This window comes from Panthera leo, chromosome A2 (genome assembly GCF_018350215.1).
Source record: "Panthera leo isolate Ple1 chromosome A2, P.leo_Ple1_pat1.1, whole genome shotgun sequence".
Taxonomy (NCBI): domain Eukaryota; kingdom Metazoa; phylum Chordata; class Mammalia; order Carnivora; family Felidae; genus Panthera; species Panthera leo.
Window position 1 is genome coordinate 39,332,330 of NC_056680.1, and position 119,288 is coordinate 39,451,617.

The 119,288-nt window shown below is 41.7% G+C and overlaps 1 protein-coding gene, 1 long non-coding RNA gene and 1 pseudogene across 3 annotated transcripts; 1 reads left to right on the forward strand and 2 right to left on the reverse strand.

Moving 5' to 3' along the window:
* Window positions 1–25,921: 25,921 nt before the first annotated feature.
* Window positions 25,922–105,685, reverse strand: LOC122214574 (RING1 and YY1 binding protein). The gene is made up of 5 exons (XM_042929983.1): window positions 105,564–105,685; window positions 104,676–104,801; window positions 27,137–27,313; window positions 26,940–27,038; window positions 25,922–26,506 (listed from the first exon to the last, which is right to left on the reverse strand). The coding sequence occupies exons 1-5, from the start codon at window positions 105,593–105,595 to the stop codon at window positions 26,254–26,256; spliced, it is 687 nt and encodes a 228-aa protein (XP_042785917.1). The 5' UTR covers window positions 105,596–105,685; the 3' UTR covers window positions 25,922–26,253.
* Window positions 38,965–44,345, forward strand: LOC122214575. Of its 2 annotated transcripts, none has more exons than XR_006199968.1 (3): window positions 38,965–39,061; window positions 43,364–43,592; window positions 44,026–44,345. It is a non-coding gene; the product is annotated as an uncharacterized LOC122214575 (long non-coding RNA). The 2 variants fall into 2 exon arrangements; XR_006199967.1 differs by lacking the exon at window positions 38,965–39,061 and adding an exon at window positions 39,068–39,180.
* LOC122214680 lies at window positions 93,272–93,428 on the reverse strand (annotated as a pseudogene).
* Window positions 105,686–119,288: the final 13,603 nt, after the last annotated feature.

The following is a 119,288-nucleotide window of genomic DNA, read 5'->3' on the forward strand; positions in this document are numbered from 1 at the left end:
CCTTGAATGTCTTTAGCTCTATTTATGAATTAGTAAGGTGTTTTTGACTGCAAGGGACAAATAACGAAATCAAACTTAACCCCACTTCTATCCCCCAAAACAATTTATTGTAGAGTTCAGGGCTTTCAGGCACAGCTGGATCTAGATGCTCAAGCAGTATTCTCACAACTCTGTCTCACCCTCGGGCTTTGTTTTCCTCAGGATCACCTTTACTTTACAGTATGAGAGGTACAAAGATGGCCACCTCTGAGACTCCGGGTTTCTACTCTGCTTTATAAACTCAATGGAAACCGGACCTCTGGCTCTAATAGTTGTAGCACAAATCCTGGGTATCATTGTCATTGAGCCAGGTTGGATCCCATGACCAGCCTGGAACCAATCATTCAGTCAAGGGGATGCAGCATTCCCATTGGCCAGAAAGGGATCAGGTGTCCACCCTTGAAGGGGGTAGGTGAGGACAGCAACCTCTGTCCCCAAAATCACATAGAATGAAAATGGGAGGAGGTGATTCACCAAAGGGAAATAGGAATCATTTACCAGCACAAGAGACTCTTGGCAAGCAGACACAACTGGCATGCACTGTGGCTTGTTTCTCTCCCTTCAGTCTTGGGTAAATTTCCTTTGGAAAATCTCCAACCTCATCCTCATGGAAAGTAGAGGCCCAGCCTTCTCCCACCACAGCAAGGCAAGATGGCCTGGGATGAGTTGCCTTTGTGTGGTAGATTGGATTGTAGAGGAAGTGGATTGTACCTCTCCCTGAACTGAGAGTGTCCTTGGCCATTCGACTGCCTTTGGCCAACAGGGTGTGAGTGTGTGGGGACAGAAATTTTAGATGCGTCTGCTGTGCTGAGTTCAGTCTCCTCAGCTTCTGCCATTTGCCACAGAAACGTCCTCTGGGTGACTACAGACTGTAGAATGCAGATGTACATGGAATACCCGATCTTCGTCCCAGCCTAAACCAGAGCTACCCCGGATGACCCATGAACTCAAGAGGAAGACACATAAATGGAGGTTTTTGTTAAGTTCCTAAGATTCGGGACAAGTTGCTTGTTATGTGGCAGTATAACAGCAAAATCTGACTATCACACTTGGAAAGTTTAGGAGGTTTTATGTTGAGGGAGACCACTATTCTCTGAAGTAAACAGTCTTTGAGGAAGGTACTCTGGGCCATGGTCAGTTGGTATTCCACCACCATCCCCTGGGGACCCAGAAAGGCACAGCCACCATAGTTTAACACAGCACCCGTATTTCAACTCCTACCCAAGAAAGTCTCCACAGACCCAAAGGAGTTTCAGCATCCTTTCTAGAGTCCTGCAATCTGCCTTACCCTCTATCTGGGGTCTCTCAGGATCTTTATGAGCTGTGTTACTTTGGGCAATCACTTGCCCTCTCTGAGCCTTAGTTTCCTCACCTGCAAAAAGGAATAATACTAGTCCTTGGCTTTGGGGAAACTGATTAAGAGTATCACAGTTATAGTGCCTGGCACAGTGAAATGTTAGCTTTGTATTTACTTTGTTTAAATTTCTTTTTAAGTTTATTTACTTATTTTGAGAGAGAGCCATCATGAGCAGGGGAGGGGCAGAAAGAGAGTGAGAGAGAGAGAAGCCCAAGCAGGCTCAGCAGTGTCAGACATGACCTGAGCCAGCAAGAGTCGAACACTTAACTAACTGAGGCACCCAGGTGCTTGTATATTTACTTATTTTTCAAATTATTAGAGGAGTAAAGATGTATCTGAATGTTTGGTCTGTTTCTCTGAGCCTTGGGAACACCATGCAGTAAGCATGTCTGTATCCTATGGCAAAGAAGCTCCAGGGAAGCCTGACCCTGGAAGGGGGTGGGGGGGGGGGGCGGCTGGGAAGGAATCTGGAAATTGACAAGGCAGGTTTTTTTCTCTTCTGTTGGGTTTGGTTTCAGTTACTTGAAGTCACGTAGCCAATGTATTTATTTTGAATGTTCATCTCACAAGTAAAAATAAAACAAAGACATTTGCACAGCAGCAGCATTTGCTACAACTTGAACCTATGATAAAGAACCCTGGCTGGAAGAAAAGTCACAATTCCATTAATCGGAAAGACATGGAACTGGCACCCTTCATTCCCCCCAGGGAATTTACTGTGAGCTGGGACTTTAATCCCAACTGACTGACGGGCCCCTGGTCCAGCCTTCTTCGGGCTCTGCCTCTCTTAGACTCCTGTTCCCGGCCCTGCAGTGTGAACCTCAGAGTGAAATAACGACGCTTTAACTAAACGACAGCAGCGAAGCAATAGCCAATCGGGTACTCACCAGGTGCTAGGTGCTGTGTTACACGCTTGAGGTTACACGCTTCTTGGCACCCACCACATCCCTGCCAGGCTGCTATCCACTTTACTGCAGATAGGGAGCTAAGACTCAGAGATTTCAGGGCATGTGCCCACATCCCACCTCCAGCGGGGACAGATCCAGGACGTGAAGTCAGCTCTGGTCCTGGGTGCTGCCAGCCCAGGCGATGCTGGGTCAGCAAGAGTCCCTCCATCTTGTATGGAGGCCCAGAAAGAAGCTCAGGGTCAGGGTCCTCCTTCTCCTCATTCTGTAGTTCCCATCCCAGTCTGTGAATCTGGCCATGGCTGCGTCCCTCTCCTGGGAGAGATGGATCCCAAGCGGCAGCCCCTTGGAGCCCATCGCTGGCCGGAGCTGGGACGGGCATCCTTGAAGCTCGAACCTTCTGACCCCACAGCCAAGTTCCCAGTCCGGGTCTCGGTGGCAGGCAGTTTTCTCTTCCCAGCTGCATGGCCTCAGGCATTCACTAATCTCCCTGGGCCTCAGCTGACCCATCTGTAAAAGAGTAGCTTACGGTCAGCTCAGTGGTCCCCAATTTGAGGCGAGGACACAATGGGTGGAAGCACAGGTAAAACGCCCTGGGTCAATCCAGTGCAGGAGCAGCTGTTCCAGATGAGAGAGGCCTAGGTCTTGGCCCGCCTGAGTCCCCCCTGGGAGCAGTGGGAACACTCCTCACCTGGCTCATCCTTGAGGCCCCATCCAGCTCTAACATTCTGTGATCCTTGGATCTCAACACATGCCCCCCAGAAAAGTTTTTCTTTCCAGATGTGTTTATCAAGACCCTTGGGATCCAAGTGACAAAAACTCAGCTCAAACCAAGGGAAGCGGAAAGGGGAATATATGGGCAGAGTCCCTAGAATTCCACTTTGGTTTGTTCAAACGTGGCAGTCCCTTGCTTTTCTTGAATGGCTTTTTGCAGCTCGTGGGGGGGAAAATGCAAACGCTTTGTGTTAGCCTCTGAGTCTGTGCCTGACCTGGGCCCTGATGCTTACTCCCTCATCCTGAACCTTCCTCTCCCTCATCCGGGCCCTTGCACATGCTGTGTCCTCCACCTGGGACGTTTTTCTCCAAGCTTTTTCGCATCCAGCTCACTCTCCCAATCAGGCTGCAGCTCGCTTGTCACCTCTCCAGAGAGGCCTATCATGTCCACTCCAACTTAGGTGGCTCCTCGTGCTCCCTTTCGCCTCACCTGGCCTTATTTCCTTATCACAGTGATCTTACCTGTGCGCTCCGGTGCCTGCTGCCATCTCCCCGTTAGAATGTCCATTGCCTAAGGCGCTTTGAATCACTTACTGGGGTATCCCTGACATCCACACTCCCCTCGCTGTGCGCAAATGTTCCATAAATATTTGTGGAGTGAACGAATAAATAGCGACAGTAACTCTTCATGCTTTATCAGGTCCAGATTCCTCTGCCTCAAACTCAGCATGCCCTTACAAACCAGAGCCTCTTGCTTTTCTCAGCTGGGAGCCACACCCCCCTGGCCAGGTCTGCAAGATAGCGCATCCTGGGCACCTCCCCGCACCCTCTCACCAACCGGTCTCCCCCCACCCCGATCTGTCAAGTTTCCGCTTAATCTCCCAAAGCCAACCACTTCTGCCCGTCCCTACACCCCCCGCTCCAGGCCAAGCAGGCATCTCCCCCGCCACACACACACCTCAGGGCACCTGCTGCAGCTTCCCAAGGGCTCTCCTGCAACCCCTTCTCACCTCACGCCAACCTCATCCCTGCACCGCTGCTCTGATCGTGTCTCCCTCCACTGAGAAGCTACCATAGCCCCATCCGGACACTCGGAAGAAGCTCGCTGCCTTCTGGAGGAACACAGCTCTGCATGGCCCATCCCCAGGAGCCCATCGTGTGCCTTCCTGCCCCTCTCTGCTCCAGCGCTATGTTCACCAGACTCTTGCCCCCAGCTTAACAGAGCACGGACCACGGTTGTTCACACGCTTCAGCTGGGGCTCCTGGAACAAGGCTGCCTCTTCTACTTCAGTTTAAACTCCAGGGGCGGAGACACTTGCCTGGCTTTGCATGCACAGCCCAGCCCTATTCCTGGCATTCAGTGGTGCTTGATAAATATTGGTAAATGAATGGATGAATAAACGCGATTGAATGTCTTCTATATGCCAGATGTTGAGCTAAAAATATAAACACGTTATCTAATTTTCCCGGCAATCTTGCAAACGAGGTGCTATTATGTTTGTTGATTGAATACATGAGTGAATGGATGAATGAAAGAACTAAGGGGAGCAGAGCCGCAATCCCAAAGCATACAAAGGCCAGGAGGAAATAAAATTTGTAAAAGGCACCCAACGTAAGACACTAGTGAGTAAAAGAGACCGTGGCAAAATGAAGCCCCATGGCATCTATTATAGGCTGAATTGTAGTCCCTCGAAATTCATAGGTTCAAGTGCTAACCCCCAGTACCTCAGAATGTGATCTTATTAGGAGATAGGGTCTTTGCAGATTAAGTTAAGATGAGATTGTTAGGATGGGCCCTAGTCCAATATGTCTGGTGTCCTTATAAAAAGAGCAAATTTAGACACAGAGACAAACACACACAGAGGGGAGACCATGTGAAGGCACACAGAGAGAAAATAGCCAAGGACAGGGGGCCTGGGACAGATCCTTCCCCCATAGCCCTCACTCAGAAGCCCTCACTTCCAGTACCTTGATCTTGAACTCCCAGCCCCCAAGCTGTGAAATCATACATTTCTGCTGTTTAACACCCCCCCCCACCCCCCCGCCGGTCTGCGGTACCTGGTTACAGCAGCCATAGCAGACGAATGCAGCATCTGAAGGCATTCACATTCAAAACCATTTTTCAACCCTGGTGGGCCAAATGAGATTTATCCGGAGGCCACGTCCTGCCCGAGAGGGCACAGGTGGAAACCCCTGCCGCTTCCCGGGCCCAGCCACACTCTGTCCACTGGGAACTGGCTCTGTGGGAAGCTGAGGTCAAGCAGATCAAATGGGAATTCAATTATGGTTTGGAGACAAGTCCTCGAAGTCACAGATTAAATGAGGGCAGGTACTGAAGCCAGGGCTTCCCTGTGGTGCCTGAGCCCCAGGCTTAAGAAGCTGGGCATTGCCTCCCAGCAGAACCCCATGAGGCCCAGCCTGTTTGTCAAGTATAGCAGAAAACCCGAATTAAAAAGAAGAGGTAGATTGGATTAGTTTAGACATGCCTGTCGACTAATATCCCCAGCATATGGTAATCAATGTTCTGTAAAGCACATTGGAACTGCTGTTTACCAGTATCTGTTATTTGTAAAAAAAAAAATGAATCTATTTTTTTCCCCTCCATTTAATTCAGAAATCTCATGTTACACAGAAAGGTTAATTACAAACCGACTTCTAAGAACCCTTTGTTGGAAGCTTCTGTTTCATTTTCTCCAAGATGAGTCCTTGAACTCCATATTTGGGAATGCAGACTCAGGCTGGCTTAGCGAAATCATTTCCTCATTCTAGCGGCCCCCAGATGCAGCAAATCTCTCAGATGGCCTGATGGAGCTGGGATTAACCAGAAACCACTTCAAACCACCCAAAACCGTCTAAAATGTGGTTTTGTTGCTTTTTCCATTTAGATTGAAGACCACCATCTTTTCAACATGTTGTCCTGGTTGCAAAAGTAAGAGGGTCTCGAGTTCTGGGACCACAATGAGAGACATCCAATATTCCAGTGGCTACAACAATTAGGTCTGTTTGCTCCCAGCTCCGGAGAAGGTAAACGGTCTATTACTTGGTAGGTAATGCATACCACATGGCATTCCTCAGCCTCAAGCCTGAGAGGCCTCGTTTTCCTGGCATGGTACAGAGTAGGGCCCCAGCACCCAGGCTGAGCCCGTTCCCCACCGTTAGCTGTGCCCAGAGCTTGCCATGGCCCCGTTGCAGCCTTCCCGGAAGGCTTCTGTTCGCTCCAGCCTTGCTTGGAAAACTTCCTTACAGGAGATGTGGGCAAGACTGGTTTTTGTCTGCCTGGACCCTGGGCGTCGTGGCTGGGCCAATCAGAGGACTGCATCCCTCCGTTTGGGTCGCGGATGGGCATGTGACCCAAATTCCCTAGGACGCAGAGCCAGTGTGTAAAGATAGTCCTCCTCTTTAAAAGAAAAAAAAAATTTATTCTGTCCTACAAGAATATACAACTAAGCTTCTAGGAACCAACGTTCTTGCCCGATGGAGTGTTCCCAGCTGCAGCTGAACCACAAAATAAATCCCAATGATAATAATAATAATAACAGTTAAATACTTATATATTATTGACTCTGGCAAGCACTATTCTAAACATGTTACATATATTATTACCTCCCTGAATCCCCACAACTTTCCTCTGAGGTCAGTACTCTTTTATCACATCCTGATTCTATATAGATTAGGAAAATGAGGCACAGGAAGGTTAAGAAACTTGCCCAAGGTCACAAAACAAGTGAGATTCAAATCCAGGGAATCTAGCTCCAGAGGCCTCACACTCAAAGACTACCATAGAGCGAGCAAGGGAAAGAGGGAAAGATGCCATCATTTAAGCCCCAGGATCTAGCCATGCCTGAAGCTACCGCTGGATTTCTTAGCATCACAAAGCAATTCATTCCCTTTGTTTGCTTACCTGCTGTGTTTTGCTGTCTGTCTTTTGCAACCAAAGGAGTCCTGCTTCATGTATCCCTCCAATACATTCTGCCTGGGTAGAAGATTGGCAAGAAGCATCTCAATGTTTCCTAGAGTCTATTTCCCAGGGCTTGGACGACAAGCATAAAGTCCCTTCTTCAGGTTCTATTATTAATCTCGTTTCACTGACTATGAAACTGAGGCTGGAAGAGGTTAAGTCACTCCTCCAAGACTGCATAGCTGATAAGTAACAGGCATGCCTAAGGCCCCTCATGTCTGGCTGAACCTATGTCCATGACCCCCCACTACCTCCATCCCAATCTGTAGTATCACTGCGCTGATTTGTAATGCATAGCCCGTCTACTTCCAACATCAACATAAAGGTTCGTAGTAGAAATTCAGATGCCAAGACAGTTAAAAGTGGGTGTTGTTGTTAATTTTTTAAGTAATCTCTACCTCCCACGTGGGGCTGAAGGCACATCCCTGAGATCAAGAGTCACATGCTCTACCAACAGCCAGCAGGCACCACTAAATTTGGTGCCTATTTTCTTTTTTTTCCTTTTTTCTTTTCTTTTGTTTTTTTTTTTTTTTTTTTTTTTTTTTTTTCAACGTTTTTTATTTTTCTTTTTGGGACAGAGAGAGACAGAGCATGAACGGGGGAGGGGCAGAGAGAGAGGGAGACACAGAATCGGAAACAGGCTCCAGGCTCCGAGCCATCAGCCCAGAGCCTGACGCGGGGCTCGAACTCACGGACCGCGAGATCGTGACCTGGCTGAAGTCGGACACTTAACCGACTGCGCCACCCAGGCGCCCCTGTTTTTTTTTTTTTTTTTTTTTTTAAGAGAGAGAGAGAGTGTAAGAGAGTGTGTGGGGGGAAGGGCAGAGGGAGAGAGAGAATCCCAAGCAGGCTCCATGCTTAGCACAGAAGACGACATGGGGCTCGATCTCACAACCGTGAGATCATGACCCAAGCTGAATTCAAGAGTTAGATGCTTTTTTTTTTTTTTTAATTTTTTTTTAACGTTTTATTTATTTTTGAGACAGGGAGAGACAGAGCATGAACGGGGGAGGGTCAGAGAGAGGGAGATACAGAATCTGAAACAGGCTCCAGGCTCCGAGCTGTCAGCACAGAGCCCGACGCGGGGCTCGAACTCACTGACCGCGAGATCACGACCTGAGCTGAAGTCGGCCACTTAACCAACTGAGCCACCCAGGTGCCCCAAGAGTTAGATGCTTAACTCACTGAGCCACCTGGGCGCCCCTAAATTTGGTGCTTTTTAACAATAATTTTATTGATACATGACTCACATGTTACACAATTCAAACAGTAAAATTTACAATTCAATGATTTTTAGCATATTCACAGAGTTGTGCAGGCATCGCCCAAATCAACTTCAGAACATTTCATCACCCCAAAAGAAACCCTGTAGTCTTTCACAGTCACTTCCCATGTCTCTATAAATTTGCTAACTCTTAGACGTTTCATATCAGTAGAATCATAAAATATATGAAATTTGTGTCTGGCTCCTTTCACTCAGAATAATATTTTCAAGGTTCATCCATGTTGTAATATGTATCAGTACTTTGTTTCTTATTATTGCCAACACTGGAAATTCTATGGATATATTGAGTCTTACTTACCCATTCATCAGGTGATGGATATTTGTGGGGGTTTTTCGTTCACTTTTTGGATATTATCAAAAATCCTGCTATGAATATTTGTGAACATGTTTTCCTGTTTTCATTTCTTTGGTATGTACCCAGGATTTGCTGGGCTTGCTTTAGGGTAACTCCATGCTTAACTTTTTGAAGAACTTCCAGACTATTTTCCAAAATCGCTACACAATTTTACATTCTCACCAACACTTTTTATTCTCCATCTTTTTAATTATGGCCATCCCAAGGAGTGTATCTCAACACGGTTTTGATTTGCACTTCTCTGATGGTTAATCATATAAGCATCGTTGCACATGCTTATTGGCTATTTGTATGAATATATTGGAAAAATGTCTATTCAGATCCTTTGCCCAATTGTTAATTGCATTCTCTTTTTATAATTGACTTGTAAGAGATCTTTATATATTCTATAAAGTCCCTTATCAAATATATCAGTTGTGAATATTTTCTCCCATTCTATGAGTGTCTTTACTTTAAAAAAATTTTTTTTTAATATTTATTTATTTTCGAGAGTGAGTGAGAGAGAGAGGCAGGAGAGGGACAGAGACAGAGGAAGACAGAGACTCTAAAGCAGGCTCAGCACTGAAAGCACAAAGGCAGACCTGAGGTTTGAACCCACGAACCGTGAGATCATGACCTGAGCTGAGGTTGGATGTTCATCTGACTGAGCCACCCAGGTGCCTTTCTTTTCACTTTTTTGATGGTATCCTCTGAAGCATGAAAGCTTTTAATTTTTATGGACTCCAATTTATCATTGTTTCTTTGGTTGCTTTCGCTTTTGGCATCATATGTAAGAAATCATTACCTGATCCAAGGTTTATGAAGATTTACTCCTGTGTTTTCTTCTAAGGGTTTTATAGTTTTAGCTCTTACATTAGGTCTTTGATCCATTTTGAATTAATCGTGTATGTATATGGTGTGAGGTAAGGTGTCCAGCTTTGTTCTTTTGCATGTGGACACCCAGTTATCCCAGCAGCATTTATCAAAAAGACTATTCTTTCTCTGTTCAATTGTTTTGTCACAGTTGTCTAAAATCAATTGATTGTAGGGGCACCTGGGTGGCTCAGTCAGTTAAACTTCCGACTCTTGATTTCAGCTCAGGTCCTGATCTCACACGTTCATAAGTTTGAGCCCCATGTGGGGCTCTGCACTGTCACTGCACCTTGCTTGTCATTCTCTCTCTCTGCCCCTTACCTTGCTTGTCTCTCTCTCTCTCTCTCTCAAAATAAATAAATAAGCTTAAAAAAATCAATTGATTGTAAATGTTAGGGTTTATTTCTGAATTCTCAATTCTATTCCATTGATCTATAGATCTATCCTTATGCCAGTATCACAATATCCTGATTATTGTTGCCCTGTATTGTTTTTAATATAAGAAGTGTGAGTCCTTTGATTTTGTTGTTTTTAAAAAGATTGTTTTAGCTATTCTGGGTCTTTTACATTTCTGTGTGAATTTTAGGATAAGCTTGTCAATTTCTGCAAAGAAGCCAACTGAGATTTTGATAGGGATTGCATTATGTCTGTAGATCATGGGGGAGTATTGCTATCTTAACAATATTAAATTTCTGATCCATGAACATGGGATATCTTTCCATTTATTTAGGCCTTCTTTTGTCTCTTTCAACAATATTTTATAGTTTTCAGCGTATAGGTTTTACATTTGTTCTGTTAAACATATCCTTTTTAAGTATTTTATTCTTTTCAATGCTCTTATAAAATGAAATTTTCTTAATTTTATTTTCAGGTTGTTCCTTGTTGGTAGATAGAAATACAGTTGGTTTTTAAATACTGATCTTTTATTCTGCAATCTTGCTGAACTTTGCTGCAATAGCGTTTTGTGGATTCCTTAGGATTTTCTATATATAAGATCATGCCAATTGCAAATAAAGATAATTTTACTTATGTATTTCCAATCTGGATGCCTTTTGTCTCATTTTCTTGCCTAATTAGCCTAGCTAGAAATCTCAGTACGATGTTGAATAAAATTGGTAAGAGCAGACATCTTTGTCTTGCTCCTGATCTAAGGGGGAAAGTAGTCTTTCACCATGTAGTTTGAAGTGGGTTTTTCATAGATGTCTTTCATCAATTTGAGGAAGTTCTCTTCTATTCCTAGTTTATTGTTTTTATATCACAATGGTGAAAATTAGTTTTAAAAAGAGATCTTGAGGCTTTCAGATTAAGACAGAGCATTGAACGCACATACCATTTTGTTCCCTCTTGGACACCATCTGAACTGGAGTAAAAGTTCTTTTGTTTTGTTTTGTTTTTTGCAAGAAACCACAGGTCTGAGAGAATGAAGAGGACACAATAAAAGAAAATACTTTAAGCTGGGAAGCAGACGGGGAGGTAGCCACTGCCTGCTGAAAGCCAAATCTAAGCCAACATGCAAAAACCAACAAAACCAACCAAATCCTCCAAAAGTCAGGAACTCATTACTCATGTAATTCTAGAAGGGCAGGTGAAGGGTGGGGAGGACCGAATAAGGAAAATCAGTTAAAAGCCTGCAAAAAAAGCAGATGCCTTCCCATATCTGCTCCCTGGGTCACCCCTCACTCCAGGATGCAGGGCATCCAGCCCTCCTCCACTCCGCTTAAGAAAGAAGGTTTATTTCCTGAAGAGTGTGACACAGAGGATATGGGACTGTCCATGATGAAGGCTGAGGCCCCAGACTGCTCCCCAGTCTCTACCTCCAGGCAGGAATTTGGAAGGGTCTGACGAACACAAAGTGGAAAAAAACTAAAGGTATTTACATTCAGGGTTCCCCCAAAAAAGAGTTCCCCCACAGCCCTCTACCTTTAATAAGTTCTATTCTTGGCTTGGTGTTTTTAGCCTTAGCTTGCCTCTCCATAGGATTTAGAGACACCTGAGAAGAGCCTTTAACAGGACATAAAACAAGGAACTTAACAACAGCAGACTAGTCTGAGAAAAGAAAGCTTTAAATCATCATTAATTTTCTCCAATGAGAAAATATATTGCAGGCATGAAATAAGAGGCTGAAATGACAAAACAGAAGTGTACAGAACAACAAAAGAATGGCCCGTGGAAATGGGAAACATGATATAAGAAATGAAGAACTTAATAGAAGAAATGGAAGGCAAAGATGAGGTATATTCGTTTCCTAGGGCGACTCTAACCAAGTACCACAGACTGGGGTACTTAAAGCAATAGAAATTTACCATCTCACAGTTCTGGAGGCCAGAAGTCAAAAATCAAGGTACTGACAGAGATTAGTTCTCTCCGAGGACTCTACAAGGAGAATCTGTTCCTTACCTCTCTGCTCCATTCTGGGGGTTTGCTGGCAATTTTTGGTGTCCCACGGCTTGTAGAAATATTACTCCAATCTCTGTCTTCATTTTGACTGGCGTTCTCTCTGTGTCTGTGTCCAGATTGCCCCTGCAGTAATGATGCCAGTCATATTGGATTAAGACCTACCCTATTGATTTCACTTTAACTTGATTAGCTCTGCAAAGACCCTATTTCCAAATAAGGCCACACTCACAGACACTGGGGGTTAGGAGTTCAGCATATTTTGGGGGACACAATTCAGCCCATAGCATGAGGTTGTTTTTTTCTAAAAAAAAAAATGAAAGCATGAAAAGAAGACAAACAGAAATCACAAGAAAATCAGAGGAGGTACAATATCTGGATAACAGAAGTCCCAGAAAGAAAAAGTAGAGAAAATGAAGTCATCAGTGAAATAGTTTAAGGAAATTTCCCAACACTGAATGATTTGAATTTGGGGATTGAAAGCACCCAGTGGGCATTCAGCACAGTTGTGAAAATAGATCCACCCCAAAGAGCATAGTCATGAGGTATCAGTGTACTGGGGACACAAAAGAGCTTCTTACTTTATGTTATGTTATTTTATGCTATTTTATTATTTTATTTTATTTTAGATTTTATGTTGGCTGTTGCATCCAACATGGGGCTCAAACTCACAACCTTGGGATCAAGAGTCACATGCTCTACCCACTGAGCCAGCCAGGAGCCCCAGAAAAGCTTCTTTAAATGTCCAGAGAGAAAAAAAATAGGTCCCATGTGCAGGATCAGAAACCAGAAGGCTTGAGGCTTCTCATCAGTGTCACCAGATGTGAGGAAGGAAAATGACTTCCAGGGGAGTGTACAAGGTGGGTATGAAGGAAGAATGCAGACATCGTTGGTCTTGAAAGGTCTCAAAGAATAGAGCCCCCTCTACCCCCCCACATCCTTTCTCAGGAAGCTACTGGAGGATGAGCTCCACCAAAACGAGGAAGTAAAACAACAAAGAGGAAAACCGGGATGACAGGAAACAGGAGATACAACAGAGAAGAGAGGGACATACCAGGGTGGTAGTCAAGGGAGGTCCCACTGTGAGAGCCGTGCTGGGCCTGGATGGGGACAGGTCAGGAGACACTAGAAGAGAGGTCTTCAAGAAGCTGAAACGAGGGCACCTACAGCCAATGAATCTGTTGGCAAGCATCGAGCCCACAGGCCAGCTAGCCTCGTCTTCCCCCTCCACCCTGCATTTCCTCCCTTTTCTGACTGGCAGTTTCAGGAGGCTATCCCCGTGGATTGCCAGTTTTGAGCTCCCTCGCCCTCGGCTTCCTGTCAGGCTGGCTATTGAGTAGCACTGGCAGGAGATGAGAGGGGATGAAGCAAGGGGGGTCAAGTGTATTTCATGCTCCTCCCGGCCTGCTCTGATGCCACCTTTTTGGCAGTGGCTACTTTATCCCTCCCCAACCACAAATCCTGCAAAGCTGCCTCTCTTGCAGAGCTGTAAATGCTCTAGGCTCCGGTAAGCCTCTTTCCCCTCTTTGCCCTTCAGGCCTGGCACTGGTAATGGCTTCCCACTGTTGCTAACGTCTGTGGGTACCTCTCCACCCAAGTCCACACCTCTCTCAAAAGCCCTTTCATGTAGAGCCCTCGGGTGGAAACCTCTCAGTGATATGCTCTGTATGACCAGGGCCCTGACTAAGCCTATGCATGTTTGGTTTTGAAATGGTGATAAATGCAGAGAGAAATAAGCAGACAAAAAAATACTAACTCCAGAAAAAAAAAATTGTGCAGGGAAGACAAAGTAATCACAATTTTACCATAAAACTCCACTGTGATATACACTTACGTATATAGTCAAAATAATATAAATGCTGATGTTGATCTAATCAAATATGCTATACAGACAGTGGGTCCGGGGTCAGGGAGAAGTCTACGTTTGTAGATTGAAAATGGGCAGAAGGAAAGAGCTAAAATCTCATCTCCCATAGTAGAAATTAAGAGGTAACATGCAAGATGGAAAACAGGAAAGAACCCACTGGGCATGATTGTGACGTATGAAAAGAAATACCAAATAGTGATAAGGAATAAAAAAGAGTTTCCTCTGAGAAAAAGGAAATGGAAGAGAACGGAAGCAGGACTGGAAGTTTAGACTGCTGTTACTCTTAATGGACTAATCCTCTAGGGATGCATAACTAAATACCACCGATTGGGTGGCTTAAAAAACAGATATTTATTTGTTCACAGTTCCGGAGGCCAGAAGTCTAAGATCTAGACACCTGCAGCAGGGATGGTCTCTGCAGACAGCTGCCTTCTTGTGGCCTCGCATGGCCTTTGCTCTGTGCGCGGTGAGAGAGTGAGGTCTCCGGTGTCTCTACCTCTTCTTATAAGGACATCAGTCCCCTTAAGGGACCCACCCTTACCACCTCACTTAACCTTACATATGTCTTTAAATTTTTTTTTTTAATGTTTATTTATTTTTGAGAGAGAGAGTGAGACAGAGTGTGAGCAGGGGAGGGCCAGAGAGAGGGAGACACAGAATCAGAAGCAGGCCCCAGGCTCCGAGCTGTCAGCACAGAGCCTGACGCAGGGCTCGAACTCATGGACCGCGAGATCATGACCTGAGCTGAAGTTGGAGGCCCAACCGACTGAGCCACCCATGGGCCCCCCCGCCCCCTTACGTATGTCTTTAAAGACTCTATCTCCAAACAGTTCACTTTGGGAGTTGGAGCTTCAACATACGAATTTGGGAGGAACACAATTCAAACCATAACACCTAACATGACTTGATCCGGGAGATTCTTTAGACTATGACTATGTGCGTTATGGTGTATCTAGGGAGCATCCAACTGTGCGTTAAATTGTCCTGATGTAAAGGGCAGGATTAAGGGCATAAAGACACAGGCTAATGGTGGACTTTGGTGACACACACGCTTCTTATGGATCCTGGCTTTGGATCACACAGGAGACTTGCCATCAAGGGCTCCAGATATGGACCAGACTCACACAAAGACCTTCCAGAGCAGATGCAATTAAATGTGTAACTGAAACCTCATCCCTTCCCCAACCCAAAACCTCAGACCACGGAATTCCCCAACTTGAGGACCATTTCCCAGGTTTCACTTTGGAGGAGGTGGACTGGAACAAAGAGGTGACTGGGAACGTGAAGCGGGATTAATTGTCAGCCTGGCTCGCCCAAAGTTCCAGGTGCCTCCACCTGGGTTCAGTTCGCTCCCACTTTTAACAATACAGCCAGAATAGGAAACCAGGTTTTTCTACTCGGAGTCTCTCCTTGGATACGGGAGGGTGAAGGGTGAAGGGACTGGAATGGAGGAAGTGAAGTTGGGAGTTAGTTCTTTCTAATTCCTGATCAATCTCTGTTTATGTTCTTATAGTCTGGTAAAATGGTATGGTAGACTAGTTAATGCTCAAAATGTCTGCTGCCCCTCCCTGTGGCACCCAGCCTAGAGGAGATGATACATCGCTATCCTGTGTTGGGGAAGGGATGCTTTTTTCTTCAGGGAGAAAGTCATTTATAGGAAGAGAAGTCAGAGTCATGCCCAAGTTGTTTGGATCCTTCTTGGCCTGCAGTGGAGATATATACACGTCTCCTTCTTTTTCTCTGGAGAGCCCTAACTAATACATAGTGGTTTAAATAAAAGAGAAGTTTATGTCTCACCAATAGGGGTCAGGGGCTAGGCAGGGCGCCTGGGGATGACAGCTCCAAGGTGTCTCAGGGACCCAGGCTCTATCTTTCAGCTCTTCCTGTCCTCAATAGGTAACTTCCATCCTTAAGATGACTTCATGGTCCATGATGACTGACAGTTCCAGCCATCACCTTAAAGTTCCAAGCCAGCAGCCTGAAGAATCAGGCAAAATTAAAGCATGCTGGCCTCCCTCCCATCATTCAAGGACATTAAGAGTCTCTAATGCATAAGGGCACCTGGCTGGCTCAGTCGGTTAAGGGTCTGACTTCAGCTCAGGTCATGATCTCACGGTTCGTGGGTTCGAGCCCCGTGTCGGGCTCCGTGCTGACAGCTGGGACCCTGGAGTCTGCATCAGGTTCTGTGTCTCCTTCACTCTCTAGCCCTCCCCCACTCGCAGTCTGTCTCTCTCTCAAAAATGAATAAACATTAAAAAAAAAAAAGAGTGTCTACTGCATAACTGGAAGATACCCTTGTTCTTATATTCAAATACGGCCCTGGCCCTTCTAATCAGACTCATTTCAGGCCATGCACTTTGCAACACTGGGCAACGGTTGTCAAGGTGTAAGGACTGTCGTGTTTGCCTTCGGTCTGTGACGGTTGTTTAACCGGAGGTCAGGTCAGACTTCTTTTCAGGGTGGGCTCCTTGCAGGCAAAGACAGGGTGGGCAGAGTGAAAGTAAATAAATATGCTGACATCTGACAAACAAGAGAAAACAGCCAAGCAGAGACATACAAAACTCAGGAAACAAGAGGTTAAGCCCTCAGACGCAGAGGGTGGAGAGAGGGCTGGCCCCCAACTGGGCTCCCCACAAAGGGCCTGCTGCCTCTTGGGATGCCCGCCCCAGCTCTACCCGTGGCCCTGAAATGGGAGAGGCTGTTCTCTCCAAGCGTTAGAAGGCGAAGCCAGAATCTTCCCTGTGGGGAGGACTCCGGGAAGGGGGTGAGGCTTGCAGCTAGATTGCTGTCTTGGAACTAGGTCCTTTGGTCAGTGCTGGTGTCCACGGAGCAGTTCACACGGTTGGTTCCATGCTTTTAGGGGCGCTCAGGAGCGCGCGTGGGAGGGCCTCGGGCCCTATCTGCCAACTAACTGCTGGGCCCGGGCACCCGCGCTCTGCCCGCTGTGCCTCCACCCTTCCCCCTCCCCTCCCGAACGAGGCTGCAGGCCCGGGCGGCGACGGGAAGTGGCGGGCCCTCGGGGCAGAAAGAGGGATGCGCCGACCTGGCAGCGAGTCCGCCAGTTCTTGCGCTTCATTCTTAAACACGCGGCCGGAGGACTTCGCCGCTCCACGCTTCGGGCGAGGACACTACGGTCCGGCCGCTCCTGCGAGCCCATTGGCCTCTCCGGCTCCACCCTTTCCCTGCCCCCTTCCCCTTCTCCGTCCCCAGTGCTGTCCCGGCCCCTTTCCCGTCCCCCCACCTTCCCCATCCCCGGATCAATCCCCACCCCGTTCTCCCGACCCCTTCCGCCACCCCGGCCCCCCTCCCTGGTCCCATTCTCGGCCTGTCCGCTTGCCCCCGGGGCCCCGGGCGCGGAAGCCTCCCGCAGGCCGGGAGCCCCGACAGCCCTCCTTCGCGGCAGCGGACTCTATTAAGCCGCATCTTCAGATGTCTGGGATGCGGGCGGAGGGGACTTTCTCAGACACCGAAGTGGACGGTCATGTCAAGAGGCAGCGGAAGCCTCACCTGCTGCCGGGAACAAAGGCTTCCGGCGTCCGGGGAGTCAAGAACGACTCACTCAAGCAGGAGTGTGACTGAGATGAGAGCGGAATCCAGAGTCCAGCTGACAGCCAGGGCGCACCGTTAGATCTGCTCAGAACGGGTCGGAGGAGAAACCTCCGAGGCGGAGCGCACGGGCTGGCCGGGGCCTGGGCCACGCTGCTGGCTCGCACTGGCTGGAGCCCACTCTCCCGTCGGCTTCTCTCTCCTGCTGTGGGGGCTCCCTGTTATGGCCCTGAATGGTCCTATCCTTGTAACTCATGGGCACCGGGAAGTGACTCGAGCCATCCCTTTGCAAAGCTACTGTGGTCCGCACGTGGCCTCAAAGGTAGGAAATGGCGGGTGTGCAGGATACGGAGTCACCCTGTGGAGCAGGGAACTGAGATTTTGTAGGTATCTAGGAGGAGCCGGAACTCCAGCTCACGAGACCTTTGTGTTACCGTTCTCCAGAGAAAGAAGCCAAGGTTCAGAGAGGCTCAATCATTTTCTAACGGCCACAGAGAGGCCCAGTAGGTCTTAACTACAGTCTTTTCACAAACGCTCCCCCAGAGTTACGTTAGTTGGTGGAATACATTTTTAAAACACCATATTAAAGAAAGTGAAATGGGTTTCTTTCCAGCAGGACTTCTCAGAGCCTTTGATATACTAATGATCACTGTGAAACTCCAAGAGGGCTTCTGTATTAAACAGGATTTCAACCAAATGTATTTGGCCACAGCCAGGCATCTGGCCTAACTCGAGTTCAAGGAACATACTTTGGAGGAAGCTGCCCATTCAGCCTCTCGAAGACTAAACTCTGAATTAGACAGCCTTGATTCAAATCCCAATTCCTCCACTTACTAGCTGGGTGGCCTTGGGCAAGTTCCTTAAGATCTCCGTGCTCCAGTTGCCTCATTTGTAAAACAGGCAGGCAGCAATTTCTTCATTCCACAACCATTTATCCAGCACAGACTGCCAGTAACCCTTCTAGACACTGAGGGCTATGTCAGTGCTTACCTCATAGAATGTGACAGATGGCAGTGTATTCCAGGGAGCAGTACATTTTTTCTCTGAGGGGCCAGATAATAAATATTTTAGGCTCTGTGGCCCACACGGTCTCCACTGCAACAATTCCACTCTGCCTTTGTAGCAGGAAAGCAGCCACAGACAGCACGTGAACAAACGGGTGTGGCTGTGTGCCAATAAAACTTTATTTATAGACGCTGAAATCTGAATTTCAGATATTTTTCATCACAAATATTATTCTTTAAAAATTTCTTTCAACCACTTAAAAATGTAAAATCCATTCTGAACTCACGGGCTGTACAAACACAGGCAGTGGGAAAGGATTTGGCCCACGGGCTGTCGTGTGCCCGTCCTGACTATATTCCATAATGTTTCTGTGCGGATTAAGTGAGTTAATACTAGGCGCTAAACACAGTACCAAGAAAGCGTGTTCTTGCTACGTAAATGAATTTTGCTACGGTGATGTCGCTCCATGTTGCGCAGAAGGGATTTACAGAGTCAGGATGAAGTGAGGGTTTGTCACAGAGCTGGGAACATAAAAAAGGGTCCCATGCAACTGTGGTTCCCAGGACCCGCCACTCACACCCACCGTTCCTGGTGTACACAGTGCTCTTCGAGGGTAAATCCCCACTAGGGATTCACGGGGCTTCTACGGAAGAGTAGCAAGCCCAGGCGTTGTCGGCCCTCGGCCTCTGCTCAGCAGCCACCAAAGTGGTCCCCACGTCTCGCCGGCCACACAGGCAAGCTGGCCCCTCCGTCCACCAGTGGCTGCTGATGGCTTCGGGATGAATGGAGGTGTTGGCAATTCTCCCTCTTATGAGTCTATTTGTTTGCATTGTCAGGATGATCTCTGCACATAGGAGTCAATTGGAACATTACAGTATCATTTATTAGAGGGTCTTGCCTCTTGGGAATGCCTCACCTTCACACATTTTCCACTCTGGCAGATTGTTATAATTCCAGCCAATGAGATAACTCTACTGTAGACTTCTCCAAACGGGTACAAATTTCTTTAAACGTGAAGAGGCAATGAATACAATTTATATATCTGCCTTGATCCCCTGCACGGAGCTCTCCTCCTTCTGGGGCTGCTGTGATGGCTGAATTACTCAGGCTGAAAAAATGGTTCTCATCTACAATTCACTCTCCATGAGCGTATTTGGGGCCGATCTAATGGATTGTAGCTCAAACTTCTCTGTGCCAGGAGCTCGTGACATTTATGCACGAATGAAAAGTCCCACTCCCCATCAGTACACATGTGCGTATACACTTACGACATACACACGTATAGACACATATGCACGCAGGTACAATATATGTGTGTGTAATCCACAACCGATGCTTAGTAGTTTCCTACTGTGTGGTGATGCCAGGCACCCTGTGGCTCTCTAATTCTCCCACTGACTCTAAACTTCTTTTTTGGTAATAACAGGACAGTGAACATCATTTAAAAAAATCAAACTTTTAATGAAGAGAAGCCATATTCATTGTAACACTGTGTGTAGATACAGAAACACCAAGCAGCTGTCAAAAATACCACCGGACTTGATTTACATGTGGCCTTCGCCCAATTGCTCTGGGCCAGGGCCGGGGGGGGGGGGGGGGGGGGGTGGGGGGGGGTGGGGAGGGCAGGTATATAACATAAAATATAAAAACAAGATAAAACAATCACAAACCAAGCCTTTCTCATTCCCAGTGTTGCCATCAGTGAAGCATTATAGCGAACGTCCAGGAAATAAAGTTGTCCCTCTTATTAAAACCACGACAAAATAGAAGCAACCCTGGGGGGTGGGGGGGGGGGGGAGCGGAGACCTGGGCAGAGTAGGGTTTGTTTCTGAGATGAGGAAAATGAGCCTAGGGAGGCTGACTTGCCCACAGTCACCCACAAAGTCAGGTAGAGGTGGGAGCCTTCCACAGCTCTGACTCCCAGCATGAGCCTTGCTGTTTCCAGGAATCACATCCGTTTGGTGTTTTGCCCTGTTATTTGAGAGTCCCTGGGGTTGGCAGAACCGGTGCGACAGCCTGGGCAGGTCCTGGTCTGGCCTATATGGCTACACCCATCACTGCCAGCAGGCCTTTGGGTCTGGCATTTAAAGCTACAATGCTTGGCACTGGCCGCCTCCTCTGGTCCCATTTTAAACAGGAAAGCGGAGGTTTTCGAAAAGTTGGTGTTGGATATTTAGTTTCCTTCTTTCCGGACTCCTTCAAGTCTCTCAGCCAGCCTTCCATTGAGAATCCCTATGGCCCCAGGGAGGGCTCCACAACGGAAGAGTTGACTAAGTCAGCCTTGTAGGGTCCCCCAGTTGCTTTGGATGGGTTTGGTCCAGGGAAGGAATGGTAAATGAGTTTTACCACACAGGAACACGGGGTCACGAAGACTGTAGAGCTGTGTTGAGGCTTTGGAGTCTGAATTCAGCTGAGAAGAGAGTACTGTGACTGATTAGTGAGGTCTGGCACAGCTCCAGATGGGGGAACAGGTGGGGGTGTGGTCACTTGAATGCCAGGTCTAGGTCAAAAGCACCGGCAGGAGGGGGCCAATTTCAGTCTGCATCCACGCGCTTATCCCCCTTAGCTGTGTTCTGGCAAAGCACTGGATCTGTCATTGGGACTAGAAACACCCAGTCACCAGGTGCCCTACAGTGAGCCCCCCAGTCGCAGCCTTGTGATGAATGCCTGGAGAGAAGGCAGGTTTCCCAGGCAGAACATGACACCTGGATATCTACTTTCGCTTCAGGGTCTGCCCTGACCTGAGCGCCTTCCTCTATCTTTCCAGACATGTCCTATGACCTTTTCTAGAAAAATCAGAGCCTCCCCTGCAGTATTCAGTGGTCCGTGTCTATTGCACTTCACAGAACTCCGACTGCTAGGGAAAAGACTGCACCTTCCTGACAAACACTATTAGGAGCGGCCAGAACAGACCTTGGCTTCTTTGACAATTAACAAGCAGGACCTTGATCAAGAGGATGGTTCTGAACCTTTCCTTCCCGGGATGTTAAGGTTTCGGAGTAGCTCTTCAGAACCGCTCGGAGGTCAGGGACGAGACAGACCAAAGGCCTCCCTGACACCCCTCATCTCCTTGCTGCCCCAGGCAGAGGCTGGCCGGTTGCCACGTCACAGGATTATGAAAGCAGAGCATAAGCCTGGGTGCCTTCCGGCTTCAGGGATCATCCTATCCTTGACCAGGATGAATTCGGCCAGCGTCTATACCATGTCGGTGTCACGCCCCAGCCACGGTGTTCCTCAGTGGGGGTCTGGACGCGTCGACACGGCGTTTAGCCGAGGACAAGAGGGAAGGAGCCATTGTCTCCCTTCCCTCTTGTCCTTACGGCCAGAAAGGATCCAACTTCTTGCTGTACGCCTCTATCTATGCGAGGCAGCTGCCATCCTCCTCAAAGGGTGGAGCCAGGGCCACCAGCAGCGGGGACCCTCACGCAGGACTCCTCAGACACCAAAGAAAGCAGAGAGGTAGGGGGTACAACCAATCGCCTGTCTATAGCCACAAGAGCCGCTGGGAAACAGGAGACGCCATCTGATCCCTGCCCTTACACCCTTCCAGATCCTTTCCGAGACTTCTGAGGAGCCAGACTTGGGTGACGACTCCGTACCGGCAATTAAGGACCAAGGAGAACGCAGCTTTCTTAGTTTCCTTTCGTCAGGACGAACCCATTTTCCAGTTGGGGGTCCTGCACCATTTTACACCGTGTTCCTTTCAGTGCTAGTCCGAGTGCAAACTCAGGACAAAGAAGAGTAATCAGGGGTGCATCCTGAAGCGTTTCAAGTGGTTTTCGTATCCTGTGGAAGGGTACAGCGACCGCTGCGGCCACTCAGCAGTGGTCTCCCTAGCACGCGGCAAGCTTTGTGTGTGTGGCTTTCAGGTCTGACACTGCCCTTCGTTTACATCGGAGTCACAATTTACCTAACTGCAGTTGGCCAGAAACGGGTTGTCTTCTGACAGTTTGCGGCGAGCCACCGAACTGACCGTCGTCAGCCGCCGTCTCTTTTTAAATCGCTATAACCGATCTCAAAGGATGAGCTTAGATACGTGAAGATGGTTTTCTTCCCAAATCTGGACGTTCTTTTTGTTCAGTTAGGTTTGCTGTTGCAGCTTTGAGATATGCACACCTAAACCAACTTGCGCTCTTGGCCTCCTGTTCCCAATGGAAATAACCCGCGAGCTAAAAATCCGAGTACAGAATGGAACCATTTTCCTAAGGCTAAAATCTATACACAAGGAAATAAAGATTTCAGTGTAAATTTTACTATTTTATTTGTGAAAAAACTACAAGCAGAATTCATAAATAGACATTTCTATTTAAAGCAGGAAAATGATAAAGTGGCTTCTAATAACATAGTCGTGCACATGCCAGTAACAGGAATATATTAACATCTTTTATTTGCTAGACAAAGAGCAGTGTCCAATATAAATTTCCCCAAAACATTTAAGACCTGTGAATTTCTGACCAGTTCACAAAACCACCAACTGACACTTTAGCATGAAGAAAAAAACAAACCTAACAGACTGTCAGCTCTAAAGACGTTACAGAGCAGAAACTTCCAAAAGCGTTATACAAGCTGTCTTTCTGGGCAAATGAAAAATATAGCTCGTATAATACATTAACAAAAATTCACAAGATAAGATTATGTTTTGACATACTTAACAAGCATTCTCTATTTGTCTCCAACAAACAAAGCTAAGGAAATAATGTAACCATCTTTACACAGTAAATTAAGGTTACAAGTCATACACAAGAACAGAACTGCTTGCGCATTAAAAACTGTTCAGCTCCATTGTCATACTCTAAATGTTGGCTCTTAAACCATTTTCGGTTACATACAAGCAAAGGTTATTATATATTCAGCAATTAATAAATTTTCAATAATTTAAGATACGGTAGCTTAAAAAAGTAGACTGAGAATGGTCTTGATAAGGCAGGTGAGACATCTTAGTGGAACTAAACTCACAGAAGCTTCTGCCAATGTTTTAAAGATCCAGATTGAAACTGAAAGGTTTGATCAGAATATTTTGTGGGTGTCAAGATGTCTTTCCCTTTTTTTTTTTTATAAACTGCATGACTCAAGCAGAGCACGCTGGGGAAGCTCTGTTGTGTGTGCGCACGCACGAGTGTGATAGAGCGTGTGGTATGAAAACAAATGGAAACTTGCAAGCGGAACACTGTGCTTTTGTTTGTTTTGTTTTTATAACCTGCTTACTGTGCCACTGAATACCAAGTATTTCTGGTCCTCTTTTAATATATATCTTTATAAACTACACTAGTGTTTTTATGCGCTGCCTACTAGTTGTAGGGCAAACTGCAAATGCAGAAGTTATAGGAATTCCATTTCCAGAATACATGCCTGAGGGATGTCTTCAATTTCGGAAATTAAAAGTGTAGAGTCCCCACCACTTCACTACCTCAACAGGATACACCACAGCAGCCAGAGGACTGGCCCAACGGCATGTGACTGTCGAGAAGTCCCAGTGTTAGCTGCAGTTTCTAGCAAAATGCCAATTTCACCTCACCTGTCTGAAAGCAACCCTCCCTGCCTTCACCCCTCCCAATCCTTTCCTCTATTCTTTATCACGGAGGCAAAACTGAAAAACCAAGACACTGGCGATGAATTAATTAGCAGCCTATGAGTAGCTGGTTCATCAGCTCTTTCCACTAATCTAGGGGTCCAATCACTTTACATGAAACGAATTTTGAGAAAGTACACAGTGTTTCTGAACAAAGTGCATACCAACACTTATTGGTTCAAAAAGCAGTGCAACCCACGAGTTTGGTGGCATTTAAATTTTCTTAAAAAGGTAATTAGAAAACGTAGCAATTCCTTACATCTCTGGAAAATAAATATGGCTGACTAATTTACCCTCCCTGAGACCCTTAATAAAAGGAATATTAAAACTTTAGAAGGAATGTCTTTGCAATATCCCACTAATATTAAAACGTGGATTTAAAATTCATAGTCAAATCACTATGGATTATATATTCTGATGCTTACAGAAAGCATCTGATTTCCTTTGGTTCATTAATAAATACTTTAAAAATGTATTTAAAAAGAGAGCATAGCTTGCATCCCAGATACAAGCATCATTTTAAAAAGAGGGGAACAATTGTCCATGCATTTGAGAATAGGAGCACAGCAACAAATAGCACTGCTTTACAGCCTACACCTTTGAGGACAGAATTTAAATTACGGCACACCAGTGACTACCGAATAGTTTTAATGTAAATGTGAAAGGAACCTTTCCTCTTGGCTACTCAAATCAAGCTGTTAATTGTTTCTTTTTACTCGTTGCCTCCATAGACAGGTACTTCCGTTCTTAAGCAAACCAGGTTTTTCACCCCACAATGTGGCACTTCATCACAAATCGCTGCCCTCCCGTGAGTCCTTCAGTATGATCAAAGAAAGGAAGGTGACACCAAGTTCCCATGTTTGAAATGACTCTGAAGCCTACAGACCGCGTGGATATGAACGTTAAGAGTCAAACGCAAGAGACCCGAAATCCAAACAAAGCAAAACAACACATTTGAAAAACAAGGAGGGGGTGGAATCATGTTAGTGGTCTTTTTGTTTTGTTTTTGCAAGACAGTGAAAAATGAGGGAACAGAAATGTTGAAAAAGACAAAGATCACACGCTCGCAGGAAGTCTGAACTTTCCCTGCAATTCTGGCTGCTAATGCTTAAACCGTTCACCACGTTCCCACAGCAGGGAATCGAGAAATGTCTCTAAACACTGTAAATACTCCATGTCGGGACTGGATGTGCGTTTGATAACCTTGGTTCAGTCAAAAACAAACAAGAGTAGGTTTTAAGAAGGAAGAAGAAGTCTCATAAACTAAATTGGCAGGGTAAGGAAAAGGAGAGGACACAAGGCAAACCAACTTCAATTACAAAAACCACGACTGCAATGTCACGTGCAAAGTGGTAAGAGGGAGTTGCTTCTTGTATGGACCAAAAATATAGGTTAGACAGTTTCAGTCCTGAAACTAAGAGATTTACCTCAGACATGAGTGGAGGTCTGGAAAATGGATGGAATTCGAGTTACAGAATACCATATTTTCATGAGTGCTTATGTAAGAACAGCAATGCTAACATGTAACCGGAACTTACACGAATACTTGGCATTCTGGAGCTAGTTTAGTTACTTTTGAATCGTCTTCAAAGCCCTCCCAACTAAACCATTTGTGATTTGTCAGTTATTCCATTGCAAATGCAGGCTATCTGGAGCAGTCTTGAAATCTGAGATCACATTGTGTAAAAAATATATATTTTTATATCGTCCAGTACTCTTTAGACAGATGAGAGTCAAGTTCCCACGTGGGTTGGAACATACTTCATGTAGGACTGATTTTAATTTAATTTCAGCACTTTCCTAGAAGGGACTGTCCCAGATCTGTAACTGTTCAATGTTGTATTCACTTCACAGTGTATCAAGCACCAGCGTTGCCATGGATTGGTTTCAAATAACCCTTTATATATAATTTTATATTTATATATATATAGTTATATCAAAACTGATAGTACATAGTATAACTGGAAGAAAGAACTAAACTTAAAAGGATATGCTGAAAGGATGGAGTCTGTGAACACAATAAATAAAAGTTCCCTCCCCCACCCAGCCCCCCCCGCCCCCCCCAACAAAACAAAAACAAAAAACCAGTTGTCATGTACATGGAAAATTGTGCACAGCAGATTTTTTTTTTTTTTTATAAAAAGTAGATTCAGGAGCACATCCAATTATAAATGATTGTTAGGAAAATCATATAAAACAATGGAATACATAAAAGTGTCAAGAGTAATCGTCAGGGTGCGAAATTCCTTGGTGGCCAGATGCCCATGGCAAGCAGAAATCATCCTGGCAGCTTCACTAAGAGGCCGATGTCCACAGAAGATTCTCCAGGGGGTGCAAGCAGCATGGGCAGGTGGAGGATTTGAATTTCATACCCTGATTCATAGTTTTCACAATTCCATGTGCAATTTCAGAAAGATTCATCATTTACTGCTGACATGTCGCCCTTTGGCGTGGAGGAACGGGAGGAGCCCTTGTCTGTGCTCTCTGACCCCGAGCTGCTCTGGTTCTGCTGTTCTGACCCTGCACTGGAGGTCACTGTGGATGAGGAGGTCGAGGAGGAGCGAGTCTTTTCCTTAAAGTCTGTGATAATGACGGTGACGTTGCCCACAGTCACTGCCAACTGCTGTGCGGTGCTCCTGTCCACGTTTTTCAGCCGGGGCCTGAAAGCAACACCCCGGGGAACAGCCAATTAAATATAAGCTATGGATTCAAAGCAACTTCTCCATCAATATACACACAGACCTCACGCCACCGTGGGTGGCAAGGGGTCTAAATCGCCACCACACACACCAAGAGCTTCCAGCAAAGTCTGCTGATTAACTTTTAGCGACAGAAACCACCACCGGTTAAACAAAGCTTTTGGACCAATGCAAAATTATCATCGGTTGATCTTTCTCCTGTTGTGGGCACAGTGATACAGAAGAAACCCACATATTTACACGTGTGTTTTCCAAGCGAACAGGCCCACACCTAGCTCCTGCCCCCACCCCTTCTTAGCTTGCAAGCTCACAGGCACAAAACCTGCCCCGGGTTCGGGACTAGGACAAAGTAAATCAGAGCAGCAATGCTGTATTTCAATCTAGCTTCAAATACCTTGAGGTGTGATTCGTTTCACTGGTCTTTGTTGTAGCATTTGCAGACTGTATGCTGTTTGCTTCACTAGGAGGATCTTTCAGAATATCGGACTTTGGTCTGGGGGGGGCGGGGCGGAAACAAAAAGAGGCATTTAAAACAGGGCTGGAGTTCACCGGCAAAATAACAGAACTGTGCAGAGTGGGCTGGGAACTTACTTTGTTTTCTTGTTGGTATTTTTCTTGGTAACACTAGGACTGATTTCCTTATCTTTCTCAGGTTTCTCTTTGTCTTGCTTCTCCACCTTCTCCTTCTTTTCCTTCTTCGGGGGCGGCGGGGTGGCGTACTGCTGCGCCACTTGCTGCGCCACCAGCTGAGAATTGATCCGAGGTTTTCTAAAACGTTTAAGGAAAGACACGTCACTATTTGCTTTATATTATTTCTCTCACTTTTTTTTTGCTTTGGTCTTACAATCTCTCGAAGTATTTTATGACCGGTGTCTGGCAAGTGCAAACTAAACTACTTGTTATTTCTCCGTTATTGATCCTATGCAATAGGTAGAACCCTCTTCCTCTTTCAGATCCACCTCCTGCATGTCTGCCTTTAACGACACACACACATGTGCTCACACAGACACATCCCTTCGCAGAAAAAGTCTTTCAGCCCATAAAACATGACACTGTTTCTAAGAGTGCAGAGAGCACTTCTTCTTTTGAGCTGTCAAGATTATACTGACTGACAGCTTTCAAATACTCCTGCTGCAGAGGGTTAATCTCATCTTATTAAATGGACACTGGTAATCCCTTGAAAGGAGAATGAAATTAGAAGTGTGACATTCACTCCTCAATCTAATTATTCCAACTCGGTCTGCTCCCCTGCAGCTCTGTGATTGGCATGGACAACACATATAGAGCAATAAAAGGTAACTGTGGTTCATACTAGCTCCCAAGGGGAGTGAAAGACTGAAAGTCACTATAAAAAAACCTCAGACAAGTGATACATTCATTGTGCCATCAACCATTATGTCCGCGCCAATCTCCAACTGACACCGGCTCTTAACACTATTGTTTACAAAATCTAAGTGCTGCCAAACACTTTGCACAATGCAGGAGCATTCAGACCCAAATGGGAAAAGGAGACAGAAGAGCCTATGCGTTATTTCTATACAATATTAATTTTCAAACATTTCCCATCTAGATCTCCATTTATAATATAATAGATCGCCATTTGCAATATAGTAACTTCTCCAAGAACAAGGTAGGAAACAAACACCTCCAGGTGGGTGGGTCGTTAATAAGGTGAAATGACCGGCTGCCACAATGTAACCATCACCTTCAGCCCCTACATCTCCCTCTCGGTCCCCAGGATGGAGAAGAGGGCTGGGGAAAAATAACCAGCCACACTAGGTCTAGCTCATCATTGGGAAGCCTGGGGGCAGGGAGTGAAACAAATGTGGGGGCGGAGGGGAAGCTTCCTTCTTAAGTAATTCTGCCATTTTGGGGCAGGAAAACAGTTGCTAGATACCTGACATGCTGAACCCCTAATTCCTGGAGCTTCTGAGGGCTGGTGTGGCGTGGATGAGGAGGAAAGCAGCACAAGGAGGACACAGTCAGCTCACTCCTGCGAGTTCCCCAAGGTGAGCCTGAGCGTGGAAGGCACTGGGTTTGCTCTGAGCATTTCAGTACTTGTTCGGTGGTAGGGTGGCTTTACCAGAAAACGTACCAACAAAGGTATAATCTCAAAGCAAACTTCTTATCAGTCTCTAGCAACATAGGCCTTGGTCATGGGTGGTCACCACAAAACCCAGTCACAGGTACACCTCAGCCTGGACCACAATATTGTCAGTGGTAAGAGATGCAAACGCAGACGTGAAGTACCTCTAGAGAAAGGGAGGAAGGTACTTAACTCTAAGCCCCCAGAGGATCCCGTATGAAAGTAACTTTCTTTTTCCACAGGTTCTGAGAAAGGCAGCAGCAGCCATGCTAACACATTCTACTCCTTCAAAGAGCAAGCACGAATGTGTTCATACTTACAAAGAAGATCATCACCACCACAAACATTTCCCAAGCACTCACTGGGGATCCAAACAGATCAGCTGTCTAAAGGGATTACCAGTTTAATTCAGGTGAAACAAAATGCCACACACTAAACAATACTCTGGTATCAAAATAAGTCAGCCAGAGTTAATACTGTGAATAAACCATAAAAACTATGAAAAAACTACACCTTGAGAGAGAATTTCAATTAAGCCAGCACATTCATTTTATTCCAGAGAAGTCTGACGTGCAAGAACATGAAAGGACACCCGGACATCAGCCTAAGAGAACCTTCCACAGGGAAGGAATAAAAGGTTAACTGCCAGCCAAATCACCAGGCCCACCCAATCCGAGTTAGAGGTGCCTGTCTCATTCTAGAACACTCTACAAAGTTCTGTCACTTACAACGCTGTACTGTGATTGCCAGTCAACTGGACACCCCTCAGTGGCAACCTCACATCTTAATCATTCTTGTCACCATGTCATTCAGCACAGTGACAGGTGCTCAATAAAGTTATCTACTGGATGAATAAAGAATAAACGAACATAGCAAAGACAAAGTAAAATGAGGATGAACAAGAGGGCCCAAGCTTCGATAACCAGAAGGAGGTCAATGCCGACCACCAGGAGAGCAAGCCACATGGGATCAAGGGCTGCGAAGACGGACGGACGGTCAGCGCACTAGTACAGAGATGGCCAATAGGAACCCTTCTGAGAACTGTGGTGCAAAAGTGAGCACGGCCCTGGCCATTGTGGAAAAGTTAGCAGGGTTTGAGACTGCTATAGGAAAAGAAGACTTAAATCATGCTGTATGCTGAAACAGACCGGAGGCAGGCAAGAGAGGTTAATTCATGGGGTAAAGAAGAGACCGTACAATCAAGACAAGTCCTGGGAAAGGAACGGGGACACGTTCTTCTAAAGCATGAAAGGGATGCTAAGTAAATGGGGGTTATGGGCAAAATTTGGGAATGAGAAGTCAGAGAAGAGATTCCGAAACCAGGGACCTTAGAAGCAGTGCCCGGTTCAGTGAGTAGCAGGCACTAACATTAGCAGAAACGAGAGCTAATGATGAGCGGAGAGAAAGGGAAATTGCTTCTTTTGAGTACAGCTGACAGACCAGGTTAGTTTCAGGTGATTCAACAACTCTATATGCTGTACTCACCCCAAGTGTAGCTACCATCAAAAAGAAAGCTACTTGTATCTCACGAATGGCCCTTAAGGGCATGAGTGGGGGGACCATAAGAAGCTGTGAGGCAGCCAGACATCACACGTGTCCAGGACGGAGTACCCCGAAACGAGGCCGGCTTGCCAAGGCTCCAGGCAGACTGTGGACAACAGGTGAGGTGCCTGCGGTGTGTTTCTGTGCCAGATAAGCATTCCCTCAGACTTCAGCAAAATGCATGGTCTAAATTCTTCAGCACATGCAAACCATGATTCACTATCTACAGGAAAAAATCTATATATACCGAAGGTAAAAATCAGCTGTGATTCCTAATACACAGCACACATGCACAGCCATGTGATGGCTTGTACCTGCTCCTAAGAAAATGAATGTCTGACTAGAAGAGTGAATGCCGCTCTCCGCCAATGGTTAACCAAGCCACAAGCTCAGAAAACGACAAGGACCCAAGGCTATTTGTGATCTGATAATAAGCAAATAAGCAAGGAATAGGGGATGTCTGCTAAAGACATTTGTGTTGTTTCAAAGGTATTACTGTGTTTTATGTCATCCATTTCCAAAGTCACAACCTAACTCCTCAGTCATTACCTGACCCCCTCCTCACAAAAAACCCTCCAAAACTGAGGAATAATATTGAAATTGCTATTGCCAAAAAAAAAAAAAAAAAAATTACTATCGCAGCTTTTTCAAACTCTCCTCCTCCAACAAGTCCCATAGAATTTCTAAGAAAGATTAGGGTACAGAGGATGTAGGAAATAAACCTAGCCAATTTTTAAAAGATTTGATTTTTAAGTACTCCCTACACCCAACATGGGGCTCAAACTCACAACCCCAAGAGTCACATGTTCTCCCGAGACAGCCAGGTGCCCCAAACCTATCCAATTTTTACCAGCTGCACAGTACTTTTCTCAATCAAGTGCATACCAATACTTACTGGTTCAAAAAGCAAAGCCAACTTTTTTGCAAGGGGAAGTTTAACAAGACCAGAAGGCCCACCCGTGTGCACCTGCCAAATAAAAGTGCCACCCCGTCAGCACTACTCGGGCAGCTCCTGCCATCTGTCCCCTCTGGTTCCTAGGCTTATGCTCTGACTGCATGTGGGACAATGGGGACGCCCCATCTCCATGAGAGCTGCACCCACCTCACTCCAGTGAGGCCACCCCAGCCTCTCTAGGCTAGACACGGCGAAGTGCCTGGAGTAGCAGAGGCAGATCCATTTCCCAGCCATCACAAGACAGGCACAACGTGAAGCTAGATTTAGCACAACTCTAGGAAGAACTGTCTCCAAATTACAAATTAAGAAGATTGAGGACCAGAAAGATAAACTTGTCTAAGGCTAACAATTAAGTGGCTGAGCTGGGATTTTTAACCCAAATCCATCTGGACTCTTCGTGGATTCCTATTTTGAAGGTAACCTCAAAAGAGTCTCTCTGCCTTAAATAGCCCAGACTTGTCTACTTGTGTGTGTGTGCGACTTGGGCCTGAGGTACTAGGGATGAAAACCTCAGGTCAATCCGCTGAGCTACACAACTCACTGACAATGCCAGGAGCCTCATTAGCCTCGTCATCCTCATTGTGGCAAGAGGACTACTTGGTTGTCCCTAAGGGAAGAGAAAAGGGCAGTGGAAGCTACCAAGAATGCTTTCCACTGCCTGCGGAACATTCCCAGTAACAAGGGAACACCTATCATGATTATGTGATACTGCTGATCAGTGAGAAATCATTACTTCCCGCAGATTTACATAGCTCACTGCATCTTCTAAGTGTCCTACAACGCACAGTGTAGACAGCACATTTAGTGGGCAGAACTTTCAACATGTTGCAGAAAGTCAATCCTTCAGTATGCAGCTGCAGAGTCTGGGTTCTTCAAAATTATGTTTTCCAACTATCAAACCTAAAATAAACTATTAATAGCCTTCAAAATACAGTGGGAAACATAGATCAAAACATATGGCTTAAGCTTTTGATGTCTAAGCCTTGAACTAAAGCCAATAAACTAACAACAACATAAAACAAAAACACTACTGGAGAAGTGTTATATAGTAAACAGGGGTTCTAGTTTCTTTAAAAAGAGTAAAGCTGACACTGAACAAGTTTTCTGTATCTTCCTCAAGACTTTTTTATAACCAAAAAAAAAAAAAAAAAAAAAAATTACTCTATGGGTTTATGGTTGCTGTCTCAGTAACATTTACAAATGAAAATCTGCTGTGAAATTTCAATAAAAGACATCATCAGGAAAACGTGTCTATTTATTTGCTTTTAAAACAGCTTAATATTTCAGGGGTGTCTGGGTGGCTCAGTGAGTTAAGCATCTGACTCTTTATTTCATTATCTGGCTGAGTGTGGTGCCTGCTTAAGATTCTCTCTCCCTCTTTCTGGGGCTCGCACTCTCTTAAAAACAAAAAAACAAAAAAACAAGAACCCAGCTAGTATTTCAGAAAAGTCCATTCCATGAAAAGTGAAGCAAATCTTCATCTAGGGACAGCCTTAACTTTAGACAAGGAAAATTTTCAGAGTTTGAACATACATGAGTGAATGAACACAGGAAGAGCACAAAACAATCTTTCGGAATTGTTTCTGGTATGTGTACTCATGTCACTGGGGTAAGCACAGACAGACCTTTTTTTCTTTCTTTTTTTTAAAGGCAAACCATATTTTTAAGAGGTGTTTCTACCATATACCCTTTTCCTTGTTTGCCTGTATACTCAGGGAAACCTGAGATTTTACCGCTCATTTCTCATAAACTTCTCTATATCTAAGCTACCTAACAAGCAACATCACAAACCACCGTCTTGTGGTTCAGGCAACAAAGAGCAAGAAGAATCTCTAACAAATTGTATCTTTCCCTTGATTATGTTCAGCTTTTCCTAAATTATCATTTGTGCATTTTGCCAACTTAGAGAATTCCATCTGGTGTTTCACTTTTCAATTAAAATACCCTAAAGGCTCTGGAATCAGACAATCAACTCATCCATTAAAAAAAAACAAAAAAACAAAACAAAAAACAAAACAAAAAAAAATGGTGCTTTACAAACTTGCCAAATCGTCTTCACTGAGCTTATACAGTCCTTGAGTTCTCTGGCCATTTACATCTCCCCAACCTTTTCCTTGCTTTGGTGATCTGCTAGGTGAAGAACTATTAACTTCTAGGATTTAACAGCTGTTAGAATGCTTTTCCATTTAGCTCACTTCTATCAGGACCCAAGATTCTTCATGAGAGACCACATGGCAATACAATTTTTTTTTTTTTTTAACGTTTATTATTGAGACAGAGAGAGAGAGAGAGAGCATGAGCAGGGGAGAGGCAGAGAGAGGAGGAGACACAGAATCTGAAGCAGGCTCCAGGCTCCAAGCTGTCAGCACAGAGCCCGACGCGGGGCTCGAACTCACAAACCGCAAGATCATGACCTGAGCCGAAGTTGGACACTCAACCAACTGAGCCACCCAGGCACCCCGACCACATGGCAATATAAAAGGAAACTTGACATGACCAATTTTCCTGTCCTTACATGCAAAAGGTCATCCTACACATATTGTTACACCAGCTAGGACAGATTCTACGCCACCCACAGTGATTGAATTTTTGTATTGATGATGCCCCCCCCCCCCCAAAAAAAAAAACACAGCAGCTGGGAACACAGCACAGTCTGTATTTATGGCAAAGGCAATACACATGTTGGGTCAACAACACTGGCCACTACACACTAATGGCCCCTGGCTTTGATGACTAGTACAGAAAAGAGGCCCTACAAAAACAACCTGTTTTCTATTCATTTTACCTACCAGCTCTTGAGCCATTGTATTTTTTTTTTTTTTTTAATACCAAAGATAACCCAAAGTAGAAATGCTGCAAACAGAACACAAGTTAGAATTCCAGCTTTGACACCAAGGATCACAAGCCTAATGAGTCGAAATCATTTGTTTTAGTTTAAACTAATTATCATATTCAGTTCATTCTAGCCCTTTCTGGATTCATTCATAGACTAGACTTGCGGCTCAGAAATGAAATTAATAGTAGTGTCACGGTGAGTATGGTTGATAAGTTGTCTCTTTGAGAGGCTCAGGGTAAGGGTAGCAGGAGTGCGATTTCTAGGTCAGTAGAAATGTAACAGCTACTAGGAAAAACTTTATGGAGAAGGGCAGGCCGGCAGACAGACCCTAGTGTGGGTCAAATCCGCATTCATATGGGCTTGCTTTTCCTGCGCAGATGTTTAGTTGGGGCAGGCAGAATGCAGTTAGTAGGAGTAGTGTAGATAATAACGTGTTGGTGAGTAAAGTTAATATTCCATTTATTATTCCTTTTTGGATTACACCGAATGTATAGAACAAACAGATTTCAAGTTAACAGGCTACCTTTAGGGCTCTTCCCCCTCTGCGTGTACTTATATATATATATTTTTTAACAACTGTTGCCTCACTTTGTATCTTTAACAGTTCTAAAAGGTAACTTAGAGACTAAGATTCTCAGTTTTTAAAAATGAGAGGATTAACAACTAGACCAGAGAAATGGAATCTCCAGACTATTCATGTGGTGATCTTTCAGCTACACCATGTGAGGCTAAGACTTTTTTTAAATAAAGGGTTTTAATATCTTAAAAACCTCTGTACTTTTTCATATTTGTTCAAGTGTCATAGGACAGTATTACTAAGAATCACCAATGTGATCAATTGGCCCAATGAAGAATAACAGATGAAGAAACACAGCAGATAATCTGGTTTAAAAGTAAAACCCCAGGGAATTCCTAGGTACGTGCTTTGTTTGCCACTATTTTATTTTAATTTTTTTAATGTTTATTCATTTTTTGAAAGACAGAGACAAAGCACAGGCAGGGATGGGGCAGAGGCGGGGGGGGGGGGGGGGGGGGAGGGGAGGGGCGTGGAGACAGAATGTGAAGCAGGCTCCAGGCTCTGAGCTGTCAGCACAGAGCCCGACACGGGGCTCAAACTCACGAACTGTGAGATCATGGCCTCAGCCGAAGTCGGATGCTCAACCGACTGAGCCACCCAGGTGCCCCAATGTTTGCCACTATTTTAAAGGGCGGGTTATCTTAATAGACCACTGTGCAAATATTCGTTATGTTCAGCCATGGGAAGATGAAACCAGCTCCAACCTAATTCGTCTCTGATGCAGGACATATAAGACTTTGTTGTACCAGGTGTTAGTCCCAATGACCAAGGTACCCTTTCCGCTGGCTTGTTCAGGCCCATGTGAACACTCCTTAGACCTAGCTGGCTCTCCTCTGAAAGATGAGTACCCCTAGCTGTCCCCTGAGCCGCTCCTGACGCAACCTCCAGCCATGCTGCACCAGGGTGAAAAGAAACCTATGTGACCTTGTGACCTACACTGAAGCCAACCATCATAATAAGGATAATTTTAAAGTATCTTTTTCTAAAAAAATGTTTATTTATTTTTGAGGGGCAGGGGGGCGGTGCCAGAGGATCCCAGGCAGGCTCTGTGTGACAGCAGAGAGCCCGATGCAGGGCTCCAACACACAAACCGTGTGATCATGACCTGAGCTGAAGTCAGACACTCATCCAACTGAGCCCCCAGGTAATCCCTAATATGGATACTTTTAAAAGTCAACTATCACTTTACTTTGCTAGGATCATATACATGGTATGGCATTATTAACTTCTCCCCGCCTTGGAAACAGTATCTCTTCTTGCTGTTCTTTTTCTCCCACACCATTCTTTCCTCTCTCATGTAAATATGTGACTTCATGAAATCTCTCAAATCCTCTGGCTCATCCTTTAGAATGAGCCACTAAGTGACCCAGGGGGTCTCAGTTACTACCATTTTAGGTTACTCCTTCCCAACAGTACACATCCTTGAAACAGGGTAACCACTCTACTCTGTACCAGAAAACTCAAACTTTCTCTCAATTCTGACTCCAACTATCAAATTTTTTTTTGAAAACAAACCATCCCCTTTGTCTGTCTTTCCTTCTGCCGTCTTCACAGCTGAGAAGGAGAGCATGGACTCTGGAGTTAGGATAACTTTATATAATAGGCTCTGCTACTGGAGAGCTCAGCAGTAGTAGTAACTCAAAAGGGAATGGGCCCTATCTCATTTAATAGAGCTGAAGCGAAGATTAAACGAGGTGAAGTTCACTTAGCTTGTCATAGGACATGTACACAGAATGTATAAATACTTAACAAAATAATTCCCCTTAGAAGTAATATATATACACTACTTTTCCAGCTGCAGATGTATCTACCACCCTTCCTCAGGTACTGGGAGGCAAATATAAAGGTTTACAAGTGAGACAAGTTGGTAAGCCCTGCCCTAGGAAAAGGATTCTAGAGACACATATCTTTCACAAAAGTTGGTGTCCCAAAGCTAATTATGCTGTCTAGCTTCAACACAGCAGCACTAAGCATCCTCATCAACATGGCTACCAATATTTCTACATACTTCAGAGAGCACTTTGGCTGTAGATATTCCTTTTAAAAGAGAACGCCTTCAGGGGAAGCTACCAGGCTTCAACTGTACAATATCTACGGTATTACCCAACTCTCACCAGACACAACTTGGTTAGCAACAGCTGACTCCAACAGAACGAACACAAGCATCATTCATAAGCAGCAGAATCGACAATGTTCTATTCCAGATTAAAAACTGCCATTTTGAAAATTCAAATGTCTCTTATGCCCTGAAACACATGACTTTACAAATAACCACCACTAAGTACAGGCACCAGAACTTTTTTTCTAGAACTCAGAAACATATTCAAGTAGGTAAAAGAGCAACAAATGGTTTAGAGTCTTGGAAGCAAGACCTGTATTTCATAAGCAAACCTGTGAGCAGTGAGTATCTTAGCCCCACAGTTCTCAAAGCATGGTCCAGAGATTCCTGGGGGTCCTCTAGAACTTTTTAAGGAGGGTCTACCTATGAAGGCCAAAACTATTCCCATAATAATTTTCCGTAACTTTTACTTCCACAATAATTCTAAGATATCACTTGCCTTTTCACTTTCCAAAGATTACATGACGTGTAACATCACTGCTCTGACACCTAATGAAATGTATGTCTGTACAACTGACCCTTGAACAATACAAGTTTAAACCACATGGGTCCACCTATACAGAGATCTCCTGATACAGTACTGTAAATGTATTTTCTCTTCCTTATGATTTTAATAATGTTTTTTCTCTAGCTTACTTTATTGTAGGAATACACTATGTAATATAAAATGTGTTAACTGTTTATGTTACAGAAAGAGAAGGTAATAGCAGGCTATTAGTAGGTCATTGCTTTCTGGGGGGAGTCAAAAGTTATATGCAGATTTGACTTCAGGGGTGGGGGTGGGGGGGACTGGCGCCTCTGACCTGCGTGTTATTCAAGGATCAACTGTATAGTTTTGTGTTCTAAACATTTCTCAGTTTTCATTTCTGATATGGAAAACATCTATAGACACAACCAACATGATGTGAAAGCTCCTCGGGATCCATAATAATTTTATCAACAATGCAAGAGATTCTCTGGCCAAAAAGCTTGAGAACTGCTATCCTAGGACCATGCCAAATTATTTTTTTCTGTGCAAGCCTGCTTCATTATAGGCAAAGAAAGAAGAGACTTTCTTTAGATGGCAACTTCTAAAATAACTCAAGCTTAAAATCTTCCTTAGCAAAACTTCAAAAAAGAAACATGAAAAGCAACATTACCTCCAACTGCAGGTTAAAAAAACAGTTTGAAAATAAAGAAAAATTTTAAACTTACTAAATATCAGAACAACTTTCAAGAAGTGGGCTTAAAAGTATTTCAACCATAGACTATAAATCTGGCTTCCTTCCATTTCCTCTCCCCTGTGGTGCCTAAAATAACAATTTTATTGTGGTCATCCAAATATTTTAAGTAAATGTCCCATAATAAATATGCCCTTTAGATCTCCCACAGCTATCTTTCCAAAAGCAAGCCCACTGACAAAGAATGTACTAGTTGACTTTATATAAGGAAAAATGTTTCCTAAACTGTTTTTAAACTGGACCTTCTTTGAAGGTAGCTAACTGAATCTCTTTTTTTAATGTTTATTTATTTTGAGAGAGGGAGAGAGGGAGAGAGGGAGAGAGGGAGAGAGGGAGAGAGGGAGGGAGAGAGGGAGGGAGAGAGGGAGGGAGAGAGGGAGGGAGAGAGGGAGAGAGGGAGGGAGAGAGGGAGAGGGGGAGAGGGGGAGAGAGAGAGAGAGAGAGAGAGAGAGAGAGAGAGAGAGAGAGAGAATTGCAAGCAGGCTCTGCACTGTCAGCACAGATCCTGATGGGGCTCAATCTCAAGAACTGAGATTGTAACCTGAGCCAAAATCAAGAGTCAGATGCTCAAGTCACTGAGCCCAGCAAGGGTTCCTAAGTGAATTTCTTTTTGATACCTCCATTCATTATTTTCAACATGAATTTTATTCTACAGCAAAAGACTTCAGTGTTCAGACTGAAAAGGTCTTTTGCTTGCTGAGGATTTGGTCTGAGTAAGTGTTTTAGGGAATACTACTCATACTGGAGGCAGCCTATCACCGGAGCCATTGGTCATGTGACTACAGGTGTGGTAGCAACACTCTTCTCTTCACCAGCCCCCTTTAGAGGAAAGCCCAAACAGGCATCTAATCCCTAATTTCTGGGCCAGCATCCCCTACCTCTCAAACTTCATTTGAATAAAGGGGCAGAGACATGGCATGCCTTGTGCTGTCTCCTTTCCCAGTTTCACGTCTGGCATTCTGGCTTTTGTTTTGAAATTCACTAAACATGTTTTTCCTGGTGCCTACCATATGCCGAGGCAGGGTGCTGTGCACTTGGGATATGCATGCATATATGCTCATTATCCAAGGAGTTGGTAAGACATGACATAACAGATACCAATGGCCGAGATCACTGGTGAGGGTCCTCTGTGTTTTATGGGGTGCTCCCTGACACACAAAGCGGATCATAAGACTTAACAGGTGAGATGCCTAAGCTTTCCCCCTTCTTGCTTTCTGTACTTATTTTGGGACCTAACTCGGTGACTATGAGTACTACCTTCTCTAAACTTCAGTTTCCTCACTGGCAAAGGAGATTAGAGGTAAGTGATCTCTAAGGTTCCTTTAGCTGAGACACCTGTATTCAATATTTAATAAAGACAACTACATAGAGTATTTGTTCTCAAGGTAGAGGCAGGTTTTCAGTTTATGCTGTTAGTAACTCATTTAGCCTCTTATTTTAAAAAGGATTAAATATCATGGGGTACATTCTACAAACTATACTGTTGGTTTAGTGACTATGATATGACCTCTCTCTCCAGCTGCGAAAGACATACGAAATTACCTTATAAATCATGTCATTAATTTAGAAGGAATCACAGAAACTACAAATCTCTAAGCAAACCACATTTTCAGATGCAAATAAATCCAATGATGAACCAAGGTTTTCTCTCTCCAAGAAACACTTTACAACAGCAATCCAATCTACTCTGCAAATTACTTTATAGTTGTCAAAGATCCCATTTAAAATTCATTTAAACACTTCAAAATTACAGTTCATGTCACAAAACTGGGCACCTGCAAAGCACACAAAAGAATTAGTAAATCTTCAAAGGGGAAAAAAAAAAAAGGCAATTAGATAACTCAAAGGAATCTGAGGTCTAACAAGTCCATTGCCTTCTTCAGCTCTTGGGTTTCCTCACCCGCAAAATTAAAGCATTGGGCTTCATTAAGGTCATCGTTTAAGATTCCTTCAAATCTAATCCTTGAAAAAAACAAACCAAAACGTACATACTAGACAGTAACCGTTCTAACAAACATGGCTAGAGCTAGTTCATGGTCAAATTATCATGTCATAATGGGTTTCCTACATCACTGGGAATCAAAACTTAAAGCCCGCCATCACTTGGCAAAGAGGTTCACTGCAGGGTTTTTCAGCCTCAGCACTGTTGATCTTTTGGACCTCCTAACTCTTTGCTATAGGGGCTGTACTTAAGCACGGAGGAATATTTAGCAGCATCCCGCCCCCCACCTACCAGATGCCAGGGGCACCCCGATCCCCAAGTCATGACACGCAGAAATTTCTCTAGACACTGCCAAATGTTCTCTAGGAGGCAAAATCACTCCCAGGTGAAAACCACTGTTATGTACAAGATTATCATACAGAGAAGCAAAATATCTACAAAGATGGGAAAGCGGCCCAGAATACAACAGTGCTTCTGTTAAAATGTTATCGAAAGATATCCACCAGAAACATCTGTAATGTGTTCATCATCCTAACTATTGTAGGTTACCAGAGAGTGAGATTTAGGAAGAACAATCTGAAGAACTTTGAATATATTAACAGTGGTTTTTCAAATGAAGTCGTATGATCACTCTTCTCAAACATTTTGCGATACTTTTACTAAAATAAAGTTCTATACCTCACAGCAACACAAGGATTTACCTGTCAGATATATCATTTACACTGACATTAAACAGAAGTCTTTGGTAATTTCATATAGAGCCAAGCATCACACATTTGGTCGGGAACATACCAGTCGCTGAGATCTAAGTAACAGTGTTTTTTAATGTGTAGCACGTATTCTAAGGGGGAAAACCCAAGGTAAAATGTAAAGCAACTTCAGTATATTAATAACCACGAGACCGGTCTGACCAATCACCAAAGAGAAGGCAGAGGAAAGACTATTTGACGGTCTCTACACAATTTCAACTCTATTAAGATCATCTAGATTTCAGGCATTTCAGGTGAATCAGTTTTTATTTCCAGTAAGGGAAGGGAAATTTTAGGGTTATCTCATTTCAAATGGTTGACAAGCTCGATGCGAATGAAGGCGAGAACTCTGAAACCACCAGTAGCTCTCAGCAAGAGAAACTAGCACTGGAGTTTGAGAACTCCTTCAACTCCATGAACAGGATTTTGTTTTGCTGGGACAGTGTGGCACAGGCCGGAGATCGGGATTCAGAGAGCAACTTAAACAGTACGGTAAATCTTTGAGTTAAGTATTGGTCCTATTTGTTACACAGAGATGAAACATTTCTCAGAATCAGAAAATAATGAGAATTATTTGAATAAGAATAGAAGTTTCAATAAAGACGAGAATATTTTGAGATACACTGTCAGCAGTCACGTATCACACCCCCAACAGGTCCGAGCATGCACCTTATCTTAGTGCCTAAGAAATCAGTGATGCAAGTATCAAAATCTGTGTCAGATAAGGAAAACACATTTGTTGGAAAATGCTGATAGCCACGCCTCCTAGAATGAATACTTTTAATTCTGAGGGACCGAAGGAAGTGTTTAGGACACTACATTAACCAACATCTCTATGTAAAAAGTGAATTCTGTGCACAGCCCCTACCCACCCTTGAGTACTTTTCTTCCCTTGAGCAAAATTCTCAGAACAACTTTCCTAGCAATTAAGTGTGGTGAGCTGAATGGGCGCTGCCTAATGCTTTCAGTGTCAAATAATGTGTTACTAGTATGGTCAGAACACCTTCCCAGGAAGATATACTCTCTCCCCTTCCTCATTCTTAACATGCTACTGTGACCTCAGAACAGGGGCTGCTTACCTCCACTACTTATCCCTACAACCCCACTTCTAGATCTTCACTGTCTTCCTCCATTCTAGCTCAGGGCCGAAACACCTTCCTCCTCAATGTCCTACCTGCAACGTCCAGTCTTGCCCCTAGTTAATCCCACATGACCCTACTGAGACCAAGGGTCTGAAAAAGAAAGTGTAATTGGCGATTTCTCTGTTTAACATCTACCCCCGACCATGGTTTACAGAAGTAAATCTGAACTCCCGAACTTGATGCAAGGGGCTCCTCACAACTCGGTTCTGACGATCCTCTCCAGCTCACCCCGCCTCCACCACAGCCTGCTCCTGAGCTCTAGCTTAAGCCACACGGACTTGAGCCCATCTTTTTCAGAAGATACCTTTTATCTCTTGCTGTATTTGCTCACCATACTGATCCCTTAGCTTCTGAAATGTCCTTGCCCATAACTGATGTGCAAAACCCATACGTACCTAAGACCCAGCTCAAATGCTGCTTTTCCAAATTCTACTGGCTAATACCGGTTTGTGGCCAGATTTTCAGGGTTCCCTAACACCCCTGGACCTACCTCTACCACTTAATACTCTGTATTATAATCACTCTGTCTCTCCTTACTAGATTATGAACATCTGAGGCCATACTGACACTTTACATTTTGTTTTACTTCCCAAACTTGCTTCAAAATAACTGACAAGAGCTCAGTTAATGCTGCCTGCAAGAACCCAGGTCCTCTGTACAATGTGGTGCAGACAGCAAGTGCTGTATCAGCATGTGACACAAGATTGTATTATTATCATACTGTACATAACAGTCTCTCTGGGACTCAGAACTGAGGGACTTGGTACAACTCCTCTTTCACACTGCCATTCCCCAGCAAAACACTAGGACACAGGAGGTTCTCAAAGAATATCAATACCTACTCCAGAGGCAGAACAGCTCCCAGTTTAAAAGAGGGGAAGAAAGGAGCAAGAAAATGAATGGGGAATGCACTGCACCCTCTGAAGAGGCACTGTGTCACGTGTCCTGCACGCATCACCTCACAATCCTCACAACTTTCCCAAGTCGCTGAAGGGACCAAAGCCTGAAGGTCCAATGGTAAACAGAAGGCTAGAGCCGGTAGAGTCTAATCCAAGTTTATGCTCTTTCCACTAACCCATACTGCCTGCCCAGTGAACCTCGAGAAGGAAGAAAAGAAGTGAACTGAAGCCAGTGAAAGTGAGGAAAACACAAGAGAAGACTATACCACAAGAGACACAGAGGCAGAGACAAAGAGAGAGAGAGAGGGAGGGAGACGGAGATCGACTCCAAGAAAGAACAGCCAATATTGAAAGCTGCAGCAAATGAGGACACAAAAAACAAGATCTCTGAATCTGCTAATCAACGAAGTGCATTTGCAAAAGAAATGTTTTTCTATTCCTTCACTACATAACATATGTGCCCCTTCACCTTTCCTCTGACCTCAAATATCCCAACTATTTCAACATATCCAACCTACACTCCACAACTATATAGGTATGGAAAAAGCAGACTCTGACATTCTGTTGTACGATGCCTGTGTTTTTAAATATCTAGAGCCCAGGAATTGGTACAAAATTCTTAGGAAGTCAAGTCTAAGGAATGCTCTTCATCTTTTCCGTTTCTTTAGCAAAGTAAAAAGATCTATGGGTACTAACAAATGACTTCTCAAAGCATTGCACAATTAGTAAGTCCGCTTACTTAACCTTACAGGAACCACACTATTTTCAAGAGTAAGCACTGTGGCATCAAGTGGGATCCTCATACTACCAGCAAGCTCTCCAATTACACAGCTTTATCTAAATCCCTGGCTTGTAAGAAGGGACATGCGGATACACAGAGACGGTGGTGTGGTGCATACCTGCAAGTACCCGCACCACTCTGGAACAACTTCTCAAGCTGGCACTCCACTCCACATCAAGTATCTGCCTTTGGCATGAAAGTAAGCCAATCTGCATGCCTTGTAATAAGTTTCCAACAGGGTAAGGATCCTACAGGTTCCAAAAATGACTTACATGTCTTTGTTTGAAATGGGCTTTTTCTGTTCTTAAACCAAACTGCTACAACTGCACTTTGTTTGAAGGTTTGCTGAAAATTTGATTCGTTAACTGGCAAAGATAAAATAGAGATTTTTCAAATTCTTTGTTTTAGAAGTCTGAAAACACAAATGTTTTGTTTTTAACTAATTTTAGAGTTGCAAAAATGGTACTCAGTTAGCATATACCCCTCACGCGGCCTCTCCTGATGTTAACTTCTTATATAAACATAATTATCAAAACCTGAAAATTAACACTGGGGTACAATACTGTTAACTAAAATGGACACTTTCTTTTATTCTCACCACTCGTCCCACCAATGTTCTTTTTCTCTTTCAGGATCCTGTCTAGGCTCGTGCATTGCCTTCTATTGTCAGTTCTCATTAGCTCCTCAGTCTCCAGGTCTCTGATGACCCTGAAACCTTTGAAGAGTACTGGTCATTATTGTGTAACAACATCCTTCAATTGGGGTTTGTCTGATGAGTTCTCGCGAAAAAAAGAAGTCACCCATTTTCACAACACCAGAGCCAAGATGTGTATCCTCCTGTGTGTCTGTTTTCACACCTTATTAGTAATGTTAACCATAACCACTTGGCTAAGGAGGTGTCTGTCAGGTTTCTCTAAAGTTACTGTCTTTTAAATAAACATCTTGAGAGGTATCTTGAGACTATATATAAAAATATGTTGTTTCTCCTCAAACTTTCACCTATTAACGTCAGCATCCAAATGTGGACTGTGCAAAAATTACTATTTTGTTTTGGCTTTGCCCAATGGTGGTTTTCTGGGTGCCTCTTTCTTTCTGTATTTACTAACTGGGATTCTCCTGGAGGTAAGAACTGTCTTTTCTCTGCCAGTACGGATTCATGGATATTTACTTTATCCTACAGGTTAATATCCAATATTGCCATTATTTATTTTGTGTCTCCAATCACTTCAGCTTTGGCCACCAGGAGCTCTTTCTTCAGGTTCAGTTCTTGTGACAATCCCTCATCCTTTTATGAGGCCTTAAAACTCTACAAAGTTTTAGGATCAGCTGTTCCTAGGACTATTTCACATTCCTAAGCACTGTACCCAAAACCAGTTACAGCCCAGCTAGCAAGGAATAAAACACCCTAACTTACCAGTCATGTAAAGTGATAGATAAATCACTACATCCTGTCCCAATCAGCATTATATTCCACACAGCACAACTATTAACAAAAACGGGTGATGCCTAAGCAAATGGGAGCTCTAGGTATCATTATGAGTACATTTCCTCCAAAGGTACTATTTTAATGCCTCTTCTAACAGAAAACTGCTGTGTTCTAAAGACATCCTTGATCACCAAACAATTTGCGGCCAGAGGTAAAAATGCCAGAAAGAACAATGATGGATTCCAGTTAGGTAGAAAGTGTTCTCTAAAACACATTCAGGGAGGGGGACTGTGGGGGGGGGGGGGGCAGACTTCAAACTCTGAAAGAACCTGGAAATATTTTGACCAGGAAAAGAAAAGAGCGCAAAAGCCAAAGCTGAGTGCATGCTCCAAACAGCAAATAGCCTCTGATGGGGGAAACAGAAGCCGCCCCTGCCCACTTTGTGAGGCTCTGTCCATGGCCTTGGAAGAAATAACTAGCGGCACCTCCAAAAGGACTTCCCTTTGCTTTATAGGTGCATGCTTACCTGCCATCCAAGGAAAACCAATGGAGGCAGGTAGTAAGAGTAATTGGTGCTGTGGCCTGCTAACTAGAACAACTTTTGCCTAGGATACATTTTAAGAAGGCACAATTTACATAAAATGCACACAGTTTTAGCATTACAGTTTAAGTTCTGACAAATGTATACAGCAGTAGTCATCACCCCCAACCCAGATTCCTTTGTGTCCACCTTCCCAGACAACCCCTACTGCCAGCTCCATGAGGCTACCAATTTGTTTTTTGTCACTATGGTTTAAATCTTTGAGTTTCACATAAATGAAATTATATAGCATCTTTGTTTGTATGTAGTTATTTTTGCTGAACATAGTATTTCTGAGATTCACCTACGGTGCTGTATTTTGCTTACCCAGTCTCCTAATGATGGACAGTTGGGCCACTGCCAATTTTTAGCTATCATGAATAAGGCTGCTATTAACATTCATGCACAAGTCTTTGTGTGAACATGTTTTCATTTCTCTTGGCTAAAATTCCTATGGCAAGTATATACTTCACTTTATGGTAAGTGTATATTTAACTTTTTAAGAAATCGCCCAACTATTTTTCAACGGGATTGTGCCGTGTTACATTTCCTCCAGCAAAGTATGGGTATTCCAACTGTTCCACATGTTCAACAACCCTTGGTACTATCAGTCTTTTTAATTTGAGTAATTCTAGTGGCCGTACAGTAGTATCTCAATGTGGTTTTAACATGTAATTCCCCAAAGAATAATGATGTTCAGCCAATGTGTTGCCTAGGATGTACTCTTATACAAGTGCAGTTGATGCCTTACCAGAAACAGTAAGATTTTACAGTATTTGTAAAGATCAAGAGGCTTTCCAATATGGTAACTGTTGAAGCTGGGTGACGGGTAGAGAGACTGTGGTCTCTACTTTTGTGTCTAAATTATGTTTATTAAGAATAAATAAACCAGAAGCCTGCTGGGTTGCATGCCCAGAGAACGTCTTAATGTTTTAACTGAGGTAAAGAACTCAGAAAAGAATGAGGTAAAGACAATTACTTGTCTGATTCTGGTACAGAGTAATGAAATAAAGCATTTCTGATTCTGACTTAAACAGCCTAAAGAAACTATGAACAAACTCCTAAAAATCAGCCAACTGACCCAGATGATTAAGCATTTATGTACTATATAGAAAAGTTTGTGTAAATCAGTGAATTAGACGCAGACACACAGGAGACAAGGGACCAGACCAGTAAGGATAGCTACCACTTTAGATGACAGAATGAAATTCTGAAGAGGTTCAGCAAACTGGAATAATGGACTTGAGATCAGACAATAAGATTTCACAGGACAGCGGTATTAACGGACATAATCTGCTTCTTGTACTTCTTAATCTGAATGCGACTGGTCCAGTCAAGAGTCACAGATGTTAAGAAAATGGAATTTTAGCTCTGGTTCTTTATCAATTTGCAGAATAATAACCAAGAAACACAGCCTTCAGCCTCAGTTTCCCCAGTTGTTAAAGAGAAAAGACCTGTCCTATGTTCCTCCCATAAGGTTAAGGAGAAAATGTTGGACAAGGAAAACAAACACTTGGGGAGACAAGTAGAGAAGACCTATTTTGGTTTTCATGTTCACATACACTTTTGCACACATGTTCAAATTTTAAAAACTTTGATTTTAGTAAAAATGGAAGACTATCTCCCCATATGTCATAACAACATATGCCTCAGAGGACTGATGCTACATAAATACCCCAGCAAGAAAAACAGACAAGCCTTCATTGCCACACCACATTTACTGAGTACCAGTGGGGGTAGGTACGCCCAGTGCCAACCAGGGTTAAAGAAAAAGAGCTTTTAAAAATTATACTCTATATTCCTATTATTAAATATTTCATGGAAAATAATTTAACCCTGATTATTTTAAGCTATTACAGCGAGAGTCCCTGGAAAAGTATGAAAGGTGGCCCCAGTCCCCCACAGTCCACACTACTGTTTTCATCGGTATGTCCATGACAGTGCCATCTCTGCTACCCCAGCAGCTGTCTAGTTCCCGCTGTTAATAAGGAGCCATCCACACACACACTCAGGAAGCCGAGAATGCACTTGTAAAAGAACATGCTAGAATTGAGAATACAATGTTTTCAGAAGCAGATTACAATGCTCTCAACTTCTGACCGCTAATCTGGCATCTTCCCCAAGTAACTTTTCAAGAAACTTGTTCTCTGTAAAAAAAAAAAAAAAATTTTTTTTAATGTGTATTTATCTTTGAAGGAAAGAGAGACAGTGTGTGAGCAGGGGAGGGGCAGAGAGAGAGGGAGACACAGAATCCGAAACGGGATCCAGGCTCTGAGGTGTCAGCACAGCTCGAGGGCTCGAACTTACAAACCCCGAGATCATGACCTGAGCTGAAATCGGTCGCTTAACCGACTGAGCCACCCAGGTGCCCCGAAACTTGTTCTCGAGTTATTACTACGTTAAATCCATCAAACAAAAATACACTTAAAACTTTCTCTTATACTTAACTGTTCTTAGTAATAAGTCACAGCCAAGTTATCTCACTATGCACACACATCCAACCTATAATCTAGTAAGAAAAACTTGAAAAAACCAACCAGTAGTCATCTTCATTCTACAAGTAGAAAGTACTATCTCACAAGAATGACATCTACAGTTAATATCAAAGCTGTTCCCTTCAAACAGCAACATACACACACACACACACACACACACACACACATATATGTACATATATATTTTGACAGCAGGGTGGGGGTGGTATTCTGTTTTCCTAAAGAAAGTTGTGATTCGTTTCTTTTTTTTCTAGTAATAAAAGTTAATTCTAAAAAGGGCTAAGTGTCTGTGATAAATGTATGAGTTAGAAGCCAAAGCGGTAATGAGTGTAAACATTTCACACATTACAGTTCCCAGGGTAATCTTATTGTAGTTACAGGATTATTAATGCCTTCCAAAAATGTTAATAGGTAAGAGAATACCTACAGAGGTTGCTGGAGTATGCTCAATACCCTCTCTTGTGCTTAGTTTCAAAGAATGGTATGACTTGATCGTGTGAAAGCAATGCACAATCAGAAGAGGCCATCCTTCAAATTTGGAGTGTGGATCTTTTCCCAGGCTGGTGCTAGATGGTATGAGCCTCTCCTGTGAGGCTGGGCATCTGCACGTGCAGCTCCCAGCCAGCCCAGCGATCACAAGGGTCAATAACTGATACACTGACAACTATTCTATTATTCACTTTCAGTACAGTATTCAACAGATTACATGAGATGTTATTATAAAATATGCACATCCCCACAAAAAAAGGCCTTGTATTACAAAATAGGCTCTTATTTTAAAACAGGCTTTGTGTTAGATGATTGTGCCCAACTAAAGGCTAACATAAATGCTCTGAGCACGTTTAACATAGGCTAGGCCAAACTGTGATGTCCTGCAGGTTAGGTGGTATTACATGCACTGTAGACTTATATTTTCAACTCACAATGAGTTCATTAGGAACATAACTCCATCCTAAATCAAAGAAGACCTATTAATTACTTTTTCATAATAGTAATTTCCTTTATTTTTACAGATGAGTAAAGAGGCTTAGAGATAACTAGTAATTTTCTCAAGAATCCGAGTGTCATTTACCACACAGTAACAACCAACGACCTAACCAAGACTCCTAATCATTTTTCCCAGTTTATAATAGAAGGGTCATTGCCTAACTAAAACTCTTACTCATCTATTCCAAGCCCTAAACCCAAGCGATGTCATGTTTCTTAATCTAACCAGGTGTCAAAGGGAAATTTTTACACTCCCACTTTCTAACACCAACTGAGATGTCAACAATTTTAATGTGTGTTACTATTTCAAAAGATTAAAATGTGGAAGGTGATGTATCAGAATGGGCAAAACAGGGTATGATTTGATTTACTCCTATGGATCACTTAACTGGAAGTTACCACTGCAATAGGTATGGTGCTTAAAAATTAAACTGCATGAACTTAAAAATACTCTAATATTCTAGTTTTGAAGTCAGATTGGACCCCTCCCTTTCTATTCCAAAATAGTTAGCTCTCATTAATACATAACTTAAAGCTCCACTTTAAGGAAATGTCTGTTACCATGTGTCTATCAATTGCTATTTAAAAAAAAAAAAAACCCTTAAAAAAATAAAAATTTTCACAATGATCCAGGACAAGTATTCTCCTTAAAACTGCATTTTATTCTGCTGTTCTGGGGCCCAAAGAAAAAAGCAAGAGCATGGGTTAGTGGAGGATATTATGGGTTATCTACAGTAATAAATTTTCCCAGAAAAATACCAGACTTCTGTCCCGGAGATAAATTTATTCACTGTCCTAAGTGCTAAGGAAACAAATTAAGAACACTACCTATGTATCTCAAATTCTTCAGTACTTAACATGGCTCTTTGGGTGGGGTGTTCTATGGAAGCTTTTGTGAATATGATAAAAAGTATTAATCTACTCAGAAAAAAGTGCACAAACAAGTAAATATCTGTGTGCAATTTCAAATTTATAGATCCCCCAGTTATAGCTGGTCCAACAAATATAAAAACAAACAAGAATAATAGGGATGACTGGCCAAGATTCCATCTGGAAGCCACAAAATCTCCAAATGTTACTGTTCAAGCCGACTGACTCTTATCAACTAGGAGAACTGCAAATTCAGCATTTAAGGTAGATCATGCCTTTAACAGTATCCAAAAACTTAGCTAAATTAAAATGACTGAAAATGGCCAAATGCCATCCTACCTTTTTTTTTTTTTTTTGCCATCCTATCTTTTTTTGGTAAGATAGAGTCACCTGTATTGTTTCTGTTAGCGTGCAATTTAATCCTTCCATCTTTCCCTCTCCCTTTTCCCAACCCTGTCACCGCCATTTATTACAGAGAAATTAACACAGAGTTTATATTTTAAAAAAAAATTTTTTTTAATGTTTATTTATTTTTGAGAGAGAGGAAGAGAGCGAGTGGGGGAGAACCAGACAGAGAGGGAGATACAGAATCCAAACCAGGCTCCAGGCTCTGAGCTGTCAGCACAGGGCCTCATGCGGGACTTGAACTCATGAACCACAAGATCATGACCTGAGTTGGATGCTTAACACAGAGTTTATATTTTTAAACTTGCTGGGGAGCCTGGGTGGCTCCGCCAGTTAAGTGTCTGACGTCGGCTCAGGTCATGATCTCATGGCTTGTGGGTTCAAGCCCTGCGTCAGGCTCTGTGCTGACAGCTCAGAGTCTGGAGCCTGCTTCAGATTCTGTCTCCCTCTCTCTCTGCCCCTCCCGCCTTGTGCTCTGTCTCTCTCTCTCAAAAATAAACACACATAAAAAAAAATTTTTTAACTTGCTTATTTTTCTCTTAAGTTGAGTTTTTGCTGTGTGTTTAACTTCCTTAACGAAGTATTTTGTAATCAACAGTTTGCTTATTCTTTTTTCAAATCTGAGCCTCTGTAAAATATGATCTTGAAGATGAAGACGATTACCAACATCTAGCATTACAGGACTAAGATCTGTTTCTTTTCTCCTATGACACCTTGAACATTAGCCCTGAATTCAAAAATCTGCACTTTAAAGTTCTCTCAGAATAGAGATTATTTTGAAATATGTTCCAACACGAGGGAATAAGTCTTTATACAAAGGTTTATTCAGTCTCCTTCACAGCTGAATCCACTGGGCCCACTGTGAAAATATGAATATGAAGAGAATTTGGCCTTAACTCAGTCAGATGGTTGAGTGATGTGATGAGGGCAGACTAAAATGGGGTGGGGTTGGGTAAGATGAGTTCCACAGGCCTATGTAGCAAAGCCATCCATATGGAGTGTGTGTGTGTGTGTGTGTGTAATGAGATAATCCCAGTTGAGGGCAAAGGCAACTTCCAAAAGCAGAAATGTGGCCTCTCTTGGAGGTCTCCAAATGAAATCTCAACCTGCCAGATAAGAACCTACTCTTTCCCACCAAACAGCCTTCCTTCCAGGTAAAACAGTACTCTACTGTTAACTGCCTCTTGTTCTTCACCATGGACTATAGCTAACAAACAGAATTAGACTTAACTGACTTCTGAGTTTAAAATATAAAAAAATCATGGCTTTCTCCCTTGCTCTCTCTTGGACCATTGTGAAAAGCCGGCAGTCATGGTCATGAAGAATCTTACAAAGACTCAGGGAGAGGTTCATATGGTGAGCAACCAAGACCTCCCCTGCCATGCCTGCCAACAGCCAGCAAGGAACTGAGGTCTTCCACAAAGTCATGTAAATAAGTCATTTTGAGAAGCAGGACCCGCACCCCCCCCCCCAATACAACCCCAGTCAAGCCTCCAGATGACTGCAGCCCCACCAAACATCTTGCTACATACATTCTTATTAGGGACCCTGCCTGAACCAGAACCATCCAGATAAGCCATTCCTACATCCCTAACTCTTAAGAAAAGATATGACAATTGATAAAGGTGGTCAAAAGCTACGAACTTCCACCTGTAGATTAAATAAGTACTGGGGATGTAAGGTACAACATAAAGAATACAGTAGCACTGCTCTCTTGTATATCTAAAAGTTACTAAGAGAGTACATCCTACAAGTTCCCACCACAATGGAAAAACCTTCCTCCTCACTTTTAAAAAAAAATGTATGTGGTTAAAGATGTTAACTAAACTTTGGTAATCATTTCGCAATGTATGTAAGTCAAATCATTATGCTGTACATCTTAAACTTATGCAGTGCTGTATGTCAATTATATCTCAAAAAAAAACTTGAAAAAAGGTGTGAAATAATAGGTTTAAGTTGCTATTTGGGGAATCATTTGTTACACAGCCATAGATAATGCATACACACACACACACACTTCTCAAATATACAGTAATTTTTTTATAAAGTAAAAAAAAAAATGCCTAGAAAAAAAAAAGATTCATGTTCCAGGTTATAAAACATCTACTACTTCCTACAAAACCTTTAAAGGTTATACATCCTAATGAGAGCCACTCTAGGGAGAATAAAGGTTAATTTGAGAAGCCAGAAGTGAATCTTAATTAATATAAGTAACCCAGCTGACCTCACAGTCCAGTCGTCAGATATTCAATCAAATACTGTCAATAGTTACTGTATTCCTTTAGAACAGGGATCAGTGAACTTTTGCTGTAAAAGGCCAGATAGTGACTATTTTGGGTTTTGTAAGCTAAGAGGCAAAACTAAAGAGTATGGACACACTTACGTAACAACCATTTAAAGCTGTAAAGAGCATTCTGAGCTCCCAGACCCTACAAATATAGGTGGTCAGCTTCCGAGTCTAGGCTACAGAAAGTATATGGTCTCTCATATTAAAGCAATCCAAAACTTTCAGGGTCTGTATTTCAAAGGACTTCCCCCAAAGGTTGCACATTATGCAAGTACTGGTAAAGCAACAAGAAACCTTATAACTAGTTCCTAAGATGATAAGGTCTGCCATTCCAAAGTTAACAAAATCTCAATACCAGAGTCAGAAGAACAAGGATACATTCCTGTCAAACTGGAAGATGCAAATTGTTTCAGTAAGAATATTAAGGGCAAGAGAACGATAATGGTAATATTGCCAGCAAATAAATTTATCATTAAACAAGGGGTCTGAGTAGCAAAAATGGCATAGTGGCTAGCCAATACAACAAAGAAACACAACTCACCTTCAACAATTCCCATTCTCTGGCTTCCAACAATTCCCATTCTCTGGCTTTAAAACTCATCAAGTTACAGATATACACACGCACACACACACAGCTTTGTAAACTCAACTTATGTGGATCAATGGGTGCCTGAAATAAGGTTAATCACATTAAATTAGCCCTCATCACACTGTAAGAGTCAAGAGACCTCCAACATCTAGTCCTTATACTTTGTGACTAACTGCTCAATCTTTGCCCATTTATCTTCACTGGGATTCATATTCTACGTGATGGAACTAGAATTTATTATATCTCTGAATCTTGTGAATGGCAAAAATCCATGACCATAGGTGTATCTATTTATAATAAAAAGAAATCTAAAATAAGTTAATTCTGTCTCCTTAATGGATTTAAGGCAGTACACAGGTGTTCTTATACTAAAAAGAGGCAAGAAAACCAAGAGGCAAGAAAATACTCCATTTGCTCAAGTTCTCACATAGAATTCTCTAGCCAATGAAATGTTTTCTTAAGGGAAAATATCACTAAAGAACTTGAAATCAGTCTGGCAGGCCAATCAATGACCCTGAAAACCCCTACAGGAAAATAACAGGATCAAGCTACATCTGCCACAAAAGAATAGCCAGGTAGTTACTGGGAAATTAGAGAGAGGCTTGCACTCAACTTGTCTACATGGTATCCTACTTGATGGATGAAAGCATTGAGGGAAGACATTATCCTATCTTTGGCACATAGTGATAGCAAGGATCCAGTCTGAATCCAAGCAGAAACTGCTCAAAATCTTCAATATTTTAGATATATTTAGCATAAAATTGTGAATGTACTTTAGAGTCCATACTGAAGTAAAAAAATTTTTTAAATTTGAAAAATAATTTTGATCTTTAGGAAAACTGGATGTTTTAAGAAAACTTGTATTTCCTTAAATTTATTTCTTCATAAATTTGGTGCTGCACCATGGCTAATCATTTTCTGGCTAATAAAATCTATTTTATATATTACTTTAATGAGGGTCAAACAGAGGGAACAGAAAAGACCTAAATGTTTCAAAATAAAGAGTGCAAATGAAACGAGTATTTATTAAAAAATTTTTTTCTAATGTTTATTTTTGAGAGGGGGAAGGGAGGGACAGAAATAGAGACACAGAATCTGAAGCAGGCTCCAGGGCTGACAGGCTCTGAGCTGTCAGCACAGAGTGACGCGGGGCTCTAACTCACAGACTGCAAGATCAGGACCTGAGCCCAAGTCGGATGCTTACCTGACTGAGCCACGCAGGCACCCCAAAACTAGTATTTAAATGAGCAGATTTGGGACTTGAAAACAAAACAAAACTTAACCATTATTCTCCTTCTTCTGTGTTCTACAAAGGATGAGATGGCTTACAATATTTAAGTTGCAATATTTATATATACAAATCAATATATTTATTTATATATACAAAATCAATACTAAATGAAAAACAAAAGCAGAAAATGAGGACAAGGAAAAAGAATATAGAACACTGTTGGTATATAGTTAATCAAACTTCAAATTCTGGCTCTGTGTTTTCCAGGACTCTTAGGCACATGTGAAAACCACTGAGTAACAAGCCTGTGTGGCCACTTGATCCTCAAGGGAGAGTTTAGGAGCAAATGGACTAAGGAGTCTCTCTAACCTTCCTTTAGTATCAGTAATTTTTTGTTTTTGTCAATTTTTGAGAGAAGCTAAACAGAATCAACTGGAGGAGAAATTTTTTGGCAAGGGCCCAGATACTAACCAGCTAGAAGTTAAGTGCTGAGGCAGGACAACAATTAAGACACTTAGCACCAGGCCATCTACCCACTTGGGGAGTGAACAGCAGAGAAAGCTATAGGCAAAGTGTCATTTTTTTGTTATTTGGATACCCCATTTACGCACATGTACAAGTTCTTAAGCTGACCTCCCTGAAGTTCTGCATCACAGGCCATGTAAGGTGATCCTCACTTGGAAAATTTTCAGAAAAGGCGCCCCCACCAAGATCACAGAAAGGTCTTCCGGATCCTGCCATGGATATTCTGGCTTTGCTAATGCTTTCCCGTGTGTTTAACCACTAAATAAGCATAAACTTCTGGCAAGGCCAGTTATTAGCAAAGAACACTGATAAATCTGTGATTTTATTCCCTGGATAATTAAAAAAGGGGATAACTAAGGTGGGAGGGAAGCCAACTACAGTTATAATTTTTCCCTTAGCTTATGTATTAGAATGTCTTATTTTAAGCTGTGAGATAAATCCAGACAAAATATAGTAGGCAACTATGTTCTATTGGTTCTTCACAATTAAAAAATATTTACATCAAAGTCTTTTGTTTTATAGATAACAACAACAACAACAAAAGCAGATACTTGTGTTTTGCCAAATGTTTTACTGTTATTTTGTCTCTCCTACCTCCTGGGAGAGAGGAGAATCTTATAAAATTCACATATATATCCTGAGTATTTACAGATGGATGAAAATACATTATCAGAAATTTGCCCTAAAGAATCATCTGCTATCAAAAAGCATCAAAAATTAATGAACTGGTTTGCCTGTGAATTTTGGACAAAGGAATGGATCATCTCCATCTCTCTAAAAACAGTAACAACAACAAACCAAAAAAACCCCCAACCATCCACCGAAGTCACAAATACCTTATTTAAGTCAGTAAGTTTTGCTAACCATTTGACAGTGGTTCCACTACAAAATAACTGCTCTTTATTATTTCTCCTCTACAAGTGTTCTTACCATCCATCCCACAAAGTCCAAGAATGACAAACAGCCGGCACCAATTCTCGTCCTTCCAAACCCAGAGCAAACATGGCCAAGCCCAAATGAGGCTCCAGATTCCTCAAAACTACATTCCAGGAAGCTGTTAAGATCAAACCCATAACCTACTCTTTTCTCTCACCTAGTACTTCCAGTTCCTTTTTTCTCTTCCACTTTAGCCTCTATACTATTGCCAAAATCATCTTAAAATACAACTTTGATCCTGCCTCTAAGATCTTGACAGTCCTTCAACCACTTAGAAAGTAAGTCCTAAAGCCCACAATGTAACATGACATACATCTAAAGCCTGCCTTTCTCCAGCCCAACTGCTATGTCCTTAAAAATTGGTTTGGCCACTGACACTGTTCACCGGTCCAAACTGACAACTACTCCCTTTCCTACCTCCTCCTACCTCTGTTTAAACCTTTCCTGACTGCTCCTATCCACGACAGGATCTCCAGCCTCAGTAGTCTTTGACCTCCTGTTCGCTCTTCTATTCTTTATTTGGTTCTACGGACACATGGCTAATGGAATTTCTGTCCAGTTACTCTGCACTTTCATTTATTCTTTCATTCAACATATGCTGTAACTCAAGCACTGTGCTAGAAACTAGAAATAAAATGGTGGATAAAAACAGGCTAATCCCTGCTCTTTAAGAGCTTCATCTAAACAGATAAGTCAAACCAGCATATAATCACACACAAACAGAAAATTACAGAGGAAAGAGTTCAAAAGAAACATCAAGGGCATATTAAAAAAACAGTAGTTTGGGGGTGAGGGAGTTAATGAGGGATATGGGGACGTAAGAGTCAAGGACAGCAGGCTCAGGTAGGGGAAAGATGGAAAATAGCACTGTGGTAGGAAAGAAAGTCTTATGGTATTAAGTAATACTAAAAAAAGACCAAGGTGGCCAATTTGCAAAGACCAGGCAGTAAATGATGAGGCAGGAAGAGTAGGCAGGGAGCCAGACTGTCACTATTATTTAGGGATCATGTATTCTGTTTACTATAAATTCCCTGTACTGTCTACTATAGTATCATATAGTGAAAAACTTAACATTTACTTGCTGAATGGAGGTAAATGCATCAACAGAACTGTGCTGAAACAGTAAACAAAATATGCAACTTGCTAAAGAAATGAGCAGTCTGGTAGCCAATCCTATCAAATTCATATCATTGATTCCCACCCATGGTAACCCTTACAGAGCCTCAATTCTCAAATCTAACTGCACATTAGCATCAACTGGGGAGCCTTTAAAGAACCGTAATGTTCTGGCCACAACAACAGGGATACTGATTTAATCGGTCAGAGATCGGGCCCACCTAGGCAAATAAATTTTATTTTTTTTATTTATTACTGAAGTATAGCTGGCTTACAATACCATACTAATTTCAGGTGCACAACATATTGACTTGACAATTCTATACATAACTTAATGCTCACAATAAGTATAGTCACCGTACAATGTTACTACTATATTATTGACCATATTCCCCAAACTGTACTCCTCTCCTCCATGACTTATTATTTTATAACTACAAGTATGCACCTCTCAATCCCCTTCATCATTTTGCCCATGTTCCCACGTACCTCCCCTCTGGCAACCACCAATTTGTTCTATTTAAGTGTCTGTTTTTTTTGGGATTCCACATATAACCATATCTTCTTTATCTAATCATCTATTAATGGACACCTGGCTTGCTTCCAGATCTTGGCTACTGCAATAATGCAATAAACACAAAGGTGCACATATCCTTTTAAATTAATGTTTTTATACGGAAACCCTCTTGTACTATTGGTAGGAATGCAAACTGGTGCAGGTGCTCTGGAAAAAAGTACAGAAGTTCCTCAAAAAATTAAAAATAGAACTATCCTATGACCCAGCAATAGTGCTACTAGTAATTTATCCAAAGGATACAGAGTGTTGATTCATAGGGGCACATGTACCCCAATGTTTATAGCAGAGCTTTCAACAATAGCCAAATTACGGAAAGAGCCCAAGTGTCCACCAACTGATGAATGGATAAAGAAGATGTGGTTTATATATACAATGGAATACTACCTGGCAATGAGAAAAAATGAAATCTTGCCGTTTGCAGCAACATGGATGGAACTGGAGGGTATTATGCTAAGTAAAGTAAGTCAGTCAGAGAAAGACAGATATCCTATGTTTTCATGCATGTGGAATTTGAGAAACTTAACAGAGGACCATGGGGGAAGGGAAGGGGAAAAAAAGAGTTTTAAACACAGAGGGAGGTAAACCATAAGAGACTCTTAAATACAGAGAACAAACTGAAGGTTGATGGGGGAGAGGGGGAGGGTGCCACAGGGAAAATGGGTGATGGGCACCGAGTAGGACACCTGTTGGGACAAGCACTGGGTGCTATATGTAAGTGATGAATCATGGGAATCTACTCTTGGACCCAAGAGCACACTGTATACACCTTATGTTAGCTAACTTGGCAATATACTGTATTAAAAAAAAAAAAAGATACAAACCATAATCGAAAACAATGTAAAAAAAAATATGAATTAGTGTTTTTGTTTCTTTGGGTAAATACCTAGTAGCAGAATTACTGGATCCTATGGTATTTGTAATTGTTGAGGAACCTCCATACCGTTTTCCACACTGGTTGCACCAATTTACATTCCCAACAACAATGCATGAGGGTTCGTTCCCTTTTCTCCACATCCAACACTTGTTATTTCTTATCTTTGATTTTAGTCAACCAAACAGGCATACAGTGGTATCTCATTGTGGTTATGATTTGCATTTCTCTGATTAGTGATGTTGAACATGTTTTCATGTGCTTGTTGGCCATCTGTATGTCTTCTGTGATCTTATTCAGGTTCTCTGTTCATTTTTAAAATCGGATTGTTCTTTGGTCATGAGTCTATGTATTTTGATTATTACCTCCTATCAGATACATCATTTGCAAATATTTTCTATTTACGAGGTTGCCTTTTTACTTTGTTGATCATTTCCTTTGTTGCACAAAAGCTTTTTATTTTGGTGTAGTCCCAATAGTTTATTTTTGCCTATATTGCCAATGTTTCCTTTTAGTTTTAAGAATTCAGGTCTCACATTTAGGTCTTTAATCCATTTTGAATTTACTTTGTGTAAGGTATAAGTCATCTAGTTTCATTCTAAGAAATTGTCTTTCCCCAACTGTATATTCTAGCCTCCTGTGTCATAGGTTAATTGACCAGAGAGGTGTGGGTTTATTTCTGAGTTCTCTATCCTATTCCATTGATCTGTATCTATTTTTGTGACAGTACCACACTGTTCTGATTACTGTGTGGCCTTTTTTTTTTTTTAAGTTTATTTATTTATTTTCGAAAGGTGGGGACAGGCAGAGAGAGAGGGAGAGAGAAAATCCCAAGAAGGGTTGCACTGTGAGCAGAGAGCCTGATGTGGGGCTCCAACTCATGAACTGTGAGATCATGACCTGAGCTGAAATCAATAGTTGGACACTATGATTATTAGTGTCCACTCTGATTATTGTACTATTTCTTCATATCTGGGATTGTGATACCTCCAGTTTTGTTCTTACTCAAGATTACTTTGGCTAGTCGAGGTCTTTTGTACTTCTACATCTATTTTGCAATTGTTTCAGGTCTAACACACTACTGCCATTTTGATAGGGATTGCACAGAATCTATAGACTGCTTTGGGTAGTATGGACATTTTAAGAATATTAATTCTTCTAATCTGTGAGCATGGTATACCCTCCTCTGTTGGAATAGTCTTTAGTTTCTTTCATCAGTCTTAAACGGTTTTTGGGAGTATGAGGTTTTTTACCCCCCTGGTTAATTAAAATTTATTCCTATGTATTTTATTGGGCAAAAGTATTTTAAATAGCTTCCCAGGAAACTCTAATGTGATCTCTAGGTAGAGAACGATTTGCCTTAGGGACAAGTCCTCTTAACAAATTGTTCAGAAATAGCTTTATGTTTCTCCTAGCTTTTCCTTAAACACCAGACACAGGCCCGCCCCCATTCCTCCTAAGTTTAAGGCAACCGCTGGTGTTCCCAAACACCAAACGCATCTCTGTAGGTACATCCCAGGAACCACCTTTATTCATTTCACACACTTTCAAACAAGCAAGATGGCATAAAAAAATGAAGAGGGGCTGTAGGTGTTGATTTGGAATAAAAAAAAAAAAATCCTGAAACTAACCGAGTTCAGTTTTGAATACCCTAGTCAAAACTCTAATTTGTGCAACAAGAGTAAAATCTCTAAGGTGGCAAACAAAATGAGAAGATGAGTGAATTCTGTCCTAAAGAGAACAATCTGCCTCCATCATCAGTAAAAAAGGAGAAAGAGCTGGGAAAGGGAAACCACTTAATTCATGTTTGCTTGTGTCCCAGGCAAAAGGCTTTGAGAGACTGAAAGAACATTACACAGCGGGATCCCAAGACACTGGGAGAGGAGTGCATTCCAAATTGCTCCTGAAGTTGCAGGCCTGTAACAGTTATAAGAGCTCAAATACAAGTCAAATGTAGGTCGACTCTTAAGCTATTAAAATTGCTTGCCTTTAAGGAGAGAGATTTTGGCTATTGCTTTTGTTTTGTAGTATAAGAAAACTGCTAATTGAGGTCACCTGTAATACTAGGATTCTATCCTAATACTGGTTATATATATATGTGTATATATATATATATATATACACATATATATATATATATATATAATAATACATAACCTAATGCTGGTTATAAACAAAGGTAATATTTAAAATAATTCAGGGCGCCTGGGTGGCTCAGTCGGTTAAGCGTCTGACTTGGGCTCAGGTCCTGATCTCAGAGCTCGTCGGCTTGAGCCCCGTGTCGGGCTCTGTGCTAACAGCTCAGAACCTGAAGCCTGCTTTGGATTCTCTGTCTCTGTCTCTCTCTGTCCCTTCCCAACTCATGCTCACTCTCTCAAAAATAAATAAACATAATTCAAAATTAAATGCATCTTATGAACAAGTTTAGATTTCACTGGCTACTTTGGATTACCTGTGCATGTCATATTCTTCATCATCAGGCTGATGTACAAGCACAAGGTAAGATTTTAATCCTTATGTATGTAGTTTTACACATGAAAAAAAAAACAGGATGTTTGCTGAAATTTATCTCAAAAGATGCAAGCCAATTTCACCTTCTCTATTTTAAAACTAAACCCATTCTAAGAACAATTACAAGTGACACAATGAGAAAAATTAGCTCTCTCCAAGAACTTTCCGTTCTAAGACGAACCTGGGCCAATTGTAAATCACACCGTCCTGGCACCATTATTTGAAGCCTTTTTCCATTTAAAGAGTCACATCAATGGCAGAAGTGCCTTTCATTACCCTTCCCATTTAATGGCCACAATCTCTCCCAGGTTCCACCAACTGGACTATATAGAGCTGATGTGAGAATGCATTATTGGGCTTCTTAATGCCTTTACTTCCTGTTAGCTAAAGGTTGAACACTTGGCAAAGCATCTCAACTATGTAATGTGTGGAAACGTCAGCCTAACACAGTGTTTTAAGCAGAGTCTTGAATGAATAAATGAAATAAACAATGTCGGCTCAGCAAATGCCTCCCACCTCCAAACTTCTAAATTTCAAACATACATAAAATGTTTTTTTCTTTAAATCCAGGAACAAGAACATTCTGCTTCACCTTTTGAGGACACAATTTAAAAGACATTTCCACCAGATTTTTATTTCCTTCCCCAAACGTAATTACACTTTGGAAAAAAGGATAACTGAAAAATGCCATCCAGTGTTAAGTCTTTCTTTTAAGAATGGCTGTATTCTTGGAAATGTGTTCTATTCTATCATCACCATTAAAGACAGTGGTATGTGTTTGTGTTTAAAATATTAACGTTACATAAATCTTAGAACTGGCAGAAACAATGCCAAATTACTTTATCATGCAGCAGGCAGCATTTTCAAATATATTCTCTTCATGTGGTACTTAAAAGTTTTGTCTATCATCTCAGCAATTTAATACTCCCCAAACCGTTTCCTCTACCTTTAGTATTTCATCCAATTGTAGATGAAACATATGAAACATTAAACTAAACTACCACTTCTTACTAAAACTATTTTTAAAGTAATAAGCCTGTTCACACTGGACTAAGCTCAATACCAAACAAAGAAAAGATAGTGATTCCCTTTTGGAGATTATGATCTAAACCTATAGAACACAAAATATTCAGGGCACCCAAAAAATATTTGATGCAAGCTAAAAGGTTCATCCAGTGGACTGGTGAAAATATATATGGGCAAAGGAGTAAGTAACAGCAGTATGTTGCAATAAATCCTTAAGACTTCCTAGAGACTAGATGAACACTTCTTGATAGTACAGGAATCTACATGACTCAAATCTCTGGGGTTACTGAAGGGAGGAAGAAGACAAGCGGATAAAAGATCCAAAATAAATGCAATTAGAAGGACTGAATAGAAAATAAATGAAGTGGACTGCTGTGCATAAATCTGTATGGTCTCTAGAAGGCAAAGAAGTGTGAAGATATGAAAGGAAAAAAATGTAATGCGTTCAAGAAAGGGTGCTTTGGAACATAAAACAACTGATACAGTGCGCTCAGCCAAGTAAGTTAACTGGTAAAAATCATATTTTCATTTTTTCTTTGGGTACTTAGCATAGATAGCTAAGTTACTCAAAGTGGGAAGTTAATTACTGGACAGAGATCTTAGTTTTACTTTCAAAGGTCTGTATTTATTTTTCTCCCCAAATTCTTAATTTGTAATAAACTACCCATCATATCAGATGATCTTTTAGAAATGGGTATTATGCATTTTCAAAGTGGTTAAAGATCCTCACAGTAAGAATGATGTCCAATGTTACAGTAAAAACTTAAAAGTCTTATTCAAAAAATAATTACTAAATCCCTTGAACAGAAACAAATTATGTTTCTCAAGAAATCAAAACCAACTTCACCTTAGTTCTCCACCAAATTTGGAAAGGTAAAGCCTGAAGAGGTGGGTCCACAAGTTAAAGGTGATCCTTCACAACAACACAACTACCACTCCACTACTCCTCACTTTCTTTCTCAATGTAACTCCTTCCTCTGCAACTCAAGTTAGTGTATTATACTGACTACATGTATCCTCTGGGTGGGTTATGGCTATCTTCACCTATAAGTTTATGTATTTATTTGTTTTAAGAGAGAGAGAGCATGAGTCAAGGAGGGACCCAGAGAGGGGGAGACAGAATCCCAAGCAGGCTCTGGGCTGCCAGTGCAGAGCCGGATACAGGGTTCGAACTCACAGAACTATGAGATCATGACCTGAGCCAAAACCAAGAGTCAGATGCTTAGCCGACCCAGCCACCCAGGTGCCCCAACTATCCTCATCTTTAAAATGAGTGAGGGGCACCTGGGTGGCTCAGGTGGTTGAGCGTCCAACTTCGGCTCAGGTCATGATCTCACGGCTCATGAGTTCGAGCCCTGTGTCGGGCTCTGTGCTGACAGCTCGGAGCCTGGAGCCTGGAGCCTGCTTCGGATTCTGTGTCTCCGTCTCTCTCTGCCCCTCCCCTGTTCATGCTCTGTCTCTCCCTCTCTGTCAAAAATAAATAAAACATTCAAAAAAATTTTTTTAAATGAGTGATACTGAGGGCCTTAAAGGCTGCTGTAAAGAGTCACCTAAAAATGTACCAGACCTGGGAAACTTACTGGAGATTTACTGGTCACTTGGTAAATCGTTATCATCTCACCTCCTGCTGTAGATCAAAGTACAGCTCACCTGAGCTACTTGTACTAAGTACAAACCTCCTCGCCTCTAGTACTGCCCTTTCTTGTTTATCACAGAGTCTCAAAGTTCATTCTTCCACTGTCACAGATTATATACCACTCCTTTCCTCCAAAGCATCAGCCTGAGTTCCCATATGCATTATGGGGCTAGACCCAAGTTGTTCACTTCATGACCCATTCCTCAGGAGCAATGGCATTTCTAGACGTTCTCCAGAGGTACCTTCTCCCAGACTACTCTTTCTGCTGCATAGTTTAACCTATGGTGCCATTCTTGTTCATTATACCTCGAGATCACTTCTTTCACTGACTCAACAAATAAGTATTTACTGAATATCTACTATATACAAGGCCCAATGTATTAATCTCTGATCTACAGAATAGCCAATAGCTAGAAACCTCGCCACAATTCAAACCCAGAATTCTCAGTTTCGCTACACTTCACACTTGTACTTTGTTGCTTCCTCACTTGCAACACAGTTGTTCATACATTCATTTCTCACAAAACAACACTTTCACAAATAAGAAAACTATGAGAAATCAGTAATGGTGTTGACCTTTTAAGACCTAACTAGGGACAATGTAGGCAATCTCATTTAAGTCTTCTCGTACACCCCTCCTGTGAAGCTCTATTTATTTTTTTGTGTTTATTTTGACCCGGCGCGGGGGAGGGGGGGGGATGGGAGGGGGGAGCAAGCGAGCAGGGGAGGGACAGAGAGAGAAGAGACAAAGAATCTCCCAAACAGACTCTACACTGTCAGGGCAGAGCTCGACACAGGGCTCTAACTCATGACCTGAGCCAAAATCAAAGAGCTGGATGCTTAACCAACTGAGCCACCTGGGCACCCCTAGTTATTTCTTTAAAGACCCTGCTGGCTTATTCTCTGCCACGAATTACGTACCTGTGTTTGATGCATTGTAGTTTTTACATCACTCAGGACAGTGTTTTAATGTTCTCATGCTCCTGTCAGGCAGCAGCAAGTAGTATGGGTTCAAAGGGTTTGAGTGTGGTGTTTACAGAAGCCAAGGCTGAATGTCTATCTCCGTGTAGACCAAGGTGTTCTGTCTGGTGCCCAGATACGCTGCTGCTGTTATTGCTGCAAAACCTTCCGATAAATGCCTACCATTATGCAGAGCCGGAGAGTATAATGTTTCCTTCAACAGTCAACCAACACACATTGGCTGTTGACAGGTCAAACGGTCCCTGACTTCCGGGGATGGGTAGGGAACAGAGGTGGGGAGACAATTCTGTGAAACATTACTGTTAAATGTGAAAGATGGTGAGGGTGCTAGGTATGGTGGCACAAAAAAGAGGGAAGACCAACTTTGCCTTGGGAGATGAATGAAGGAGTCTTCATTCACAGAACTAGGTGAACAAAGGGAGGACCCCCAGGAGGGACAAGGTCTAAGCGAGGGGAGAGAGCCAAAGAAGGATGGGAAACTCCCAAATCATTTGGGCAGCCAAGCATGGTATCACTGCTGATTAGAAACGACTTCAGGTGCTAAGTATTCGCGTACCCGGAAAACTAAAAGCATTTGTCTGGTGGTGATGTCTTAAGTACAAAGAACATCTCTGCTGCCAGTTTTGTTTTGCATTTGTAAATTCACATGAGAAATGATTCTATCACAGTATATTCTTCTAGCTCCACAGCCTTTCTCAGCCTCAACCGCACATCTCAAAAAATGACTTATTTTCTCGATTCTCCCAAGGATATACGTAACCAGTATGATTTCAAACACAGAGAGGGTAACTCACTATCCAGTGGAAGCCTTAGAGCAGTGGGGCCAATTCTCTCCAGAACCGAGTAAGAGAGGCTGTTGGGCTTCACAACGCTGCGCTTGCACTTGTCTTAGAACTGAACACTGAATGGATACATAACTCAACCTGAGGTTTGTGCTCTTATCTGAAAGCTAGTAAATGGCAAGGAATTTCCACTGCTGTTTTGTTGTTTTGTTCTCAGAGGTGAGGGGGGAAAAAGGCAGTAGGAGACACTATTTTCCATAGTCCGTGAGATATCTGCAAATAATGCAACTGTTAAGCCTTTCAGATGAAGTATTTACTTAAAACAAAGCTTTGTAACACACACACACACACACACACACACACACACACACACACACACACACACACACCACAGCCTGCAAACTGGAGGATTTAGAACTGGAAAGCACTGCTGAAGTCTAATAAGCCTTTCATTTTAGAGATCAGAAAACAAAGGCCAGAGAAGGCGTGTGACTTGCCCAGAGTCGCACACAGTGCTCAGGCAGAGGCTGCACACTGAATTCCAGACTTTCCAGGCATGCCCCCCCTTCACTACTTACCCTCCTTTCAAGCAACATACCCCACTTCAAAACTTTATAATAGAGTAATAATGAGCAACAGCAATGATGGGGGGGAAAGGTTGACTTATATTGCTTCCCAAACTCAGTATTTATATTCACTTGAACATATACTATAATAACTAAGCTCATCTGGTTGTATTTCAGTGACAACCTCTTAAGTCTAAAAATACTTTTAAATGTGTTTATTACTGACACTGTTGTTCTACTCAGTGAGAAACTGATTACAATCAGAAGTATTTTCTAATGTGCTAAGAACATCTAACATAGATACCAATTTTGTAGTAATTTTTTAAAAGCTACTACATCGCTAAGGTTTCTATAAGGAGATATTTTACAAATTCAACTATAACAACATCTTGTGTCTCATTTAACTCTTGCTTTACCAGAATAAATAATCAAAGCATGAATTTATTTGACCCACACCAAAGTAATTTATTTTCAGTTTCATTTCATTGTGGTGATTACCTACTTTTTTTCTGTGATGTATTTAGAAACTTTAAAGTACAATGTAAACTACGTCGATACCTCAGAATACAAACCTAAGTACATCTTACATATAAAGAGAATGAGTCATCAACCAACTTTAGCCCAGATGACAAATTCCAGAACAAGTAGCAAAAATCAAGGATAATTCAGCAAATTTGTAAATATGTTGAGAAGCCCTCTGAATATTTACCACAGATAAATGTGATTAACTAATGTGAAAAGAGGATTCCCTCATGTGCCTTGACCGTTTCATATGTGGCCTGCATGACATATACAGCTTGGCAAATAAAATTTTTTTAATGTTTTTGGGGGGGGGGGGCAGCGTGAATGGGGGAGAGGCAGAAAGAGAGGGCGACATAGAATAGGAAGCAGGTGCCAGGCTGCACAGAGCCTGATGGGGGGGCTCAAACTCACAAACTGTGAGATAGATCATGACCTGAGCCAAAGTCGGATGCTTAACCAACTGAGCCACCCAGGTGCCCTCACAGCCTGGCAATTTTAAAGGCCAAGATCTGTAGGAAGGTAAAATGAGGTTGGTTTCACTCTTCTCCTTGTCAAAAGATTCAGGATTCCAATCAATCCTTATGCAGCTATACTAATGATGTAAGAAACAATACACAATTTTTTTCTATACTGCACCAAAAGGGGTTCCATTATTTGTTAGCAGATTTACCTTTATAACACATTCATCCTTAATTACTGGAGAACTGTCTAGAGATCAGGGCAAGTGTATTGGTCAAAGCAAATTCCTTCCTCAAACACCCTCCTCTCCCTCCTCCTCAAGACACTGACAAACAAGTGTTATTAGAGAATATTCTTCAACAACAGAAAAATAAAATCCATCACCAGCTCTTAAGCAAATGCTGAGAAGAAAAACCTAATTAACTCATACAGTGAAAATGTAGCCAGGGAGCAAAACCATAATGCTTGGGAAGAGAATTAAAGCAAGGAGGTTAAGTCTAGTCACCTGCTTGTTAACTACCCATCTTTCTTCAATGGTCCGCACATATGCTTCCTGGTTTGTAACTGAGGGAAAGCATCCACATCAGCTGGGGGCGGGGTGCCGGGAGCAGGGCCTGCCCACTCAGTTTCCCAGACTATGTGTGGCAAGAGGGCAGGATCAGAATGCCTACCCAGCTAGGTGCAGCTTTGCTAACTGCAGCCTAACCAAAAGCTTGGGGTTAACAACATGACCCATCACCACAGAAGGCTTGAAACTGTTACCTGATATCAGTTTCTGGCAAATTCCAAGAAAGGAGAGGTTTAAAAGATTACAGCATGCTTAGTAAAATAACTTTCCCCTATTTTCTGTGCATCAATTATGTGGAAAAAAAACTGTTACATGTCTGCAGAAGCAGACACTCCATATCTACAAGATGAACCTCCACACAACTGTGTTCCACCTAAAACAGAGGAGACACCCGCCAAAAAGGCACAGCTAAGTCTCTGGTGGGAACAATCTTGTACATGAGCTTCACATGTTACTTCACCAACACTCCAAATGCCATACTTTCTCCCTCGCAGAATTCCCTCGTTTAAGAAGCTTTCCAGTGAAGCAGCAATTAAATTCCTACTGACTTTCCCATCTTCTCATCAACTTTAGAGATGCTGTTTTACTCCTTTGCAACAAGAAAAATCCACACTTTTCCAAGCAAAAATCTGCCTGTGAACCAAGAAGCATACACTCCTCAGTTCGTACTATCCTGTCCTGAGACGCTGTCCCAGGCCCCTCTGGTTTCTCACTTTCATTGTCGGAGTCACTGATACAGCTTGAGCCCGCACGTGTTTATACAATGCCCAAAGCAGAACTGTTCTGTACAGAATAGATGCATACAAGACAGCTGATAGAAGGCAGTGCTAAGTATATGGAAAAAGTACTCAGAGAGCTCTTGAACTGGTCCCCATCTTGAAACGCACCTAAGCAGTTCACTTGTAATTATCAATATGCTGACTTCTGCGTATAAAGGTGCTGAGTGGGTAAGAAGTCCGACTCTAATGCCATAATTAGGGATATAGTTTGCATTCCTTCCCTTATCAGATTTTCCTTTTTAACAAAATTTACTCACAGTCTGCCTCTGCGTTTCGATAATTTTACTAGTAAGCTGATAATGGCAAACTAAGATGAAACTGAAACATATAGGTATGAATGGAGGAAAAAAGAGGACAAAAATTTAATATTTCTCAAGCCAGAATTACATTGCTGCAATTTACTTCTAGAGGGCAATTTTTAAAAAGCTTGTTGTAACAATGAAGTTATATTAGAAAGTTGCAGAAGGAGAAACTGAAGACACTTTCTACTTCTGCTACGAGTTCGAAAACGGTGAGGGATAGATGATAGAGCTGGAATAGAGACTGGTTCCCCACTAGCCTGCACTTCTAATAATATTCGGATGGCATCTGGCATTCATTTTAACGTGTGTGTATGTATGTATGTATATATATCTATATCTATCTATAGATCTATCTATATAGATATAGATATATATAGTGCATCTCAATCAAGCTCAATTACTATTATTCAAGAAAATGTCCTGAACAGGTCTAGGGTGAAAAGTATTCATTGCTTTTTCACAGTAAACAAATAATGAAAACCAAACTGTTCACATAAGATTTGTAATATATTCAGAAGGTTCTGGGGCAAAAATACAGATACTATAAGCTGTTTTTTCATTATTGGGTAATAAAACTAAAAACAAGAAAAGAATCAAGGCAGTAACCCAACATCATTTTAGAAACAATAATAAAAGCTCATAATGTACATAATTCTTTCACTGGCTAAAACTGACTTCTCAAAATATGTACTTCTGTTAAGACAAAAAAAATGTGCTAACTGGGCTTCCATCAAAATTAAAAACTTTTGCTCTTCAAAAGATATAGGTAAGAAAATTAAAAGGCATATTTACTTGATAAAGGACATATATCCAGGATGTAGAAAGAACTCTTACAAACTTTAAGCAGACAACCCAATTTAAAAAATGGGCAAAATATCTGAATAGACATTTGGCCAAAGAAGATATACAAATGGCTAATAAGCATAAGAAAAGATGCTCAATATCATTAGTCATTTGAAAAATGCAAATGAAAACCACAGTGAACTTGGCACAATACGTCTACTGAAAAGGTTATAATCCGAAGTGTTGGTGAGGACATGGAGAAACGAGAACCCTCATATGTTGTTGGCGTAATATAAAATATTGCAACCGCTTTGAAAAACAGTTCAACAGTTTCTTCAAAGATTTAAACATGAAATTACCATACAAGCCAGCAATCCACCTAGGTTATCTACTCAAGACAAACACTTGTGCATGCAAATGTTTATAGTAGCACAATTCATAACAGCCACAAATTGGAAACGATCCTAATCCATTAACTGGTAAATACAGAAAATGTGGTTTATCCATGCAGTGAAATACTACCCAGCGATGAGATGGACAAACCTCACAGAGATTATGAAAGAAGCCAGAAAGAAGCCAGATGTAAAAACGACTACAGACAGTTATTCCACTGACACAGTATTTCTATAGAGACTAAAAGCGTTATCAGTGGTTGCCTGGAGAGTAAGGACTAACTGCAAACAGGCACAACGCGACGTTGTGAGGTGATTAAGTGTCCCAAAACTGGGGTAGGGTGATGGCTGTACAACTAAATTCACTAAAATTCACTCAACTGTTTGATAACTCAACTGTATAGTCAATTACAATGCAATCAAAGTTGTAAAAGTAAAAAGTTTTAACAACCCAATCCCCCAAAAATTTTAATATAGAAGCTACTTTAATTTTCAAAATATTCTCACATTTATTTACCAAAGACAAGAGATTATGTTTTCAAACACAAAGTGTATTAGGTTTAAAAGGAACTCAAGACGATAGCAGTTTCTCATTTAAGGCGTATTGTTTAGAAATATCTAACATGGCAGACACTTCATTCTCCTCTATAGGGTCAAATAAAACAGTGCATTGCTCAGTAATTGTACTCTTGGACATTTACTCTAAGGAAAGGAAAACTTACATTCACATAACAAACTGTACATAAATGTTCACAGTAGCTCTATGTGTTCATAGCCCAAAACTGAAAACAACCCAAATGTCCTTCAGTGGGTGAATGCTACAGCTGTGGTACATCCATACCACACAGAACCACTTAACAAAAAGGGATGAACTACTGATACACACTATCTTAATGGACATTAAAGGAATCAGAATAAGTGGGGAAAAAATCCAATCTTAAAGGGTAACATATGTAGGATTCCATTTACAAAACATTCCTGAAATGATGAAATTATGGAGATGGAGAAGAGATTAGTAGTTGCCAGAGAGGCTGGGAGCAGAGGAGAGGACAGTGGCTGCAAGAGAGTAGCATGTGGGACTCTTGTGATGGGCCTATTCTGTATCTATCTTTACTGTGACAGTGGCCAAATACACTACACATCTGGTAACATTACCTTTAAGTCAATATGCGGGTACACACACACTCTCTAACAACATCACATATAGGTCCAAGTGAAACTAGAGGAATTTGAATAAAGTTTTGATTGTGTCAGTGTCAATTTTCCTGATGTGGTATCGTACTACAGTCATTCAAGATGTTATCCGTGGGAAAAAGAGGATGAAGAGTATATGAGATTTCTCTAGTATTTCTTACAACTGCACATAAATCTACAATTATTTCAAGATAATTTTTTTTATCTTTTAACTACTTTTTAATAGTTAAAAAAATCAACACAGTGTATTTTCACTGCTACTTTCATGGAATACCAATATACCACATATTCTGAGGCTATATACTACATTTAAGTCTTACAATATACTACTCTTTTTTATGGGGTACCAGCATTCTCATAAACAGAAGGTTTACCAAGAAAAATGATTAGAATCAATCATTAACTACTGAATTTTAAACACTGGAGAACAAAAGGTAGGAAAGACATCTAGCACTTACAACTTCTACACCAAGGCTGCAAACAACAATCTCTAGAGGTGGATTTAAGTTTTTCTCTCTTTCTCCCTCTCACACACACACACACACACACACACACACACACACACACACACACACAAAATAGGGAGTTTCTTCAATTAGAAAGGTATTTTCTAGGGGCGTCTGGGTAGCTCAACCAGCTCTTGATTTCAGCTCAGGTCGGCTGAGGTCATGATCTCACAGACTGTGGGATCGAGCCCCACAAGGGGCTCATGCTGATGGCAGAGAGCCTGCTTGGGATTCTCTCCCTCCTTCTCTCTCTCTCTCTCTGCCCCTCCCTCGTGTATGCACACAAGAGCTGGAGTGCATGCTCTTTCTCTCTCAAACTTTAAAAAGAAAGAAAGGGTATATTGTACAGAAGGACATATTGTACAGTGTGCTACAGATGAAACCATGCCTTCAAGAATACAAGACACACAAAAAGGACACATCTTTCATTGTGAATTCCAAGTTTACCAAGTAAGTTCAAATCACTAACCTGGGTTCTTAGCACATTTTGACACCTTAAACTGCATCTGACAGTATCCTTGGTTACTGGAAAGAAGGATCACAATCAACTGCCATTCTGCAAATACTTCAGTCTTTTGGGATCCCAATTTCATCTCCATCTCTCCACTCCACATAAAGCATGAAAAGCCAAACCCCTTCAACCTGGTGACCTCCTGATGGCACCCAGAAAATCTTCCAATGCTGGACAGCAGTCAGGAAAGGGAGAGCTGGGAGTGAAGAAGGTGGGGAAGCCTTCCTCTCCATTTCAAAGTAAAGAGAGACAGTAAAGGAGCCATTCGAAAACTGTAACATTACCTGATAGTTAGAACAATAGAAAGAAAAGCAAGATGGGCACATACTGTAGTCCTTTTTGCACCCTGAAATAAACAGTTAACTAAAGACAAAAGACAGATGACATGAGAAGAGACTATAAAGGAACCAAAAGAAAGGGAACACCAAAGTTCAAATTCAAAAATCAAAACTAAGGGACCTTAACATTCCAATACAGTTAACAAAAAGAGCAAGACTTCAAAGAGCTAACAAACATATGAAAAGAAGTTTACACTTCTGGATAAGGGAAATGTAAATTAAAACAATGAAACATCATTTTTAACCCTATGCTTTCCACTCTTTTCTGAATTTGAAATCTAATAATCCCAACTATTGGTATTATACAGGAAAACTGGAATTCTGCCCTTAGCAAAAACACTTTGAACACCCAATTTAAAAATTCTTAAACACTGAAGAAGCCCCATCCTATGATTCGGCAATTCCACTTAAAGATCTCCAACCTAAAGAAATCTATACTTGTCACAAGACGTGTACAAAGAGGCTCACAACAGTGTTATTTGTAATAAAGGCAAGGAGAAGCTATCTAAGAATAGATAACTGTATTTTACCCAATGAAATAGAACCTAACAGTTAAAATGTGCAAGCCAGATCCACCATCAACATGGTAAGGTTGATCCAGCATCACCAGGGCATCTAAGACAATGCTAAGCTGTGTGTGTGTGTGTGTGTGTGTGTGTGTGTGTGTGTGTGTGTGTGGCGGGGCAGGGGGTGGTGGTGAGACAAGGTGCAAAAGGATATGTACAGTACACCATTTAGGTCGATTTGTAGAACGAAACACATCTTCAACAAAGTGTTTGGGGAAAGGCACCAAGGGAGAAAAAGTCAGAGAAAAGAGGTGCTCACTGTTTACATTCCTGCTAAATAAATGTTTACCGTTTGAACATTTCATCAAAACTATCCAAATCAAATGCAGAAAAACTGTTAACACTAATAAGCAGTAGGTGAGGAGTATGTAATACTTCTGTGTGTTCTATTAAAGGATTATGTGTTTTCTGAAGTTTTAAAAGGCGGTAGTATATTAAGTCAAAGTGAAAAAAGAAGATGCAAATTCTTTGTATCAGGAATCAAAGAAGAGACATCATTACAAGTCTTACAGACATTAAAAGGATAAAGGAACTTATAAACAATTTCTGTCTAAGTTTGACAGCTTAGATGAGATGTCTCAAAGAATTTTTCCAAATTAACAAAGCTTACATAAGAACAGGTAACATAAATAGACCTATACATATTTTTTTTAATGTTTGATTTATTTTTGAAGGGGGGCGGGAGGGAGAGGGAGAAGGGGAGGGAGGGAGGGAGAGAGATAGAGAGAGAGAGATAGAGAGAGAGAGAAAGAGAGAGAGAGAAAGAGAGAGAGAGAGAGAGAGAAAGAGAGAGAGAGAGAGAGAGAGAGAGAGAGAGAGAGAGAGGCAGAGCACAAGCTGGGGAGGGGCAGAGGGGCAGAGAGGGAGACACTGCATCTGAAGCAGGATCCAGGCTCCGAGCCGTGAGCACAGAGCCTGACATGGGGCTGGAACCCATGAACTGGGAGACCATGACCTGAGCCGAACTCAGACGCTCAACCCACTGAGCCACCCACGCGCACCAGACCTCTACATATTAAATAAACTGGTCTGTACTTGACACAACAAACCCAAAAGAATCCTTCCCCAACCTCTAATCAAGAGGACTTCATTGGTGAATTTCTACCAAAAATGTAACAACGAACTCTACACACACTCTGGCAAAAGAAAAAGAACACTTTTCAATATTATAAAACCAGCATTACTGAAACACCAAAATTAAAGACAACACAAGAAAACTATAGATCAATCTCTCAAGAATATGGAACCAAAACTCCTTAGCTAATTATTAGCATACTGAATCCAGCAATACCTAAAAAGGATAAATAACATGTGATGACCAAGTGAGTTTATACCATGAATGCAAAATTGTTTCAATATCTGAAAAATGAAGATAATTCACCATGTCAACATATTAAAGAAAAACTATATGATCATAATAATAAATGAGGTAAAAATGTATTGACAAAATTCAGCATCTATTCATAATAATTTTTAAAAAGCCAGCAAACGCAGTCTTCTGGTCAACATCTGGTGGGCCAGGAGTATGGAATAAGTGGGGAAAACAAATACAATTAGAAATTAAAAATAAAGAAAAGTACCACTTACAGTAGCATAAAAAATGAACTATTCAGGGATAAATCCAACAAAAGATGTACAAGATCTATATGCCACATTCTACAAAAAACAATGATGAGAGAATCAAAAATTTAACTGAACAGGAGAAATACTATGCTTGTGGATTAGAAAACTCATTATTGTTAAGTCAACTTTCCTGCAAATGATCTATAGTTATGATTTTCAATACAGTAGACACTTGTAACAGGACTATTTACATTTGAGTTAAATAAAATCCGGTAAAATTTAGAATCCATTTCCTCAGTCTAACTACTTTTCAAGTAGCCAAGTCACATGCTGTTAGTAACTACCACATACTGGACAGCATAGACAGAAAACATTACCATCGTCACACAAAGTTCTGGTGTTATTGGACAGTGCTGAGCTACAAATTCAGTGCAATCCAGTAAAAATCTCAGCAAATTTCACAGAAATGAGGATGGAAAAAGAGGACCTATTATACTCAAAAAAATTTTTTTCTGAAAAAGAAGTACCAAGTTTAAGGATAGATTTCATGATTTATGTTGACTTACAGTATTCAACAGTGTTGCTGGATTTTATGATTTATGTTGGCCTTACAGTATTTAAAAACACAGTGTGGTATTGGCAAAAGGAGAGTCCAGAAATATATACACACATTGAGGATCATCCGATTTTAAACAAAGACATCAACATAATTTGATAAAGAAAGGAGAGTCTTTCAACAAATGGTATAGAAAAAACTGGGATGTCCACAGGTAAAAATTAAGGACCTTAATCTATACTTTATCCATATATAAGAATTAAAAAGGCAAACACATTATTGAAAAATCTCAAAGTTACTATAAAACTTTTGAGAAAACATAAAGGAAAATCTTTAAGACCCCGTCTATGCAAAGATTCCTTGGATAAAACATAAAAAAAAAGAAACTGCAAAAGAAAAAAAATATTGAATTACAAAAAGTTAAAAATAAAAATCCTCTGAAACATAGCATCTCTCCAGTTTTATTGAGAACAAAAAGTTTAAGGTATGTAGCATGTGGCTTGATTTACACTTATTATAAAATGATAACCCCAAGTTTAGCTTAACACCCATCATCTCACAGAGATACAATAAAAAGGAAAAAACTCAAGCGGCGTGTGCGGCTCAGTTGGTTAAGCGTCCAACTTCGGTTCAGGTCATGATATTGCAGTTTGTGAGTTCGATCTCTGCGCCCAGCTCTGTGCTGTCAGCTTGGAGCCTAGAGCCCGCTTCCAATTCTGTGTCTGTCTGCCCCTTCCCTGCTCGTTCTCTGTCTCTCGCTCTCAAAAATAAACATTAAAAAATTAAAAAAAAAAAAAAGAAAAGAAAAAACTTGCTCCTCGTGGTGAGAACTCTTAGAATCCACTCTTTTAACAACTTTGCTATATGCTATACAGCAGTATTCATTATGGTCATAATGCTGTACATACATCCTTAGTATTTATCTATAAGTGGGCATTTCTACCTTTTGACCACCTTCCTCTTATTCTCTGCCCCCACTCCACCCTGAAAGACACCATCAAGAAAATGAAAAGCCACAGACTAGGAGGAAAAAATATGCAAAATACGTATCTAATTTAAAAAAACTGTTATTTAGATTATACAAAAACCTCTAAAAGCTGAATAATAAACTACACACTTTAAAAATGGGCAAAAAAAAATCTGAAGTCATTTCCCCAGAGATATATGGGTGACTTACATAAACACATGACAAGAGATTTATCACTAGTCATTAAGGCAATGCAAACTAAAACTACGGTGAGATAACCACTAAGATGTATATTGGCTATTAAGAAAAAAAAAAAAAAAACAAGTGGCAATGCTGAGTACTGAGGATGTACAGCGACAGGAATTTCTATAGTGTTGACGATGAAAAGCAAAATGGTATTTTTGGGGGGATGATGGGAATTTGTTCTTCTTAATCGTAATTACAAGTATAAGTGCATAAAAATTCACAGACCTATACACCCAAAAGGGTTACGCTTAATATGAATTACCTCAGTAAACCTGACCTGAAAAAAATTCTCCCTTTTCCAGTATTTTCTTTGAAATATTTTAAACACTTCAGTTTTCCAAATTCAATTCAAACTTTTCTAACACCTCTCCTCAATTACTTCTAAATGGCCTTCTGAAAGCCTCCTATAACCAGTTTGATCAAACCTTAACTCCACAAGGCAAGCAAATGTTCCGTATGACTAGACAATCTGGTTCCAATGCATATGATGTACAATTAATCAGAGAAGCTTCAAGAAGGAAAGACACGTAAAGCATTCCACCTGCACCCAAGTCCTACAGGTGCTCCAGTTATCTAAAAGAAAATCGTCAAGAGGAATAATCAAAGGAAAGGATTCTAAAAACAAAAGAAATCTTACAAAGGGAAAGGAAGTGCTCTGGATGCGATGGTCACAACAACAAAAAATCACCAACCCACACTCAGACATACCCCCTCACTGGGAGAAATCAGGTGGGCAGAAGAACAGAAACTATCAAAAGAAACCTAATGCTCACCCTGAATCACGTCATATCAAATTTCCCTGTCATGGAAACCAAATCATAGGACTTCCAAGACAATATACAAGCATTGGAAGTCTAAGATAGTTAGAACAGTTAATGGACTATGCCACGGAGAACTTCACAGAAATGATTATGCAGAGGAAAGTAAGAGCTGGTAATTGAGAAAAAACAGTTGCTGAATTCATTATGAAATGCACATGTGCCTGCCATAGTTCCAAATCTTAAGTGTAAAGAAACCCTGAAATACAAAGCACTTAATACTGCATAGAATCCAGAGGAATACCTCTAATCATCTTCTTAACGCTTGCTTTGTCACAAAGACGGTACCATTTGTTGGGAAGAGGACAAATCTAGTCCAGAAGTCTAGGCCAGGTTCTATTACTACTAACCTGTTTCACAACTTAGGGTCAGTCCCTGAATCTCACTGGATTCTAGTTTTCCTGGATATAATGACTGGATAAAATTACCTCTATGAGGCCCATTCTAAAGACATTTTTCCATGGAGGAAGAACAGGAGCCTAGGGCAATCCAAAGAATTGTAGCTCTTCTTGGCCAGATATGGCTACAGCCATATGAATGTGGATTTAACACTATCTCATTTTGTAAAACTACATTATATATTTACCAGTAGCATATGGGCTTCAGCAAAAAGCAAAACGCTGCCCTACAAACTCTAAGCACAATAAACATCTTCCACGTAGAGAGCAACACCAAGGCTCATCACAATCAAACTGCCAAAAGCCAGTGATAAAGGGAATCTTAAAAGCAACTAAAAACGCATTTTGTAGAGAAAGAAAGAAAAAAGAATGGCAGATTATTCATCAGAAGTGATGCAACCCAGAAGACAATGGAACAACATATATTTAAGGTACTTAAGGTACTTTAAGGTATTAAGGTACTTAGATAAAGAGGTCTGGGCGGCTCAGATGGTGAGCTTAGGTTCTGATCTCTGGGCTTGTGAGTTGGAGCGCCACTTCCGGCTCACTGCTGTCAGCATGGAGCCCGCTTAAGATCCTCTGTTCCCTTCTCTCTCTGCCCCTGCTGCTGCTGCTGCTCTCTCTCTCAAAAATAAATTTAAAACAACATTAAAAAAGATAATAAACTGAACCTAGAATTCTATATCCACCAAAAACATCTTTCAAAACAAGCACAAGAAATTGGAAGGCTCGTAGACCATCAGTGGTAATATAAAATGGTGCAGCCACTTTGGAAAACAGTGTGGTAAACTTCAAAATATTAAAGACTTATCAACTGTCCCAGCAATTCTAGGTATATACCCAAGAGAAATTAAAAGACATATCTATTGGGGCACCTGGGTGGCTCAAGCGTTGAGCGTCTGACTTCGGCTCAGGTCATGGTCTCACAGTTTGTGGGTTCGAGCCCCGCATCGGGCTCTGTGCTGACAGCTCAGAGCCTGGAGCCTGCTTCGGATTCTGGGTCTCCCTCTCTCTCTGCCCCTCCCCACTCACACTCTGTCTCCATCTCTCAAAGATGAATAAACATTAAAAAAAAAAAAAAAAAGATGTTATCTATTAAAAATTGTATATGCTAATGTTTATAGCAGCATTCATAATGGCCAAAAAGGGGAAAATTCAAAATAACCAACTGGATAAACACAATGTGGTATATTATACAATATTATTTGGCTATAAATAGGAACGGGTACTGATACATGCTACAACATACATGCTGTTTCCAAGGTGAGCCTTGGAAACATGGCAGTGAAAGAACCCTGTCACAAAAGACCACATATATTATTTCATTTACACAAAATACCCCAAACCAGAAAGAGTGTATCAATGGTTCCCTAGAACTGGGGATGCCTGTGTGCAGTGGAGTGGGGATACCCTGGAGGGTGACAGCTTAAAAAGCACAGGATTCCTTTGGGGAGTAAGGAAATGAGGCCACAGTTCGTTATTCTGTGAATGTACTAAACACCAATGAACTGCACACTTTAAATAGATGAACTGTATGATACAGGAGTTGTATCTTTAAAAAAGCTGTTATAAGAAAAGCAAAAATTAAAACTTCTGAGAAATAAAACACAAATCAATCACCCGCAGACCTCAGCTACAAGGAATGTTACACTAAGTCTTTCAGGCAGAAGGAAAATATTACCGCATGGAAATCTGGACCTAAACAAAGGAATGAAGAGCACCAGAAATGGTAAATATGTGGGAAAATACAAAAGACTTCTTCTGTTATACTTTGCAACCTCTTTAAAATATAATTGACTACATAAAAATGTTAATATATAATGGGAGATTACAACAGCAGTAACAGCAGAAAGGCAAGGTGTAAGAGTGGTAGCATACTACTCTAAGATTCTTACATTACAGATGAACTTGAACACCACCAGTCTGAACTGCATGGGTTCAATTACAAGTGGGTTTTTTTTTTTCTCGAAAAACACAGTATCGTAAATGTATTTTCTCTGTTCTCTGATTGTGTTAGTATTTTTTTCCTTAGCTTACTTTATTGTAAGAATACGCTATATAATACATATACAAAATGTGTTGAGTGTTCGTGTTATTTGTATGGCTCCATATAAATAGTAAACCATCAGTAGTTAAGTTTTAGGGGAGTCAGAAGTTATATGTGGATTTCAATTCCATATGGAGTCAGCACCTCTAACCCCCGTGTTGTTCGAAGGTCAACAGTATAGGTAAAAAAAAGTCTGTCAAGGACGCCGGGGTGACCTCAGTTAAGTGTCCTATCAGGATCTAGCCCCAGGTCATGATCTCAGGGTTCCTGAGTTCCGAATGCCACATCAGGCTCTGCGTTGACAGTGGAGAACCTGCTTGGGGTTCTTTCTCTCTCTGTCCCTCTTCCGCTTGGGCACAGGCATGCTTTCTCTCTCTTTCTCTAAATAAATAAGTAAGTAAGTAAGTATACTAAGGCAACAAATTAAACCAAAGACTTACAGGTAAGAATAAAGAATATAAACAGAAATTAAAAAAAAAAAAACAAACAAAAAAACACTCAACCAAGCCAAAGATGGCAGAAGAAAAGGGGAAGAAGATAGGTGGGAAAAATAGAAAACAAAAAGTAAGACAGATTTAAAACCAATCATATCAATAATCACATTAAATGTAAATGATCTTTATTTAACTACAAAAATTTAATTATATCTGCCTGTAAGAAACCCATTTCAAAGATAAAGACAAAAGGGCATTTGGGTGGCTCAGTCGGTTAACCATCTGAGCCTTGATTTTGGCTCAGGGGATTATCTCATGGTGTGCAAGTTTAGCCCCACACTGGGATTCATGCTGACAGTGAGGAGCCTGCTTGAGATTCTATCTTCCTCTTTCTCTACCCCTTCCCCACCTGCACACTTACACACACATGCACGTGCTCTCTCTCAAAATAAAGTAAAAAAAAAAAAAAAAGACACAATTATGGAAAAAGATAAGTCACGATAACCCTACTCATTTATTAAACCTCCTTGATATATGACAAAGGAGTATCAGAACAAAAAAACTTATCAGTGATAACGGTGATCCCATAATGACAAGGGCTCAATTCCTCAAGAAGACACAATTCTAATTATTTATGTATCTAATAAGAAAGTGGACATAATTAAATCAGAAGTCAAAAACAGAAGGGTAACTGGAAAAACCTCACGTTTGGAAACAAGGTGACAACTTGAAATCATGCATCAGCCAAAAGAGGGAGGGAAAATTATAAATCACTTTTAACGGAATGAAAACGAAATACAATAATATCAAATTGTATGGACTGTAACTAAAGAAACACTCAAAAGGGAAATTTATAGCATTAAAGGTCTATATCTGAAAAACAAAGTTCTCAAATCAATCACATCAAACTGACACCTTAAGAAACTAGGAATAGAAGAGTAAATGAAACTCAAAATACACAAAATAAAGACCAGATCAGGAATCAATGGAAAACATAAGAAAAACAATGGAACCAAAATCTTGTTGAGCTCAATAAAATTCTGATAAGCCAGACTCATCAGAAAAAGAAGACACAGGTCAACAATAAGGAATAAGGTGACATCTCGATAGCTGCTACACATCTTAAAAGGATAATATGGGAATATTACCAACAGTTTTATTTCGGTAAAATGGACAAATTCCTACATTCCTTGAAAGGCACAAACTGCCAAAGCTCACTCAAGAAGAAACAAGTAATATCTCTATAAATTTTAAAGAAATTCAATTTGCATTTCAAACCTCCATAGACAAAACTCTAGGCTCAGACGGCTCCACTGGTGAATTCTACCAAACATTTAAAAAGACTTAATACTAATTCTACAGAAACCCCTCCCGAAAAATGAAAACGAAGAAGGAATTCCCAACTCATTCTATGAGACCCACATTAGTATGAATACAAAACCAACTACATGACAAGGTTAAGTAAACCACATACCAATGGCCTTCATGAGTGTAGGTGCAAATATTCTTAAAGAAAAAAAAAAATCTAGGGGCACCTGGGTGGCTCAGATGGTTGAGTATCTGACTTTGGCTCAGGTCATGATCTCATGATTTGTGGGTTCGAGCCCTGCGTAGGACTCTGTGCTGACAGCTCAGAGTCTGGAGCCTGCTTTAGATTCTGTGTCTCCTTCTCTCTGCCCCTCCCCTGGCTCATGCTCTGTTTCTGTCTGTCTCTCGCAAAAATAAACCAACATTTAAAAAACTTTTTTAAAAATCGAACACAGATTATTGCCAAGAACATAAATGTATCATGACAAAGTGGGCTTTTCCCCCAGGAATGCAAGGTTGGTTTAAAATTCCAAAAACCAACCAACGTAATTCGGCATTAAACATGAACAACTGTATGATCTTAACAAATGCAGGAGATGCAGAGCAGGGAAATGTACTTGACAAATCCAACGTTCATTCCTTAATTAAAAACTCTTGGCAAAGTAGAAAAGAACTTCCTCAATCTACAAAAAAGTACAGCTAATACCATACTTAACGATAAAAGACTGAATTAAAACTCAAGAACAATGTAAGGATGTCCACTCTTTATAGTTTCTATTCAACACTATTCTGAAGAGGTAGTGTAGTAGGCAAGTAAAGAAAAATAAAAGACATCAAAACTGGAAAAGTAAAACTGTCTTAATTCACTGATAGGGTCATCTATAGAAAAAACTGCAAAATCCACACAAAAGCTACAGAGGCAGTAAGTTTAGCAAAGATGCAGGAAACAAGACACACAAAAATAACTATTTGTATAAACCAGCTAAAAACAACCAGAAATTAAAATCTTTAAAGTAGAAACAGTTACATAGATAGCATCAAAAATGTGAAACACTTTGTGATGAATTTGACAAAAGATACCCAAGAATGAAACCCACAGAACGCCACTAAGAGAAGACCTAAATGGGAAACCCACACAGTTTTCAGAGATTGACTACTAAATCTAATGTGGTTAAGATGTCTGTTTTCTACAAATTCAATGCATCCCAATAAAAATCCCAGCAGGCTTGGGGCGCCTGGGTAGCTTTGTCAGTTAAGCGTCTGACTTCGGCTCAGGTCATGATCTCACAGTCCATGAGTTCGAGCCCCGCATCGGGCTCTGTGCTGACAGCCTTGGAGCCTGCTTCAGATTCTGTGTCTCCCTCTCTCTCTGCCCCTCCCCCGCTCTCACTCTGTCTCTCTCAAAAATAAAAGTTAAAAAAAAATCTTTTAAAAATCCCAGCTTTTTTTTGCAGAAACTGACAAGGTGATGCTAAAATTTATATGCAAATACAAAGGACCTAGAATAGCCAAAATAACTTTGAAATGAACAAAAGTGTATCTTAATACTCCCCAATTTCAAGAGCCTAACAAAAAAAATGTTAAGACAGCACAGTACCAGTGTAAAGACAGAGATTGAGGGAACAAAACAGAGTCCAGAAAGTGACATGTATACAGTCCATTGATTTTTCACCAAGATACCAAGCCAATTCAAATGAAGATATAATCTTTTCAATACAAGATCCTAGAATAACAGGATGGGCATATGTAAAAAACAAAACCAAAAGAAACCACCTAATTCACCCTTACAAATACGTATACAAGTATCAGCTCAAAACAGACTGAAGATCCAAATTTAAGAGTTAAAACTATAAAACTCCTAGAAGTAAAGACCTGAGAAAAGCTTGGTGACGTTGCGTTTGGCAGAGATTTCTTAGGTATGACACAAAAAGTAAAAGTTATAAGAGAAAAAAATCACAAATTGGACTTCATCTAAAACCAGTGTTCTTCAGAAGACTTTTAAAACATACACCTGAATCTATAATAAAGAACTATCACAATTCAGTAAATCACACAACCCAATTTAAACATGGGTAGAAGATCTGGGGGAAAAAACCCACAAAAAACCTTAAAATATACAGATGGCAAATAAGCACATGAAAACAACGATCAATGTTATTAGTTATCAGGAAAATACAAAACCACAATAAGAGACCTTCAAGCATCCTCTATCTGCCTAAACTTAAAAACACACACATCAAGGTTGACAGAAATGGGGAGCAACACAAACTCACACACCGCTTTGGGAATTTAAAATACAAAGTCACCATGAAAAAACAGTTTGGCAGTTTGTTAAAACATTAAAAATACCCAGTGACTCCAGCGCTTAACCCAAGAGAAATGAAAGCATATAGGTGTACACCAAGACTTGTTTGGAAATGTACAGAGCAGCTTTATTTGTACTGGCTAGAAACTGGAAACGCAAATGTCCATCAACAGGTGGATAAACAAGTAGAACAGGTGTACAATGGAATATTATTCAGCAATAAAAAGGAAAAAATATGGACAAATCTCAAAATAAGTACGCTGATTCAAAGAAACCAAAGGAAAACCAAAAAGTATATGTTGTAGGATCACATGTATACAAAATTCAAGAAAACGCATACTAATGTGTAGTTGCAGAAAGCAGATTAGTGGTTGACTGGGAACAGAAAAGGGTAGGAGGAATTACCAAAGGGCAAGAGGAAATTTTTAGAGATGACAGATAATTATTTCACTTGTGGTGGTTTCTCCAGGTTCTTCTTTAAACACGAAGTTTCTTACAGGACAATTATATTTTAATAAAGTTAAAAAATTAAGCCCAGATGACAAGATGTTGTGCTTTTTCTCCTGATTACAATACTTTTTAGTTTTTCCTAAATAATAGAGGATTTAGTAATACAGAGTAATAGAGAAATTATACATTAGTGTATAAATTAATGTTTTCTTGTTCATCACTTTTTTAAAATCAGGACATCAAATCTAGTTGTTCGGTACTATTTGATAATGTATTACAGAAATGCTACAAATACATCTGTTTTTTGTAAAGTAAAGTATTTCTCACTAGCTTGTAAGTATTTTCAAAATGCTCTATCTTCCTTCCCAGTAATTTTAATTGGCAAATAAGCCTAACATTTTAGCTGTAAATTTAGTATCAATACCATCATTACCATTACACAAACTCACCCCATAAATTATAACATGCATCTCTTCAGAAACAATCTGTACCACCACAGTTTTCACCAAGGCATAAAGTGGTTTTCCTGATGGCTGGAAGAGTTCATAAATCCAGCTTGTTTACAACTTCATGTAATTTTGGGGTCACTATGTTATTTCTTATATTGCCTATATAGTAGAGTAAAATCCTATTCTTCTTCCCGATCTCTACACCAGTATCTAGTCCGAAAGTTTTTAGGCCCAGCACAAGAAAAGATATGAAAGGCAAAAATCACAGCCAGACTAAGTTTACTTAAAGGTCAATTACCTAGCTGGTTCTTTCTTGCTTATAGCATGTAAGTTTTCATGGGGCTAGACACAGGGAGAGATGGGACTTCTTTCACTACTTTTGAATCCCTGAGTCTTGAAAAGCCAGAGGTAAGGAAAGAAAGTAAGCCAACTCTCATTTACCAGAAGTCTTGCTTTTTTCAATTCCAGGGCTAGGGTTTGTTTGTTTGTTTGTTTGTTTGGGGGGGGATGGGGTAGGGTGGTGGTAAAAAGGTTTAAACTACTAATTAAAATGAATTTTCAGGTTAGATGAGGAAAATCCAAATCACGTAAGACAAGTGGAAACTGGCACTAATTGCTCCGCATTCATCATTCTTAGGCTGTTTTTTGCTGCAAAGCAGATGCAAAGGAAGCCAACAAGATCGCTTTCTTGAGTCTAAATACAGCCAGTCGCAAGAATTAAAAATATGTTCATTCATATACAATAAATGGTATTCCATAACTTACAACAAATACTTGCTTAACTGAAGATCCAATTAGAATCCTCAAGAACGGACCTGTAGAAAAAGTCTGATTTATCTGCAGACTACAAATATTCTAACTCAAAAGGGCAATCCATCAGTCCAAAAGTCTGTTCTTGAAAGAAAAATTTATATATATACATATATATATCACACAAGAAAACCACATTCTGTATCTTACTTTGTGCAACCCTGATGGATTTACTCAATTACATCAAGGTAAGAGTTTTACAATGAAAGATTAAGGAGCAGACACCACCAGGAAGTCAAAGTTACAAGTTTAGCTCACACCTCTTTCCTCAAAAATCTGACTCATTAGCACTAGACTTAGCAAAGTTAAAATGACACAGAAATATCCAAGATATGTTTGTCATTATGTAGAATTTGAAAGATGTTTACACTTCACCACACTGCCTATTATTAAGACTTTGGAAACACTACTATAAATTTAAGTTCCACTATATAAATAAGACACTTGAAAAAGTAAAGAGTTACCAAAATAAATAAATAAATAAGTAAACAAAAGTAAAGAGTTACAATAAAACTCTCATTTCTAAAGCCCTATTTCATATAAAACTAGACAGCCTGGATAAAGGAAAGAGGACTAGGAAAAGATAATTAGGACCTATTTACTTGACAAGATCAATGAACTGGAAACAAAACAAAATTCTGGTGATTACAAAACATAACTGAAAGAGTGAAGACTATACTGGTCACTGAGAAAAACAAGGAAATATCCTTATACAATTTTCTGTGCATGTTATGAATAAAATTACATCTGAAAATATACCTTTCAAAACAAAAGGATCACAAAGATTCATCGAGTTACCATTAGCTGGTTTAACTAATAGGATTAAGCCAAACACTAAATTTAGCAAAAGTTCCCGAGCTAGGGATCAACATGGTTGCTGTGTACTAAATTTATTCATGCTTATATAGAACATTTCCTGTTTGTAAATGCTTTTAAAACTAGGTATGGACTTTCTAAGTTTGCATGTAACCTCTTTTTAGAAGCCAACTTTGCAGTTCGGCATTAGTCTCTATTTTCACTGGGTATTTGTTTATTCCCAAAGTCGTGTTCCAGTAATTAAATGCATATTAATAGCTAACAGGTTAACTGAAAATGTAAAATTCTCTTTTTACAAAAACATTCCAATTCATCAGAAGTATCTTCTTTCATGAAATTCATTAGGTCAATGAGTTTTAAAAATACTGATAAACAATTAAGAGGCTTCATTTATAAAATAGAACCAACTGAAAGGGAAAGCTCATATAGGACTTCCACTCTGAAAATAATAGGTAAAATACCAATATCTGTATTATATTAACGAGTTCAAAAAATTCTCCAACCCATCTCTTGAAAACCCCTTGCTAAGAGAATTCCACCCATTCTGAGTCCTACTGAGCTTCAAAATTTCTAAGAAAAACAGACTTCATGACTTGGTCAATTTTAATCCTATCCTCCTTTAAACCATATTGCATCTAGACCAGGCTAGCCACTGTTTTACAAACCTTTCAAGATAGCTGTTGCTAAAACCTTAAGCCAGCAAGCAGAGAACAGAACGGAATTTAAGAGAAAGGTATTTTTTAGTTCTCCTGAGAAGGAGAACCTTTTTAAAAAAGACACTGGTTCACAAGAATTCTATTTTGGGGTGCCTGGGTGGCTCAGTCAGTTAAGCATCCAATTCTTGCTTTCAGTCCAGGTCATGATCTCCAGGTCCATGAGTTGGAGCCTCACATCCTGCTCTTTGCGGACAGTGCAGACAGAGCCTTCTCTCTTTCTTCCTCTGTCCCTCCCATGTCTCTCTCTTTCAAAATAAATAAATAAACTTTTAAAAAATTCTATTTTGCAATAAATTGTAGTCTCAGCTGTGAGCAGAAAAGCAAGTATGAGTTTGAAAGGGAGATAATGAAGGAACCATCTTAAGAATAATACTATGCAAAGAGTAAAAATTCTATAGAAACTAGAGAGAAAGTAAACAAATGTGGGTAGTATTTCCAAGTCATTTACCGAGTGATTTTTTTTTTGAAAGGACATAACCTATGTGCACAAAGGGTTAACCAATATGACATTATTTTAAAAAGGAAACATTTTATACTAGAGATTGGAGAATGGATTACACTTGAAAAGGAACACCTAAGAGTACAAAGCTGCAGCAAAGTAAGATCCTGCCTCTGAAGACTGAATAACAGTCACTGTCCCTGCCCATGAGGGCTTCAAATTTATATTTGGGGCAACAAATGTTAACAAGAAATTCTGGTGCAAAATGACGATGTGCTGCTAGAGAAATACACAAAGTTCTTCTATGATCACAGAAAAAAAGAATCAAGAGAGGTTTCCCAAAAGAGTTGACATGAGCTGGGTCTTACCATGCAAAGGTGGTGTTTACTGTTTACTTTACCAAGTAACAGTAATAAGGTAAGAGTCTTCAGGCACTGTCACAAAGAACATGCTGAAGGAACACTTAAGTTTGACCAGAAGGTGCATGGTAAGAACAGGCAAACATGAGCGGGTGGGTAGGACAGTGCCAGCCCAGGCTGGGCCTTGCACATGACGTTTAAGGAGACAAGGCAATACCTCCCTGGGCAATCAGGCAGCAACCAAGTATTCTAAGCAGACAAGCTACATGATCTAGGTGTTTTCTAGAGAGATCACTGACTACCTGGCCGACCAAGGCTACTGCAATAGTCCAGGTGCAAGTCTGGACTAGAGAGGCTTGCAATTAATGAAGTTCACAATGAAATAATGAGGACCTGAAGTGAGGTGGTAGCAACAGGAATACAGGAGAAATAGAGTAACAGAATTTGATACCTGGCTGCTACAGGTGGGTGTCTTAAAATGATGTCTACAGAGGCGCCTGGGGGGCTCGGTTGGGCGTCCGACTCTTGGTTTCGGCTCAGGTCATGATCTCACGGTCCATGAGTTCAAGCCCCACATTGGGCTCTGCGCTGACAGCGTGGAGCCTGCTTGGGATTCTATCTCTCCCTCTCTCTCTGCCCCTTCCCCCCCAAAAGTAAATAAACTTAAAAAAAAAATGATGTCTACAGATTGGTGGCTATATAGGTGGCAATGCCATCTTCAGAGGAAAACTAAATAGAAACAATATAAATGTGGAGTTGGAAAAGATCTGAGTCACGTGCAACTGTGCTATGTAAACTCAGGTTGGGAATGTAAACTCTAAGCCTCATTTCATTATCTGAAATGGAGATATATATCATAAATTTAAAGCGATGAAATGAGACAATGCATGAAATGGGCTTAATATAGTGCCTACTATACATTAAATGCCCATTAAATGTTGGCCCTTATCAGCATAATTATTAGGTAGGTTGGGGCCAGGTTACTGATGAAACCTTCGATGAGCTGTGTCCCACACGTCTTCCTGTTACCTAATGAAGCTCGTTCTAGGTCTTACAGTTACAGTACCTAACTCACTCAATTACGGTTTGTTCAATAAATGCTAAGCATAAAAAAGTGTAAGGGCGCCTGGGTGGCTCGGTCGGTTAAGCGTCCGACTTTGGCTCAGGTCATGATCTTGTGATGGTTCGCGAATTCGGTTAAGCGTCCGACTTTGGCTCAGGTCATGATCTTGTGATGGTTCGCGAATTCGAGTCCCGCATTGGGCTCTGTGCTGACAACTCAGAGTCTGGAGCCTGCTTCCGATTCTGTGTCTCCCTCTCTCTGCTCCTCCCCCACTCATGCTCTCTCTCGCTCTCTCCCTCTCTCAAAAATAAATAAAGCTTAAAAAAAATCTTTTTAAAAAGTGCAAATTACTCCTGCTGTATTAGAACCAAGCTTTGCCTTGAGGCAGGACCCAGGATTAACTATTGCAGAAATACAAACTTTGTAAAAATAAGAAACAGAGAGAAGCATCAGAGTCATTCTTTTAATTAAAAGATATAACAAAGACTACCACTAGGACTGCAGCACACCTGTCTGTAGTTAAAACGCCTTCCACACCAATGTTTTGACAGAAAGCCTGTATCTTAAGGATCCTTAATAGGAGATTAACTGAATCTAGTTTTGGTCAGTCTGAAAGTTTAATTTTTTAGACCGGGAAAAACAGAACAAAGATTTTTAAGTCCACAAATGAAGGATTTCAAAATAAAAACACTAACTATATCTTAAATAAGGAAACTTCAGCTATACATACTCTTGCCAAAAAATTTTAACACATAAAGCCTTCCTATTCCTATTCAAATTCTGAAATATACAAATATCTACGGACATTATCTTGGAATAGAGGAGTGAGACATTACAAATAAATTATTTTCCATATACTTTTAAACAAGTAATTTGGCATCATGGTATTTAAGTTATTTCATTATTATAAACTGCCAAAACTGACACAAATCACAGAATTTTACAACTGGAGGAGACACAGAAATCATCTAGTTCTGCAAATTTCGGGGAACTTCAACTTAGTGCAACTCAGTTTAAAATCCCAATCTGTTATCTGTACATACATAATGTCTTACAATGTGATATTTTTAAAGCTTTCATTCACAACTGCAGTAAGCAGAAAACTGTGTATAGTGAAACTTCTAAGACATCCTAAGACTCTTTGAAACATAATTCCATCAAATTTCAGTCTGTCTGGACAGCCAAATTCCACAATCCTCATAACCTTCCAATAAAGAAAAAAACAAAACCAAACACTAATTGCAGAATTTCATGTTGCTAAGATTCACCTAGATCAGAAGTAAGTTCTCCGTATAGAATTCTGATGGGTTTTTTGTACATGATTTATAGGTTGGGTAGACCAGAGACGAGGCATTGTCAGGCACATCCTGCGGGGCCAAAAACAAAAACAAAGGGCAGAGAAAAAATCAGGGGGCAAAGAACACTACCTACCCACCTCCCCGTATTATTTATCACTCCGGTCCTGAGCATCAAAATGTAATTCCCCTTCTTATAAATTCACTTCAATGATGCACACCAAAAGTACATGTCAGGATAAGCTGACAGTTTACGGTCATACATTTTGTCCCAGAGTACACAACAAATTACATGTCCTGTGAGTGACTTCTTTAATTTTCTTAACTGGAGGAAAAAACCACAAATAAAGACAGCAGTACATACCAGGATAGCAGAATGTACATAACAGAACACAGATGCTGAACGTCTAATGATATGTGTGCTCCATCAGACCCTGCTCAGGAGACAGATACCTTCCACTGCACCACTGCCTTGGGAGAGTCAATAATTCACAAACTCACTGCTGCTTCTGACCACTGATTTTAATGGTGGCATGGCATGTTCTTTCAAAGAATTGTGTAATTTTCTGAATGAGTCAAGCGATGAACAGTACTTCAAAGGTGATTTTATGGCAGTCAGCACATACTGCATATTCTCGGCCCATTTTTATGGGCCTATTCGATCAAGAGACAGACTGAAAAACATCACAACAAGCAAAATAAATCACCCAATCTATACAGGCTTATGGTAACTTTTTACATCATAGGTGATATGATTAACCTAATAATCTCAGGATAATTCTAAGCAAAGTAGCTATTCAGCAAACATTATATTATGGCCCTTTTCTAATTTTAACGGCCCTGGAAAAGGGTGACATGTTCTCCCGTGAGATGGCAAAGGTGAAGGGAAAGAATTAAAAGAATGCAGTTAAAATACTTTGGTATTATATTAATTTGTCCATTTAATTATGTCACATTTCTATTTCTTCCATTCTACTAACTGGGTAGGAAATCAAGTAAGTTACTTCACTTGTCTGAGCCCCAACTTCCTTAACCGTGGAAGCTGGAATAACAACTTTATCTCAGGATTGCTTTGAGGATTACATTGGGAAAACGGACATAAAAAAGGTATGGAAAATGTAAAGTGCTATGCAAATATAAAGTATTTGAATATATCATCTTAAGATTTACAGTCTAAATGTTCAAGTGCCTGGTGCAATACACTCTACATGAGTGCTCAAACATTTGTCCATTTATTCAATCATCATTTAAAACTTAGGTCCCAAAAATTCAATTCTGGAACACAAAGACCACCTCATGTACTACTTATGTATTTTTCAGTAGTAACATTAAGAAATCAGTTTTGCCTAGGGGCACCTGGGTGGCTCAGGTGGTTAAACGTCCAACTTCAGCTCAGGTCATGATCTCACGGCTTCTGAGTTCAAGCCCCATGTTGGGGTCTGTGCTGACAGCTCAGAGCCTGGAACCTCTTTTGGATTCTGTGTCCCTCTATCGCGCTGCTTCTCCCCCACTCATACTCTGTCTCTCTCTCTCAAGAATAAATGAAACATTAAAAAAAAAATTAAAAAAAAAAAGAAATCAGTTGTGCCTTTAGAATGAGTCATTCGATCCAATCCAATCCAATCCAATAGGTTTTTGGGTTTTTTTGTTTTGTTGTTTTTCTTTTTTAACAATATGTATTCTGTGCTAGGTCCTGCGCCAAGTTGCTACATACAGTAAAACTCACTCATTTAGTACTTATAATACCCCTGTGGAGAAGTTACCATCCACAAATGAAAAACAAAAGCACAAGTTTAAGTAACATGGCCAAGGACATAAGGTTAGCAAATGACAGAGCTGGTGTTAGTTGAACTTAGGTAGGACACCAAAACCTTGGCTCTCAACTACTACTACTAACTCTCCAATATGGTAGCCACATGTGGCTACTGGGCACTTGAAAGCTGGCCAGTCTGAACTCAACTGTGCTGTAATTACAAAATGCACACCAGATTGCAAAGACCTAGTATGATAAAAAGAACACAGAAAGTCTTACTGCAATTTTATGTTGATTACATGCTGAAGCGGTAGTATTTTAGATAAAACAGATTAAACAAAATAAATTCTTAAAATTATTTTCACCTGCTTTTCACTCTCTCACTGTGGCTAGCAAAGTTTAAAATTTCATGTGGCTTGCAATGCATATACTTACATTGGACAGCACTGATTCAGAACATCATACAAAACATTTCTAATACAAAAAGCACAAAAGAGCTTTAAATTTACAAACACAACATGTTTTAGAGTACAAATATACTCTTCAATCTCAGCTAATAGCTGTTTTAATACTAAATCAGTGTAACCAATATAAAAAAAACCTTTATATAATCTCTTAATGTGAATTATTATTTAAATTTTATTCCAGAATTAGATTTTTTAAATTTCCCATTATGAAAATTGCTTTTTCCAACTGCAAAAGTGGTATCAACTCATCTATACTATAGAAATTATAGAAAAGCACACACACAAAAGAATCCATCATCTTACCAGTCAGAATATTTTAATCATTACTTCCAGATATATATATCAAATGATATGAAATACTGAAGTGCGATCATATGGTTTTATCATTTTGAAACTCGCTTTTTTTCTAATATATTACGAACATTTCCTTTTAGTACATATTCTTTCTAAAACTTAACTTTTTATTTTGAAATAGTTAGATACACAGGATGTTGCAAAAATAGTATGAGGTCCCATATAACTTTCAACCAGTTTCCATACAGGGTCGCATCTTCTGGATTATATATAGTACAACATCAAAACCAAGAAACTGGGCACTGGCATGCGTGCGTGTGTGTGTGCATGCGCAGTTCCATGCCACCTTTTCACAAGTGTAGATTCATGTAACCACCAACACAGTCAAGATTAGATTTCATCAACACACAACTTTCTGTCTTGCTACCTCTTTACCCATCTTCCTCCTTTCCCACCAGCCCTAACCCTTGGCAACAACTAATCTAATTTTGTTATTACAAAAATGTTAATGGGCTCCTAGGGTATGTGATCTTCAGAGATTGGCTTTTTTCACTCAGCATCAGATAACTGAAATTGGTGCCAGTTGTTCTATTTATCAAGAATTTGTTCCTCCTTAATTGCTAAATAGTATTCCACATGGTATGGATGTACCATTCGTCTACTGAAGGACATTTATATTATTTCCAGTTTTAGGCTATTACAAATAAAGCTGCCGTGAACATTTGTGAGCAGGTTTTGTGTGAACTTAAGTTTACATTTCTCTGGGACAAATGCCCAGGAATGCAACTAGTAAGTCATACAAGTAAGTATATGGTTGATTTTGCAATAAACTGCCAAACTATTTTTCAGAGCGGTTTTACCATTTTACATTCCCACCACAAATGTATAAAAGACCTCCAAACATTTTTTGAGCTACAAAATATTTACTGATATTTCATAGTTTTTTTTTTTTAATAATTCGCTGCTGATTCCCATGTAGGTAATTTTCTTCTTTTTTTTTTTTTTTAAACTTGTAGCAAGAATTACTACTATCAAACTCCACTTACTGGGCCAGAGACCCTTGTGGTATTAGGGAAAGACTTGCCCCTCAGGTAGCACACTACCTACATTTGTGAGTTTATCATCCAGTCATTTTGTTACAATACTGATGTAATTAATATGTTTACACAAATATTTTTACATGCAGATCACACAAATTCCTAGAAGGTGAATTGTTTGGTCTCAGGGTACAAATATTATTATTTTTAAAATGCAACACCCAGTGCTCGTCCCAACTAGTGCCTTCCTCAGTGCCCATCACCCACTTTCCCCTCTCCCCCACCCCCAATCCACCCTCAGTTTGTTCTCTGTATTTAAGAGTCTCTTATGGTTTGCCTCCCTCCGTCTCTGTAACTATTTTTTCCCTTTCTCTTCCCCCATGGTCTTCTTTTAAGTTTCTCAAGATCCATATATAAGTGAAAAGATAGGATATCTGTCTTTCTCTGACTTATTTCACTTAGCATGACACCCTCCAGTTCCATCCATGTTGCTACAAATGGCATGATTTCATTCTTTCTCATTGCCAAGTAGTATTCCATTATATATATAAACAACATCTTCTTTATCCATTCATCAGCGGATGGACATTTAGGCTCTTTCCGTAATTTGGCTATTGTTGAAAGCACTGCTACAAACACTGGGGTACATGTGCCCGTATGCATCAGCACTCCTGTTATCTCACGGTACAAATATTAAAGGCATGATACCAACTGCCATAATGGCCTTCAGAAAATTTAAATCAACTTACTCAGCCACCAAGTATCTGTGAGAACACCCAATTCTTCCTAGACTCACCAAAAAATTTTTAATCTTTAAAATGAGATTTCCCAAAAATGCTTTTTTGTATTTATTTAACTAATGGGAAGGTGATACATTTCTGTTTCCTGACTTAATTTGTGGTTCTTTTATAAACTACCTATTTGTGTTCTTTGCCAACATTTTACTGAAATGCGGGTTTACTATAAAACTTAGTTCTATCGTATGTTGCAAAGAAATAGCTTAAAATACGTGTATCTGAAATTCAACGCACGTGTTAATAGTGCAAGACAATATCTGATTTTACAATGAAAAAAAGATGCAAGTTTAGTTGATATGACTCCCCAATTTATTTGTAAGTATTCCTATATTACATACAATGTACTGGTTAAAAAAAAAAAATCATCTCCAATGCCAATTCTAGATTAAAAACATGGCTCGGCTGGTTAAGCGTCCAACTCTTGGTTTCAGCCCAGGTCATGACCTCAAGTTTGTCAGTTCAAGCCCTGCAAAGGGCTCTGCATGGACAGTGCAGAGCCTGCTTGGAATTCTCTCTCTCTCTCTGCCCCTCCCTTGCGTGTGCATTCTCTCTCTCCTGCTCTCTCTCTCAAAATAAGTAAATAAAACAGTATAGAGCTGTGGTCTTCTAATAAAAGTTAAAATAAATAAATAAAAACATGAATGTTGATCAATTCTCTTAAATTCACTCTGAAATGCCAAGACATAAATTTTCTACAGCAAACGTCAAGAACTATCTCCAGCTTCATTAAAAAACATGGCTGGCTTCTCTTTAGGAGAATTTAAGGTCATCCAACCAGTGCTTCTCAAAAGTGCTTCCCAGACCAGCACAGCAGTATCAACATCACCTAGGACCTTCTAAGAAATGCAAATTCACAGGCCCTACCCCAGACCTACTCAATATAAATCCAGGGGGTGAGGGAAGGAACAGGGAATCTAGCAATGTGTTTCAACAAGCTTTCAGGTGATTCTGATACATAGTGAAGTTTGAGAATCACCACTGTCAACAAATTTAATATAAAAACATGGAATCTCGATTGCCTTGTATCCATATTCTTTTAAATGGAGGACCTGGGCAAAGTTAATCAGGCCACAGATATTACAAATTCATTGAGAGATTTTCATTCTTCCCCAAATTAAAACAATCCAGAAAGAAAACTGTAAACTGTTAGCTTTATTTCCTGCAAAAAGGAATCCTAAAAACCATGAAGTGTTCACAAAAAATTTCTCTTAGAAGAAACATCCAAAATGAACCATATAAACTAACAGGTCGCAATATGTGTCTTTCAAACCAGAAACTCAACTAGTTTTGTACCATACACTGCCTGACTTTCCCACTCCTACGTCAACTATTCCCTACCACACTTTGACAATTCAGTGAACTAGCATATTAGATCACACCTGGAAAACTAGTTACTCAAATATTTGTGGTCCAGTAAACAAATAAATTGGTCAATAAATAAAAATAATTCTGCAAGGCAGTATATAGGTGACCCTTGTTTTTCTGTTTTGTCCCCAAAGTTTCTGTAGTAACTATGTATTACCACCTTCACGACGAAAATAAAGGAAAATCGTGACTGTAACTAATGATACAGGAGATGAACCTATTAAACACCCATATTATTAATTTTACCAATGTACTGATAATCTTTCCTTCCTTTATCTGTATGATTAAAAAATTTACATGATGCTGGTAAACAGAATTCCAGCCTTCAAGTTCATTACAGTTCGCAATTAGAACTGAATATATATCCTAAGTATTAACCCAGTTACAAAGTTGTGTTACTATGGTAATTATTTTCTATCCACCTGGTTAAGTGTCCATCTCTCTTCAAGTAAGACTTCAGATGTGTTTGTTAGGCTTGGACAATCCAAGTATCCCAACCTCCAGGCAACAAAGAACGGTCCAAGAGCTGGGCAAGTGACAGGGGTCCTGATTCCTGCAGCTGACTCCGAGTTCAAATTATGTAAACCAGCAAAACTGTTTTGTTTTGACTTAAGGTTAGTTTGAGCTGAATTCTTCGTTCTTGAAACCTCGAATATTCCAGCAGCACTTAGGACATGAACAACTTTTAAAGGAATGTTTTGTAAAAGAATGAAGAGTGCATAAACCTTATAACCTACATATGAAATGATATCTTCTTAGAAAGCAGTAATCAAGTTTGTTTTCTCCTTAACTAACCAGCATGTACTAAGTTTTAAGATCCAATACGTGGTGATGAAACTGGCTACATCACCTTTCATTTCTTCTCCCTCCCAAAGGCTACTTCATCTTAAATTGTACTGCTAATGCTCTTAAATGATAAAGTTTTGAGCAAGGTTTTTCTTTTTACATATCCCTTCCACCAGTTTATTTCCTAACCAAAGGATAATTTAAATGGTTTTCAAAGTAGACAGGAGAGGGAAAGGAGAACAGTAATATCTAATCCTATTTAAAAATTAAAATTGCACCTGTTTACCTTGTGATTTCAACTATCCATGATTTCTGAGTAACACTGCAGTTTATTTGCATTGCATTCACTGAGAATTCATCTTTGGCACAACAGTCTGTGTCAATCACTGTTTCAGCATGCAACTGAAATTGAAGCTAAATAAATGAAGTGAATGAGTCAAGACTTCAACGGAAGTAATTAACCCAAATTACTCAACAGAACAGTAATACACACTATGTAGAAGGTACAACTACCAACTTATAGGTATGTTAACACAACAGAACTTATACAAGGGACAGTGTAACATCAACAACACCCAACATGTTTTGAGTCTATTTTTAGACTGCCTTTAGGTGCCAGCTCTCACGCACACCCATCTAGTTCCTTAAAATTGGTTTTGCACAACATGACTGATCCTCGGCCCCAGTGTCAGACTTTCATGACTCTGGGCTGCTTAAGTAACCAAATGGGCAACCAAAAAGAAGATTAAGAATCGCCACGGTTATTTTTTAGGTAAATGTGCTAATGCTCTGAAGCTCCAAACCACTCCAGGAAGTACTTTAAATGAACTGCCTACAGCCTCCAAGGCTGAAGTTCTGTGTTTAATTTCTAGTACACGTTTAGAAAAACAAACCCAGAAAAACAGGAATACTACTTTTAAGGACACACTTTATCAAGAAAACTTTCCGCTAAATCAATGAATTACCCACACAAGATGCAAGACTAATGTGAAAGCATATCTATTACTCAGAACCCTTAGCTGGGACAGTTTTAAAGGGAACTCCTCTTGAAACTCCTAGACTTCATTTATTCTATATACACTTACTGAACCCCTGGCAACTGCCAGGCACTGGACTAGATTTTCAAAGAAAATAAAGCTGTGAAAAGAAATGATCCTGCCCTCAAAAAAGGTGAAAACCTAACAGAGGTGATCAAATAAAAATTCTGTTCAAGTGTTACAATGAAGTATACATGATTTGAAGGGTGAGGCAATCAAATAAAAACACTTCAAGCGTTACAATGAGGGGTACCTGACCGGAGAGTGATGGAAAAGTTTCCTGAGACGTCTAGAAGGACAGACAGAAGACAGGCAGGACACAGAAGGAAGGAAAAGCATTTCAGAAGAAAATCCAGAGGAAAGGAATGTGTGAAGGTATGGAAATGAGAGATCACCGTCCGTGCGTAGAAAATAAGCAGTTTGGCATGAAACACACACATGCTGTATGTGGAGGGCAGACGGGTGTGAGGTAGCAGGCAGTCGGCTTCCAGAAATCCTAAAGGAACATGAAAAGATTAACCCAGAAGCCCCTCGTGATGATCAGCATTTAGACTTATCTTAAAGGCAATAAATACTAGGAGAGAATTGAAGTTGACCAGGTGGAACGGCCTCAAAACAACTTGGATTTGATCGTCATGGGTATGCACGCATGAGAGCAGGGATATGTATGGTTACTACATAGTATCTGCGAATTACCAGCCAGCCGGGAGAAGTTGAAAGGTATGGATGACATCTCGAGTGAGAGAAAAGCTTAAAAGGAGGTAGAGGGAACAAAGAACTTCTTTAAGCCTGTACAACAAACTCTGCATCAATCACAGAATCATACAGTCCTCATTCAAATCCCAGATTCAGTGAAGCCTTCCCCAATGTACCCACACAGACTACCTCTACCACGGACTCATTCATTCCACGCATACCGTCACTGGGTGCTTTACACCACTGAAGATGTTACCTAACCTTTTCAACATGGTTGTTGGGGGTCCCTCAAAGGACGAATTTTCTGTTTACTTAACCAATGACTTGAAATATTATAAATGACTTATGAACACAACTGGATGTGAGGCAGTTTACTCCCTTTACGATCTGCAGGAAGTTCCACACACCAGGTTTTATCCTCTCACCTAATGTGTCAATTTACACCAGCTGAAAGAAGACAGCTGGGTTCAAGTATGTAGGTAATAGAAATCAAGAAGAGACCCTATCGCCAGAACGTCTCTAAGGGTCTACATGTAAAAAGCGGAGTTCCAGGGGCGCCTGGGCGGCTCAGTAGATTAAGCGTCCGACTTCAGCTCAGGCCATGATCTCACCGGCTCTGAGTTCCAGCCTGGAGATTGCCTTGGATTCTGTGTGTCCTCTCCTTCCACACCTCCCCCACTCACGCTCTTTCTCTCTCAAAAATAAAATTAATAAAAAAAAACCTGAGTTCCAATATACTCTTAGGATAAAACAGCACTGATAAAATAAACAAGAACCACACAATAATATGGATGAATCTCAAAAACCCAGACCCAAGGGCACCTGGGTGGCTCAGTCAGTTTAGCATCTGACTCTTCGTTTCGGCTCAGGCCATGATCTCATGGTTTCATGGGTTCGAGCCCCGCATCCGGCTCTGTGCTGGTAGTGCAGAAGTGCACACAACCATAGGACTCCACTCATAAAGATCAGAGACATGCAGAACTCCTCTGCAGCATTACAAATCAGGACAGTGGCTAAAGTGACTGTCAAGAGTGTAAGATGGGCTCTGGGGTCCTGGCAATCTTCTGTTTCTGGGTGCAAGTTACACGGATGTGTTCACCTTGGGAAAGCTCGTCAAGTCTTATTATTATGATTTGTGCACTTCTCTCTATATATACTATCGTTCAAAAAGCTTACTTAAAAATAAACAGGTAAATGGCTCCCAGCTGACTCAGTCAGTGGGGCATGCAACTTGATCTTGGGGTTGTGAGTTTGAGCCCCAAGATGGGTGTGACTACTTAATTTATTTTTAAGATTTCATTTTTTAACAGGTAAAAAAAAAAAAAGAGCAACACTCATGATGGGGAGGATAAAGAGGTCACAAAGGAAAAAAGCCCTAGTGATGGAGCCAAAGAGAAAATGAGAGCCAGAAAGACTAGAATGTTTTAGTTCAAGCCGTAAAGGAGACATTTAGATATCCACTATTACCTAAAGTACTAATGAACTGAATTAGTGCCAGCAACTTCCTCAAGTAGCTGTAGTTTACCAAAATAGTTTTTATTAGTCTTGGAATTTCTTCGGTATTTACGGAAGCACAGGACAAATGTATGCCACATGAATAATACATAACTGAATCCATTCAAACCTCCTATCCCAGTAACTAACAGGATATACTAACAAGTTTGCTGGCCTGGCTTCAATACGTGACATGCAACTAAGGAAAAGTTGAGTAGCCTGTGCACAAAGGTTCCAACTCTAAACTGTCCCCAACCCAATGAGCTAAATGGCACAGACTACAGAAATAACCATCTCCTTACTCCAAAAGAAAGCAGCATGCATGCTGCCTAAAAAGACCAATGTGTTATCTCTACGTGGTCTAGAAAGTAGTCACCTGCCCCAGCTCTCATCACTCTATAGTTCCATACCCTGATCTAATTTCTCCCAAACACTTGCCACGGGTCGAAATTGTATTTTATTTTCCGGTTTACTTATTTTCTCTTCCTCTCCATAGTATCTTAAACTCCACGAAAACAAGGACCTTGTCTGTCTTTCCACCACTGTACACCCAGAGCCCATGTGGCTGTGTGCTCAATAAAAACTTGTCAAATAACCACAACTACCCAGGTAATTTACTTTAAGGTCACCAAGTAGACATAAGATCAAGTCGATACCAATAAATCAGTAAGTCCAACGTAATAGCAAATAACAAAATAAATTATCACTGTTTCTGGGTAAGAGTGATCATTAAAACTCCACCAGCTTTGAGGCTGAAAGGTTTCCTAAGGTTTGATGGTTTGGAAGACAGGTAATTTTTCCATATATTTTATGGAGAAATTTTATGAAAGACAAATACTACGGCAAAACCAATGTGACCTAAGGAGCAAAACCACTGTGGTGGGTGAAAGCATAGGGAAGAGTTAGGTACACCCCACCCCTGCTTTCTGGGAGCTTTCCTATCTGAACATTACCTCAGGGTGATGTAGTTTTGAAGATCAGAACTTTCACTTATCGCTAATTATGTGTGTTTTCCTCTAAAACTTCACAATAGTGAAGTACTTCACAACTATTCAAGGGATGTTGAGTTGTTAGGCTATCTGAAGTTAAGGAGAGAAAATGTCCACATTTATAACTGCAAAGAATGAGGGAGCTCCTACACAAGGAGAACATTTTACAAATAACACAGCTGAGTACCAACCTCTAATTCAATATCCTGAGTACCGACTTTTTTTTTAAGTGACATAATCTTATTACACATCTAAAGTAAATTCCTCACTTCTACTTGCCTATAAAAGCTCTAAAAAGAGTACACTTTTCAGAGGGATGGTATTTAAATAAACAGGATTTGAACACAACATCATGATACAATCTGGCACTGAAGACTAGCAAAGTTCTAAATCTCTGCTAATTACCCAAAGCAAAAGTTTACCAGTTTTCGAGCGTGACTTAAGCAGTAGCTGGTCAAAATGCAGCACTATGATCAAAAGAAAAACCACTGATCAGCGAGAGTTGCAGCGGTGTCTCGGCGATCTGTATTTTCCAACCAAGACATCGCTGCATTTCCAGCAACAGTAGACCGAAGCAAAACACATTTCATTTATCACCAAGTCTAGGAAGTTACTCTGCTCAACACTCAAGAAATTCCACTTAAGAGAATAATCAGGTAAATGTGTTAATTTGCAGGGTTTTTTCCTTCTAAAAGCTGGTGGTATCAACTTTCATGAGACTGGCAAAGTAGGTTGGGAAATCCTACTTTATCTCCTATTTACCACCTACGACAGGGATAGTGTTTCCTCCCCACCCACGGCCACCTTACAGACACACTCTTTTATTTCCTATGTTGAAAGGCCTAAGCCCTTAGAGAGCTCAGCATGGTGAGGAGGCAACCTTCCAGTGCTCTTATGACATATCACAGAACAGACAGAGGAAAACCATGTGATGTGATGAAAATCTAAAATCTAGTTTGTGGTGATGGCGGCAGAAGTCTTTAAAATAACTAAAGTTCAATGAATCATACACTTACAATTAGTGAATTGCATAGTATGCAAATCATACCCAGTAAAGCTATAAAAAATGAAAACAGAGTGTGACGATATAGTTAGAAAAAGGAGCGTATACGGAGACCCTCCATATAACTGAGATATCCAAAATATAGATCTCTACTGCCCGCTGAACTTCCAAGCAGCCTAGTAAGCATCTCCTCCTTCCCTTAACACGTTCCTTAGGAGCAATCTGGTCCTCCTTTCATTCTGCTCTATGCTGCTCCAATAGGAAGAAGACCTTATGAATTACTCTCATGAATCTACCTGCAGAATTCAAGATATCTAGTACACATGGCAATAACAATGAAGAGGTGGCAGGTGATTTTGTAGAAATCAATTCTCCTTGCCCAAAGAAATGGGGAGGAGGAATCCTTCTAATTGATTCCCCAAGTCAGATTGCTCCAATCTCCCATAGTATTATTTACACCACTCTTAGAGTCTTTATAACCTGGATTCTGATCATCCCTGTGCATGCCTAACCAACCCATGCTCCCTACCAATGTCTTGACCAGTATTTTTCACCTCCTAGGAATTTAATAAATGTTCTTTGGATGAGAGTCAGTATTTTCCTCATCAAATTGAGTAACACCAATTCTATCTCGAAGGGTAAATGCACTTCTGTGTCCTATTGGACCTACTACTAATTAAAATCTGACTTCAATGGTTGACTAGATGATGGTGACAGCGACAAAAATGATGAACTCCAAAATGGCCAGTGGCTAGGCCACCAGATAGGCTGTTACTACAATACGAGTAAGAAACACCAGCCCAGAGCAGTAAAACCTAATTTCTATACCAGTCAACAGGTTTACAAAGCCCTTTTTGATTATTTAAGTTATTCTAAAATCAATTTCTGCCTATTACTCAGCATCCAAAACCCAACAATTTTCTACTGTCATCAATACCAGGTGTGATTAAAAGAATGCAAGGCAAAAAGTATTAAACCTTTGAGGTACCAAGAAAATTTCAAGAAAAAGGCACAGGAAAAATCACACAGCAATAAGGAGTACTATCACTGAGAAATTAACCAACAGCTACTAGACTGGAAAAACCTGGATGAAGAGTTCTGAAATTCACCTGTCTACATGAAATCCATTCACAGCATGAGAAAGCCAAAATGTCATTCACCTTCCAATTAATGACGACTTCAAGAATAGATCTAAAACACCAAAATATTGACAGTAACCAAGAAAACACACTTTGGCTATGTAAGGGTATCATAAGTGACTTGTTAGGAGTTTAAGTCCTCACATCTCGGAAAGCTGTGTTCAAATCCTACTCAACAAGAGACCTCAAAAAAATCACACAAAAACCCGTAAAGGTTAGAAGAGACTGTCCTATTCCTAAAATATTTCATCTTTAATTATTTAAAGTATTTCTTTAAAAAAACTGAATCTCACTGTCATCATCTGTAACCCTGAAAAAACTAAACATTTCTATTACTTTTAAAATCAAACCTCCCACAGGCTTTCAGAAAGTTTGATTAAGTCAGATTTTTTTTAATACACCAAGAAACTGAAACGCATTTCATTATAAGATAATTATTCCCAGCAATACATCAGATGTAAACTTGAATTTGGTTTTTGCTCTTCACCAGTAAAGTTCTCAAGTTCTTAGGAGTTTCCTAGTCACTTGAACATCATCTACGGTAACACTCAAAGCAAAACCACAATAAAGAGGTTTGGCCTCTGAGGGATTCTACGTGTAAAAAAACATTACTCATAAATAAAATACAATCACTATTGCTTTAAATAACAAATACATTTCTAAACTTTCATCCCATTTGATGGAATTCCCTGTTTCGTAGAACAAAGCAAAATCTATTAAGCTCCCAATAAGTGCTTTTTATTTTAACTAAATCTGTTCTATGGTATTTAGTTCTTGTTCTACAAAACTTGACATGAATTTGCTGTAAAAACTTCTGAAAAAATATTTCTAGTACTTGAATACTTTTATTCAAAGCACTCATTACTTCAAGAGTTAGTGGAAGTCACAGAACTGCTCTCCCAGTAATTGCACCAATTCATCCCAGAATTATATTCTTCAGATTACCCGATATCCTAGGTAATTCCCAAGTATAAATAAAGCAAGAAAACCCTAACGGGACACATTCATTCAGTCCAAGGACCTTATCCAGTTAGAACTATGCAGTACTACCACACAGTCATATTGGAACACTACCAACTTAAAAATAAGTACCTGATGAAATGAGACTTCTGGCAATCGACTTAAGTCTTCAAGGATTCACTAGGAACTCAACTCCTCTCTGGCCTTCACACACACATCCCCCAATGCCCTCCCATTAAACGACATCAAGAACAGTTTAACTTCAAACTCTAACATCCCCTGAACCAAATTCCAGATACAATTTAAAAAATGACCAGAAAACTACAAAATCAACTTTGACATTTTATCCAAATATATCTGAACGTTAAAAGTGAAATATTTCCACTCATTTTGATACCAGATGCGATTTACTACCTTCACAAAAAACGAAAAGGAATTCTTTCAACATTCTTTTCATTATAATAAAGCTTTACATGCAAACTTCAATATATTCCTTTCACCATTTTGCAAAATCGTCCTCCATCACCACTCTGCATAAGCTAATCAGAAAACACACAAATTGACAGCTCAGCTTTCCAAATACTACTTTATCAAACCCTAACATTTCTTTTCACAGGGCAAGAAAATAACAGACGTTTGCAGCTCAAGACAGGAAAAGCACAATAACCAGCCTAACTGTACATTCACCGTTAAATCTCTGGAAAAGGGAAAAAAAAAAAATTCAGGACAGGCAAATTAAAAACATTCTACACATGGCAAAAATAAAAGGTCTAAAGTCCTACAATGCATAGCAAAAGCACTGCTTCCTCTCTTTTTGAGCCAATACCAATAAGCCAATGGATACAAGTGTCAAATAAATCCAGTCTGTTTGAAATAAGACGAAAACCTGGAAAAATTCCCTCCCATAAATCATTCAGTGAATAGGAAGCTTTGCACCCAACACGAAATACACACAACCAAAACCACACATTACCCACCCCCCAAATGCAAAAAAGCCGTAATCAACAAGTTGGAAAGAGGGCAGCAAGTACAGCTCTCTACCCTATCTCCCACCTTAAGAAAAAAAAAAAAAAGTCCTTCAACAAAAGCTCACACAGATCCTCAAGTACCTGGTGGAGGTGCCTTTCCTCACATCGCAGATGCTGCATTTAAAGGCTTCAGCGCTGTTTCTGAAGGTGCAGACGCTACAATCCCAAAAGCCTTCGTCTGCGGCAGGTTTCGCTTGTCGTTTTGGCCTTCGGAGGAGTGAGGAGTGGGGGAAAGGGGAGGGAAGAGACAGGGAGCAGGAAAAAGGGGGAGAAACAGCAAAACACAGGCGCTGGTGAGCCGTCGCAATTTCGCAGGAATCCAGTGCTGGAAACTTCGCTCAGGCGACCACCCACCCACCCTTTTCGGGGACTGAAAGAGGGACCGGGGGAGGGCACGGGGCGCCCCTACCGGCACCCCGCAACCCCCGGGCGCGGGCCGTACTGCCTCGCACAGCAGGCGGCGGCGGCGGCGCCCCGGGAAGGGCCGCGGCGGGCGCAGGAAGCGGGCGGACTTGTGGACTTGAGCGTGGGGCTGGGGGGGCCGGCAGGGGAGCCGCGGGCCGGATCTGGAGGGGGCGCGCAGGGGCAGCCCGAGGCCGGCGGCGGCGGGGAGTGGGCCGGCTCCTTCCCTCTCCCCTCCCATGCTCGCGCCCTCCCTCCCTCCCCACCTGGTTAAATCTCCCTTTGTCTGGGAGGAGTGGCGGCGGCGGCGGCGGCGGCGGCGGAGGGCGGCTGAGGAGGAGCCGCCATGGCTGCGGCGCGCACGGCCGCCGGCCCCGAGCGGGAGCGACACCGCCTCCCGCCGCCGCCGCCGCCACCGCCCGCCGCCGCCGCCTCCCCCCGCCCCCGGATCTCCATCTTAGCAGCGCCTCCCCCCCGCCCCGGGTGGCTCCGGGGCCTAGTCGTCGCCGGCCCCCGCCCGCCCCCAACCCTCCCTCCCCTTCCGCCCCCTCAGCTCGGAGCAGGTACCTGGTCGGGCTCTTCTTGTCGCCCATGGTCATGGATGGGCTGTACCCCCGCCCCCCCCAAAGCCGAAATCGGCGCCGCTCGGAGGAGAAACGCCGTCCGGGGAGTCGTCGCGGACCGGCCCCCCTCCCTCCCCCGCGCCCGCCCGCCCGCCCTCAGCCGCTGGGGCTCGAGCTCCGGCCGCCGCCGCCGCCGCCGCTGCCAGTCTCCGGACGAGACTAGTCCCCGCCAGCGCCGCCTCCGCCGAGTGACTGACGAGGGGCGGGGCCGGGCGCCGCGCGTCACGCGCCGTGTGGCCAATGGGAGGACGGCAGCCTGCGCCGCGAGGGCGGGGGCGGGGCGCGGGGGAGGGCGGGGCGTGGCGGACGTGGGCTGGGCCGTCGGTGTGCGTGCCCGGGAGTGTGTGCGCGCTGGGGGCGCGCGTGCCTGCCGGTGGCCCGGCGGCCCGGCGCGGCGGAGCGTGCAAGCCTAGAGGGGCGCACGTGGCCGCGCCCGGGAAGCGGCGGTGGGCTTCGGATCCCTCGCTCCCGCTTTATCGGGCTGTCGCGTGGACCCCGGCCCCGAAGCCGCCCCGGGGGAAGTAGTTCCGCGCAGTTTGCGCGCGCCACTGGGGCTGGCAACTGCCGCGCCGCTTGCAACGCCTCGAGGCTTGTAGTGCCCGGGAGTCGGCAGGGCCTCTTTCTTTCGGCCCGGGCTTCCCCGCGCCCCTCTGCTCCTCTGCCACGCGGAGCTTTGTATCTGCCTCTCTTAAAGTCTTGGCTTCCTGCGGATACTCCGGCCCTAAGCCCCTTCTCTGGCCCCTGACGCAGGAGAGAACTGTGCATTTAAGGGTGTGGCACAACTAAAGGTTCCCCAAGGCCGACTCTGAACTCCAATGCACCAACTCCCACTGGAGACCACCCCCCCCACCACCACCACCACCACCAGCCTAAATAGGGCGTTTCCCTAGGGAAGTTGCTGTTCAAATCCTGGCTGCCACATGCCAGCAGGCTAACCTTGTGCCTCAGCTTCTTCATCTCCAAGGTGAGGGTTAACAACTGTCCTCTTAGTGTTGTTGGGGAAATTCAGAGATGGAATGCACGAAAAGCACGCAAGTCAGTGCCTTGCACTAAGGAAGGACCAATACAAAGTATCGGGTTAAGAACTTTTGTAATTGGGTCTGGGTTGAGCACCATTTCCCCCACTTTGGAAGATTCTCGAAGGCGAAGAACAACTTTCCGCCCTGCTCCAAGAGTGCTTGCCAAATTGACTTGAACATGATTCGGGCCCCTTTGCCCTCAAGGAGTCAGGACCCTAAGATGGTTAGATAAAAGGCTTGGCGGGGCTGAAGCTCTGGCTGGGGGGTAGGGACTTGGTCAAAGAATGATGCTAGTAGTTGGGAGGTGCGGATAGGGGTGTGGAGGGAAGATAAGACAGGCGTGCAGCATCTACTGAGATACGTTTATATGCAAACACAAAGTGGATTATCAGGACTGCCCCATGGAAGGGAAACATACGGAAGCCTGAGAGACCAGGGAAGCTTTCCGAGACTGAATGCCCAAGGAGCAGGAAGTCCTAGGATCATTCCAGGGAACAGAAGGGAGAGAATAAAAGAGGGAGGGAACGTGTCAATGATAAGCTTGATCAGCACATGCTGTCCTTTGCAGGCAGGCACACCCTGGAGGGCCAGGAGGGACAGCAGTATTTAGCAAGGGTCAGCAACTCCCGCACCTCCCTGGCTTCCACCCCCCTGCCTTCTGAGGAAAGGAGGGAGAAAAGGAGGAAGAAGAGAGAGGCAGAGGGCCAAAGGGGCCAGAGAAAGCCAAGGGGCATGCACACAAGCCATGGCCCAGTGCCCACAGCCTTGGCCTCTGGTGTCTGCGTGGCTTCCTCCCAGGACTCCACCCCTGGTATGCAGGTACTGAAAAAAAAGGAGCATTAGGAAATCCCAGCTGGAGGAGTGGCCTCTGGGTAGGGAAACTGGGTAGCTGGGAGCCACAGCTTATGGAAAGGAGACTGACTTTATTATTATTTACATAGAATAAAATGCACAAATCATTCTACAGCTCCATGAATTTTTATAGATACCTGCTATACTTTGTATCCACCATCCAGATCAAGATATAGAATATTTTCATCCTCCCACTGAGTAATTACCTTCTCCAAAGGTAGCCACTGTTCCAGCTTGTGTCACCAAAGATCAGTTTTGCTTGTTTGTGAATGTCATATATATAGGTCATAAAGTATGTATTCGTGTGTCTGCTCAAAATTATTTTTGTGATATTCGTCTATATTGTTGCCTGTTATCAGTAGTTCCTTTTAATTTGCTTTCTTAAATGTGTGGCATTCCATTGCAAATACACAGTAATTTAGTTATCCATAGGAGACGAACTTTTTAGTGGTTTTTCTTTTTAATCGTTGACCTGTTTTACCTTTTCAAAAAACAAAAAAGTTTTTAAAAGCTGTTTTGAAGGAAAAAGAAGTTCCAAAATAGAGAACTCATTTCTAGGAAAATATCAGACCCACACATCACCATGTGGTTACAACTGTAGAGACTAATTTGGTTTCCTTGTTGGGAGTAAATATCTTTTGAAACCCTCCTTATAGGTACAGAAGCCAGACAAGCATACTTCTGGAGCAGTGTACTATAGAACACTTGTCTCTAGGCAGAGCATCAGATTATCATTCTAGAGTGGTTTTTGTTGCACCTGAGCTATTTGGGGAACAAATCTTCCTCCATGGTGTTGCCTTGAACCATCGTTGGGTACAGGGATGAGTGGGATTTGACAGACAGCCCCTCCTCTGCTCCTCTGTTCCCTATTTTGAACTTCCATTTCAAGTTTCATCTGAAGGAAGGGTTCTTTTGATTTAAAAATTATTTGAAATCCATGGTTTTTTAGAATAGATGCTAGTTAGAAGCACTCCCCAAGAAGTGTCCGATGTAAATGATTACACAGAGATGTAGAATAGGTTAAAAAACCATATTCTTTCTCCCTTCCCATCATTCACTCTACTCAAGTCACATTGGCTTGTTTGCTTTTCCTGGAGCACTCGTGCTCCCACCTCAGGGCCTTTGCACCTGCTCTTCTGTCTGCCTGGAATGTTCTACCCCTAGATAATCACATTCTTAGCTGCCTGGCTTCCTTCAGGTCTTTGTTCAAAAGTGACATTCTCAGTGAGGTTTTTCCTGAGCACCCCATTGAAACATATCACACACCACCCCATAACCTGATGCCTTAACCACTTTACTTTTTTCTCCTTAGCATTTAACCATCATCTATGTACCATGTAGTTTACTTATCTTGTTTAGCAGCTCATTGCCCAGCAGACTATAAGTTCTGTAACCACAAGGATTTTCTCTGTTTGCATTTTTTCCTTCCCAATGTTATATATAAGTGCCCTGAGAAGTGCCCGATAAGCATGCACTGAAGAGAATTTTGTTTTCCTTTAACAGTAATTTATAGAGTAGCAACTAGGTGCCATACCCCATGCCAGGGACTGGAAGATCAGATGGCTGTCATAGACTTCATTCCTAATCTTTTGGAGTTTACATTCTAGTTGAGAAGGCAGACTTTATACAAGTAATTAAGTATGATTGTGGCAGTTGCTACAAAGACAAACCATAGGATGCATGGCAAGAGGGTACTAGGGGAGGAGGGGAGTTGATACAGCTGGGGGGAAGGGGGGGCACGGCCCTGAAAAAGTAAAGATCACCCAGAAGAAGAAAAGAGCAGTCAGGGATATGTTTCTTTGCAGGTGATGAAGACAAGCAGCTGTGGGCAGAGCCCTGCAGGAGAGGAGAGATGAGGCTGGAGAGGGAGAGCCCGCCTAGATCCCCTATATGGCAGGGCAGGCTCACCTGGGATTGGTGTCTGTATCCTGAATGCCATGGAAGCCACTGATGAGTTTACCAAGACTATTTGTTGGGGCACCTGGGTGGCTCACATCGGTTGAGCGTCTGCCTCTTGATTTCAGCTCAAGTCTTGGTCGCAGGGTTTGGAGTTCAAGCTCTGCACCGGGCTCCACGCTGGGTGTGAAGCCTACTTAACCAAAAACAAAAAAAAGGAAAAAGAAGAATATTTGCCTGTTTGTGGTCTGCCTTCACAAATGAGATGCGGGTGAAAGCAGACCCCTTGGAGGCAGGAGGTAGTGAAGGAACTTTAGATTGGCCTGATAGTTGGAGCAGGAGGGCAGCTCCAGCAGGCTTCCTTTCTTTTGCTCAAGAAAGAAGCAAAAATTATTAGTGCCCACCAAAGAAGGGTCTGGAGTTTTATCAACTTTGCCTCCTCCTGCCTTTAAATTTGTAAGTATTTTTCCTAAACAGAAATCCTAAATACTCTGTGCTATTTCTAAAAATTTTTTTAATGTTTATTTATTTTTGAGACAGAGAGAGACAGAGCATGAACGGGGGAGGGTCAGAGAGAGAGGGAGACACAGAATCTGAAACAGGCTCCAGGCTCTGAGCTGTCAGCACAGAGCCTGACGCAGGGCTTGACTCACCGCAAGATCATGACCTGAGCCAAAGTCAGATGCTTAACCGACTGAGCCACTCAGGCGCCCCACTCTGTGCTATTTCCAAAGAGAAAACCTAAATACTCTTTGAACCTTAGAAATACCCAGGAAAGCTATTATACACAAATGAGAGAAAAAAGTCTTTCTCCAGATACCTCATGGTTTATCCCACCCCACCCATGTTATACCTTCTTATGGTCTGAGCCCCAAACTGTGATTTGGGGTGAGGTTTTCACCAGTCTCCAGTGAGATGAAATGAGAAAACTAAGAGTACATACATTTGTAGGAACAGTCAGTCCTACAGCCAAGTAGATTACCAACAACTGATTCTTGGGAAAGAGTATTTTTTATTCTGAGATTATGTCCTGCCGACTTTTTTCTTTTCTTGGAAGTTTGGATAATTTAATACCCCCCTCCCCCCCCCTTTTTTTTTTTTTTTTCAGATTTCTAGGTTTTTTTAACTTTTTGGCCTTGAAGATATTAGGGCTTATGGTTGAGTAAGAGCATCAGATTCACACACTAGACCAGTGTAAAAAAGAATTTTATATTCATATCTCGAGTTAAAGACCTGATACTCTTACAGAAATAGTGCCAGACCCTTTTAGATACTCTTTTTCTGCCTCATCATTCTTGATGTAATAAATAAATGCCTTCTAAATAAAAGCAAGAGTAGACATTAGTTATCTTTCTTAAAATGTTCTCTACTAGCCACATCACAACGTGACAATTCTATATTGACTTCTTTTTTTTTGTTTTTTTAAGCAATCTCTACACCCAACGTGGGGCTCAAACTTCCAACACTGACATCAGGAACCCCATGCTCTCTACTCATAGAGCCAGCCAGGCAACCCCATGTTGACTTTCTAACTTTCTCTCCTCACTGATTTTATTCTTGACATTTTAAGCAGAGCAAAATCTAAATGATTTTAATGAAACTTTAATGAAACTTTTATTGAGGAGAAGAGGAAGGAGAAAACAGTATGATCTGGTGACTAGAAAAGCCACCCAAGCAGGACAGAAACTAGGAAGGTTAAGATTTCCACCCTAATTGCTAAGATTTAATGCCCTACTTTGCACTGAATGTTCCTTCAGTGGTTTAAGAGAGAACACTGCTTTTCGAAGCAAACTAACTACATGGAGTGTTTTAGGAACTGGGGAGAACCTAATTCATTTCAAAGACTCAGGCTTGTGCTGGTATCACTGGGGACATCGGCAGAGCAATACTCAGGATAGGATTAACATCTAAAGAAACAGCCCTGGAGGCAGAGAGAGGTGGAGCTTCCCTGACCACCTGTGTTTGAACCTTAACCAGATTTTGCAACCAGCCTGTGCACGTGCTTATCAGAGCTATGAAGTTTTATTGATCTGCTTCTGGCACAGTAGGAAATATCACCAGTCAAAATTGTCCCTGGTTATACCTCATGCCATTTACAAAAATTAATTCCAAATAGATCATAGGCCTGAGCATAAAACCTATAACTATAAAACTTACAGAAGAAAATACAGGAGAAAACCTCTGTGCCCCTGGAGAGAAAAAGATTTCTTAGGCATGATACAAAAAATATGACCCGTAGAAGAAAAAGCCAATAGTTTGGACTTAGTCAAAATTAAAAACTGCCCTTGGGGTGCCTGGGTGGTTCAGTCGGTTGAACATCTTCCTCTGATTTCAGCTCCAGTCATGATCCCAGGGTTGTGGGATCAAGCCTCCCACTGGGCTCTGAGCCGAGCATGGAGCCTGCTCTCTTTCTCTCTCTCTCTGCCCCTCCCCCATGCGCATGCTCCCTCTCTCCCTCTCTCTCTGTCTCTCAAAAGAAAAAAAAAACTGCTCTTAGAAAGACACTGCGAAGAAAATGAAAAGACAGGTCAAAGACTGGGAGAAAATATTTGCAAATCACCTATCTGACAAAGGCATCATATACAAAATATATGTAGAATTTTTACTATACACAAAAAGACAAGCAACCTAATGAAAACACAAGCAAAAGATTTGAATGGACGTTTTGCAGAAAAGGATACATGAATGGCTAATAAACACACGAAAAGACACTGAAAATCATTATTCATTTGGAAGATGCAAATGAAAACCACAGTTAGGTACCACTGCACATTAGAATGGCTTAAAAAAAAAAATCCTAACAATCCCAAGTGCTGGGGAGGAAGTGCAGGGACCCTCACACAATGCCAGTGGGAGTGCAATATGGTACAGTTCCTCCGGGAAAATGGTCTGGCAGTTTCTTATAAAGTTAAACATACATTTACCATATGAGCCAACAATCCCACTTCTAGAAAGTTACTAAAAGAAATAAAGACATATGTTCACACATAAACCTGTACTCAGATATTTATAGCAGCTTTATTCATCTCACCAAAATCTGGAAGCAGCCCAAATGCCCTTGAGCTGGCGAATGAGAAACAAAGAGTGGGTCCATCCCTACCGTGGAGTACTACTCAGCAAGAAAAAAGGAACCAACTACTGACATATGCAACACAGACGAATCTCAAATACATTATCGCAAGTGACAGAAGCCGGTCTCACAAAGAGACAGACAGGCTCATGTTGTGTGATTCTTTTTTTTTTTTCTTTCTTTTTTTTTTTTTTTTTTTTTGAAACAGCACAAGGAGGCGAAAGGGGCACAGGGGGAAAGAGAGAATGTTAAACAGGCTCCACGTTCAGCATAGGGTTGGGGAACAGATCAGTGGTTGCCAGGTTTTGGGTTCGAGAGAGGGTTTGACCACAGAGAGGAGCAGCAAGCAAGAGGGGTTTTGTAGAGGAGATGGAAGTAATTTACATCTCGGTTGTGGAGGTAGTTACTGGACCAAATGCACTTGTCCAAACGCGGACCTATACACCAAAAAAGTTTTATTACCCATAAATTACACTTCAGTAAATCCGACTTTGGATGCTTCTGCCATGTTAGCATGGAAAATTCCTCATGCCTCTACCTCCCATCCTGCCTGCCCCATTATAGTATTAATTACATGAGTTAGCATTCTGTAGTTTAACTGTGTGCCTAGCACAGGGGGCAATCCTGCGCTTTCCTGAGTGCTCTTCTCTTCAGTAATTCACCCAGTTCCTCAGGCCATGATTTGTGGAATCATCCTGACTCCACTCTTTCCCTTATGCCTTACATCCAGCCCATCAGCAAATCTTTTGCACTTGGCCTTCACTGCACATCCTGCATCTGACCACTTCTCATTATGTTTATTGCTATCACTCCAGTCCAAGCTAGGATCACCTTTCGGCCACCTAAATGGCCTCTCTAACCTCTCCTCCTGCTCCTCGCACCTGTCTGTGTATACTAGTTCACGCTATGGTTTCGACTCCCCAGTCTTTGTGGTTTATCTCTGAAAGGTTGATTTCTCCCAGAAGTGACATGTCCGCTGCAGGCCAGCTGTAGCTCTGCCCTGTGTCTCCTCCCTCTAGAACCCAGGCCGATGGAGCAGTGTCCAGCTTGAGCACTGCTGGTCACAGAGATGGTGGGTGGGGTGGGGCGGGGAGGATTTATAGACAGACTTGCAGTGGCAACTAATTAACAACGTGGCCTGTAAATGATACTTCTGACTTTCACTCATTGGTCATAGCTCATGGCCCCACTCAGTGACAGGAAGTGCAGCCCACCATGTGTCTAGGAGGTGGAAAGCAGGAAGTATGTGTTCATCAGCTTTGTGATGACCATGATTCTTTCAAGTCTCTTCTCCAAACAGTAGTCAGAGAGATGTGCATGACCAAGGCAGTCTCCTGCTCAGAATCCTCTAATAACTTCTCATGACACTTAAATGAAAAATCACAATCTTGGGGTGCCTGGGTGGCTTGGTCAGTTAAGCATCCAGGTTCGGCCCAGGTCATGATCCCTTGGTTTGTGGGTTCGAGCCCTGCGTCGGGCTCTGTCCTGACAGCTCAGAGCCTGGAGCCTGCTTCATATTCTGTGTCTCCCCCTCTCTCTGCCCCTCTCCTGCTTGTGCTCTCTGTCTCTCTCAAGAATAAATAAACAGTAAAAAATTATATATATGTGTGTGTGTGTGTGTGTGTATGTACACATATATATGTATATATATATATATATATATATATATATATATATATACACACACACACATATACACACACACACACACACACACACACACACATATATATATACACATATATATATCTCACAGTGTTGACCCTGGCCTTCAAGGCTTACTAACTTCATCTACTTCCAATTCAGCTCTAGGCACACTGGCCTCTTGTGGTTTCCTGCCAAGCCCCAAACTTAGGGCCTCTCTAACTGTTCTCCCCCAGATATTGCCATGGCTCCATCTTTCTCACTGTCCAGGTGTCTGCTAAATGCCCCGTCTTCAGAGAGGATCTCCTGGCTGAAATATCATACATGGCATAACCCCCAGTCAGTGCTTATCCTGCTTTTTCTTTCCATCCTTATTATGCCCTGGCATTATCTGATGTAGTATTTGTTTTTGCCTGACTCTTGCACTAGAATTCAATGTCTATCAGGGCAATGACTTTGCTTTGTCCCAATTCTGTATCCCCTGTGCCTAGAACAGTGTAGAAAATGTTCCTCCACATAGTAGAAACTTAAAAATTATTTGTGGAACAAATGAAGCGCTTTCATTTTTTATTATTTTTAAAAATATTTAGTTATTATGGGGAGAGTGCAAGCTGGGGAGCAGCAGAGAGAGGAGGACAGAGGATTTGAAGTGGCCTGCACACTGACAGCAGCGAGTTGGATGTGGGGCTCGAACTCACAAACCACAAGATCAAGACCGGAGCTAAAGTTGGACACTCAACCAACTGAGCCACCCAGGTGACCTGAATGAAGCACTTTTTTTTTTTTTTATGTTTATTTGAGAGAGAGAGAGAGAGAGCACAAGTTGGGGAGGGGCAGAGAGCAAGGGAGACACAGAATCCGAAGCAGGCTCCAGGCTCCGAGCTGTCAGCACAGAGCCTGACGCAGGGCTCGAACCCACAAACCGCGAGATCCTGACCTGAGCTGACGTCAGACACTTAACCGACTGAGCCACCCAGGCGCCCCCTGAATGAAGCACTTTTATATTCGTTACCCTCGATGAAACCCCAAATGACCCAGTGAGGTAAGAACTTTTATAGCCCTATTTGACAGATGAAAAATCTGAGTCAGGGAAGTGATTTGCCTGGAGCCAGGGACAGAGTTCGAATTCAAAGTCAGCATCTGACTTTCCAACTCCACCTCTTACATTTCTCTTTCTGCCGTGCTGTTTATGAAGCGTTGCGTTCACTGAAAAAGAACGAGCCGGTTTTAGAGGGTGCCTGAGGAGGACGGGCTGACGTGGAAGCTCAAGTGGTCCTCTCTGACAGGAGATCCCAGGGTCCTCTTCACAAACAGAGAGGTTTTTGGCCCTGGCACACCTAGTTTATGGGCCCACGTTACTGTGAGTTCTTGCCACATCAGACAAGACACGCGTGCCAGAACCCAGGGCATGAATGATACGCTTTGGTATGGCTCCATTTGGGGCCTTAAGAAAATGCACAGTGAGGGTTCTCTATGATGGTGTGATTTCCGTCGTTGATTCAACATTATCTATTGGCGCTTTGGACGCAGAAACTGTTTCCCTAGAAGCTTCTGCTTGATACTTTCTACCTTTAGAATCTGAATCACAGAATTTTGAGGGTGGAAAGGAGAGAATCAATCCATCTGCTTGTGTCCTTTTACTTCAAGGGCAAGAACCCCGGGGGGCGTGGAGATTACAGAGGGCTTTCACACACATGGTCACCCTTGATCCTCACTGAACCCCTTGTAAGAGCTACCATTGTCCTCCTCTTTAGAACAGAGATGTACATGCTGAGGCTCAGGCAGGCTTTTTCTGATGGCAGGTTCTCTCTACTACACAGCAAACAGAATCCAGAGAACCTGGGATAAATATCCTGGGATTCATTAAGAATTGCATTAAGAAAGAGGCTCCCCCACAGGAACAACAAATGTTGTGGTCGGTTTATGCATCGTCATGGACTGGACTGTGTCCCCACCCACCCCCCCACCTCCCCCCGCCCCCCCCCCCCCCCGCAGATTCATATAGAAAGCCCTACCCCCCAGCAGCTCAGGATATGACTGTATTTGGAGATAGGGCTTTTTAAAATTATGATAAAGTTACAGTGAAGCCCTTACAGTGGGACCTAATCCAATGTGACTGGTTTCCTTATAAGAGGGGAGGAGACACGAGGCACGTGTGCACACAGAGGAAAGGCCATGTGAGGACACAGTGACAAGGAGGCCATCTGCAAGTCAAAGAGAGTCCCCCACTGACACCTTCATCGCTGACTTCCAGCCTCCACAATGAGAGACAACAAACGTCTGTTGTTTAAGTCACCCAGTGTGTTGTATTTTGTTACAGCAGCCCCAGAACACTGATAATACCCGGTTCATGAGTTTGTGGGTGGCTACAGAGTGGCCACCTGTGGCATAGTAATAGCCAGCCTACATGGAGTGTTTACTCAGGTGCTAAAAACTTTAGGTGTGTTAATGAAATGAATGCTAACAATAGCCCCGTGAGGTAGATTCTATGATGGTGCCCCTTTTAAAATCAGGAAAGTCAGACAAAGAAAAGTCACCTGCTCTGAGCTGCCTGTTTGTAAAGTGGCAGGGCGAAGATTTGAATCCTGGCGGCCTGGGCTCCCAGGCCCTTGTTCTGAAGGATCTAGCTGAGTTCGTTATCATCACCCCCATCTTCCAGATGAGCAAACTGAGACTCACACAATTGTCCAACATCCCAGAGCCAGGGTGTGGTGGAACCAGAATTCCCAATTCTTTGATTTTGTCGCAAACGAATGGCTGGAACTCAAGGATCCTGAAAGTCATTCACTGGAGGAAGGGAAGGGACTCACCCGAAAGAGTAGGAGCAAAAATCTATGTATACACAAAATGAATTTGTGGGGGGAGAGGAATGTGACAGAGAAGTTTGGGCCCACTGAAGGGTGAGCAGCCATACAGCTAGGTAGACAGCTGGCAGGATTCATTCAGGTGTCCTTGACTCTCAAGTCCACTCTCCTCTATCATTTTTAGCTTTGACAGGTATTTACAAGGCATCTACTATGGGTCTGATATCAGAGGCTGACCACACGGGGATAAAGGATATGGCAGGCCTTGGCCTTTGGAACCCACAGTCTGGATGAAATGGGTACACACACAGATCATTTCCAGGGTGGCGAGGGCCATGGGGGCCAGGGGATCATAACTGTCCATGTTCTTTTGTGTCCTGGTATCTTCTTCCTTTCCCAAGCAGTTGATTGGGCCTGTGCTCTCTGTCTTAAGGAAAAAAATCTGACAGAGTAGAAAAAAAAAAGGCCTTAGTCTCTGCCTCTCGTGTCCATAATTCTAACCTCTCAAAGGTCCCCCTGGGGCAATCCAGGGCCGGTAAGGGATAAATGTTCCAAAGAAGGAAGGAGAGGAGAGTGCTTTTTCGAGACAAGAAAACTCTTCAAAGGCGCTGAGGGAGAGAGAAAAGACAATAAGTACATTAGAGAGAGCTGAGGGCCAGAGAGCAGGAGGGTGTGTCCATAAAGGGGGCCCTGGGAAGGGGCCCTGGGAAGGGGGCCTGGGAAGGGTGGCAAGGCCTCAGAGTAGGTGTGGTAGTGGTGGTATATATGCAGACAAAGCAAAGGCCACCCTGCAGAGATTCTAGGGACCCAGCATGGAGTAGGCTTTGCCTACGTGACTCCTGGACTCGAAGGGGCCACGAGGAGAAAACCAGGGGTATCTTTATGGGAACCTGTGATGAACAGATGCCCCGAAACTAGGCAGACATGTCCGTCAGCACTGTGACACTAGAAAGTCTAGAACTTAGATACAACACTGGAGGGAGAGGAAGTGCCAAACTGATGGCGATTGAGTTGGGATGGGGTTCAAAATACAAATCGAGAAGGGAGAAATGAAAATAAGGAAAGATATCCCTGGTGTGCCGGAAATTCACACCTAAGTTGTACAATAGGTGAACCAAGGTGCGTGAGAGCATGCTGGCCAGCCAGGATTGTCCAGGGAGATGCCAGGGAGGGCAGCCCAGGCCCAGAGGACCACCCATTCAGTGACACTACAGGGCAGTGACTTGTGGACCACAAGGAAATCAGTGTGCAGGAACCAGGAGGATGTGGAACAGTGGAGGTGACAGTCCAGAGAGGCACGCCCGGTCTTGACACAGCTTACAAACCCTGCACGATGGCTGGAGTTCATGTTGAAGATAAAGGTAGGCTATGGACACATCGTGATCAAGGAAGTTGTAGGATTAATACCAAGTTTTTCAAATCTCTTTGGGAGGGGGGCTGCCTGGGTGGCTCAGGGAGTTAAGTGTCCGACTTTGGCTCAGGTCATCATCTTGTGGTTCATGAGTTCAAGCCTCGTGTTGGGCTCTGTGCTGACAGCTCAGACCCTGGAGCCTGCTTTGGATTCTATGTCCCCCCTCCCTCTCTCTCTCTCTGCCCCTCCTCTGCTTGGCTCTGTCTCTCTCTCTCCCTCAAAAATAAATACACATTAAAAAAACAGTTTTTCTTAAAATAAAATCTCTTTGGGAGCAATATAGGTGGTGGTGGCTTGGGTCAAAATGAGAAAGGGCTCAGGAGAACAGTACAAGTGGCAAAGAGTTGAAAAGAACAAGGAGGGGATTAATGGAAAGAAAGAAAGAAAGAAAGAAAGAGATTTTCAGCAGTAGAATCTTCTGGACTTTTTTTTTTTTTTAAAGAACAATAAAGATTTATTTTCCAATATGTTTTTATTTGGACCTCCCCACCCCCACCCCTGCCAACTGAATTCACTCCCCACCATTAGTCCAAAGGGAGGGTTCTCTCCACCAGGCATCACAGCACACCACAATACCAGCCTCCTCAGCTCAGAGGAGATAGTGTTTGCCCTGTGGCTCAACAATCTTTGTCCTAACCTGGCCCCAGCCTCAGGTGCACAAGCACATGCCTTTGGTCACCTGAGACTTTTAAGTAGCACCAGCTGGTACTCTAGCTGATTTGGACCTTAGATGCCACTACCCACCAGAGAAGAGGCTCCGACTCGATTCCAAGCCTGTTCTTTAAATTATTTTTCAAACATTTTTTTTTTTAATTTATTTTTGAGACAGAGAGAGACAGAGCATGAGCAGGGGAGGGGCAGAGAGAGAGGGAGACACAGAATCGGAAGCAGGCTCCAGGCTCCGAGCCATCAGCCCAGAGCCCGACGCAGGGCTTGAACTCACGGACCGTGAGATCGTGACCTGAGCTGAAGT

What these genes read in the sequence shown, in the direction of transcription:
- LOC122214574 (XM_042929983.1), bottom strand. Translation starts at nt 105,595, where the DNA reads ATGACCATGGGCGACAAGAAGAGCCCGACCAG. An exon ending in GACAAGAAGAGCCCGACCAG is followed by an intron (nt 104,802 to 105,563) that starts GTACCTGCTCCG and finishes ACTCCTCCGAAG; the next exon opens with GCCAAAACGACAAGCGAAAC. An exon ending in AATACCAACAAGAAAACAAA is followed by an intron (nt 27,039 to 27,136) that starts GTAAGTTCCCAG and finishes CGCCCCCCCCAG; the next exon opens with ACCAAAGTCCGATATTCTGA.